At 40.9% G+C, this 144,179-nt stretch overlaps 1 protein-coding gene and 1 long non-coding RNA gene across 4 annotated transcripts; both read right to left on the minus strand.

The window, feature by feature from the left end:
* Nucleotides 1-3,615: 3,615 nt before the first annotated feature.
* On the minus strand, nucleotides 3,616-4,349 carry LOC114150021 (uncharacterized). Its single transcript, XR_003596650.1, has 2 exons — nucleotides 4,242-4,349; nucleotides 3,616-3,935 (listed from the first exon to the last, which is right to left on the minus strand). It is a non-coding gene; the product is annotated as an uncharacterized LOC114150021 (long non-coding RNA).
* Nucleotides 4,350-21,877: 17,528 nt separating this feature from the next.
* Nucleotides 21,878-119,076, minus strand: col5a1 (procollagen, type V, alpha 1). Of its 3 annotated transcripts, XM_028026209.1 has the most exons (67): nucleotides 118,586-119,074; nucleotides 97,200-97,367; nucleotides 90,735-90,948; nucleotides 89,592-89,754; nucleotides 74,662-74,793; nucleotides 70,447-70,554; nucleotides 69,962-70,348; nucleotides 67,620-67,735; nucleotides 67,169-67,580; nucleotides 67,019-67,075; nucleotides 64,515-64,556; nucleotides 64,025-64,087; nucleotides 63,858-63,932; nucleotides 62,268-62,360; nucleotides 62,015-62,071; nucleotides 61,823-61,876; nucleotides 61,651-61,704; nucleotides 61,439-61,492; nucleotides 61,265-61,318; nucleotides 61,123-61,176; nucleotides 60,759-60,803; nucleotides 58,802-58,855; nucleotides 58,299-58,343; nucleotides 57,595-57,648; nucleotides 57,475-57,519; nucleotides 55,698-55,751; nucleotides 54,551-54,595; nucleotides 53,447-53,500; nucleotides 52,881-52,925; nucleotides 52,466-52,519; nucleotides 48,883-48,990; nucleotides 46,882-46,935; nucleotides 46,036-46,089; nucleotides 45,243-45,287; nucleotides 44,982-45,035; nucleotides 44,844-44,888; nucleotides 44,663-44,716; nucleotides 44,525-44,578; nucleotides 44,381-44,434; nucleotides 43,535-43,642; nucleotides 43,356-43,445; nucleotides 42,777-42,830; nucleotides 42,444-42,551; nucleotides 42,235-42,342; nucleotides 40,633-40,686; nucleotides 40,455-40,508; nucleotides 40,263-40,370; nucleotides 40,127-40,180; nucleotides 39,927-40,034; nucleotides 37,300-37,353; nucleotides 37,059-37,166; nucleotides 36,863-36,916; nucleotides 36,710-36,763; nucleotides 36,569-36,622; nucleotides 36,403-36,456; nucleotides 36,198-36,305; nucleotides 35,991-36,044; nucleotides 35,849-35,902; nucleotides 35,541-35,648; nucleotides 35,275-35,328; nucleotides 35,150-35,185; nucleotides 35,011-35,064; nucleotides 34,646-34,913; nucleotides 32,002-32,114; nucleotides 29,260-29,328; nucleotides 24,472-24,705; nucleotides 21,878-24,363 (listed from the first exon to the last, which is right to left on the minus strand). In XM_028026209.1, exons 1-67 carry the CDS (start codon nucleotides 118,683-118,685, stop codon nucleotides 24,217-24,219), a joined length of 5,997 nt encoding a protein of 1,998 aa, XP_027882010.1. In that variant the 5' UTR covers nucleotides 118,686-119,074; the 3' UTR covers nucleotides 21,878-24,216. The 3 variants fall into 3 exon arrangements, with proteins under 3 accessions (XP_027882010.1, XP_027882009.1, XP_027882008.1); XM_028026208.1 differs by lacking the exon at nucleotides 29,260-29,328 and adding an exon at nucleotides 29,135-29,203 and having other exon boundaries at nucleotides 67,169-67,735; nucleotides 118,586-119,076; XM_028026207.1 differs by having other exon boundaries at nucleotides 67,169-67,735.
* Nucleotides 119,077-144,179: the final 25,103 nt, after the last annotated feature.

Below are 144,179 nucleotides of genomic sequence, written 5' to 3' on the forward strand. Positions count from 1 at the left end.
TGCCATCATGCTGCAATCCTGCCATCTGTCCTCGCTGAGAATCAGGTGCCCTATGCTTTGTGACTTGGCTTCCAGCTATCTCCTCTTCCCACAAGCCTCCACGTCTCTCCGAGGCCAGTTTACGCCTAAACGAACCCAACTAAACCGATAAGGACACCGCCGCCGAGCTGCAGATGTCCCAATTTCCATGCTGACCCAGAGCCACACTGACACAAATACTCTGCTTTCTTCTACTAGTCATGATCTTCAAATGAAGAACCATTTAGATAACGCAAACCCCCCCCCAAAAAACAACATAATACCGATGTGAAGTTGCGACACACACATGTTCAGAACCATTCTCAGTCCGTCACTTGCAGAGTGTGTTCTCAGCCTCATTATTAATGCATGGCACCTCTCCGAAGCTATTTTGGCGATGGAGTAAACAGGGACATTCGTCTTATTTATAGTGAGATCTTAAGACAACGCAGCCTTCAAAAAGAATTTCCAGCACTGTATGGGGAAATGCTTAAGGTTTTCTTACACCTATATGAAGACGATCCCAGCTTCTACAAGTTTATTTTAACCAGAGATTTATAGTCTCTGGCTGTGCCTCACTCCCACACTGTGTGCTCTTCAATAAGCTGCCTCCTCCTACATATAAGTTGAGCTTTTATAGCCCGTCTTCATATTGCTCAGCAGTGCCGCCCGTCTCTCTGGAATGAGTGATCCCGCCTCTCCCCACCGACCTACTGTAATAAACGACGACACGTGACTGACCGCCGTTCCCTCAAGATCCAATTTCCTTTGCTCAGCAAACCCGACCACCCCCCCACACACAGGTAACACTGCCATGCGGCCAATTCCCCGAAAACCCGGTGCAAATCTCTTCGCCCGCTTCTTCATCTCAACGAGGCTGGAGTTTGTTTGTTTTTTTTTTCTGTGGGGAATGCCAGTGGCGTTGCATCAGGCGTCGAGGCTGTCATTGACGAGGAATACGTTAATTAGGAAGAGAGAAGTGCGGAAAAGTGGTTGCATAGGAGAAATGAAGTGAGTAAACAAAGGCAGATGGCAGAAAGACATGCGCGCCACCTTTGCGTGATTCAGATTTGGTCTGCTATTATCACCGTGTAAATATGGGAGTCAATGAATCACCTGTGACCCATCCCTCCCATACCTTCAAGTTTGTTTTCAAGCGACAGATTGCACTCAAGCTGTTTAACTGCACACCCTCGGGGTTTGAAGTTCCCATGCACATAATGTGTTAGTCTCTCATACTGAAGCAAAGTGGACAATGGTGACAACACAGCCTCTCTAGAACTCATTTTCTACAACTGCTTTTTTTTTTTTGCCCTCATTCCTGTATTTTACTTTGGATTTCTGTATTGGTTTTTGCTAATCGGTTAATCAACAGATTTTTGTTGTGACCTTTGTTAATGTGTTTTGCAGTTTCCTTGTCCGTTTTTGTGGCATTGTGGCTTTTGCCTTTCAAGGATCCATCTGGGCTACCGTATAAGAGAACCTGAAACTAATCAATTCCAGAACTAAGAGACTTAAACACTTGTTTCTTGTGCTTTAATATCATCATTTATTGGGTTCTTCCTTACCTTAATATCCCACAGCATTATACATATGAGTAATTTTTTTACATTAAAGGCACAAACTTCTATGTGCATGTATTTTATATCCATATAAAATATATGCATATATTTTATTGGGATTTTCGAGCTACTTACCAATTTGATTCCAGTTCAGCAGGTTATTTTAAAATTAGCAAGTAAGCATGAAGGATTGCTAATTATAATCTAATAGTTCAACAAAATGAAAGTATAACTCAAAAAATAAATAAAACATCTCACTGGATTTGAAAAATGTCAGTAGATTCAAACCTGATGGATTATGTTGTTCACAAGAAAAACCCCAGTGAGCAAAGAGAAACACCTTTTGTTGTTCATCCCTGCAGTTTGTATGTGCGTCAGATTTACAGTCTTACCAGAAACACAATACACAGGTTCCAGTTTGGGACTTTTGTATGTAGGAGGGGGGAAAAAAGTAAAGCAATTGTGCAAAAACAAATTTACACAATCAAATTTACGTCATTGAATAATTGAAACTAACCCCGCCATATATTAGTTATGTTTTAGAGAACTGGGGGTAAAAGAAAAAAAAAATTGTCATGGTCACGGCCTTCGCTCTCCAACCAAGCTAGATGCGAGCTGCACACCAATGAACGGTGGTAGCTGCTGCAGACATGGCTTCCATAATGATCCTCCTGAAAGCTGCAGGGTTTTTCGCTCTCATCAAAGTTACGAATCTCCCTGCTGAATCAGATGCAAGGTGCAGAGAAAAGCCCCGGCAGCCTTGGTGCAGCTGTAGACTTCTGCAAATTGGATCTAGTCAGATTGTGAGTTGTCACTCTTTTTGTTTTGTTTTTTTGCTTTCATGTACGTACAAAAAAGGTAGGCTCATTTTTTTTTCCTAGCTGGGTCAAGTCATAGTTAGGATGCAGCTCCATGTTTGTTGTTTTTTTTACATTTGTTGTATTTGAATTGTGTGGGAAACTTGACCTAGTGTTTTTCTAAAAAGGGGGAAAAAAGCATTTATCATATATTTGCAAAAGAAGGAAATCTACATTTTTGTTTACGTGAGTGTTTCTAGGATCAAAGCCAAGTAGTTTTGAGCTTTTCTGAACCGCAACACTCGTGGTTACAAAATCAAAACACTTATATCTCATTTATCAATGCTTTTTCCATTTTGTTTATACTACCTTTTAAATGTGTCATATAAATAACTTTAAATTGCCCTATTTAAAAATGTGCCATGCAACTAAAACTTCCCTTCTGTTCCTCTTTAGAGGAAAATAGTGCAGAAACAGGTGTGTGCTTTGACACTTTTCAGTGAGACATCACACTGAATTTCTGAGCTGTCAGAGCTCCTTCTTGCACGGGGCTCCGGTTTGCCAGCTGCACACCTGCGCCGGCACTCGGCAGCATCCGAACGTCAGACAGGCCCGATTGCGCCGCTCTCTGAAAAGCGCTTGATTTGAACCGTTAGTGACAACAACAAATGGCACCAGGGTGTGCAGAGCCATGGAGAAGCATCTGGAATTTGTTGACAAAAAGATAGTTTTCGGAGACACAAAGCGTCTTTTCTTCCAGTTTGACGATATGGGTAGTTAAAGTAAGGTAGATGCACTAAAACGTGTTCATGGTGCGATATGGGAGCTGCAGTTACATGGCAAGAATCAAGTGCATACAGGTAATACTGAAAAGACAAATCTTTGTACTCAAACTTGGGTTATCGTTTAAAGGATTAAATAAAATTTCTCATTTTTGGAAGCAAGAGAACAAGAAGTTAAATAATATTTTAAAAAAGATATTAATTCAGAATGTAACCACTACTTAATTTAATTAGCAATAAATTCAGTAGGAAAGTTACTTTTGTTCTAGGGTCACACAGGAGGATGATATGCATAAAAGTTTTAACAACTCAAGTTTATTTTTCTTTCCCCACAAAAAAAAATAATAATCCAGGTAACACTAATTACCTTAATAAAATTAAGGTATAAAACTTAAATTGTCCACCCTTATATAAAAATATCAAATTAATATATAGAAAATTGAGGGTAGTTTTTTTAACAGTAGCTTTAAAGCTTATTTCAACAAAAGAAATTGCATATTCCAGTTAGTCCTTCAATATAACAGTTCAGTCAATGTGCACTTAAGTTGCACATGAAAATGTTCATGAACAAATAGTTTGTGGAATAAAAAAAATAGTTTTGGGGCCCCCTTTTTGTTCAATAAGCTTATCTGTTGTCCACGCAAAACATCCAGCACCAGAACCTCCGTCTGTCCAGGCTTCAGTCCGAGTCACAAAGATGGCGGCGGAACCCTCCTGGTTCTGGAACCACTGGCTCGTTCAGGTATCGGTCGTCCAAAAAAAAAAAAAAAAACAACCTGCATGCACAGCGTTAACCGATCATGCAGGTATAAGGAAATCATAGAAATCTTTCAATTACTTCTCAGTGAAAACCAAATTAGCGTTTAAAATAAACCAAAAACGCTCAGTAATAAAGAAATTACTTAATAAACATCACGTCATCATAAACGGTCTCATTTCACAGAGCTACGCTACTTACAGAGCGACACTTTATACTCCGGTTGATTTTTTCTCCAGTTAAAAAAAAAAACTGAGCAACGTTAGCTGCAGCTAGGTAGCCATTGTGCGTAAGTAAAGAGCTGAAAATAAAACAACAGACTCACCGGAGAAATCTCAGAACAGCATGTACATTATCCAGTTCAAGATAAACAGATTTATTTCGTATCACAGCAGCACTTATGCGCAGTAACTTCTGCTGAAATGTGCTTAGTCTGCCATTTCTTTTTTCGTCTTTCCTCTTCTTCTCGTACCGACACAGGAGAAATGTGGGTCTAGTGCCCCCTACAGGACATTCTAAGAACTAACAAAACAACACATTAAACATACAGACAGATCAGCATAGTTTATGGGGGCTTACAAGAATATAGCAGATTTGTTAGGTCCAGCGGAAACATGAGACTTGCTGAAAAGAGAGAGAAGCAACAAACCGCATTACAGGAGTAGAAATGCAGCTCTATCAACATTTTGTTACATTATATCTATGAAATCCAGCATTTCCTTTGGCTTTTTTTCGTGATGGACACAAAATAGTGCATTGCTGCAAAGATAAATGATGGTTTGGATTTCAATTGACTTTGCAAATAAAAATAAAATTAAAAAACTGCTAGATTTTAAAAGGCATCTCTACTAAATAAATCTAAATAGGTGGATTCTTTGATTTAAAGTAGCTCGGCGTTTTGGCTGTTTTGCAGTTTCCCCGAAGTCTGTTCCAGATTATTGGGGCATAAAAGCCGAATGCTGCTTCTCCATGTTTGGCTCCGATTCCTGGGATACAGAACAGACTTGAACCGGACGACCTGAGTGGTCTGGAAGGTTGATGCGACAGGTTTTCAATGTTTGTTGGTTCTAAGCCAGCAACTTTAACCCTAAGTAACTGATTTAACCAACTAACAAAAGTATTTTAAAGTATTTTCTAAGTTCTTGCTGGGACATTTGCCCTTCAGTCTTAGGAATATTCTTCAGGTGACAGAAGGCCAACTTTGTAAATGTCTTTGTGTTTTTGAAGGTTCAGGTCTGAGTCCATCACTACAATCAGACTTTAGGCGTGTTCAGTGGTTTATGGCTGTAATAACTAACGCTGTGTACTGACTCTTGAACCTCTTTAGGTACAAAAATGATTACGTTCGTGGCAGAGTGCAACATAAGCCAAGCAGCACTCTTCCATTAGCCAGCTAGATGTAATGAAAATGAACAAAATCGTGTCACTCCATGACAGAACCGCTGAAACGTATGCTTGGATTTGAATCCTTTAATCCTTAATCTGGGTGAAGTCTGTGGTGGTGGTTTGATAAAACATTTAGTGTATATGAATAATTTGACAAGCAAATAGCACAGTCAGATTCTCGTATGATGTTCTAGCACGGTGAGAACTTGCTACATTCTTCATGACTCGTGTTGACGTTGAGATTTTCCAGTCTACAAAATTAATTCTGCTTTAATCCCCAAGATTTTCTGTTAGATAATTTCTTTTTTTCTTCTTCCTCTTCAGCCTCTTTCCCGCCAACCAAATTATGTTTATTCCTCTAATTGAATAATCTGGAATGTATATCTCTTTTTTATCGTATTTCCTCCAAATAAGTGAGATAAAATGGCTGGAGACGGCGCCGTGTTTCTCTACTGCTGCCAAACCCGGGACCAAACGCCGAGCATTCACCCTGGAAACATCACTCATCTAATTTCGGCACCTATTATCTTTCTTGTTAGAGATGGGAGTTCATTAACGTGAGTGCAGCAAACTTTGGCATCTCGCTACACTCGAGCGTTGTTTCCAACTTAACAAGGTCTGAGACCTTCTCCTCAATTACGCTCTGCATTTCTCATCCTCTGCGGAAATTTCCTCCGGCTCCACGTGCAGCTCAAGGTTCCTGTTTCGGGATCAATACCGTGTATTTCATAAATCCAACCGCAATGTCAACAAACGCGAGCAACGCATTACGCAAACAGAACACTCCATGAAACCGAGGTTTTGTATCACTCACTCGCACATTTGTGCAGCCATTTGCTGACGATGGGCTCTTCGTCACCAGTTCATTTATGAAAACCCACTCAAAAATATATAGACTCACTTAAGCAGCCATCATCATCAAGCACTGTTTTTTTTTCTTTTACTGTTGTTATCTTTTGCTTTTAGACAGCTGAAATTAAAACTTGTAGCCTCCTCCATCTGCATTACATCAAAGATCTCAATATGTCAGCGAAGCTGTGGAGCAGGGGTGTCAAAGTCAAATGGACGGAGGGCCAAATAAAAAATTTAGCTACAAGCCGAGGGCCGGACTGATCGAATGTTCATTGAAATTTTTTTAAATGACGCATATAGTCTAGTGAACCTAATTGAACCTACTGAAAACCTAACAAATATATTCCAATATGATCAGATAAATAAAGCAACATTTTCTTATGGCTCTGTCAGTAATCTTTAATTTTCAACAGACACAACTGAAATATTTTTAAAATATAATTGGATTGAAATACAATAAAATAAAGAGCAAAAATCTATTAATCAAAAACAGCACTTTCATCAAGGAGAAGTAACATGCAGTGAAAACAAATATTAAACTTTAACTTTTAAACTTGAACTGAGTAAAAACTCTAAATATGTGATTGCACAGTAATGTTCACTGGTTTGAGGTTGAGGGTGATACTTGGTGGTGTCCCATCTTTTCCACAAGTTCATCAATGTTCGGGGTAAGGCTCTGAGCTGAGGAAATCCTCAGAATTGAGTGAAGGTGTTCAGCAGTAAGTTGACTTCTGTGTGATGTTTTGTTCAGGTTCATCAAAGAAAACAGTTGTTCACACAGGTATGTGCTGCCAAACATAGACAACGTTTGAGCAGCCTGGATGCGCAGCTACACGTGTCGCCGGCGACACATCTAAATTTGCAGTACCGTAATTCCGCCACACGTAGCGCTAAGTGGAAAAGTTCCAACGGTTTCTGAAAGGGGAGACGTTGCACTTTCCAGCAAGTATCGGGTTAATACTGTAACTTCGCAGCTGCAGCTGCAGAGTGTGTAATTAATGCAGTGCAGGCCGCTGCTGGTACCAGGGGAGGCGAGTGATGACAGCAGTAAGCCGTGTCACCTTAATGCCATTAGATGAATTATTCGGCCCATCCGTCAGTCTGGCTCTGGACATTAAGAAAAACTGGCCTGACAGGCTGCGGTCCGGACGGTTGAGCCTCGCCAATCTCCTCAGTGCACCTCGCCGATGTCATTCCAGTGCACGAAGCAAGAGAGCAATAACTGCATAACCATTTCACTTTAGAGCAATATATATATATATATATATATACCATATATATATATATATATATATATATATATATATATATATATATATATATATATATATATATATATATATAGACAAAAATATATATATATATATATATATATATCAGTTGTTTTATATATATATAATTTTATTTTTTTATTTTTCCCCAGTGCCAGACGTCCTTATGAACATGTGTAATACATTTCCGTAATGCTATTGCAGCACTATGGGAAAGGCCGGGATATTAAAGTGCCACAACATCAGCATTTCATTTCAGACCAAAGAACCATTAATTTAAAAAAAAAAAACATCTTGCCGTTGCCCACAAGAATACATTTTAAATAACAACGGGACTCTCGTGTTAGAGTATAAACTTCATATACAGTACAGACCAAAAGTTTGGACACACCTTTCTAATTCAATTGGTTTTCTTTATTTTCATGACTATTTATAAGGCAAGAAATCCCACTTATTAACCTGACAGGGCAGGTTGACCTATGAAGTGAAAACCATTTCAGGTGACGACCTCTTGAAGCTCATCAAGAAAATGCAGAGTGTGTGCAAAGCAGTAATCACAGCAAAAGGTTGCTACTTTGAAGAAACTAGAATATAAGGGGTATTTTCAGTTGTTTTACACTTTTTTGTTTAGTGCATATTTCCACATGTGTTATTCATAGTTTTGATGCCTTCAGTGTGAATCTACAATGTCAATAGTCATGAAAATAAAGGAAACTCCTTGAATTAAAAGGTGTGTCCAAACTTTTGGTCTGTACTGTAATAAAAGATAACTGGGGTTTGCTTAAGGATTGCAATTTGTTGTGCAATAACCACAAACTTTCTGTAGTTTTTTTTTTTTTTTAGCAGGTATTGCATATTTATGAAGTGGAAGGAAAATAATGCATGTTTGTTTTGTTTAATTTAAAAAAAAAAGTGTGCTGCACTTCAGCCCAGTGTATTTCATAGGACCAGCTTTGACCTGCAGTTACGGCACTAAAATGTGTGGAGTATGTCAGTACCCACTTTATACATATCGACATTGAAGGTTTTGCCTTTAGGCTGTTTAACACGTGAATGTGCTTTCATCTGAGTGGTTCCATTGTAGCTTTGGCTGTACAGTTTTTTACAGATTAAGATAGATTCTGTGTCTACTCAGGGTTTTTTGCTGCATATAAGCCACAAAGTTTGATTTTAGTCTTAACTGGCCAAAGCCGCTTTTTTTACACATGGCCTTTTGCAAACTTAAATGGCTACAGTATATATCGCTGGCAATCGTCCTACCATGCATCCCATGGAGCTCAGACTTGTGTAGTCTAGAACTGATAGTTGTCTCATCCACAAATTCTCCAGTATCCATCCTCTAGCTTGTTAGATTAGCCATTTCCTGGTAGGTTTACATTCTGGATGAACTTTATAAGTTGTGCGTGAAGTTCAAAGTTTGTAACCCTAACTAACTGTGCAACTTTATCCTTGAGTCTTGGCCTAGTCTTGACATCACTTACAGAAGAGCTATATTTATGCTGCCAATGCTTGATTTAGCATTGAACGAGTAAAACAGGCTGAGTAGAACTAAAATGCCACACCTTCAGGCTTTTATAAAACAAATGAAATCCATGTCTGGTTTTCCTCTTACCTCTGTTACACTTTACTGTCTTTTGGCCTGCCACTCAAATGCCTGGTAAAAATCAACCAAAGCTAACGTTTCTGTGTCAAAATGTGAAAAAAGTCTGAGGGGTGTGAATACTTTCCAAGCCACCATCTTTGGGTTTTTATTATTATTATTTTATTTTATTTCTCACCCATCAGCATTTCCCCTCTTATGGTTCTGCAAAGGCACTCAGAGTCAAATACATTTGCTTGATTTCAGACAGTTCTCAATTCAAACCACATTTCATCCTGGAAGCCGAGCTCATCCGATTGAAAGTAATAGCATAAGCATAAATGGACAACTTATCTTCCTGTCAAAGGCCTTCTGACTGTATTATCGTAATCCTCTAAATGGTGTCTGAATTAATCTCCTTTTGGCTGTTTCAGATTGATTAGATCTAGCCTGAGCTAAGGTGAGTGATAAAAAGTATGAGCACAAAACCAGTCCTGACATGTATTTGCACATTTCTGGATTGATTTTGAAAGCTGTTTGCTTTTCAGGCTGTAAAACGTCTCGTTTTGTGTGATCTTACGGCTGTGGGTGCACCAGAGAGCTCCAGTCATCCTGCATGTGTCTCTTAAAGATTCCGCAATAAAACATAAAGGTGACCAAGCTGGTGCAGCCGCCTGCACTCTGAGAAGTGTATTTGGGCTGTAGTTCATGTTGTGGACTTATTTACATTAATCTCACTTAATTCTTTTGGTTTGGTGATGTCAACTTACTTTTTTGGGTTGAATTAAATGAAAAGGTTACACATTTCTAACTTAGAGGAACTTTTTACTCTGATTTTACTTGAAAACCATTTGCGTTTGTATCCTACGTGAGCCAAAGAAACCCCATCCTTTATTAGTTATCTTCTTTATTTGAAGTAGGCCAAATGATTTGACTTACATTTGTCAAGTTAAACCAACTTAATAAATGAAGTTGGATAAACTTAATTGAGTTACTTGTTACCAATTGAAGCAACTCAATTAAGTTGGTCCAACTCGTTTTCTTTCTTCAGTGTGTCTGATGTTAAGGAAGAGTCCGTCCAGACACTGGATATGTTGAAATTACTGCAAAAACACTCATCTCTGCAGTTTGGACTTAGATTTAATTATGGTAATTTAATTTTAGATTGTTGTTACAATATTCTGACTGGTTATACTTTACATCAAATCTTAAAGTATTAAAATGGACATTATTATTGTTTCATATCATGTCTGTCTGTGGGTTTATTTCAGGCAGTCTCGATTTCCTCTCTCTCTTCACGCTGAGCTCTTATTTATTAATGCGTTACTCGTTATACGCTGGTACTGTGAAAAGATGTTTTCCCCTTTGCAGATGTCTTCTGTGTCCCACCGCTCTCAAAAGTTTTAAATCTACAAACTTTATATTAATATCAAACAAAAGCCAGAGTGAATAGATAAGTGTGATCGATCTACGCATTTTTTTTTTATCATGTTCCCAATATAAATCTCTTGCGAAATAATATAATTTTGGCTCTTTAAATAATGGTTGATTCTTTAACTGCGTATTGCAGATAGAATGCTAATTCAAACCCCTTCAACACATTTAAATAAATTGGGGGGAAAAAGAGATTTGCATCATTGCCGACATTTGCTGATGTTTTCATGCAGTGCTTTCTGTCACACACACATCAGAGATAACAGTGTGTTGTCGTTTGTTTGATTTTAAAAAAAGAATATTTTAAAGCAAGGACGCGTCGGCCTGCAAAACTGCAAGCTAAAGACGCCTCGCCGGTTTGATTTGTTGTGGCACCACTGTCTCCTTTTGATGATTTATCGGAAGAAGCTTTCCGAGCTGCAGAGGTGTTGATGCCGAAATGACAGGGAAGGATTACGTCAGTGTGCTGTGACCTCAGGTGGCGGATTTGTCATAATTCAATCTTTTTTTAATGTATAGTCTTATTTTGGCAGGATGCAGTTTAGCTGGACGATTTGTAATAGGTGTAAAAATCAACTTTGAGCAAAACATGATTTTATGTTTATTTACTCATTTTCTACTTCTCATAATTCAGGTGTTGTCTATTGTAAATATCTATATATCTATTTAAATAGTGGTGATTTTTTTTTTCCTTTTCCTGTGTTTCAAAGTTCAGTGTTCCAGATCATCGAAAACATGATAATATCAAGCGAAGATAAACAGAGTAAATACAAAATTTCAATTGTTACATTTATAAGGGAAAAAGCTGTGCAAAAGAAAGTAATTGCCTTGAAAACCCAGATAACTGGATGTGCCTTCCTTGTGGATGTAACATCACTCCAGAGGAACGTCAGCTCGCTCTCTTTTGAAGAATGGTTTTAATTCAGCCACATTTGAGGGTTGTTGTTGATAGACTTTCTATTTAAAATCATGTGAAATCAAGATTTAAGATTTTCCAAACAATGGGAGGCATTCCAAAACGTTCATATAGTTTTTTGTTTGTTTGTTTGTTTTTTTCTGAAGCCATTAAGTGGTGGTTTTACCAATGTACTTAATGGTTTTCGTCCTGCTACGTAATCCAAGTTCACTTGAGCTAAAAGGTGTAAATTACTGTCTGGACTTACCCGTCAAGATTCTATGGTAGAGAGTAGAATTGATGTTTCCATCAATTGCAGCAAGTCACGGAGGTCCATAAGCAGCAAACAGCCACAGAATAACATATTACCCCAGAGAGCCATGTTTGGCTGTCGGTGTGGTTGGTTGAACACCAGGTATAACAAAGATATACGCCTCCCAAGAGGGTCCACTTTCACCTGGACGGACCACAGAACAGATCTGGGGATCATCAATGTGTTTTTTAAATAGAGTTTTGCGTTTTTTTTGGTTAACAGTGATTGTTTTTTGTTGTTGTTTTTTCCCCAAAACTTATTTACTTGTCTCACTGGCCACTTGACCAGCAAGTGACAAACTATGACCTCATTCCACCAACAATGCTGAGTTGGGCTGAAACCACGACATCAGAAGATTGCTGGTCATTGATTGGCGAGGCCAGGCCAGTGGCTAGTGAAGTCCCACTCGTCTTCCCCAAAAATCTGGTCAATCAAAGATGACTCGCGATGAACAAGGAGCCAGGTTGGTTTGGATAACTTCATGTCCCTAATAAAATAAATTATAATTTTCTGTTTTATATCTGAAACAGAAAAAAAAAAAAAAACAGAACACTGTAATGATACAAGTGTATTCGCAGTGGTGTCACAGCACTGTACATACAATAATAGTCTCACAGTGTTCCAAAAATGTTTTATGAAAATTTGAGTCTGAAACAGCTAACTGTGATAAGAGTACATATGGTTCTCATTTTTTAGGGATTCTGAAAGCCTCAGACTCTCACTGCAGTAGGGTTGAGTTATTTTTGTTAATTATTTTCCTATTAAAAACAAAGCAAGCCTGTGCAAAAACCAATATGTTACTGGAAGCAAATGACTCCCCGAACACACATGAACCTGTCAATCAACAAACGGGTCTTCCATTTGTCATTCTCCACATGATTTAACAGGAAACTAAAGCACTGGAGAGGAATGGGAATGAATATCATTTGCCTTTGACAGTATCATGAAATATTCAGATGAGTGGACAGGCACTGAAATGACTAGAAATGATACTTCTGGGTCGGCTGGGCACATGCTAATGAATAGGTGTGCTGTTTCACGCTAGTAGTAACAGAATGGTGTCTTATGGGACAGTTAATTTCTAAATTATGTAAATTACCAAATTGCTTATTAATAATAAGTCTATCAATTCAAATAATGCGGTTATCCATCTAACCCCACCCCCTTTTCTTGCAGGAGTATTAATTAGGTAATCGGTCAGTCATGCGGAGTACACCCTGGAAAGATAGGCAGTCCTTCCCAGGGCAACTCTACTAAACCCCATGTCTTAAAATAGCTTTCAATGTGAAATCTTCTGATGCTGTACAAGACTATTGCATCGTAGAATTAACGGAAATCTACAAAAACACTACCACGTGAAGTATTTCGAAAATGTTATCAGCATACATGTTACTGAATCTCACTTATCAACAAGTCATATCAAAAGAGAGCGAGAGAGAGAGATGATGTTAACATTTGCCTAGCATGTCAGCTGCTCCACATGACATCTTAAAACAGCAACAGCACAAGAGCTTGTTGAGGTTTATTCTAAAGTAACGTTAGTGGAATAATGAGTCGTGTGTCTTTTTATTCAGTGCATGTAAACATTTTTTTTTTGCACGTGGCAATAATTTTCATAGGCTGTCATGAACATGAAAGAGTCTTTATGACCGGCCATGAAGTGTCATTTGGTAAATAATTACACTTTTAATGCAAAGTTGACCATTTTAATAGACTTTTAATACATGTCCTAATGCACTTTTAATGCATCTTTTAGTGCACCTTTGCATTAAAAGTGTCATTATGTCATGAAGAGTCATTCATGTTCATAACAGGTGTTATGTCATGTTTATGACAGTCTCATGTCAGACTTATGCACACCCTTAAAAATAAAGTGTTACCATTTGGATCAATGCACTTTCTTTTACAACCCGCCTGCAATATTAAAACTAATTTTAAAAAAGGCTGGTCCTATAGACCAGATCAAGTCGATTGCCTGATAATCTGTAGTTCCACAAACACAAGATTGCTAATCGCTGCCTTACGATCCTGGACTGTTTATAAAAGATCTTTGCAGAAGGAGAAATTCCGCCTATCAGAGTGCATGCAAAATGCAAAATGTCTTATTTAGTTACAGGAAATACCGCACACATAGTGGCACAAGCATTGATTCCTTCCTTCCTCAAATAGGTGTACAGCTTAGAAACAAATCTCAAACAGTTGTGTGTCAGAAATTTCCACATTGGAGGATCACATTTTACTGGCTTTCATAAAGATTCGGCTATAGCCACCTGTGGAGTGGATGGCAGTGTTACCGTTTGGCTCTGGAAGTGAAAGCACGACGAGTTGTGTTAATGAAACAACACATTCTCCATTACTACAACACCCAACCGTATTCTGCTTTTCTCACCACAACAAGTCTTGTCTTGTGCGTCATAATACAATATTTATAGATAGTTTTGCTGCATCCTCTTGTGGAGAGAGAGATCTTTAAATCTGACTTAGATGAGAGTTGGAGGACGGTGTGCTGTTGTCGCCGTCCTGAGTTTCCACATCCACAGCTTTAGAAGCCAAAAGTGCAGACAACCCCTAAACTGTGCAGCAGAAGTGCATCACGTTGGTGAATAATTTACCCCGGCCCTGTTTATCTCCATTGAATGCCGTCAAGAGGGGGACAAAAACAAAAAAACATGCTTGCTGAGTCATGGAGAAATAACTAACGCTGGGACTCGGGGCCTGTCCTTGGATGTTGTTTGTTTGGGTCCTGTGCCACGCGGGCCTCCGTGACCCCGTCTCTCTGCAGGGAGCTTGGGGGGCAACAAAGTGTTTCGGAGGAGCCCGGCCGCTTCAAAGCCGATACTTAACGCAATCCTGAAAATAGAACAGAGCGACCGCATGCGAGTGAAAGGGAGGGAGAAAAGTGCAGGACCATATGCTCTTCCTTCTGGACGCGAAACAAGACGATCTAATTAAACCGAGTGCTGGGTTTGATATCGGCGGGACGAGGCCTCTCCTGCAGAAACACGCTTTCGAAGCGAGGCCGCTGGCTGTTCGTCGTCGTCTCGCTTCGGTGTCAAAAGGTCTTTCTCACAACCACTACACAGTTTAGGTGCTGATCCACCTGAACACAAGGACAGAGTCCGGGTTCCTCATGCTAATGTGGAACATTTGACTATTTCTGATTTGAAACTTTGCCCGCTTTCATGTGCTGAGACATTTGAGGTCTTTCACCCCCTGAGACTCCCATCATCTGAGGAACCGAATTCAGCTGCGCCCCATATGTTGCCGTCCCCGATGACAAAGGCGGAGAGGAACAAAGCTTGATGAGTTTGAGCATGTTAATGATCTCTGCTGACACTTTGCATAAATATATATTTTTCTAAATCTGAACCCCGTCTCATTTGGTATTTACCTGAGCGTCTGCGGGGAAAACATCGCCGACTGCGGCGTATTTACACATCAAACATCCCATCCCGATCGCTTCTACGTCGCTGCTTTACTTTCTTTTCTTTCCCTGCAGTCCTCTCCCATCTGCTATTTTATCAGCACAATATTTCACCGCGTTTTTGCGCTTCTTTATTTTTTGTTCCTCTTAAAACCTCCACTTGGAAGGTTCGGGACAGATGAAATCGTGCTAATCTCCTAATAATCATGTTAAAATTAGATCGTAATATTCAACTGTGTTTTAATGTCCTCGAAAGTTTTAATTAAACTAGAGCCAGCGGCAGAAAGGAAACTCCTGGGGGAAATTAAGGATGTTTGCAAGTGAAATTCTGCCTTGTCGTGATCCAGTCATGGAAAATCCCACCATCATTATCAGCATATAAATTCTGACAGTCTAAAGGTACAAGAAGAATCATAGAAACTGTTCCTGTTGATGAGGAGGGATTCACTTTGTTTTTCAGAGAATCCTTGAATCTCCCATGGCAACCGTTCAGAGGTTGCCATGGAAACCTCTGAACGTTTCCCATGACTAAACGCTTGCTCTCACAAAGCGCCGCCCGTTTCTACAAAGCTCCTCCTTGGAGCTGCGGCCTACAGCCAAGCTTCGACCTTACAGAGCTCCTCTAGACTAGTGGCAGCAGCAATCAGCAAACACCTGGTGGAACTGCGCGTCTGCTTAGCTCATTATACGAACTACCTCTCAGCTCAGCGCTCTTAAGAACAGTTATAAATGGCGTAATGAGAAGCGTTGTGATGATGTGTGAAGTGTTGGAAAGAGCAGGAGCTTCTTAAAGGGACAAAGGCCCAATTTCAAGGCGTCAAATTACGCAGTCAAGTTTCTTTTATGCCACATTTGATTTATACACAGCATTTTTATAGCAATTGAAGGTAACACTTGATTGTGTTAAAAACAATGCCACTCTGTGCTTGGAAATGCATAATATCATCCCTTTAACCTTACTAAATATTTTTGCCATATTAGCTAGAGTTCTAACCGGTTCTAAAGTAGCAATATTGTTGTTTGTTTTTTGTAACTTTCATTTCATCAGTGTTTAAAACTAAGAGTTGCAATACTCTGTCACATATCCCAAGCTAAAGATTAGGGCAATGTTTTTTTTTCTTTCTTTTAGCTATGATGAATACTTACAACTTGTTTTATTTACTTTCTTTCCCATGTTGCTTTCAAAAGTTGTATATATATAATATATATATGTTATTAGAAGAAGAAATTAGCATTTCATCCTGCTCTGCATGACGACTTAAATCACTGGGTCACTGTGACTGGCTTTAGGATGGTGGCTAGAGGGCATCCAAAACAATAAAAAAGAGTTTCCCAGGCAACAGGGATGTCTTCACAGCCTCTTTAAAATTTCGTATTCGTATACATGGATAAGGAAATAGACAGACTTTTTGTGTCTACTGCAGCATCACAATGATCGACTTGGTGTCAAAGGTATATTTTTTTCCAAACAGATTTCATAAACTGTGGCAGAGTACAGTTTTTTTGTGTGTTTTTTTTAGACGTTCAAATAGGTATGTCTTCATTTCAGTCTCTATTGTTTCCAGTCAAGAATGGAAGCAAAAGGTCGCCTCTCTCTGCAAAATGCCATCCCAGTAAATGCAAACCGGCAATTACTGGGCCTGAACGGCGGTGGCGGCGTGGAGTGATATTTGAAAGATGCGGCCGCGTGCCACGCTCCGGCGGCTCGCTCTAATCGCATTAGAAAAGGCAGCAATTTGAACCGCAGCCAGTCTTCAATCTTAAAGGCTATTAGAGCAGAGAAGGCCCCGGTATTAATTTTCCCAATATGTCACCAGGCTGTGTTGCAACACTATCTTCTGCTGTCTGATTCATATGTAAGTAGGTCAGCGGTGCTGGGGCCTGGCGATGAATGGGCTCTGTTAGCCAAAGTTCCACAGGCTCAAAGCAATTACGCATTAACACAGGGGCTGCGTCCAAAATCTCTATTTAAACATCTGACACTCGACCTTTATAAGCTCCTCCCTAACAAGCGCAGACCACACATTAACAGCTGGCAATAAAAGGTGCTTATTTAGGTAATCGCTTTGCTTAAGCAAGCTTTAAAGGTCTTATAAGAAGAGTAATAAAACAAGATAAATGCCAACGCATGATATATTAGCATCTTGTACAACGAGGGAGTCCATAAAGACATCCCTTAAGCGTAGCAGTGAAGTGTTATGATAAAACACAGCAGGCAGCAGCTTCTCGGCAACAGTAATGACATCCAGAAGAAAAAAAAAAAGTGTCTGGGTTCTGACTGCTGCCTTTGTATTCCTGGGTTTCCTGTGAAAAGGTCTGCAGTTTTTCCCCAAACAGAGCCGTACTTTGTCACGGAATGACGAGACAGGCAGAATAAACCACAGCGCACAGAAACTTTTCTTTTTTCTGTGTGTGTGTGTGTGTGTGTGTGTGTGTGTGTGTGTGTGTGTGTGTGTGTGACCCAACTGTTTCAATCTTACTTTTTTGTTTTTAGGTGAACCTCTAGTTCATGCCAAGTGAGGTATCTTTAATTATATTTTTTAAAAAAAGACAAAAAGAAAAGAAAAGTTTGCAGTAGAATATCTTATCTCAAAAATACAGGGGAATAAAAAGTTTCCAAGATTCTTTGTGATAACTTTGCTTTGCAATATTTACAGTAAGTCTGCGTTTCGGGGTGGGAGATTGCTGTAAAGCTTTTTTTTTTTTTTACCATTTGCAGCCTGGTGAATGTATATTTGAATTATTCTGAAAGACTTTATAGATGGAGAGTAAAAGTATAGTCACAGACTCTGTGACTACAGTCGGTAGACAGGCTTCACAGGAAACGGTGATGGAGTAGACGGCGCCCAGCAGCGCCATCGTTACCTGCTTTTTTCTGCCAAAAGGTAAAAAAAAAACAGTCAAAAGCTAGAGAGAGAACAAAAAAGATAACCCCCGGCTGGCTGGTTATTTTTGTATCTCTGAATCAACACTGCGAGCCCTGAGGTCGTCGTCCTCGTAGGACCAGCAGTGTTCCTCTGACCAGTGCGGTGTGACCACTGAGTGGAACTCCTGTTCGGAGACTTGAGCGTCTCAGATGTTGTGTCGGGTCGTTCTGCCAGGAGGATCCAGAGACTCACTGCTGGGGACCAGCCGCTGTTGCTGCAGGGGGTCACATGGGTCGACTCAGGACTGTTTGCAGCTACTACTGACCCACATGTTGGGTCATTCTGCGACTCTAGCTCTTTTCGTTTTGCTGTCACTTGGAAGCCAGTACTTAGTGGGTTCATAATCTTTGAACTAATCATTTATGTCCATTTTTAGTCAAACTTTTTCAACATGACTTGCCATGTGTTTAAGCCTGCCACCATAAGCAATAAATCAATTAAAAGTATGATGAATTAAAGTGAGCTCGGTCATTTCTATATGCATGATCCTTTGTTCTTATGTCTCTCTCTCTCTCTTTTTGTACCAAAATCTGGATGACAAAACCTTCAGTCTGGTGCATTAGTCTCAAGACTACAATATCCATTTTATTTGTTGTTCATTCATTTTGCATATTTAAAATGTCTTCCAGTTCCAGTGTTAAATGTTCAAATAGAAATGAAAGTTTATTGATCTTTGGAAGGGCGGGCTTGCATTGTTATGCCATTAGCATCGTATTACCTGAAAATGCTTTGAGAACAACAATATAACCGTTTATCGCAATATCATCTGGGACGATTTATCGGCCAGAAAAATTTGTTATAGTGATCCATCACTAAAACCAGTACGATGTGGCTGGTTGATTATTGTTCCCACTGGTGATTTCTTGTTGGCGCCACTGTTGGTGACTGAGTAACTCAAAAATACGAATGTAAACTTAGGACTAATAGCAAGGAAGTTTGTGCTTGATTGTGATACATGAATCCTTTTTGTGATAATGCGTCTTGGTGATAAATCAAAGGCTGCTCTCTTGAAATGGTTTCATGTTTGTAAAGATTATGCGTTTCGGGTTGAGCAGCAGAGTGCAGGTTGGTTGGAAACCTGGAAAATTCTCAGATGTCGAACACGCTTCGGTGCTGGCAGTGTGACGGTGTGGAGAAACAAAGAGGTTTCCATCATGACAGATGTCAAGATGACATTATACAGCCGGTGGCATTGCTGTGTCTCCACAGTCTGGATAAAAATAAATACTTCATCAAACCACAGGACTCAAAAATTAAAGTCTTTTGTTTTTTGTGGAGGAATGGCTTCCTCCTCGCTCAGTGGCCTTTCAGGACATATCATTACAGGACACATTTCACTGTGGATAATATCACTCTCTTATCAGGACTTGGAAACTGTTCCCCAGGATAAACCAGACTGGTGCATCTGCAGAATCCTCTTCCTGATATCTTGTCTGCTTTCTTTTGACTTTCCTGTCACATCAACCAGAAAGTACCTTCTTCCAGGCGTGGTGTTAAAGGGGCAGTGTTGTGTATTTTTCCAGACATGTAGTGCCATTTTAAATCTCTGACCTATTCCTCCTCTTGTTATTGTTGCATTTTTAGCAAATAGGAATCATTTTTGGCGATTCCAAACTGACCTAAAACAAGAGAGGTTTGGTCTGACTTAATTTCAGACACTATTCCGTTAATGTAATCTTACTGTTTCAACCATAAGTTGCCAAATTACACACTAGTTTTTTCTAGTTGGTCTTTTTTTAACATAACATCTTTATGTTCTAAATTGTTATCATCATACTCTGTGTCTACTGTCCTCTCTCCGGCTCACACACCCCACCGTTCTACTTTCCGTGTGATTTACCATGTGACTGTGAAACTAAAGAGACCAGTTCTTCCTATTTTATCCCCATTTCCCAACCTATTTACTGTACATGTCCCACTTATCATAACGGCCTTTTCGATGTCGCCGTGTGCTTACTTTGGTTTCACTCACTCAGGATGCTACCTCCGGCACTTTGATCATTGTAAATTCATCCTGTAAACACCGCATTAAATATTGATGACGGTACCAACCTTTTATATATAGAACTATATATTTATATCAGGTTTGCTGCGCTGGGCTTTATGCTCTCTGTGCGAGGTTTTCTCTTAATGAGATGCTTGAAGTGCTGCACACAGCTGATCAAAGCAGATTATTGAAATTAGAGGCGCACGACAAGGTTAACATAACTTATATTAGCAAGTTCACTGGGAGGAAAAAAAGAAGAAAAAGAAAAAAAAAAAAAAAAACCTGCGGCAAATGCCCACATCCAATCGCTCCGTAAATAATTTACGACTCAAGATGGCAAAATGCGTGCACTTGGACGGGATGGAAGGGCGTTAATTGTGCATTAACTGTGCATCAGTCGCTGCTGCAGTTGTTTTCATATGGATATGGTTCACTGCCCAGGGCAGCAAAAACATGGGGGTAGCATGTACTTTTGACTAAATGAAATTTATAAATATCCCCCTTAGGTACATGTGGCTTATTAATTTGAATCCATTTAATTTGCAACTTCATATTCACACACGATTAAAGCAGTGCTTAAGTGTTTTTTTTTTTGTTTTTTTGAAGACTCTGGTACGTCGCTACTTTAAAATCGAATGCATTTATACTCATCACCTCTGAACCAAATATTTTTACACCCAGTCAAGATTCTGTTTAAAAGACAGTTTGGGGGTTTTCCAGTATGTTATTGGAAACATACTGGAAAACATGTAAACATGAAACATCTTTATGTTTCTTCATGAAAACATAAAGAAACATTCTTTTAGTTTTGGTAGTAAGACCACCTTGGATTAAAACAAGCCCACAAAGCAGGACGCTTAAGCTAAATTATTCTTTTACTGATGCCGTTTGAGATGTGTGAAACATTTATTTATTATTTTTTTAGCTTCATAAAACCGACAGATTGGAATTATTTACAAAATCCTGCAGCAATCTCTATTTAGTACTTCATGTAGTCTGTGTTTGCGCCTGGCTGTTTCAGTCTCTCGAGTTCATCTCTATGAAAGAATATTTTTAAAAAGCACAATGCGTTAAACCAAACCAATTTTGTGTGTGTGTGTGTGTGTGTGTTTCCTTTTCTATGGTTCTTATAATGTAAATAATTAAAACACAGTTTGCAAAATAGGCCTTGTTGAGATAGTGAGTGTGGGGTTGAGGGGCCTCGGAGGAAGAGGCTTGCCCAGCACTATAATAAAGTGAGGACCGCCACTGATGGTTTCAATACATAGAAAAAGAAGGAATCTGATGACGACGTGGCCAGAGTTCTTCCTTCTTGTGATATATCTGTGGAGCTAGAACTGCGTTATAACACATCAAGACACATGTGATAAACTTTAAAAACGACAAAAGGCGCCCAGTTGTTCATTTTTGCAATCCCACCTAAAAAGTTACACACACAACCATCAGATTAAAGCAAAGCAAAAAAAAAAGGTTTTGGCCGACTACATGTGTGACTTATCGTGAAAATCGCCGCTAAAGAGGTTTGTTGCGTCAGATAAGCGTCTACACAATTTAATTTGTGCTTTCCAGTGTGCATGTAAAGAGCGGGAGTTTTACACTTTCACTATTGGTATCATTTATCATTTATTTTTTATTTTTAAATATCACAATAAATATACTACATATGGACATTGGCTTTGGTAAGAGTTACAAGTTCATCACTGTTTGTTTCTCCACTTCACACACTCGGACGTGACCTTTGTCGCTCGTCCCGTCGGTGGCACCGGCAAAACGGATGTATCCTGACGACACAGGGGTGAGGGGTCATTGGGGGTCAGGAGGAGGGGGACGCTGTGTGGAGATCATGTGGCTCAAACAAACTTATAACACGAGGAAAAAAACTTTACTGTTTCATGCATGCAGATAGGTTTTAATGCTTCAAAAGAGATACAGGAGTGGGATGGCCACAGTAAACTTGAATTTATTGACACAAAAAAAACCAATATGATCCTCTATTCTCTTCACCCTTAAAAACACAGGTTTTTTTTTTAATATCTTTTCTTTTTTGACAAGACTGTGAAAACAACAACCAAAAAAAAAAAGAAAAAAAAAAAAAAAAAAGACCATAAAAGACATTACAAATGGAAATCTACAAAATAAAACATAGCAACCACAGCATCGATGCTGGTTCTGGAAATTTACAAAATAAAATGTGTATTATTGTTTATTTATTTTCCCCCCCTATCTTTTCGTCCGGTTCTTTTGAGAGCAAAAGTCATAAATGTCGGATGTGCTGCAACACCGTGAAGAATAGAGCCGAAGATCTACAAGCGTATGGAGTTATATCCTAAACAGCAAGGATTCAAGTCACGTAAAGATTTTTTTTCTTTTTTTTTTTTTTGGAAAAAAAAAAAAGGAAACAAAACAAACCTATGTATAAAGAGCTGTAAAGATTCTGTGGTAGATACTAGTGGTCATAAGCATAAAGAGTGCATAGTTTGAACAAAAAAAAAAGCATTGAGACATGAAGAAAACCAACAATGCATGAGCAATATTTTCTAAAAAAAACAAAACAAAAACAAACTAAAAAGGCTGATTTGGTGACTTTTCAAGTTGTTTCTCGTTCGACCATGACTCCGAGTCACGTAAAGCTAAATATTTAAGTGAAAATCCTTTGGATAGGATGCAATAAATCCCTTTTGACCCGTTACAACATATCCATTTTGCCAACTCTACCTGCCCGATTCGGAGCAGGTGATCCGTACGTAAAACCAAAATGAGAAGGGGTGTGTGTGTGTGTGTGTTTCGGAAGCGAGGGGGAGAGTTCTTTTCCTCTCGTCTTTCCAAACATTTGGCACAGGCCATTTCTGATCTGTGCGGTCCATTGAGGAGGCGGCGGAGAGAAATGACACGCGGGAACCTTAAGAGATGAGATTAAGAGAGGGAAGCGGCTGCAGCAGAGATCCGTGTCGTGAATTGATTCAGAGAACAGGGAGGGGGCGCTGTCGAGCAATGTGGGCTGTTAACGCCACAAGTTTTTTTCTCTTAAGATATATTTTTTTTCAAAACAAAAACTTGAAAAACATACATAGCACCACAGAGGAGAGAAATAGCACCTATGTTTTGATTTCTTTTTTTTTTTTTTTTCCATTCGTTACCTTCCACTGCACAGTAAGATGAATATTTCAGCAAAAAAGTACAGAAGCAGTTTATTAACTTAATTACATTTCCACCAGAGTGGGGCTTTTGTTCAGAGGGTACAAAATGAGGGAATGTATTGTACTTTATATAACAGAGAATATTTTTTTAGTCTTTTATTTCCAATCTGTTCTTAAATTAAAAAAACAAAACAAAAATAAAATAAAATAAAAGTGTGCTCTACAAAGACAGAACTTCCAATTGCGTTTTTTTTCCCTCTTTTTTCTCTTCTATCCTCGTTTTGGATGCGTGTGTACGATTTTAGATGTTTTCTCGTTCGTCTACCTCACAATTAGTACGGTCACATGCATGTTTTGAAGCCAGATGCAATAAACATTACCAGGAGAGAAAAAAATATACAGAATGTACTTACAAACATAAAAAAAAAAGAGAAAAAAAATCACTTACATATATTTATAAGTATATAAATATATAAGGTCCATTCCATAGAGAATGGGGAGACACTTATGCACAAACAAGAAAACAAAATCAAGAACAGAGAAGGTGGCAAAAGGCAGGGAGGAAAACGGGAGGAGGAGGGTGGAGGGGTGGAGGGGTGGAGGGGCGGGTAGTTTGGGGCATGAGATCAAAACAGAGCCAAATGGGACGGTGTCCGTGGGCAACGCTGCGACCGTCTGGAACGGCAGCAGCTCTCAGGGTCGCCTTCGTTGTTTCAGACCAAAAGAATTGAAATCAAATGCGATGACATGGGGCGGGGGACTAAGGCAGGGGAGGCTGTGTGTGTGTGTGTGTGTGTGTGTGTGTGTGTGGGAGGGAGGACGCAAACTCCAGTTTCAAAACTTGCATGTGATAAAAGAAGGCACACTGAGGTTTCAAGGTTATTTTTCTCTATTCCTTTAGATTTTCACTGTATTCCTGACGTAATTATGTTTGACTCGTGTCGCTTTGTGGAAACAGTTTTTCTTTTTATTATACAAATAGCATCGTCCTATTATTTTTCAACTGTTTGTCTTTCTTTTTTTCTTTCTGAGAAAACAAAAGTAGGATTTTCTTTTTTTTTTTTTCTTCTTCCTCCATTTGCTCGGTAAAAGGTCTCAGCCGATGAAGCAGACGGGCCCCACTTCGAATCCGAACTTCTGCGTGGAGCCGCCAAAATCGTTGAACATGATGTCCACAACAGGCACCTGCTCCACCTTTGGAGTGTTGATCTCGAGTACTGTCTTTTCGTAGTTCTTTTTCAGCTGTCGAGAGAGAGAGCGACACAGCGGGAGACGGAATTAATTTCAGAAATCCAACAGACCGAGCCGCTTCAACAGACGACAAGGACCGGGTGGTTTTCGTCAACCTACCGCGCAGCCATCGACCACGGCGCGGATGTAGGGGTTGTTGTCGTACGACATCTCCTCATCGTTGGATCCCAGGAAGCGGATGGCCTTGTCGTAGTTGTCCTGCTCCTGGTCGTGCCACGCCACCGAGTGGTAGCAGTTGTACGTCATGTTCTGCCGGGCCGCCGCGCTCAGGAGCCGCAGGAAGGTCATCTGGACGACGCCGATGGGGTTGCCCTCGGCGTCCACGTAGGAAAGCTACGGAGAGAAAAACGCCTTTTAAAAATGGAGTCTGGCCTTCCAGCTCTTACACCGGGATAGGAACAGAAGAAGGATTAGAAGGGAAATGAGGGATGCGGGAACTGATTTCCAGCAGACATCTACGAATGCTCTCGCACCCTGCAACGCCGTGATAAGTAATAATGTGCTGAAATCGGGCTTCAAAATGTCATAAAGTCACTACGACCGCATTACGTAATAAAATCCTACAACGCATTTTGCAATACTTTTTCTCGCATTAAGCAACAACGTTGCATATCGTGCCCATTATTACGTAATGCGGAGGTAGCTCTTCTTTTTAGAAATAATCTAATAATGTGGCACATAATGTAAAACGATCACAAACTGTTCATTATGTGGACGCTTAAATTGACGCTTTGGATAACAAATAATTAATTTTTGGTCGTTTAGTCGCCTTTCCGGACTCATGCCCTCGATATTAACCTACATGTTGTTCATTCAGAATGAGTTCAAGGATTTTACTCAACTATTACATAATGCTGTTTTAATAATGGTTTATTACATCTTAAAGCCTGATTTTACTACATTATTTTGAATTGCAGTGTGATTACATAACGTGGTGTTACAAACAAACCCAAGCTACATTTAATTTTGTGCACAAATTTCAGTGAAATTATCTCAAGATTTAAGTTGTTTTTTTGTTTTTTTTTAGGTGTGTGGGAGGATTTCTGGGAAATGGCCAATTTATAGACCCGGATTTAAGATGCAGTACTACCACCATGCTGTACAGCTCCTCTGAATTACCAGAATATACAGGATTCTGTAAATAATCTAAAGTAGGTATATATAAATTACATAAATCTGTATAACACATCAAACCCAGACCAACGTGAGCGTATTTATTTCTTTTACTGTCAATATTCAAAGGAGTTACTATTATTACCAGCATAACATTATTGTCAGTAGATGAATTGTGAATTGATGTCATTACGTAACCAAATGAAGTGCTAGAAATATAACATTTATGTCATCTATCTTTAGTGTCAGTTTGGATCTTTGGAAATGGGCTTCTGTGGCGTCTCTTTCAGTAGTTACTATCTTACCTGTATGACCTCAATTTGGAGAAACAGAAATTTTAGCTCCGGCTGCCTTCAGCGGGAATTTTGGTATCATTTGTCCACAGGGTAAGATCAAATAAACTGCTATATTGAGCTAATGAGCAGCGACGACAAATAATTGGGCTTTTCAATCACTTTGGTTTTTGCTTCCAATAGAATCATCTCCAAATTAAAGTGTAACTGACAAAAATGGAGATTTTGAGACTTTTAACCAGAGGCGCTAGTTTCAGCTCTACCTCTGAAGTTTAGAGTGTGACTCTGGGAATGGCTTCACAAAGGGCTTGCCTGACACAGAAAGATGAAGAACAAATTAGATTTATCACTAAGCTTCTCCTGACATAGCTGCACACTGTAAATCTGACACACCCTTCATCCTAACATTAATGCTCTATGCATGAACACTGTAAGAGACACAATCTTCTGAGATTTCTAAAACTAGTGTGTAAATTCAAAGCCAGTTTTTTTTTATGTTTATGAATCATTTATGAAAGTGGGGAATATTGTAAAATAACTGCCTGATTCCTTAATGGCATAAATGTATTTTATGTATGTTATGTAATAAATGTGTTTACAAGGGGATGACTGATGCCTCCAGGCTACAAAAAAGATAAAAAATGAACATGGAAAATCCTTTGAATGAAAGGCAGACCCCCCAAATAGCTTATTTAGATGCTAGATGCATGTATGTGAAGAATCTCAAACCCACACAAGTGTAATTCTCAAAATAGGAAATATAAGGTAGTAATGACATGCTAATTGCCTCATAATTACACCAGAATCCCCCCCACCCCCTCCGATTCTCTCACTTTCATGCTCACATTGCACAAAACTGAGCTACATCCCATTAAGATGATTACAGGGCTTCATAATCCAAACTGATTAGATACATCTGGAACCAATCCTGGTTGATCCAGTTTATTTTAATGCTCTTAAACGACAATCTGCATACCAACCATCAGGAATCCATTAGATCCACTTCGCCTTGCAGACAAACAGGACTTACTGAGCGTAGAGCGCATGCTGAACATGTGCCATGCAGCCGGAGCAGCAAACCATCTGGTGCCTCGGTGTTTTCCCTCCTTGACTGGCTTTGGCACCTGGTGAGCCGATGCTTGCATGCGCATGCACACGAGATACCCCACAGGGCTGACATTCAAAATGAACGGTGGCAAAGAGTGAGGGGCGCCTGATCCCTTTCCTGTACTTTTCCAGACTTATGTCAAAAGTTTGCAGTGTTTTTTTTTTTTTAGGGTTTTTCTTAAAGGGGCAGTATTATACGTAAAATCGACTTTATTGAGCCTTACACCACGCTATGATATTATTCCATACTTCAAAAACATAGCTGGAGTGTTGCCTTGCTTCCTTCATTCATGTTTGAGAAATCTTTTAATCTCTCATGGCAACTGTTCAGCTGTGCAAAACGCCTGGCTGGGGCTAGCGCCACCTTCGAGGACAAAGCTCCTCCTTGGATTTTCCAAGCTTCCCAGATTCTGAGCTTCCATGTCACAGAGCACCCACTCTCCCCTGTTCCCCCACTCAGCTCCTTCAGACTAGCCAGCAGCAATTGGCAAACACCAGGTGGAACTGCACATCCTCTGAGCTCGTCATACGAGCTGCGTCTCATAGCAACGCTGGTAAAAACGTTGTTAAAGGGTTAATAGAGGAGCCATATTGTGATGACTTCCTGACTTTCTCAGAGAAATGGGCCAAATTTCAAATTGTTAAATTACAATGTCAAATTTCTTTCAGGTCATCTATGATATATGCAACAACTAAAAGCAACATAGTTACTTGAGTGAGCTATAAAATGATAATATGAGGCTGAAAAATGCATAATACTGTTCCATTAAGTATAAATGAATTAGCTCACGTTGTGTTTACTGCAGATTATAAAAAAAGAAGAAGCTATCTGGGTTATTAAAGATTACGTTCAAGGAAAAGGGTCTGGACATCCATATTTTCCATATCTTTTTCAGAGTAGGAACCAGGGGAAGATGTTTGTCGTTTTGATGTATTTCTGCTGCGACTCGGCGCAGAGTCATAGATAAACGAGTCTAATCATTCAGGAGACGACGTTCCATAACAACACAGGCGCTGTGGCTCACGTTCAGGAGTGGCTTACCAGTTAGCTCTTCTTTTTGTTTTGTTTTTTTTCCATTCACATCCCTCCTCACTCTCTGCCCCGAACACTGTGAATGCAGTCACACATCTCAGGAGAAACGTTACCTCTCGATCATCACAAGTCAACAGACTGAGGAGCCAGAAGCTCCTGAGTGGTGACTGAGTGCCCTGACCGCATTGACCTGGATCCACGCTGACACACTGGGAGTGTGTGATCAGCTGCACAGCAGCAGCAGCACAAACGCAATTGCAGGATTGGACTATTTATGCTCTGCTTTTTTTTTTCTTTTAAGAAAGAAGCATAAAGTGATGAACTTGCGTTTCATGGTCATAGCGTCAAGGTACTGAGTCACTTAAGAGATGCTACTTATATGGAGTAGAGATATCATGGACTGGATAGAGCAGGAAGTTTTTTTTTTTTTAATAAAATCCAATTTTGCATCTAAAGCAGAGGTGTCCAAAGTGTGGTCCAAGGGTGATTTGTGGAACTTGGAATGATTTGGTTCGGCCCCTGACCACAAGTGAAAAATGGTGAAAAATCTGGCCAACAGAACAGAAAACAACTGATGACTCCGTCTGTTTCTTTCTTTTAATAAGTTAACAGTCTGAAGCCCTGTTTATGTCTTTGATCTGTAAAGATTTTCTAAAAAAAATATTTTTTGTTGTGCAGGTAAATCCAAAAAAAAGAAAGAAAGAAAGAAAATCACAGTAATCTAATTTTTGCATTTTTAACTTAATGGAAACTGTGGTCCAGTAGTTTTAACACTGCAAAAACGCAGTCTTAAGTCTTGTTGCTTACTTTCTAGTGCAAATACCTTAGCATACTTGAAATAAGAAAAAATAAATTACAAGTTACTTTTCAGCAAGATATAGGACCTTGTTTAAGTCAATAATTAATTAATATTGATGAAAAAGTGGAATAATACTTCGTCATCGGTCGTTTTGGACCCCACAGCACCACTGAGCTAAAGTAATCCTCAACATCCTTCCACAAACCTCTCCTCCATTTCTTTCTGACAGCATCTTTTCTACATTGTTGCTGGACTGAAGAAAAATGCAGCTCATGCTGTGTCATGCATCATAAATTAACAACCTACAAGCATAGTGCCAGGCTTAATACATACTTCATAGTGCAGAACCAGAACCAGAACCATGCAAAGCCCGGGCCTCGGCCGGGGACTCTGGGAACCGCAGGCCGAGCCACTTACCAGCGAACCTCTCTTGTAGTGACTATACCAAGTGCCTGGCGAGTCTTTGGGCCATTTTGCCATTTTGCTCTGTAAAATATAAGAAGTGTTCAGGGGAGGGAAAGGGACTTAAGAGTCAGGCTTACCAGTTTACCACGTTTGAATTCACTGAACCAGGAACCGGCAGTCTCCTTTACCCAGGATGTGAGCCTAGCCTGGGGGCACGGATCAACAAAAGAAGGCAGAGGAAGGGTGGGGAAGAAAGGTGTTAAAGAGAGGAAACAGAATTTGACAGCAATCTCAGCCCCTCCCCTTTTCAGCTTTTCTTCTTTCTCCTTTTGCTCTCCGGAGATGGATCCTACAGATCAGAAACGCGGCTCAGTGAGATCAAGTAGCCTTGCCGGACTACGGCATGAGAGTTTCCACCCACCGCTACAGTACAAACTGCAGCTGGTGGCTAATTGCTGCTGAAATATTCATAAGTACACAGTTATATTAAATGATTGCCTGCCTGCATGGAGATTTTCTTTTTCTTTTTACATTGATGTTTATGTTTCTGCTAGGCAGTCTGTGCGGTTCTCTGATACTATTGCAGTGATTTGTTAAAGTGTTCAAACCACTTGAATGTTTTCTAAAAAGATCAAGTAATTTGAGTCCGCTGCTGCTTTCACAAGAGCTGTGGATTACAGCCTTACAGCAAACTATTCCTTTTTTGGAAAAAGCTCAAGCTCAAATACAAAATGAACAGGAAGCCACAGGTTTTCTACTGATTTAGGTCAGGACTTTGACTGGGCCATTCTAACACAAGAATATATTTTGGTCTAAACCATTCTATTGTTACTCTGGCTGTAATTTTAGGGCCCCCTCTGGAAGGCAAACCTCCTAGCTGGTCCACAGACTTCCTCTCAGTATTGCGTTTTCTTTAGCTTCATTCATTTTCTCATCATCTCTGACCAGTTTTCTCTATCCCTGCTGAAAAGAAAATCCCCACAGCATGTGCTGCCACTACCATGTTTCACTGTGCATGTATTCAGTGTGCTAATTTAGTTTTTTTTTGCCACTTGTCCATAAATTGTAGTTTCAGGATTGTCCTTCTTAGCAACAGTGAACTCCAGCAAAAAAAAATGTACCGTTTCCTTTTCCATTTCAACTTTACCATGAGTTTTGGAATTTATCAGGTCGTTTATCGTTTATCACTTATCGCGATACGCCTCTTATTCTGATAATAATTTTCATTTATCAATGCCACGATAAATTTCAATTAACGCTGTTTAAAACTCTCCAACATTGTCAGTGTGGTTAGTTGCAATGGTTTCTCCACTGTTTGTTCAATGAGTGTCAATAAATTTGAAAACATAATTATGCAGTTGCTGCGTGCATTTTAGTGACACAAATCACACGCCGTCATGTGACTGGTGTACTAAAGAAGTGTATTACAAATGGTGTGTTGTTCCAGAGCAATATTTGCGGTCACAGCCATACACTTGCCTAAAAAAATTTATTAAGTAGTTCTTATTGACACTTAGTTATCACCATAATACAACAAAATAGCGTGATAAAGCTTAACGTCCATATTGCCCACCTTTACTTTACAGGTAAGGGTGATCTCCTTTAGCAACCACAACTTTGTGCTCCTTGGTTTATCCACTAATATTCTCAAACAAACCTTGGCAGAACAGCTGGATTCATTCTGAGAGAGGAAACACTTAGACTTTTCAGGTCAAAATTTCTCAACTATGTGCAACTTGGTTGTTCTGTCACACAAAATCCCGATGAAATACGCTTGTGGTCGTAAAAAACAAAACGAACAAAACGTGGAAAAGTTTGACGGATGCATGAATACTTTTAGCCAGACGCTGATCTCTCCAGCTCAGGTTTACAGATGGGCACTAACATCGTTCTGCCATCAAAATCCACGCCGAGACTCGTAACGGCCTCAGCCGTGACATTGATGAATTCCTCAATAATTAGCGAGCAAGGTCTGATATGAAACTGTCAGCGGTCGCCTAACGCGTCGATGAAGAATCACCTGTCGACGTGCATCAAAACCCCCCACTGCCTTGAAGGGCAACCTTCGCTCGTTTTCAGAGCGAAGTTCCAACTTCCTCCCTCTCAGCATCTCTAGTGTTGTGATTTTTCTTGTGCTCCATCTGGACGGTGTGGGTTAGCGCTCTGATGATAATATGTGGGAGAGTTTTTTTGGCATCAATGCCAAGACTGACAGCGGGGGCTATTCTCTCTTCCTCAGACACAAACGAGGCTATAAAAAGTCCACTTCATTATTCCGGGTTTAAGCAAACCCTCTTACCTCTCCCACCGCCCCTCTGAGGCTTGATGAGTGGGATCATTAAAATGGCTGTAGCACTTGTGCTATTACACAACCCCCGAGTTGTCAGAGACAGTGTTCCTCCACTCCGCCACACTCCTCTATCGCTCATGCATAATGAACCAGAAAGTGTTCTCGCTGTGTTTGTCACCTGCCAGTGCTTTCATATGCCACTGAGTTCTCTCTACTCCCTGAGAAAGCAGCACTAGGATAGATAAAAAAGAATTTAAAAAAAAAGCTTTTGGGTGAGTTGGAGAGAATGTTGTCTGCTGTTTGTAAAATATAACTGATGAGTCATCTCCCACATCTCCTTGTCCCGCCGCAGCAGGGGATCCAACGAAGGCTAATTACGTGACTACGCGAGTCGCAATTCTCGAGGTGTTCACGTTATGAATACAGCAGTTGGTCCCACGTGTGAGAGAGGAGGGAATAAAAAATACACAATATTTTCCTTATCTGCTGAGTTCTGCAAATATTTCCTCCTCTGTTGATTCTAACGTGGAAGTTTTCTTCCCAACCTCTGCGCATGTTTTCTTTTGTGGAGATGTATGGCCAGACGTACCCCTTCAGACTTCTTATCCGGGTAGATACAACTCTCTCCACCTGCTGTGAAGTTGCAGTGGACCTTGAAGGAGTCCCGCGAGCAGCCCTGGTTTGGATCAATCCAGTATTCACCTGCAGACAGGAGGCAAAGCGGAAGACGTTTAGAGGAGAAAATAGGACGTTTGGTGAATGGTGTAAAGCAGTCGATGCCTGTCCTTTTCTCATTCAGAGTAACCTGACATCTTAGAATTACATATACAGCTCTGGAAAAAATTAAGAGACCACTTTAAATGATCAATTTTGACTTTTTATAGGTATATGACTGAGTAAAACAATACTAATGTTTTAACTGAGGAAGAGTTCAGAAATCAATATTTGGTGGAATAACCAGGAGGTTTTCAATGGGGTTCAGTGCAGTGGGCTCTTCATTTTTTCCAGAGCTGTAAATGTCAAATGCGACACAATTAATCCTTACTTAGAGGGGAAAGTGTAAAAACTGCAATGGGAGAGCTTTGTGTGTATAATCTGTTTGGAACAAAAGGGTAAAGAAACAGTATTTTTGTATTCTTGTAATAAAGTCAGTGTTTAAATCAGATCCAGACTGAAAGGTCTTCCAGAGAACCTCCTTTGTTGTTGACATTCATGGTAAAGATCTGTACATAAGGCCTTAATAAATGTCAGGAATTTAGCAGAATTATTAATGTTCACCGTCATGAGCAAAATTAGGCGATATTTTGAAGAGTGAAAAACTAGTCTCTGTAATATGTTCTATTTACAAACCAGGGCAGCGGGAAGTAATGGACTGTAAGTTAAAAGTTTGACACTTGGATAATATGAACTTAAAATTTTATCGCAAAATTTTATGGCATTTATTCAGCAAACAATAAAAGCGACACTAAAAAAAGTATTTAAAAAAACAAACAAATCCAACCCTCGTTTGGCAGCAGATCTGTCACCGCATAAAGTCGGTAACGAACACATAAGCTGCTCCAAATATAAAATCTTCCATCATCAAAAAAGGCTACCTGGCACTCCGGCAACAGAGTAGTGCTATTCTGCTGCTAAAGAGTTTACAGTAATTGTACTTAAGGCTACAAAATACCAGGAAAACAGAGCTGTTGAGCTACTACTGAATAATGCGCTTTTCCTTCATCACAATGTCACAACCACTACAAATACACATCTGTTATGGGCAATGAGGTCCATCCAACAGGCTAAAACATATTATGGCCAAATATAATCCAAATATTGCATTCAAGGAGTCCTCAGTTGCATTTATTTCTCACTTCAGATATTGAAATTTAGTGACGCTCCAAAAACTGTGGAAAAATTATATGAACAAAACTACGCATGTTTTTTCCCTATGATTATGATGAACACAAGGATTTCTCACTATGAGACACTTGAATAATAAAAAGCCAGCATTAATTAGAAAGCGATTCTATATGTATTTTATAAACTACAAGAAGTGAAGCTGATATCACCATTTATTTTTATCTTTCATTTTTAGGCGTATTTTCCTCACTGACTAAATCAACAAAAATTAATGGTTAGATTTTTCCACAAAAAATCAGCATGACACCATATATGCTTGAGCAAAAGAAAACCTATTTTCAGTTGGTTTTGAACATATATACCAGGGGATCCGATAATTACAGAGGACACTGTGTTTGTGTTTTACCTTCCTGTCAACAGAGGAGATTAAGGGACTTAAATATTGTGCATGCATATTTTTTCTTAACATCCTAGGCTGCAACTGTCTTGTCTGGAGATTAATTAAGCAAATAAATAAAGGAGCACCTTAGCTAGCGGTGTCCACCGGGTCTTCGGGAAAAGATGTCCTGCATGTTTTAGACGTCTCCCTGCTACACCTGATTTAAGTGGCAGAATGTTCCTGCTCAGTTTATCATCAGGTTGTGCACTCGCCTGGCGGTGACTCATTCATTAAAAATCTGTTGTGCTGAACCAGGCTTGCTCCCTCAAGGACGGATTTTGGACACGATTCACTTGTGCTAACCAGAAGCGGCTCTAAACAAGTTGGATCAGTGGATAAATCTCCTTAATATACTATCCAGAACTTAGGCTCCCCAAGGCCAAAATTGTAAAGGAAATGTTAAGCTATTTTTCTTTTTCTAAAACATCCAGTGGTGTGAATTTTACCGATCTGGACAAAAAATAGCAAGAACTAAATTCAGTTTGGTTGCATAATGGTTTTTATCCAAATCAGTCTTAAGCGAAATTTATGTAAAAATAGCAAGGTAATACATGTACATTAAGAATTTAATCAGATGTAAATACTGAGCCGGGTAATCATGAAAAGTGATATGTCATTCAGTGGACGGTCTCTGGCTGTTACGTTTTCTCCAAAATCAACTCAAGAGTAAAAACTCTGATATTGTGTGTTTCAATGTTTGTGGGGTTTATTTCTTCTCCAATTTCTTTGATATTTTTCTTTTCTCAAAAGAAAACCATTGCGGCCTTTAGAGCGTACAGAAACATGAGACATCGGTATCCGTGACGGAACTCGACATCCCGTTCATCTGCGCTCTGTTGTCTTAAACACTTCTCTTTCGCGGCTGCTGCTGCATTATTAATGATTCGAGGGCGAGATATGAAGAGCGGAGCAGAAGGGCCCCGCGTATGAAACGGAACATCACACGAACCATCGGGGAAATCAGGGTGGCACAGCTGCAGGTCCTTGCAGGTGCGAGCCGGGTTGCTCTGCGTGCCCAGCGGATGCTTCATCTGCTCGATCTCCAGCTTCAGCGAGTTGAGCGACCCGAAGATCTCCTCCATGCCGTCGTCGTAGTCCTTGTAGTTGGCGTCCATGGCGGCGTCGTCCACCATCTGGCTGGCGTCGATGTTCCTACGTGTTCTGCCCTTAACGGGAGAGACGATAGGGAGCGGGTGGATGACGTCACCGGGAGGGCCCTGTTGGGGATAGATGGGGGGAAAAAAAGTTGTTGAGACGCAAAGAAGTGTATCGGTAAACACTGGGACAGAATAACGATCCTGTTGGATTACTCACAGGGGGGCCAGGAAGACCAGGGGTTCCAGTCTCTCCTTTTGGACCTGTTTGACCCTGAAAGAAAGAAAACCAAACCGATTACTCTTTACACATGCTTGTTGTCGCCTCTACAACATTCAGGTTTTTGTAAATGACTTACAGACGACCCTTTGGCTCCTTTGGGACCTGGGGGACCCTACAGACACCCAATGACATCAAGCAATCAATACGGGCCAAGAAAGGACAGTGGCTGCTATCAGGCTAATGTGAAGAATATAGACTTACAGGTAAGCCGGGAGGTCCAACTGGACCTAGGGGACCTGTAGGACCAGCAATACCCTAACGGAGAGAAGACAACATGTAAATCGCCAGGCATGTTTATTCTCTGAATTATACAGAACTGACAAGTTCAAGATATAACCAAAGGTTTCTGCCTGCTAATTTAGCTGAACTAAAATCTTTCCCGAAGTATGGGTAAGACTGTCAGGGTCGTTCAGAGAGGTTGGCGATTGCTAAAGTAGGGTTGCTCCCCTCTGGGCCGTGTTGCTTACGTTGTCTCCTTTGGGACCGGACGTTCCTGGAGGGCCGGGAAGACCTCTGTCACCCTTTTCGCCCTGTTCACCTGGGGGTCCAATCAGACCAATGAGACCCGGATGGCCCTGCGGACGAAAAACAGTCAGTAATACACCAGTTTGAGCATAAATACATCTATCTGACTGAGCCTCTAAACATAAGGTTGCCAAATTGACAACCAGAGGCAAAGAAATCTCATAAGTTATTGAGTTTGGTCATTAGTTTTAATGTTACGCCGGTGCTCTGAATTATTTAGCTTGCTTTAATGGGTAGTGGAGGTATTTACTTTCTCTCCTTTAACACCAGTGTCTCCTTTCAAACCAGGCAAACCAGGAGGGCCCTGTGAAGAGAACAAGAGTCATTCGGATCAAACCAACACTGCATGTTTGTAAGTAAATAGTAAAGCTGGGGCCGTTGCATTTACTCACCATAGGTCCAGGAGGTCCATCTGGGCCTGGAGAGCCAGGCAGTCCTTGCTCGCCCTTCAAACAAACAACAGTTATTCAGGATTTTCAAAGCCTACCTCCAAACAGTGTGAATCTTTTATATTTTGCTGTTAGCCAGAACTTTTCATAAATGTTGCATTTTTTTCTTTCTTCTTTTTTGCAAAACAAAAGAAGTCAGGTTGTACTTACAACTGCGCCAGGGATGCCCCTAAGTCCTTCTGAACCAGGCTTTCCGGGTGATCCTTGAGGGCCCACAGGGCCTGTTTTTCCTTGGGGACCTTCAATTCCTGGCTCTCCCTTTTAAGGTTATAGTTTGCATTTTTATTCGTATGGAAAATATTCACAAAGTGGAAGACATGAAATATAGAGAACTTTTACGTATTCCATGAGTTACCTTGGCCCCTTTCTCTCCTTGTCTTCCCTCAGGCCCCGATGCTCCAGGAGGCCCCTGTTTATTATTGAAGCGTAATGCAAACACAGAACATAAGAGTCTAGAATCTGGTAAAAAAAATATTTTTTTTAATCAAAACAGGATGGAAAGACCTCCAGGTTGTACTTACTCTCTTTCCGGGTGGTCCAGAGGGACCAGACTCCCCAGTGGGTCCAGGTGAACCCTGGTTTGAAATGAAAATGCAGCCATTAACACTTTTCAACAACGACAAAGCAGTAACAACCCCCTTACAAGTAACCAAAGCACTCACAGGTTGCCCGGCCTCTCCGTCGTCTCCCTTATCACCAGCTGGGCCATCCAAACCCTGAATTACACACAAACAGAACCTCAGTCAAAAAAAAAGGTTTTATTTAAGCGATGTAAACACCGGAGCTGAGAGGCAATCAATCATGTGTATATTTACAGCTGGACCGGGCTCTCCAGGGGGTCCAGGGTCTCCAGGGAAGCCACTCGGACCCTAAGAATTAGATAGAAAATAAAACCCACTCGTCTTTTTGGGCGTGTAATTTTTAATTTAGCACAGAAAAGATCACCTGGGCAACCATTGTTGCAGTGTCAAAAGTGTTTTTCTGTTCTGCTCAAGGCAGGTTAGAACTCACAGGGCTGCCTTTAGGGCCGTCATCTCCAGGTGGACCTTTAGGGCCAGGAGGTCCTGCAGCACCAGCTGGACCAGCCTCTCCCTTCTCTCCACGCTCTCCTCTTGGACCCTAGGGTAAAATGATATATACATATATATATATGAAGCAGATGCACAAAAACAAATGGTTACAATTTCAAAGAGTACACCTTAGATCATTTGGCTCAAATAAAGTCGAAGAAAGAAGAGACGGATTTACTCACCGGCGGACCAACTTCCCCCTGAAGTCCCGGCTCTCCCGTCTCACCGGCATCTCCCTGAGAGAGGAGGACGGACAAACACATACATTATCAGCCGAGGGATCCACTGCGGATCAACAAATGCCATCATTTGCAGCCCTGACTGTCCCTGTGCCCTTGTCACCTGAATGAGAACAGAAAGACATGACACGGGAGATTTCAATCCCTCAAGTGTGAGGAGATGGTTGGAGGACAGAGCCTGCTGACCTCACTGTTCTCCCCAAAGCCTGTCCATATATCTTGTCCTTCCCCCATGTCACCCTCCCAGCTTCACCCTACTGAATAGTTGCCCCGTTGACTCACCTATGCGCGTGACAGTGTCGTTATTCACTGTCGCGTAGAGCTACTGCCCTCCCAGCTGGGGCTTAACGGATAAAGTCTGCTGCACTTGTTTTGTGGAGAAAATATTATCCCATGTCATGTTCAGAAGGCAAGGAGCAAACCGTTCCGCAGCGGCAGAGACGGGGCTGCTGCGCGGCGATGTGTTGTCATCAGCACATCCAGATTCCCTCAGGCGTGGACGGCTCAGTGTTTTTTTTTTGGTTTTTTGGGGGGCGTCGGAAGGGATTTTGTAAAATAAGCGTTGAGCTGTCTTTCAAAACCTCTCATGCTGTTGTCAAGAAATCCAAACTAAGCACGATTTGAACCTTAAAGTTTTAGCAACACATGCTGTTTTTTATTTTGTTTTTTTAATAAATGCAACCCTGCTTGCGTCCACCAGTGGTGTTTTTGGCTAAATCTGCTGACAAGAGGGGGAAAAAAAAAGAAAATCAAGACAGCTGCTCATCACAGATACACCAGGGATTGTGTTTACAGGAGAAAAAAAAAATAGGCTTGACTTTTTGTTGCCTGCCAACTTTGTGTGCCGGCCAATAAAATGCCATTTCAGCTGAAGGGCGATTAGCCAAGAAGAGCAGTGTGTGGGTTCGTGCAGAAGGAGGAGAAGCTATTCAGACGGGGATTATGAAGCAGCAAAAGGTGATTCTATTGACTGAAGGAGATAAAACAAATCACATCATCACTACGGACGCAGAACGATGAGCTCAGCAGCCGCGCAGCTGCCAAAATGGGCCTCCTTGTAATGAAATAGCAGCAACGAATGAGAAGACTATCCGAGAGTGGCTTTTAATGAAGTACTCGCCTGCATACACAGAATTCTCCTTCACTGGATTTGGTAGCGAAAATTGGCAGGTGCGGTTTTAAAGTAAATGCAAATGTTTCAACGTTAATGCTTTCAGATTGCTCCCAATCTGGCTTTTTGTTTCTACTGGCAAATAAAAACACTAGAAATAATTCCACCAATTATATTCCCCCTTCCCCCCCCCGATCCATTCGATCCATCTCAACCTCTGCACTGCAGCCTGATTTGGAAATATACTGTCTTAAAGTTATTTCTTCGGGCGTGCTGTGGTGGCGTACGGGATAGCGCGACCCACGTTTGGAGGCCTTGAGTTCGATTCCCAGACCCGGTGACATTTGCCGCATGTCTTCCCCTCTCTCCTTCCCCCTTTCCTGTCAGCCTACTTTCATATAAGGGACGCTAGAGCCCACAAAAGACCCCCAGAAGGGAAAAAAACAAAAGTTATCTCTTCATCCATAGGGTTCAAAGAACTAAATGTGAATTAAGTCTTATAACAGTGCTACATCAATCACTGTAAAGTGGATAAAACAAAGAGTAGAAAAAACTACAGTGTTGTACCCTTCAAGTGGGTGCAAAGGTCAGCAGCAGAAACATGCAGACACACAAAGCCGTCATACAATTTGCATTTGCAATAAAGCTCCCCTCCGTTTGTTGAGACGGCATCCCAGAAACTACTTTAAAATTTAAACCTCGCTGTGAACTCTTTAAATTACTGAGTCAGCATTTAGCAGAGGAAGCAAAAAAACTGGGGGGGGGGAGCTCCCAACTCGACCGAACTCAGAATCCGGTCCATGAAACAGGAACATCCTCCCATAAGTTACCCAGGCGCAGTGTCTGCAAAAGGTGAGCTGTTAGCGTAGTTTAAAGGGTAGCATAGTTTTATGTTGTTTGTTACATGTTTTATGGTTTAAGTTATGTTGGACTGTTACAGCGAAACAAAGCTGCTACAGCTATGTAGTCAATATGTAAAGAAAATGCCTGGGAGGCTAGCTGTTAGCGTAAGCTAGGCTAGCTGTGCTAATTCCTAATAAATGCTGGTAAAAACAGCTTAAAAATATTACCTTCATATATTTTTGACACTGAAACCATAAACACCTCCTTTATTGAGTGGTTTTATGCAACTTCTCTCAATCTCTTACATAAAATGGTGCCTCTACTAATAAATAGTGAATTACTATTAGCTGCTACCATGTAATCTGTTTGCTAGATCTGCAATTTACACACCAATAGTTCCAGAAGCAGCCATTACTTTCTTCTTTTATAGATTTTAACAATCTTGCTAACCACGTAGCGAGGCAGGGTAACACCTTGCTTAGCTAGCTCACTTTAGCATTAAAGATAACAATTACAGTGAATATGTGGATTTCTTCTTATTTTCAGTTGAGTGTCATTAATTTATCCGGAAAATGTTTCGAGATATTAGTAAATAAAACCAGGTGAGAAGTTTTACCTTTTCTCCAACAGCACCAGGGTTTCCGACACCACCAGGGGGTCCCTGAGGACCGTCGGCTCCAGGGGCACCTGAAGGACCCCTGGGACCGGGAGGACCGGGTGGACCCTGTAGTAGACGATAAAAGTCATTTAAATTTGTGAATGAGTTTGGGCTGGATGTCTCTTTCCATGCAATCACAGTCTCAGTGCCCATCTCACCATTTGACCGACATCTCCCGTTTCACCTTTCTCACCAGGTGGACCAGGCAAGCCCTGGAGAATTAGAAGACGGTTGAATTTTCTCTGTTCTTGATTTGATTGTTCAAAATACTTGAGATCATATTGCGGTGCACACCTGCAGCCCAACTGGGCCTGGAGGTCCTGGGAAACCTCTCGACCCTTCATCTCCCTTCTGGCCGAACATACCCTGCTGACCTCTGGGACCTGGCTCTCCATCTGCACCCTGCAAAAAATAAGAGGTTATAAAGTGAGCCATGTTGTAGAGTTGCTAAACCAAGCAGTAAAGATACACAAAGCGGACACTTACAGCAGGACCTGGTGCTCCGACGGGGCCTTGAGGGCCGGTAGGACCTGGAGGACCCTGGAGAGGAGCACATCAAGTCTTGTGTTATTTTTCTTAATATGAGGCGCCTGTATTCACTAGAAAACTAAGTACGCATCAAAATGTGAAGATGTAAAATGGTTGATTACAAAAAAAAACTTACATGTTCTCCTTTGTCACCTTTACTTCCTTTCTGTCCTGGTTCTCCAAGCTCTCCCTGTGAAACAGAACCCTCAAAGTGAAACACAATCCTCAGCCACGGATACATCATGCACATTATGCTTATGCATCACCTGATCGGACATCTCCCATAACAGAAAACCAGATATGGGAAACTGACAAAACCAACAGGCATTTTATCCAGCCCTCTTTTCTGACAATTTACACCAAAAGGAGGGGGAAGAGGGGGCTTATCATGAGTCCCTCGCAAACTATCGAGCAAAGTTTGTGCGCCGCAGCAACAAGGCTGGCTAGACGATTAAAAGATCTGCAAATCAATGCAAACTCTGTAAAGCAAATTTCTCTCGGAGCGTTTGGGTCAGAGGGAAAGGGATGAAAAGAAATAGGATTTATATCCCAGCTTTGGTGTCTGGCGTAAGGGGCACGGGTAGGGTTACATATATTTCTGTTTATAGCACGGTACATGTTTACATTGTTGGCAAAGTAAATTATGTGAATCTTCATCTTTTGAATGAGTGTGTTTGCGTAATCTTTTCAACCATCTGGCTCAAACTGTTTTTTGTTCATGAACCACTCAGACACAAGCAAGACTCAAACTAGTGTCAACGTACTGGACTGAGAAAGTGCCGACCAGAAATGACTATAAAAGGACACTTTCAAGCTCGGATGAAATTTCTAACTGTTTACCAGGACAAAACCAAAGTCTTCAGGAGAGCTTTTTGGCCAACAAGAAAACCCCTTATGCTGATAAGAAAGAACAACTTTTGTAGGAGTTGATGTTCTCAAGGTCTAATTCACTGATCCAGTTTATGGAGTTGGTACAGTAATGTACATGGAGGTCTACCACTAATCTCTTAATCTGCACTGGAAAAAGCCACTGCACTGAACCCCATTGAAAACCTCACGGTTATTCCACCAAATATTGATTTCTGAACTCTTCCTGAGTCAAAACATTACTATTGTTGTTTCTAAATGAATATGAACTTGTTTTCTTTGCATTATTTCTCACTTCCTGATAATAAATAAAAAATCTTTGCTTGGAATTTCGGAGACATGTTGTCAGTAGTTCATAGAATGAAAGGACAATGTTTGCTCAAACATAGACTTATAAATAGTGAAATCAGAGAACTGATAATTTTGCAGTGGTCTCTTACTTGACTGAAGCTTGGACATAGCTGTGTGTATTAAGAGGTTATCCATCAACAAACACACATCAAACAAAAAGGACTGAAATGCATAAAGGTGGCAAACATTAAGCTTCTACAATGGTCCTGACTTCTAAGTTATTAAAACATAACATCAGATTTAGTGGTTTAAGCTGTATGTATCATTTTGGCTCTGTGTGGATTGGAATAAAATCCACAACTACTTGAAACCTGTTCATTCAATTCTAAACCCCCCCCCCAAAAAAACACACACACACAAAAAGAACTGTTAAAATACTCAAGCAAGAGTCTAAAATATAACGTCTGTGTCAATGATAGGACTACGTAAACATCTGACTAGATGATTGACAATAATTGCTTTCCGTTGCAATTTTTTCCGTTTTGACAGAATGGAAATCGAGCTATATAAAGCAACTGACCTTGTCTCCGTCCTCTCCGGGTGGCCCTGGTGGCCCTCCAGGCCCTGGTAGACCCACAGGTCCCTGAATACCGTCTCTTCCGGCTGGGCCCTGAGGACCTTTTTCTCCCTAGAGTTGTTTCATAGCAGCGCGACGCCACACAGTCAGTCAGAAAGGCACAGCAATAGATCTAGCACGCCACGGCTATTTCTGCAACACGAGCCCCTTACCGGTCCACCTTTCTCTCCAGCAGGGCCTGGTGGTCCCTGTGGGCCAGAACGTCCAGGTGGGCCTGTAGGTCCGGCTGGGCCGGCAGGACCCCGCTCGCCAGGAGAACCCTTCGGCAAACAAAACACATCGATGTTAGTCACCAAAACAACAAAGCGGGATCAAAACTAACATACACACAAAATCCGTCCCACGTGTCATCCCTCTTATGTACGTAACATATTTTACATATATCATTATATGCATTATATAGCAACTTTAGCATGAAGGCTGTCCTCAGAGATACATCTGAACTAATGAAAGGTTAGCATGTAGATGCAGTGAATTATACTCACAGCAGGTCCAGGTGGGCCTTGAGGACCCTCATTCCCTTTCAGACCATGAGCCCCCTGCAGAGCAAAATTAAACAAAAGCATGAGAAAAAAAAACACGCACATGCATCTGTCGAGGAAGCATCCTGCCTCATAAACTCTGTATCTTTAAACGGGCACAGCATGAGGTAGAAAACCTCCTGCAGCCTCCAAAGCAGCCGTTCAGCAGATGGAGAAAACAGTTCTTTACCAATACAGCAGCAAATCTGCTTCATCGCCGCAGAGAGAGGTGGCGTGAGTTACCGCACAATTCAGCATGTCACGACGAAAGTGACTGAATTGATACTACGAATGATTTCTTGGTATCTACTTTGCAGTGAGAAAGTGTAATAAACTTTCTCGTAGAATGGGAGAGGGGAAAAAAGAACAACCTAAAGTTAAATAAACAGCCTGTCCCGTTTTGGAGCCCACTTTGACTTTAACACATCGCTACAGCAGTTTAATAGCTTATAGCCTCGGACTATTATGAAATAGACACGGAGCGAGAGATATTGATTTTTTTGGAAGGTATATTTGAATGCTGAGCAGAGAGAGACGACTTACCACAGGGCCTGGCAGACCTCTCTCTCCGGGGAAGCCTCTTTGTCCAGGAGGGCCGTCTTTACCAGTTGGGCCAGCAGGACCGGGGTCACCCTATGGTTAGTTTGAATAAATAACTTCCTAAATCAAATAGTGAACAGATGCGGGAAGTCCGATTAGTGGTCCAGAGACCAAAGTTTCACCTTAGCTCCTTCTTTCCCTGCAGCTCCGGGCAGACCGTGCTCACCAGGCGGACCTGGGGGTCCCGGGTGACCTCGATCTCCCATTGGCCCAGTCTCACCTGTTGGCCCCTGCAGGTAAAATAGTAATAATAATTTTAAAAAAGATCTTAAAAAGTGTAACATGTCAACTGAAATACTGGGCCTGCAGCTATCAGGCATAACATTATGACCACTGACAGTTATATCCTCACTGTTGATGTGACATTAATGGCTTGTCTAATCCGATTGTAACAGAGAAGCAACTGAAGCTCAGATTGTTAAATAAGTTAGGCAATGGTTCCAATAAAACGATCACAGGATACAGGACATTGCTGTTTGTAGTAATGGGGCTTCATAGCTGCAGACCAGTGTAGGTGCAAAGTCATAATGCTAGGCTTAATGTGTGTACTTGGTGAGGAATGTTGACGGAAAAGACGCTTTCAGTTCTTAAATCCTTAAGAAGTTGAGCATTTGCTGAGTAGGAGGGCAACTCCTCCTTAAAGCCTCGGTGTTCCTCCATTATCGTCAATGTTCTCAGCTGGCATTAGCAGACCTGCTTGGAGGGTAAGTCTGCTAAGCAGTCATGCATAATGGATGAAGAGCCCAAAGCTAATATAGAAAGAAAAACAGCACCCGAGGTATGGCTCTCGCAACAATAAATCAGCCGGACCGGCTGAAAGCGTTCCTCGCTGTTCCCCGTCGCTTTGATGCGAGCGCATTTCAGAAAGTACACTAACAAGAGTCTAACTTCTAAACAAGTGACTGGTATGTTTTGGCACTGGATTCTGCTTTCTGGGTAAATGGAAAAGAAAAAAGCAGGGAGCGTACCTGAGGTCCAACCACACCTGGAGGACCAGGAGGGCCCGTCTTGCCTTGGAATCCCTGGATGTGACAGAAGAAACCAAAACTTAGTCCATCACCAAACAGTCTGGCGACTACAAACGAGGTCAGCGATCAAACGGCTTTACTTACAGTCTCTCCTCTCTGTCCAGGATGTCCAGGCAGTCCATCTTTCCCTGGGGGTCCCTGACAAATTCACACAAATCCACAAATTCAAAGTAAAAGTACTCCATAAAAAATAGGTGGCTTTCTAAAGATCATCTGACTCACAGGAGGGCCCTTTGGTCCTGGAAAACCTGTTGGTCCCTGAGGCCCTGGCAAACCCTGAAAAAATATTTTTTAAAAAGAAGAAAAAAGTACATAACTGCAAGTCAGAAATCATTGATCTCTCAAAGAACAACAGATTCCTTTCAAACAACCCGACTTTTGATAAGAGTATAATGCTACATACCCTCTCTCCGGGAGGTCCTGGTGGGCCGTCGTTTCCTGAGTTACCCTGAGGAAACAAAGCATGGGGGTCAGCTGTGAAAAAAAGCGACACACACACGGCAAAAGAACCCATAAGATGAGAGCGAAATATTTCACAGACTTTGGGTCCAGCTTTCCCCGTCGGTCCCCTCGGCCCTCTCTCTCCTCTCGGCCCCTGATGGATACAAAGACGTGATGAGAATCACAGAGAGGGCTCCGCCAGAGACACAGATGACCTGGTAGCGCTGAGATTAATTAATGTTTCGACTTGGCTTCCCCTCAAGAATGGCCACGCCGAGAGCCCCCCACCCCCCTTCTGCTTTTACCCAGGTGCCAAGTTTGCCATCTGTAGATAAGCTGAAGTGTGCTGAGTAAGACTAACCGTTGGTCCTCTCTGTCCGCGTGGGCCTGGCTTTCCTCCTGTGCCCTGTGGATGTTAAGAACACGCAGTGATCAAAGGAGTGGCAACTCACATCATTAAAGGGAGAGGGGCTGCATGCTCAACATGAATTAATCTAAAGGCCAGAAGAGGATCGTATCTGCAGACTGAGCTCAACAGAATCAGGCCGTCGCTGTGCTCCGAGATCAGCTTTTATGTCTCGTCTAGGCCTGTGTGCTTTTATGTCATCATTAATTCTTATAATCACCAACATTTGAGCAGTTAGCGCTACAGAAAATAACTTTAAAAAAAAAAACAATTTAACAGTCATATCGCGGGGCCCAAATTAAAACGGGCTCGTTTAACTTTAATGAGAAAACAAGCGCATCTTTTGTGTGGTGTTAAGCCTTTAAGGGAAAGAAGCGAATCTTATTATTTTTCACTTTTTCTTCCTTTTCAGCTCAGTCCCATGAACTTTCCGACTGTCCTGTAAAGATGAGAAACTTTATGTGCCCCGCTCCAGTCGCGGTGACAAACTGTTACTCTTCCAGGCGAGCTAATGGCCCGTCGCTAACACACGCAGAGCGCGTGAAATATTGCTAAAAGCGCCGTCGGGTGATAAACAATGTTTTTGCTGGTTTCAAATGAGTTGTGTAAGAGGTGCTTTCTTCCTCTGCTTGGTCAAATCTGTTTCGGAGCCACGCAGCCTCCGCTTGGGTTGATCAATCTGGATCCGGGTTCGTGTTCCAACACTCTGTCGGGCTAACGTAAATAGGAAATGCTATGTGCGACGTACCCGGGAGCCCTTCTCTCCGTTGGCGCCAGGGAAGCCTTGGAAGCCCTGAGACCCCTGTGTGGTAGAAAAGAGAGCAATTAGTCACCGGAGAGAAAAGATAAACACTTATTCCTTATTTATTTCACTTGCTGGAATACTCCCAGCCTGTTATAGCTAGTGGGAGAGGACGCTGCGGTGTTTCATTATCGCATAAGCAGCAGAGGGCTGACAGGGATTGCTTTTTCACATCTCCATCTCTTTGATCAGGAAGCTTCAAGCACGTCCACTTTTCCGACTGAGGCTTTGCTACGACGAGCTTAAAGCTTGAAGTAGCTGATGGTTTAAAAAAAAAAAAAAAACAGCTTCGAAAGCATTCGTAGACATGGAAATGGAAACACAGCATTATGACACTACAGACAGGCAAAGTGTATAATGTCTTAGAGCTCCCATTAAGTCCAATTTTATACCTATGGTATATTTACATTTTGAACAACTTTTGTTCAACCAAGAAAAGGAAATTCGACAAAGATCTCTCAAAAGATAGCAACATAAGTAAAAGGTTTTGAAAAAAAAATTGTAAAACATACATTTACATTAAAAAACAATACTGTGTAAAACATTAAGTATGCCATCCTTACTAACCAATGAAAACATTTGAATTGGCATTATCCTTTTTTTTATTTGCTAACCAGCTTTCTGGAGAGGTGATCGCCAGGTCCTTGAGGATTCTAGACCTCCTAGTTAAATCTTCACCATTACCTCTTTCAGCTTGAGGAAACATGTTGGTAAAATTATTACCTTAAACCTTAATTTGCCAGAAAGTATCACTGAGTAATGCTTTTGGTTAGCAATATGTTGAGCACTTGCCTTTGGTCCTTGTCTTCCTGGGTAGCCTGGCAATCCGGGAACTCCGAGTTTACCCTGTTGACAAAAACACATTTTGATAAAATGCTTGTGATTTGTCTAAAAGAGAGCTTTCGTTAAACTCAAAGTTGCAATTTGACGACGAAATTTAACATTTAACATAAACAAAGGTAATCAGTTTGTCAGATTTCAACAGCAAAGAGGTTGGACTAAACACCCAATACATATTGGTGGTATACTGTTTATGATGCTCTACATATATTTCTACCTCTTTAATGTGCAAGGTATGCACATCTGCGTTATGGCAGACACATGTTATTTTGTGGATCAAACAAACTGGCATGTTTTCTGAAAACTGTTTTTATTATTCTTCTCAAAGACATTCACAGTGAAAAAGGGAATCAATTCCCTGTTTGCTAATGTGCTAGCTTTAGCCCAGCAGTTTAGCAAACAGCTTCTTGTGAAAAATATCTTTAGTAAGAGTGAGATATAAGTCTATTGCAGACTCCTGCAGTATGTATTGAGTCAGACTTTGAGCTGTAGTAGTATATTACAGCTGTCCACTGTAAGGACAATATCATTTACTATACTTTTATAAAGCCCATCAAAGGTTTAATGTTTTTTTTTCTTTTGCCGTAGGTCTTGATGTTGAAAAATGCTTAATTTTGTATAACTCAGATCAATTAAAGCTAAACTGACACGCTACATTCTTTTTTTTTAGTATCTAAAAAAAAGCAATACAAATGAAAACTTTTGCAATTTCTTTCTATATTAGTTTTCTCATGTTAGATGCAAAATGTAAAAATAAAACTCAAGTAGTTGCACGCTGACATGCACCAGGCGAATTGCACATGAATCTGCTAAATGTTTTATTTTTGCAGTAACACCACAGCTACATTACGGTTTGACCATTTCTAGTGTCAAGACACAGCAGAATAAAAACAGTCTGATTGATGGAATCATAACAGTTGGCAACATTTATTTCCATCCCGAGTATATAAACGGCAGCAAACAGATAAAAAAAAAAAAAAGAAAACTTGATTTGCTGCTGAATCCATTTTTCCTTTGTTGAGCTATATTGTTGTTGAGCTTCTCTGCGACTGCCACGGAGCGAAGGGCAGTAAAAACTGGTAATGCAGTGAAACTGAAAACACAACCTTCACCAAATGACCGCATCATTATATTATTCTATTACATCCCAATAAATATCTAGGCTTCTTTTTTTCTCTCCACCGAATTCAGTGCAAAAACATCTTATCTCATAACAAAAACCAGACTGAGCAAACCTCCCATTATTTTTAATGTTAATGAACACAAAAATTAAACATGCACAACGCCACAGCTCAGTAAATACCCGCGTTGTTTACAGCTGAAGCGTCGATTCTAATTATACACGGGAACGGCATCAGCATTATTTAACGCAGACTAATGAGGAAATTGAAAAATTGACCACAACTCAATAATTTGGTCAAATCAGATTCTGAAAAAAAAAACAAACATAAAAGAAGCAGCTTTAATACTATGTGAATCGGTGTCTAAGGCATAAAAATCAAATACATGTGTTTAAGGGATTGTTAAACATTGAGATAATTAAGAATCTTCTTCCAGCGAGCGTCAGTAGACAATAAATCAACTCCTCAGTTCAGTTTAAAAAAATGATTAAGTCATCTGGGAGAGTTGCCATTGGCTGTATGAAATACACACAGCAGCCTACTCAGTGTTTAACTGATGCAGAGTCTGATGCCTTTAATGGTTTCTGCTGGTTGAAGAGCAGGAGCAGTGGGAAAACTGATCTCTGTTCAGATCAGATAATTGGGGGAAAAAATGGTTTCCTTTTAAAGCCTGGCTGCGCCTTAATCTTAGAGCAAACATGACTGAGGATGAGAAAATAAAGATTAATCTTTTTTTTTTACTTTCTTTTAGGCAGGCAGTGAGGAATAAGTAGAAATAAGTGTGACTCATAGTGACGAAATATAAATTGGTAGAAAAAAAAAAGCGTCTCACCTTCTCACCAGTGGGGCCAAGTGGACCAGCATCTCCAGGGAGCCCTGAGCGACCCTTTGGCCCTTCTGGGCCATCCTCTCCTCTGGGTCCCGCTGGTCCAAGTTCTCCCTGGACAGCACAGGAACCACAAAGCGTGAACGTTTCTTTCCCTACACGGTGTAGCGCCAGCACAAACTCTCACCTAGACAGATTGTAAATAACTGAAATTGCTCTATCCATAACCAAACTACCTACTGCACACATCAGTTCTGATTTCGATTGCAGTTATTTACTAAGTTGTGTTGGTATTTCACAGACAAATCTTGATTCACTCACTAAAGTTTGTGCTGCTTGTAATGTGACAAGATATGGAAAAAGTTCACAGGGTGTGAATACTTTTGCCAGGCACAGCATCACTGCGACCTTCTGTCTATTAATGGAATAACATTAATCGTGTTATATTGCTATGTGTTGCTAATTTTAATCATTTAACTCACTAGTATATTTGTGTTTTCATAAGAAAGAATGAGGATGTAAGCCAAATAGAGAACATTTTGTCACACACACACACGCAAAAGAAAATCCTGACTATGATGAGATGAACACCGATTGCACCTTTGAGCCAGTTGTTGTCCTCTGAGTAGTTCAGGTTGACTCCTTTTAACAGGAGTGAACACTTGCTTAAAGGATCCAGTTAGATACTGTTCCTGTTGAAAAGTGGTTAGCAATCCTATTACTGCTTCTCGCTGTAAGTGTGCTCCCATTTTAAAAGGACACACACACACTAAATGACAGAGTACAAACTGGCACTGACAGCCCGGCGCTGCTTGCGGAGGCCCATTGGTGTGTGAAAGGTATCTAGTTAAAGGTCCGCGCAGAGTTGCAAAGTAAGCAAGCGAGCGCACAAGCACACACACCCCTCAAGTACGCATGAAACGGCATCAGGCAAACTGTACTTGACTTGCGCTCGCAGGCTCATCAAAGAAAACACTTTAAATTGAGCGCTCTCGCGCGCATGCTAACGCACACACGGGCACGCGGCCCCCTTTCACACGCCTGCTTCAAACCGAGTCATTTGCAGCCTAGCCCATGCGGGCATCTCCAGAGCAGAGGGGGCCTCCTCAAATCTTTGCTTTCATCTGGATCGGCGGCGTCTCCAGAGGAAAACATGGCGGAAGGGCCGTGTCTCTCGTGGGCTTGGAGTGGTGTTTAAAGTGCCATTGATTTCTCCCTCCTTTTTCAGCTGGAGACAGCCCCGTTCAGGGATAGGGGGATTTAATGTTTCAAGTACGGGGCTGCTGTGAGTTATGTTTCTCACTGTGGAAGTCATATTTTCCTGCAGCTTGACAGCGTAAATCCCTAATGCACTTCAGAGGAGCTGCTCCAGAGTAAGCGTGTCAAACTTCTTCTTCTCCTACATCGGGGCGGGCGGGTTTAGGACTGACTTGGAAGAGGAGGAGAAGGAATTGAAAACTGCTACACGATTATAGCTGTCAACATCAACAACGCCTCATGTTTTCTCATTACGCTCTCTTCCGCAGCAGTCAGAAAGGCTTTAGGCCTCAGAAGGGGTCAGTATAGGTTAACTTTGACGATGCTAAACTTCAAACGATTTGAAAAGTTACATTTGCTTTGAGTGACAAATTTACATTGCCCTGCAAAAATATCCATACCCCTGTGCTACTGTGATATGTCTTTACCAGATGTGTTGCTCTTGATACTGGCATTTGTGTCCAGTTAAAACTGCTCAAGCTCAATCAGGTTGGACAGATAATGTTTTACAATTAAGGTTTTCCAACAGATTCTCAGTTGTCTGTATTTTAATTTGTCCACTCTAATATGTGAATTTTTCCACATGTAACATGTTCATTTTCATCCAAGATATTTTAGTACTTTCCCATAAAACCTTTCCTTTAAAGTCTGACAAGCTTTCCAGCCCTTAGCAAGACATAGGGTGCATTCCCATCAACCCAGTTTTGTCCATTTTACTTAGAATGTAGTTTGTTTGCCTAGAAAGTCTGATTCCTTTGGAGAGGTGTGAATGTTTAAACGAACCCTTATGCGGACCATAGAAGGCAAACTCTGGTCTGTCTAAAACTCCTGGTCTCGGTTCGATTGAAGTGAACTTTGGCGGGGTTTGAATGCCAAAGTGAGTGCCGAGCGGATTGGCTTGTAGATGCCAAGCGGATCGGAGACTGCTCCTAAAAGCAGGAAGTGGACTATAGTGCAGGGCCTTTTGGGTAAATACAACTTAAACAAACGTGAGAGTCTACCACTCGTGGGAGAAATGGCTGATGTTTTTTTTTTTCTTTTTACCAAAGACAAAGGAGAAATCTTACTACCGCTAAAACCTACCACTCTGTTTTTGTGTACATTTTGCAAAGAAGGAAGCTGTGCTCAGTGTCTTCTTCTGAGGTTTTTATGTCGTTTCCTTCTGTAGGTCTTGGTGCAGCGCCCCCACAGGCAAAGGAGTAAACAGGTTTATCAAACAGACTGGATCTTTTGACAGTGCAGTGAGAAAGAGACCCGAAAATGTTGCAATTTTTGTCTCCAATTGAACCATGTCTACCAGACTGTCAGGTACAGAAGCACTCTGAGTTTCTGTCACACAAAGCATTCAACATGTAGGTTTCTGAAAGGTTTAGTTTTGGCCTAGTCAGAACAGAGGGCCTTTTTCTGCATGTTTCATGTGTTCTATATGACGGCAAACTGAAAACAGAACTTTTTATGGGTTTCTTTCCACCATAGCATTCCTTTTGCAGAAAGCCCCTGCTTCTGTAGAGCAAGACGAAGGGCCAAATAGTCCAATCTGCTGTTCACCTGGCTACAAAGCCTGTGTAGTCAGGTGCAGATGTTTGTCATCTGTACATGTCCACTAGGGTCACCTAATACTCACCGGTTGGATTTTTACTTTGACAGTCCCACTAACACACCTATTCAAGAGAAAGCACCAAACACAGCTTTTAAAGAAAACGATAGGGTTGAATCACGAGCTGAAGAAGTAAGAAAAAACAACATCGGTGCTTGTTGTTCTAGAAATACAGAGCCAGGAGACCTGCTGCTTTCCTATTTGGATAATTCCTCTCTCAGGAACTGCAAGGGCAAAAACAAAAAATCAGCATCTCCGTCCTGGTGAGAATACACTTAACACTTTCTTGTCAGTTCTTTCTACTTTTCCTTATCTGGGTAGACAGAATCGGGTGTCTATTGCACTCTAAGAAGTCGTATTGAAAACTGACCATCAACTAAAGACCAGTTGATGGTCTTTAGCCCATCAACTGGGCTAAAGACTAGCATGAATACAGCTGTGATCTCGTCGACAGGAAGCGGACACATTTGTACAAACAATAAAAGCCGTCCTTTCAACACATTCTCCCACCCGAGCTCTAGATACATTCAGCTCCTCCAGAGCTGCCATTTAGCCTCTTGGCTACTTCTCAGGTTATTTTATATTATGCATCCTTTTTCTTCCACTTCAGTATTATTCAATGATTTATTTCATTCAGACACAAAAATACAAATAAAACACACTAAAGTTTGTGTTTGTAATGTGAGCCAGCAGAGACGGTTGTGACGACATTTCCAAGTCAAACCTGAACCTTACCCTGTCGCCCTTTATGCCCATGTCTCCCTTGAAGCCAGGGAAGCCGTCCTCCCCCTAACATGAGAAAAATGAAACACACTGTTAGAGGTGCAACAGACAAGACTTTAATGAGAAAAACATTTTTTATTAGTCAAATATCCTCTACTCCCTCCAGATTAGGCCCGCACACAAACACAGACGTCAAGTCTGACAGAGCAGCAATGAGACGAGAGCCATTGTTGCCATAGAAACACTTGATAGCCCCCTTTTTTTTTGTAGCACCAAAATTATGTGTTCTGCGATTATCATTAGCAAGCAAAGGCCATCTACCCCAATCATCAGTTTAATCACAATCACCATCATCTCTCTGTTAATGTCAAATTTGATTTGAATAACTGATTTATTTTCGGTCGGCCGCCCGCCTGCCTCCGCTTACCTTTTCACCCTTGGTTCCCTTGAGGCCGCGGACGCCATCAGCTCCCTGCGACACAAAATCAGACGGACGTTACACGACAATCGGGAAGCAAGCGGGACAAAAAGAGGGAGAAAAACGGCGGCGCATTCTCTCTGGCAGGTGAAAATATTCACCCACAATGTGATGACAGTTTTTCTAAAATAAGGCTGGGAAGAGCTTCTGAAGTAGCTGACTCACTGTTCTTCTAAAAAATCTTCCCCGCAGAGAACAGAAACTTTCCAGAGCAAAAAAAAAAAAAAAAAAAAATGAAATCCTTGACCGTCCTTCTAGATTTCAGCCAACTAAGACAGGAACTCTTGAGCACAAGCCAAGCTTGTTGACTGATCCCCTTTTCTCAGTGGAAGCTGTACTATTACTGTGCTTTCATGACAAACAGTTCATGATCTGTACCATCATTAGTTGAGCAAAATAATAATAAATTGCTAACACTAAACAAGGTCCTAACACATATTATTTGTCCTTTAACGGCCGTCAGCTCTATTATACTACTCCAAAAATGTACTCGACATTAATGGCGATGAACTTACCTTTACACCTCGAGGTCCAGGATAACCAATGGGGCCTTGAGGTCCGGCAGGGCCCTAAAAAGACCGACATTTGATAAGAACTAGAATCATGCTTACAAAAAATGCTCAAGCATGGACTAGCAGGAGGAGATGCACTGATACATCAACCGGTGTCAGGAAGTGGCCAATTTTTAGCTTAACTAGCGGGACTGATGACCTGCCAGTCTATTTGGCGTACAAACAAAAGTCATCTGTCAATGAACCCTTCATACCATTATTGGTAAATTTGAACAGTTTTTTTTTTTTTATCATTCCCACAAAATTTATTGCAAGGATGTGTGATTATTTCCAGGTAACATGATCTAGCTATTTGGGTTTGATTGTGGTTCATAATCAAAGTTCTTGACTTATCTAGCTAGCAGTCACGCTAACAAGTTACGATGTTGGCGTCACTCTGCTCTGAAGTTGTTACTGAGGGAAACAGGCAGACAGCTAGCCATTTTCAGCATCAGTGGCGTGTTCAGGTGACCCACAAAAAGTTCACGAAGCTGTTTGAAAAGAAAAAGTGTTTTTTTAAGTGAGCCAGCTGCTCATTGATGTTTTATTAAAGGAGCCAGAGAAAGGCCAAATGAAACAGCAAAACTGCCCTTGTTATGCACTTTAAGATCTATTTAAGTGTCGGCATCGTTCTTGAAAGTTAAGTTGCATGTTTTTAGTAATAAATATAAACAGAAACGACTGTATTTACTTAACAATAGCAAAACAATGTTTACAAACACTGCTTTCTCTCTTTTTCAGGCACACAGTGTGGCGTCTCTCATATTAATATAATTAGTTAATGACTTCTCATTGCAGAGAAACTCTAAAAATATTTCGAAGGTTGTTTAATAGGCACTGTAACCACCTAAAACTACATAAGCTATATTACTATAAACTATATAAACTTATATTATTATAAGCTTTAGAAAACTCTAGAGTGATAATCAGTCGCAAAACCTGCTAATTTTATCTTCTTGGATGTGGGGAAAAAACCTCCAAAATGTTGTAGAAAGAAAATCCAATTAGAAATCTCTCAATAAATCAAGACAGAAGAGGAGAAGAAGAAGAAGAAGAAAAAAACCTCACCATGTGTCCTTTCTCCCCAGTCGGGCCCTCTTTGCCAGGGTGACCCTGTGAATTATTGAGAGGAATATTATTGCATAGCATTTCAGCATAATTACCACCATAAACAGTGCAACATGCCTATAACTGAAAGATTGGGCTGTAAAACTGCTGAAGGGCAAATCCGACTGGGAAACTGGGAAAGTGGACCTTTCAAGGGTCCGATCTCATTTGGGAATTCATTTCCCATCCTTAATGCACAGTGTTGCAGATGCACTCACAGCTATTACTGGGCTCTAAAAGCCGAGACCAAAGCCGCTTTGAGACTTCACAATGTGAACGCGCATACACTCCCCCCACCCCGTGTGAACTAATACACAACGGCGAGTTTGCAGCCGACACCACGCAGAACACGCACATGGATGTCCAGTAAAAAGACATCTGGAGGAAAATTGATTGGATTCTCGTGAGACAAAGGAGCTCCGCAAAGCCACTGATGGGGTTTTAGCACAGAGACCGAAATGGATACAAAAGAGGAAAGAAATTAGGGGCAGAGAGGAAGCTCTTCCGCTGCAGATGTTGTAATTGAAGTTATAGACAACAAATGAATTAAAAGAAAAAAGTCTTGAGTGCATGGATGTGAGCTATTTCGAGTCCGAAACATAAACCTTTGAAGGATTGTGAAGCGACGTATCGCATTATGTGCGCTCTCCTCCATGTTGTCTCGTCTTTCAGCAGACACTCACTTTCTAATTCAAATTTTATTTATTTCTTTCCTGCCCCTGAAGTTACTTAAACCTCTCAAAGGCTTTCTGGGCCCTCCTCTCTCCTACGGTAGGAGCCACCTGGTGATTTCCGAGAAACATCTGTCATTAGTGCAGGTGTCACTGCTGCCTGGGAAGTGAAGGAGGGTGTTTGCATATAAAGTACTCTGTGTGGGTGTGATGATCTTCTGTTACAGAGCCAAATGAAAATGTTCTATCATCCATATGCTTCACACTAATAACCATCAAGGTGGTTCACACTGTATATGTTAAGAGCGTTAATGTGGCAAAGCGATATGAAATTACAGAAGTTTATTTCACAGTGTTTCACATCCGTCCATCCATCATTCGTCAGCTTTAGTACAGTTCAAATTTGATATAATTTGGAGATCTGGATATAAACTTACTGGAGGGCCATCGGCTCCCGGCATTCCTGGCAATCCAGGCTTTCCAGTTGGACCCTTGACAAACATCACACAGTGAGTCAATATGTGGTAAAAGTTTATAAAAGTCTGCAGCGATGCAATATGAAGTCCTGACAATGGCAGACTTCAGAAGTTGAAGTCAATCAAATTTGGTGCCGGTTACATAAAATGAGACGTTCAGGCGTTTTTCAAATGATGATGAAGTAACTGTGCATAATTGGGCGTTATCTCTAAAGTAAAAACAATTACATGGTGGGACATAAAGGTCAATAATTGGTGTAAGGATACACATTCGAACGGATAATTTCCAAAATGTGCCTTTTTGGTTCAGTTCACTTGTGACCTGCACTTATGTCGCTTTTTCAAACCGTTGCACATGGAGAACATCTACTTTCCCTCGAGCAACTTTTGAAAAAGGCAGCACATAAAAAAGAAAAAACGTAAAAAGCACAAAGGTTTGAGGACCTCGAACGATCATTAAAGTCTGCTGTTTTGTAACTTCACGCTTCACACTCTGGTGACAACGCAGAAAGTAAAATGCACTTAATGAATATTTTGGTCATCTTCATTAACAGAAATAATGTAAGTAACTCGTTCTACGTAGAGCTTAACTACTCATTTGAAATGGCATCACTCCAAGTCAAATGATGAAAAAGCTAAAGTGCTAAGCCAGGTTACAGTACCATTAAAACAGACGATCGCTGACATTTAGACCACAACAAACCCCAAAAGAGTCTTTGTAGCAGCTACATAGTGGAAAACACTGTATTTAAACAGAAGCCGAATGTAGAGAAAATTTCTACTTGTTAGTATTATAGTTATAGTATTATATTAGCAAGAGGATATGCTAATCTGGTGTAAATCATGCTCTAAGCATCAATTTTAACAACTGTACTCAGTTGGGGGGAAAAATAGACTTTGCTTCACTTTTCTTAATGTGTTTGTACCAAATAATACCAAATCATGACTTCAAAACTTGAGTACCAAACGGTGATTTATGCGTACGATGCCGTAAAACCCAGCAGTTTCCCACTTGCTGTGGGAAACTGGAACTTTAAAACAAAATGTACATAATCAGTCTATTTAACCTGACCATAAGGCTGACATCGCCAGTTCTAGGTCTATATATGCTAATGATGATAGGAAAACAAGATAGCTAAGACTAAAAAGGATACGTCACATGTTTTTTTTTTAGCAGATTCTAACAGCTATGTTAAAATATCCCAAGTTATCATTTTTTGTCGGTTTATGTATTATTGTAAAACTCAACATTATATAGGATTAACATCCTGAGCTGATGACTGCTTTGATTACACACTGAAAGAAAAGGTTGAGTTTTGAGTCTTTATCTCGCTTTGTTCAAAGCTTTCTTTTAGGAAAAAAAAAGAGGGAAACATACCACCCATGTAATTAATTTTTAAACTCTTGCTGTTCGATAATCTACAATGTCAGCCGGCGAATGTGATATGGCTGTAATTGGCTTAAAACGTATCAGGATTTGAATGGGTCTCTGCTGTATGTGGGGCAGTATTCCGTGCAGAGGATGGGGATGTGTTTGCATAATTGTGTGATAAGCATCTGGGCCTGAATAAGAAAGCAGCTTGGCTTTCTTGCTCATGCAAATGAATGAGACAAATTCCAATAATTTTACAGATTCTGGGTCTGCATGTATTAACATTTTATCTTTCCTGCAGTTCTTTTTTTTAATTTTTTTTCTTCTCCAGCAGGAGTTCCATACTCAGCAGGTCTGATACGCTACCTTCTCTCCTGGAGGTCCAATTGCTCCTTGCGGCCCCGGGAGTCCCTGCGGAGAGGATAAGAAACTGTTTGGAACCTTTTCTCTGAAAGCTGAGACAGAAATCTAATGTAAATTACCTACCTGAGCACCGGGGTTGCCTTGCTGTCCAGGGGGGCCTGGCTCTCCCTGAGGTCCCTGGAATAAACATTTAGAGAGCTCCTTACACACCGATGAGGCTATTTTTTCAAGAGGAAAACAGGGTAAAAATGTTGCACAAAATAGATCAAAATTAAATCAGCTTCAACTGAATGATAATGTATTACCCAATTCTAACTCAAATACACTATACGTGTTCATATTGTTGCTGGATTTCAGAAATTGTGTTGCATTTAATGCAAAAGGACAAGTGCGCAGGTGTATGCGGGGCACATTCACAGGCCTACTTTCCTAATGACGCAAACTGCTGAACCACAAACACAAAACATCATCCCCTGTAGGATAACCAGCAATCAATTACGCTGCCTCCGTCCGAGAGTCTGGGCCAGTTTTTGATCTTCCATCTCTACCTTGTTGGAAGACTCCCAAAAGACCATGCAGGCCGCTCCGGTAAAATATTCTCTCATTACGGGTGCCGGGCGCTGGCAGGAATTGAGCTGGAAATGTACAACTAGCCAAGAGTGTATTCTCTGATGCTGCTAGTGTGTGTACGTACTCATGGATGTGTGCGAAAGGGCTCCTTTTTGAGGCCTAAATACACGCGGAGTTAAACTGGTGCCACTTAACACTCCGATAGTGGTATCCTTTTAATCGGATTTAGGAATTTAATCAGTTCAATCTTTACTTACTATATTTCCTTTGGGTCCAGGGTGGCCATCCATTCCAGCAACTCCCTGTCACGGAAATGAGAAAATCAGGCGTGAAAGAAGAAAATCTCATAACCCGCTGAAATGAAAACCCATTTAACGGCATTTCAATTTTTTAAACTGCTGAAGGCAAGTTTGGAGAAAAAAAACGTCTCTATTTTGCGCAGTGTTTTTAAAAATAAAAAAAAAAGAGAGGAAAAAAAAATCCAATGCCCATTGCTCATACAAAATTAAATCTATAAGTATTATAGTTAGTCTTGTCTCCGCTGTAGAAATATTTCAGAAAATATTAAAGTTAAACTCAATTGTGTGCTGCTTATTGTGCAGTGTGTGAGATATATTGAACTTGGTGGGTCCCTGTGGGTGTTGTCTACTCTTTTTGTAGCTGCCCAGGAGATGGTAAAAATGTATTCTGTTCTGTAAATACCAAATCTGCTCTGACACAGAGTATATGAAAAGATAATAGATGGAGAGGTTATACGTACAGGTGGTCCAGGAGGTCCCTGAGGTCCCTTTGGTCCCAGCAAACCCCGAGGTCCCTAGGTGGTGGGGGGGAGAAAGAAATGAGACCGAGGGTGATATTACACCTGCGAGAGGTCTGATGAATAATTAAAAACAGTTTCAAAATGATACGTCTAAAAATAACCCGCCGTTCGCAAAACGCCCTTGTGAATGTTGTGCCTGTTTTCGACTCAGGCGGTTAAATCCTACTTATTTAACTAGCATAACTCTTTCTTCTCCGTTTTCTTTTCCTCTCAAAAATGCTGTAATATTCCCATTCCAAGATGGTTGACGTCTGCTAAAGCTAAATAATTACGGATTGTTCGATTCAGTCTGTTTATTAGCCATAGGACAATAGCTACAAATGACAGCTCACTCCGGCCCATTCAGATGGTTTCACTGGCCGTTGAGAAGCCTGTTTCAGACACTTAGTGCTTAGTTGCCCAGTTGTGTGTAGTTTTCACCAGGGCTGTGTCTGCAGCCCACTTCTGAATAATATTTAAATTCTTGGTAAAATTTTTAGGAAAGGCGAAAAAATATTTCTTTTAAATGCCAATGATACTCCTCTTTCTATAAATACTAATTTTGCGTCTCCAGCCTTATCTGACGGACGGCTTATGCAAGTCTAGATTTGAGTTTCCCGCTAAATTAAAAAAAACAATTAAAAAAAAACAAATTTTCTGGGTTTCTTCTGGTGTTTCTTTCGTTTTGGATAAGTCTGGTCAAATCTATGTGCTGGCAGTTCTTGAAAACCTCTCTTCAACCACGCTAGAAGTTTTAGGTGTAATTTTGTTTTTTACACTACTTTAGAGAATACAACAGTCAATGCACATCCTTCAATTTTCCTAATAATGGGCATGTTATTCTTACATATCAAATTGACTACTGTCATTTTGTCCTCTCTAGTTTGCCGCACCGACTTTAACAGGTTTAAAAAAAAAAAAAAACTCCTTCCTCTGAGCATATTACTTCAGTCCTCTAACAACTTAATTGGCATCCTGTAAATTGCAGCGCTGCTTTCAGGGTTCTTTTTTCTGTCAAGCGTCTCCAGAACTATGAGCCTCCGTATCTCTCTGATCTACTGCGCAGCATCACTCCATCACTTAACTCTGGGCTCCACCTGCTCTATTTATTACACGGTGCCTACCACCTGCCTGCCTGACTCCCACAGCTTTCTGTCAACTTAACCCTCGTCTGTAAAAATGCGCCGGATTTGTCAAACCGGTTCTCTTTTTAACGTTGCTTTGATTTTCTCTTCACTTTGAAATATGTGGTGTTGTTATTTTCTGAATACTGTAATTAGATGGTTTGTTAAGGTGCTCTTGACGTACTTAAAAAGCCCCCTGTAAATAGAATTATTATTGCCATTATTATTATTATTATTATACAGACTGAATATTATTATTATTATTATTTCTCTCTCTGCTGTGCCTCATAGGCCTCACAGTTATCTAACCAGACTGATTGTCCTGGCAGAAAAGGTCTGCACACCCTGGTGGCCAGAATGAATCATAACACAATATGTCAAGAGCTTTCTGCTGATTTGTTTTTGTTTCATCTTTCTTGTGCCCTCCCTGCCTCCCTCCCTCCTCCCACCTACTCTCTGTAGTGAACATCCTTCCTGAGTGGGAGTGGGAGGCTTTAACAACCCTGATGTGCACTGCCAGCTTTTCTCACCTCCAGACAGCAGTGAGGAACGAGCGAAGCCTGATAAACGCGGCGGTGCGAGGCAGAAAAAAGATCTCAGCGTCTAACGACGTGAGCGAGGCGACCCGGCCCACAGTTGATGTATGACATCATCACACACACCGCTAACGCAATTACACGATGACAGCAGGCCTGGAGCGCACACCCAACCCCACCTCCGCCTACACATCGCACAACACCTAGGAGCACAAATGAAAGGTGGAAAGAAACCCAAAAAAAAACGCAATTACTCACTGGTTCACCGGGAAGTCCCCTGGGTCCGATCTCTCCGTCATCCCCCTGCAAAAGAGATAAAGTCGGTGTCAGGCTGCGGCGCAGACATGGGAACGATAATGGAGAACAAGGTGAGGGTATGAGAGTCGTTGAGACTGGGAGATATTGGAAATCGGGTGAGATCAGGTGATGTAAACCGCCAGTAATGAGGTAGAAGAGGTGCAGAAAGTGAGAGCAGGGAGAGATGTCGAAATCAGAGGTGTTTGCAGAAAGTACTTATGTATTGATCACAGCATGCAGAAAGAGGATGCAATCGCAACAGCTCTACGACTCCTTGGCACAGTAAAATGAGATAGAAGCTGTGAAATCATATCCTCCAAGATACCCTCTCTCCATCTTCGCCAGGAGCACCGGGAGGTCCTGAGGGGCCTGGTTCTCCCTATAAAAACAGACATTATTACATTTTGCCCTCCCCTCACGTCTGAACAAAGCTGAAATTACTTTCATGAACCCATAAAATCTCTTACTCTGTGTCCCTTTTCGCCAGGAAGTCCAGCTAAGCCGTCAAAGCCTCTGTCTCCCTGTAAAACACGCAGAAAATGGGAAATCTTGTACGAACGCCAAAGTTCTTGTTTTTAATCTGCTTTTTGTGAAGTGCGATTTGCTTAAATCAATGTTTGCTGATTGTGGATTAAAACTACCTTCGGCCCAGTCTGTCCTGGCATTCCTCTGGCGCCATCTGCTCCAGAACGACCCTGCAATAAACAACTGGCATTTAGCTGCGTTGATGATGGAGCAGAGGATGGTTGAACAGCTGCAGCGTGGAATATAAGCCACTTTTAATTCAGAGATGTGAACACAGGCATATAAATGAACTTGTTGGAGTTTGTGGAAAGTTTGCTCAAACATGTACCCGTCTGCCAGGCTTTCCAGTGGGTCCGGCTGATCCCAAGGGTCCACGCGGCCCCTGAAACAAAACATTTGTCAATCACAGATACAGGTTTGCTTTTGTTCTTTTTTTCTTTTCCTTACAAAAAGAAGGGAACATAATCTGATGATTAAGGATAAAGTGTGACATTTAGTACCTGAGGTCCCGCCTCTCCAGACTCTCCCTTCAGTCCTGGTACACCGGGTGGACCCTAAAAAAGGATAAAATAAGGGGGAAAAACATCAGATATTTTGTAAGGTCTCAGTCAAGATTGATCGAGTCAAAGGCACAGGCAACATTTCAATAGATTTTCTTGGTGTTTCCTGGTTGGTGGATGTAAAGTACACACCAGAGGGCCAGGTCGGCCAGTCAAACCCATTGGACCTGTCGGGCCGCGCATCGCCAGCTGGACAAAGACGGAAAATAAAATGAAACAGATCAACATAAGAGTGTAGGCTTTAGGCTGCACATTTGACCACATGTAGACGTGCATATACATACAAGTACGCACTCGCTTATAGAGCAAATGCATGCAGTGTGTCATAAATACAAACGGACAAGTGTCTCTATCACTCGTGATTATGTTTAGCTGTTGCTGTTACCCTGGCCTGCTGCATGATGGCTTGCATCTGGGCCTCCTGTGCTGAAACAGCTGGTCCCTTCTGCCCAGAGTCCCCTCCAGCGCTTAATCTGAACTGTGGAAAAAATGTTTCGTACATATTTTACTGTAGAATAGAGCAAACCACAAAATTCTTTTAAAAAAAATATATATAAAAAAAACAGCTCACAAAAGAATGAAAAAAATCCACTACTTTGAGAAAAAAAAAAGAAGGAGTTCAGCATTCGTTTATTCCACTGTTCTTCACATTAAAGAGCAAACATAAACAAATGCTGAACAGAGCGTCTCAGCCGTCGCCACGTTTGGCCAAGAAGGGTCAAATTCTACTGCCATCTGGTGGTCATACGCCAGCATTACAGCAGGAGTGAAAATTAAAAGCTGGATGTGCATCTCAACTCGTGATGTTGTTTTCTTTTCTCTTGGATGAGACGCTTTGGATCGGACCCACATACAGTCCTGAGGAGGCTGATTGTCGGCTTACGGATGTACAAAAATAAAGCAGTAAAAGGTTGTTCCAGAATCCTGGTAACCAGGAAGGAATAATACAAACAATAGACTCAGAGCTGAAGGTTTGAGTAAAACCTGCTGCAGCTCACAGCACAGAACCTCAGCGTAACTCCCCACATCTGGAAATCTGTCAAATTTCCTGCACAGCTGCTTGTATTGACGTCTTTACTTACAGTGAAACTCTCTCCTGGTTTGATTATTTCTAAGATTTGTCCTGTATTGATTTCTTTGGTGACTAATGCAGACCATCAACAATTCATGAAAACTCAGCTCAATCCAAGAATTGATTAGCATGACCGAGAATGTAGCTTGAAAATTCCGGTTTTTAACCATTTTCCCTTGTGCCTCAGCGTCAAATAAAGGAACCGAAAAGAGTCCTCGCGGCTCGAAAGAACGGCAAAACAAAGATGCATGTTTCTCATTAGGCCTGTGGGACTGGATTTCAAAACGTCAGTGTTTGCCAGCCAGGATACGCCAGAACTGCTTGAGTCACTGTCCAGACTGAGTTTGCCACACGGCTCCGCCAGAAGAGATCCGCGAATCAACGAAGCCGCAAGACTTCACATCTGTACAAGTAATCAGGCTGGATAGCATCTTCCAAGTACAAGAAAACGAGAGGCTTGAAGGTAGACAACAGAGAGGCCATTTGGAAAGGTTGCGTAACTCTTGCAGTCGGATCAACGGCTGCAAAAGCGTCAGTCAGCGATATTGCTTTCTGTCCCATCAAAAACCATATGACGTCCTGGAGAGAATCCTGGTAGATTAGGTTTTGAGTCAAAAATTTGGGGTTAATATGTAGATCTGTGCTGTCAGGAGTCCAAGGAGGTCCTTCCACTCTAACACCACAAGAGGCTGCTAAAGCCTCACATCCCTATTAACATATTTGCGATTAGATTCATTGGAAATCCCCTTCCTCCAAGAACACATTGTGAAACATGTGTCAGAGTTATTAGTAAAACTGCTGTAAATGTGACCAGAGAGTGATAGAAAAACCATAGGAAATGTTTCAACCCTTGAAATAATAATAAAAAATAGTAAAAAAAACACACAACCAGAGTTTACTTACGGGCAGCATCAGGACAGTTCCAGGGGGTCCTGGCAGACCATCAGCACCAGGAAGGCCAGGGCGACCCAGAGGACCCTTAAAGAGAATAGTGTTTATGATGAGCTCTCAAAACAGGCTGAGTTTCTGTTGTTCTAGAAAGTATCTCAAGTGATTTTTTTTTGTCTCACCCTCTCTCCAGGATCTCCAGGACTGCCTGGTGGGCCAGAAGATCCTGGGGGTCCAGGGAGACCCTATCGTGAACAGAAAAAGAAGTGTCAATTGATGTCCATATTCGCATCCTACGCCACGAGATCCCAAAGTGGCCACACACAGGAGGTGGGACACTCTGTTGATCCTTTTGTCTGGTCGACTTTATTTGCTTAAACTGCAGCTCATCATGTCAGTGAGGCTCGCTGGTCTGTGGAGGACACCAATCTGCTGGCTGTCAGCAGCACCTGGCTTTTCCAAATGTTCTTAAAACATTTGCCAGAGTGCAAGTCCTTTGAGAAAAAAAACACTTTTCCATTCGAATGCTAGTCTTACTGACCAATCTTAGCTTTCATTTTCATTTTTCCTACAATCAACAAGTGACATAAACCTTTAGTCTCTGTGAAACCAGAACATAATGAGGAAGAAAATGCAGAATTTGACACAAAAAAAACAAAAAAACTGACTTACTGTTGGCCCCTCAGGCCCAGGCGGACCCTCCATTAGCATACCCTGAAACATGCAAGCAGAGATATTATTAGATACTGCACAGGTCAATAGAACAATCTAATGACCTCATTTATGAAGCATATGTCTGTGCACAACAACATCCCACTGTGCAGCCACGAGCATGGACTGTTTTAGTAGTAGCAGTTCGGCATTAACAAAAACATCCTCCGGCAAACCTGCCTATCAACGTTTGGTTCCTGTCCATCCACCAAATGTGCTTCCAATTAAGTAGGTGCGAAATAAACGGGTGAATTAATGCAATCAAAAGCAAAGATGTCCAGATGTTTTCCTCTATAAACGCAAGCTAACGTAAGGTGTTGAGTGTCTGGGAGGAATTCATTTGTTTCAGTGGGAAATGACCACAGATTTGAATCGGTCCTCAGATTCCTGTGTCTCAGCTTGAAAACAAATGGAACGGTATCATCGACATATGGAGAGATATTCCTCCAGATGTAGAGTGAACCTTCTCACCGTAAACTGAAAGCAATTTAGTAATTAACGTTTTGTGACGCGCTGTCCACGTTTCGATGTGAAAAAGTGGTGGACTACAGAAGCACCGTTGTGAAAATTAAAATTTTCTGACATTTTTCCTCATTTCATCTCTTAGCACATCACCAGAAGGCGCTATTAAACATCATCTGATGTCAAGCTTTAGAATTAACTTTAGGATTAGTGGGCCAATGACAATAACAGGGCACTGCTAAGGGTGTGGGTGTTTCCACCTCTTCACCTTTTATCTACATTGTTTTGGTTGTTTAACTAACTGTTTTGGTCTTTGGAAATGATTGAAAGTGCATCAAGGAAATGTGGTTATATAAAACAAAAACTCAGTGAGAGGTTATTTAGATTTTTTGGGTCTGATTAAGGGATCATAATGGCCCTTTGCCAAAACTACAAAGGTACAAAATGAAAATACTCAACTACCTAAGGAAACAAAACAGCAGCAAATTTCCTACATGGGTACAAAATGTTTTTTTCGAATGGTACGAAGCGAAAGCACGGAGGCACCAAAATGCAACATGGTTGAAAAATGAGCTTCCTGTTTAGTGAAGGGCTGAATTGACCCGGAGCCCACCGCTACATCCCTATTCTCCATGTGTCCGTCAACACATCAAATAAACGTGTGCTAAGAAACTCACTAAGGCCTACCCATAGCTGTGGGACAGCGTTCACTTAGTGTAAGTTCAACAAATATTGGAGCCAGTCCTTAAACATACTGAAAAATGAGAGGAATATATAATTTTGGCCAGCAGTGAGGAAGACTCATTTGCATCAGACACAAAGAAATGAAGAATATTATGACAGCAGAGTAAAGCCATTTCAACCGCTTGTTTAAAATTAGTCAGCATAGGTGATCCTTTAATATGTGAATCTGATGGGGAAAAACACAAGCTAAATTCTCCTTCAGTATGTAATATTTTATAATATATATGTGTAAATAGTCATGTAGTTTGAATGAATTGATATCCTTTTATGTTACACTTGTAAGTAATCATTACCTTGTGCTAAGGACTGCATAAGTAAAACAGAAAAAGCACACTGACTGTGTTCTTGTAGCATTTCTATGAACAATACTCAAACCTTGAAATTTGTGTGTTTAGGGAATATTGGCAATTCCTGCATGGCTCTTCTTCAAATGTTTGTGTCAAACATTTGAGCGAGGCTTGTTCCTCCTGAGAGGAAGGCTTAGGAATCTCTTGGCTTGTCCTGTTTTTAGCTCCATTCACTTCCCCATCAATTTTAAGCATTTCCACAGCACCATGCAGCCAAGCCGCCGTCATTCGCTCTGTAGACGGCGTCTTCAGGGTGGTTGCACATTTGTTTGCAAAAATCTTTGGAAACCATACATCGCTTTCCGTTTTTCGTTGCGCTTCACAGGTCCTGAAGCGGTACTACAAATAAAAGAGCTCCCACACTTTTTTTACTTCCACTTATAAACACTTGCGCTTGGTCATATGTTTACTAAGCGCAGCTCTGTGGCATTTGTTTAAAGCAAAACAGCTGTAGGTCCATTAGACATATTAATTCTGTCTGTGTATACATTTTCAAACTTACAAAATGAGTCATCGTTACAGATACTTGTGTGTCAGAGTCCGATTTAGCGTCAGAGTGACCCCAGAGGATCACGTTTAGTAGTTCTCTCTTACGTTCCTTTTTTCCCCACATCCCTTCATTCCTCTTGATTTCCACTCCACTCACCCTGTGTTTAGAGATTATTGACTATCCCTGTCTAGCCCTTCTCCAAATGTTTATGCTGAGATCCTACGAGTGAGGCCTTGCTACGAGGATTCGGCAAGGAGGATTTAGTTGTCCACGGTAAATACGTTTGGCTTGAACATTTGCTTTCCGAAGCGAGCGGATCTTGTTTACATGTGGATCACACATATGTGAGTGCGTCTTCCAACTGTGTGCACATGCACGTTACATCTGCTGCTCTAGTTTGTTGCTAAAACACAGATACTCACGGGCTCAATAACAGCAGGTTCTCCCTTCTGTCCTTTCTCACCACGAGCTCCGTCAACCTGCACACACACATATACGGAAGTTTTATCGAGACATCCTCCTTATCATCTGAAATCATAGTTGCGGAGTCATATCTTTGGATTGTTCTTCACCTGGCCGAAGTACTCGTCAGTCTCAGCAGGCAGCACTTTGTCAGTGTAGTCTCCATAGACGTCGTAGTTGTCTAAATCTCCGTAGTCGACGACGTCCTCCTCCTTGAACTTGTCAAGATCCGTGTAGTCATCGACTGCGTCAATGGTCAGGTCGGTCCCAGCGGCCCCGCCGGCTCCGGCTCCGGCTCCGGCTCCGGCTCCGGCGCCAGCAGACGCCGAGCCTCCACTGGAGGTCGAAGATCCTCCCACGGATACGGAACCGCCGCCGACAGACACGGAACCTCCTCCAGCTGACCCGCTCCCAATGGTGATTGTAGAGCTGCTGCTGCTGCCTCCACCACCGACTACAACTGTACTGCTGCTGCCTCCACCTCCACCACCACTGACTACAACTGTACTGCTGCTGCTGCCATCGCCGCCTCCACCCAGAATTGTGCTACTGCTGCTGCTTCCTCCTCCACCACTGATGACAACTGAGCTGCTGCTGCCTCCAACATCTCCCTCTGTGTAGTAGCTGTCGACGCCGTAGTCGTAGCCATTGCCGTAGTCGTTGTAGGATGTTCCGGCCTGTTAAAACACAGTTGGAGTCATCGGGATTGGTAAGAAAAGACAGCGCCATGCCAAGGTATTTGCATACCTCTTAATTTTATCACTATGTAACCTCAAACGGAGAATTCATGGAAAAAATTAGTGTAAAATCCAATTAGAATGCAATTACTGCAATGAAAGGTCATTAATCGTTTTGCAAGCCTTTAGAGCTTTGGAACGTGACATCACTGCTCTAGACGTAGGGATATGAGCGCTTCAGGGGCCATGAACATAGCCGACAAAAATGACTCTCTCACAGATATTTTGAATCCAAGTTACTTAAAATTATTTAGCAATGGTACAAACTTACTGCGTTATTGGATGTAATGTCCAATCACACGACCGAAACGGTAAAAAGATGGAAAAGGACTTTCGTTTCACTGTTTTCCTGCCTGTAAACAACGCGAGGGGGCTAAGCTATCGGAGCTAACGAAAAAGAGACGAATGGCCTGGGTATCAGCGGATGAGACGTCCTGATATTACGTTCTGCAACATCCCAAGATATCTACAAGTTTTCTCCAGTCATGTCCATTCTGGTGAGTGTCTAAATTCGCTTTGTTGGTGTTGTGTCATAAATTTTTGCTATGATTTTGTCCGGGTGACTCATGTTTAGTTTATGTTGAGTTCATTTAAGTGGGTCAACCTTGTCTAGGTCGGGCTTATATTTTTTATGTAGCATGGTCAGAGTTTTGTCAGTGGACATCGAGGTTATTCCATTATTGTGAAGTAAACTATTTTACTAGTGTTGTCCAATTTACAGTATTCATACTGATGTGTGTTCTGATTTGTCCTCTTCAAGGCGAACCGACTTATGAAATGGATTAGCTCAATCCAGACTGAATCTGGGTCACTGCGACGTAAACGCCACAACATCGGACCGACATGTGCGTCAATTGAAGAGGCGATACAGCAAGACCATGGTGGATCAACAAGTGGGGGAGGAAGTTACAGAGACTGTGTTTTCATTATTTACCCCTTAAGAGGTAAATAAAGCACAGCAGCGGAGGCTATAGAAGAGGAACAAGTTGGAGAGGCTGAGGAGGAAACCCCAGGAGAGGAGCTCAGCAAGGCTGCAGACTCTGACGAGGAACATGAACCATTTGTGTTGAAATATGTGTTCAGTTGGAAGTGGCTGTTTTCTCTCATTTCATAATTTAATGTGGTAAAACATTCATGAAACGTTTGATTAAAGCACTTCAAGTTGCATGTAAACAGGTGATGAAATGAATCACATTTTAAGTCACAATTTGATATTTAAAATATTTCAGGTAATAAACATACATGTAATGAAAGATTATATTTTTAAATAAACATTTTATGTGAGCAATAGGGTTAGGGTTAGCTGGCCGGAATTCGCGTTCATAAATCGGATCAACCGTGAGCTAAACGACCCTTGCTCCGCGGAGCACGAATATCCAGTATCCAACTTGAAAACAACTTCACTGTGGTCAGTAACACAATGAAAACGCCGGAATAAAGTTTGTTTCGGTTTGTGGCCTTTAAAGATGGCGCCGAGCGATTGCGCGAGACGTAAACGTCATACGCAGTGACGTTGGTTCCAAAGCTCTATAGAATGAATTTGTTGCCTGTTGTTATCAGCTGATTCCTTGATTAATGCTGTTTTGGCCTCCATATTCTTTTTCATTTCAGATGGTGAATTCAACAGTAAGGACACTGATTTGTATTCTTATTCTGCCTCAAAGTTCTTTTCAGCTTTATCCCTCAACCTATTTACTGTGGTCCTTGGTTTTCATGGTGATGCTTGTTCACTAATATTCTTTAATAAACATGGGAGGCCTTCACATTAAAGCCAGGTTTAGACAAAGGTACACCCTATTAGCCATTAGCTGACTTTTAACTGACTTTCCAGTCATTATTTAAGGTAAAAACTACAATCTGACGATATCCAAGAGAGCTCTCAGTTATCAGAGCAAATATTACTGCATAATTTCTGTATCACAATTAAAACACATTAGTTTTACTCTATTAATATGCTATAGCTTAACCACTTCTGATTAACAAGTATTTTGTGTTGGTCTGTCACCTAAAATTCTAGGAAAATGCATTGAGTTCTTTGATTTTAACTGGAAAAAATGCAAAAACAACATCAAGCAGTATGAATATGTCACCAAGGCACAATGTATACACATGACAAAGATCATTTTTAAAAACATCCAATTTGATTTTGTTTTGTGGTCAACTTACTGACACGTTGCGGGTGACTGTTATTGTAGTTCCACCTCCACTGGTGATCACCTTCCTATCCACTCCGGCCCCACCTTCCAGATCGATCCGTCCCACTGCTCCGAGGTCCAACTCGCCCCCGGTGCCGACGCTGGTGACGGTGACGCGCCGAGAGGTGTCGCCGTCGGGCATGGCGGTGGACTCGCCGTAGTAGTAGTTGGTGTCGCCGTAGCCGTCGTAGTCGTATCCGTTGTTCACGTCCCCGTAGGTGTCTTCCCCTCCGGTGCTGGCGGACGAGCTGCTGGATGATGAGCTGGAGGAAGTCGAGCTGGTGGAAACGGACGTGGAGCCCGAACCGCCCCTGACAACTTTCTCCACTGTGGACACCACACTGCCTCCTTCCGTCCCCTGAGATTCAGTGTAGATTCATGGTAGTTAAGGGTTACCGTTTGAGGCATGAATACAAGTTTCTAGATGCAGTCCAATGAAATTCCTAAGTGGATTACCTTGACTTCTTTATTGGTCGTCTCTGTTTCGGAAGTTGAAGCAAATGGCTTGCCTTCAAGGTCATCATAATAGGGATATTCGTAGTAGTAGTTGTCCTCCTCTGCGACCTGAATGAGAAATACATTCCACCGGTGTTGAGTGAAAGAATGATTGGGAGGGAGAGGATAACAATCAATGATTAACAATTTGATTTTCAAACATGATCTACAACTCCGTTGCCTCTGGCTGGCTGGCCATCGATCAGAACCCAGCAGAAATGCTTTCCACTCGCAGACACGTCCTGCTGCATCACTCTGTCGAAACTTGCAACTTGCTCAGTGACTAATTACGTCTTCGGTTCGCCTAATCAGTCTGTCATTTTTTTTGCGGAGAGGTGGAAAATGATTACATTTTGCACACCCTGAGGGTATGTAACAGGTCAAGAGCAGAACTTCCGATTTGTGTTTTGACACTTCTTTGACTCCTTTGTTTAGCATGCACTCAGTGCGATGCCTCTCAGCCTGTAGTGCAGGGAGAGCAGGCTGAGGAAGGCGCCGCATCATTTCTGAACTTTATCAACGAACCGCACAGCCTGATAACCCTGTTCTCACTCAGCATTTTCCCCTGGCAGACCACAGTGCTCTAACATGGGCCAAGGGCCCACAGTACAGGAACCAATCATGATTTGAACTGAGCACAGGAGACAATTATAGCTTTAGGAGAATAAATGGAAGAAGAAGAAGAACATTAATTGGCTGTTGGGGTTCTGAGATGTCCAACATTATTTACAGTCAGATGTAAAAATCAATGGGAACTACCTCCAAGAAGTGTATGAAGCAGCTGTATGTTCACAGAGCTGCACTTAGAATGCATACTGGTGGGATCAAATGTTGGCTTAACAAACAAAATCTTCAAAATGTTCCTTCGGAGTTGCCCGATTTCCAATTTTATATTGAAATCAGCAGGCAAGTCATTTTCACAGCAGGATGAATGAGATAATAGATACATATAAGTGGCAGGATTATTATAAGGCCTGAGCCTGTTGTCAATAATACATTTAAAGGTACATGAAGGTTGTAAAAACTATCCACACTGTTTAAAACTGAAGTGTTTTAGACATTTTAAATATTTGTTAAAATTATCATTATGCCATGATAGTATAAGACTAGAGCTCTTCTGCCTTCTCCCAGGGTTCCCAGCACCAAATGAAATACACCACTCAGTCAGAAACAACCAATCAGAGCCAAGAGGAGGGTTTTAGCGCTGTCAATCACTCTTTGAACAATGTTTACCTCCCACTCTTGCTGCTTTGCCCTCCCAGTCAGCTGACTGAAAGAAGGCTCCAACTCAATTTCACACTTAAGTTTTAAAAACATTTAAAAGTCACAAAAACCTAGAGACAATAATGCTACGGAAAGTTGGATTCAAGTCTAACTGTGTGGCTGGATTGAATAAATTTGACTCAGAACTAAATTTAGATCAACTTGGATTTTTTTCAACTTGACATGAATTGGACCCGTTGCTTCTATAAAGTGCAGGGATTGTGACATTTGTTGGGACTTAGCACTTTATGGAATAAACTAAATTAAATTGAACATATGCTGAGTCAACACAAGAATCTCATGGCCTCTTTTATAAAGCATAAAAGTGTCACACTGCACAGTGATAAAAATCCACAGCATCAGCTAAAAAAAAAAAAAAAGAGAAAGCATGCCCCGACAGACCTGCCTTTCAAGGTCCCTTTTCTTTACTAACTCAGCATACATTCCTGTTTTTCTGTCACATGTGCTTCCAGTTATTCTGAGGAAATGAAAGAAGTTAATGTATGTCCAATAGGCAGAGAAATCCTGGGTTTTCCACCCATTTGGACGAGCTGAAGGAACGGTAAATCATATGAAAGAAGGACTGTCATTAATTTGCCTAACATCAGTGTGGCTGTCGAGAAATAAGATGGATTTTTTTTCTATTCAAATATATATAACGGCATCATCAATGGAAAAAGTATTTCTCCACATGCAGACTAAACATTCCTGCTATAAACTGAAAATGATTTATCTCGCAGCTTCACTACGCAGGATGGTTTTTTTTTTAAATAAACACTTTTTCCTTTGTTGATGAGAAAAAAAACATCCCTACTTTTTGGTATTCCTGTGAAAAGTATTGTCATTTTTAGTATGAAAGTGACAATCTGACAAGAACAACATCCAAACTCGAAAATAGATCCTGAGCGTGGCTAAAGCAGTGCTAGGCTAAAAATGCCACAAATGAAGCCAAAACAGTTGTAGCTGCTGTTTCTTTGAATTAGTTTACATTTTTGCTCTCAGATATAAAACTACTTTAGCTTAGATTTGAAGTTTGATGGAAACAGCTTTGTTATTGTGTGTTTTCTAGCACGGAAAGCACATCATATTCAATAGTTTTGAGAAAGTCTAGCTCTCATTATGAAACGCTTTTCGCATGCTGAAAAGTAAGCGACTTGGTGCAGTTGATCAGGCTATTTATCATATGGCTCTATAAACCAAATGAGACCGCACCACATTATAACCATGATCTAATTGGAATAATATGCAACTGAACTTGAATCTGTCTTAATAATTTGGCTGAATTTAGTTGAATTGACTCAACAGACATGGAAAAAAGTAAAGTGGCCACTATTTTTTTTATTTCTAAAATGAACAGCCATTCCAATCAAGACGTTACACATCCTTCTATTTAATGATGGGCTGGTCAGGTAATCACTTGAAGCCAACACACATGACTGGTGAAGAGCATTCCATGGCAAACTGTGGTTAAGCCACAGTGCACACATAATGATTTCTATCCTGTCCTTATGTTAAAACATGTTTAATTATTTATGGTCTGAAAAACACAATTTTTTAAAAACTATTTTTTACTTCCTGCACAAAAATACATGAAATGGCAACATTTTTATTAGGAATTTGGGAGTAATATGCTCAGTGGTTTATGTTTATCTTAACACACATATATTCATTTAGAAAAAAATTTTTTTTTGCAGTGCTCTCATTTTTTTTTCCAAAGAATGGAATCAGTAGAGCAGCTGTATATAGGTAGCCATTATCTAACCAGAACTGTAAGTCACGTCCACAAGGGAGAGGTTTGTTTTTTTTCTAAAACCAGAAAGTACTTATCTATTTGTGCCCTGAGTTCACACAGAAACAGTGTTTCAGGGGACCCTAAGCATTTTGTTTTGGAAAATGATTGCAGACTTAAAGCAATCTTTTGGGAAAACACCTACGTATTAGTACCTCTAACCTGACCTATAACCCCAAATGCTTCGTACGTAGCAACAACGCACACAGCTTAGATGTTCTTGATTTTACTTCAGCTGCAAAAAGTTATACAAAAGACTCTCCTAGCATCATTCACATGTTTTTGTTTTGTTTCTGACTAACTGTGTGTGGAAGCTTTATGCACAAGTCCTATACTCCATGCTACTCCTAGGTTTGGGGGAGTAAAAAAATAACGTTTTGGGCTGTTTTCTGTGTTTCCATGTGAACGGAAAATATTTCTGAAAACATGTTTTGGAAACCAACAACTCATTTTAGAAAAATACATTCCCGTATGTCCAGGGAATAAATTTGACAGTACTATCTTAATACAATGATTGCTATGACTGCACTGTCATACTTCTGTGAATCTGCTTGGTTTGATTAAATATAATATATATATATACTGTATATATTTATAGGTTGATATAAATTGCATCTGTTTGTCTTGTAAATTGCTTTGTTGTAAACTGTTGCTGTACAAACAAGTAGAACTGAATATTCTCCCATTAGTGTGGACAGGGTCTTTCTCACTTTATGAAGTTTTGCCAAGTTTCCTGCTGCTGCCTGTGCTCTGATTAAATTTGGTGCAGCTTCGAGGATCAGGAGCCAAAGTCTCGAGTTCTCGCTGGAACATTTCTTTGGCTATTCTGCAATTAGCATGCACATGGTGTAATGCCACTCAGCCTGCAGTACAGGAAAGCAAGCAGCACATCATCATTTCTGAGCTTTATTGACTAACTGTGCTGTCTTATAACGCTGTTCCTCTCCCTCAGCATTTTCCTCTGGCAGTGTTAAAGTTCTCGAGCACGGGCCAAGGGGCTCTTTTGCAAGAACCAATCATAATTTTAAGCAGAGGATTAGAGACAATTACAGGTTTAGGGAAAAAAAAACACACACACAATAAACAGTGAATAGATGAAGAGGGCGGCCGGTGACCGAACTCACATCATCCTCCGTGTTGGGGTCCTGGTTCTGCGGCCGGTCGGGCACTGGCACTTCACAATCGGGGCTGTAGTGCTCACAGTAGTCATAGGCAGCCCGGTGGTCTGCTACAATCATTAGCTGCTGGATGTCTCCCTGGAAACCACAAGAAACAGAAAGTCAGGAGGTCCACTGGAAACGGCTCAGGGTCACACATGTGCTTTAACTAACAAACGTGATACAGAAACATCAGTTATTTTTGTTTTTTCTCTCTTTTCTTTTTAGGGAGAGCAGAGTGGGATGAAATCATCTGTATATGAACATGTGACACAGTGCTGCTCCAGAACATACAGAACTGAAACTAGGTCAAGCAGAGTGTGACTAAACCCTGAGGAACGTGGCGCCGGCTCCAAGTTGTGCATCAGGTCGTGGCAGGGAAAGCTTTAAAACAAGCAGTGCGGAGCTACAAGACAATGTAGAGCGACGCGACGGCTGCTACACACGGAGGGCGTCTTTACAGAGTCTAACTATGTGAGCTCTGCCCTGGTCTGCATGAGACGTGAGAGATTCTGCCTCCGAGCCCGTCGTGAAGACGGCCGGTACGGCTTTCGCATGTGCACAACAGGAAATCTGGAGACTCAAACAGCTGATCCAGGGCAGCAGAAGGCAGGGGAATTTTGAAAAAAAAAGAAAAAAGTCAGACAGTGACAGAGCAGGCAAGATTGATAGAAAAAAAACAGAGCAAGGGAGAGGGAACAAGAGAGAAAAACAGAGGCTCGGAAGGATCCCTAGGCTACATGGGGAGCTGGGTGTGTTAGCCACATGTTTCTCACAAGAATGAGCATGGCACTAAAACGCTGTTCTGCAACCATCCAAACATGTCCTGTTCCAAACCCAGTGATGTCATTCCACATCAATCAAATGTAGAGTCAACATGGCCGAAACAAGGATTTTTCTTCTTCTTTTCTTACAGGACAGAAGAGTCATGAACCAAAACAGATGCTGACTGCTTTTGATTAAGACACAGGCAAGAGTTTGGAATCCCTCGCCATGTCCTCGAAGCTAGAAATTTACTGTGCACAGATTTCTTCTCTGGCGAACAAAAATCGCATGTATTTGCGATGTAACCAGTGATAATTCACTCGGGAGCACCACTGCCAGCGTTTCACTAAAACATGTCACACTTAAGAGAGTGCCTCGGATCCTTTGACAAAACCGCACCAGGCCCCCACAAGAAGCGATTTCCTGCTTTCCCCTGAGTTTATGCAGGCAGAGGAGTCCAGGCTGGGCAGAAGAAGCCGCAACGTCAATGGCGTAAACGTCAAAAGGTTTTTAATGAACTCGACGGTAAAGAATCTAGCGCAGAAATTTGGACTTATTTAGGATTTTTTTTTTTTTTCATCCATCCAAACTGGGTCAAATTTACACAAACAACCAGAAATACATGTACCTGTCCCTCCAGGATTTTGCGATTGTTTTATTTACACTAATGTGCGACAGTCAAAGTGACTTTTTGTTACCCGCCATGTCGATCAAGGACTATAACTTGACATCAAGTAAGGCTGAGGCAGCGGAAAAGTAAGAAGTGAGAAATACTGCCATCTGCAGGTGGGAGTTAGCAGTGAGAATTTGCAGGAAGCTTGTTGATGGTGACAAAAAGCATTTTGTTTGTCGCTACCTGCGATTAATACATCACAGAACCTCCCTTCGTAAAGCGAAATGTGTCGGCATTGTTACGGCTGCAGTGGGTCTCTGCCCTTTTTCCTTGTAGGGTTCTGGAGACAGGCCTTCTGCAGGGGTTGTGTTCTGATTAGTGCTCTGCTGCTTTAAAGCTGCAGTGCATGCAGCAGAGAGGAAGGCTTTTCCCTCTCCCTCCTCAGAACTTCATTTGGTTTGGTTTGTATCTTCTGGTTGGTTTTTTTTGCTAGGTTTGTTTTGCATTTGCTTATTTCTGGTCAGTTATGGGTTTTGCCTTAATCTATTTTGGTTTCTCATTTCAGGTATTCCTTTTTGAGTTTTATTTCTTTAGTATAACTTAATAAATTCAATTTTCATTTAATCAGAAAATCCTTGTGTGGTCTCCTTTAATGTTACCCCACCAAACGAGCCTGGTGGACGTAACGGCATTCACTGGAGACATGTGGCGGTCAGTTAGCACCTGAGCAGTTTGAACATTGATCTTTCTTAATTAATGGCGTCGTTCTTCGCTAACATCCATCAAAAGTAAAGCAAATACTTTACTTTTGATGTAAAATATTTTACATCAAAAATACTGGACTATGCATTACTGTAGGTCTGCAGAACGAAGAGGATATTTTTTGACTTGGGTATTTGGAATCCCAGGTTTACCTACATTTTTGCTCCCCGTTTTACTTATTGTTTTTGTTTGCACTCGTTCTGTCATATCAGAGCAATATAACATTAACTGAAAGACAAATAGATGTGCTCATATTTTCGTTGTTTCATTTTGCGAGCTACGTGTTGTTTACTGCTAACTCGCAGGCTGTGGTGACAGTGGGCTGCTGAAAACGTCTGCAAAGATGTCGTTTCTCACTGTTTGTTCTGTAATCCCTGCCGTATTCTTCAACCTAACTTTCTAAGCAACAAATGTTGCAGTTTTCGCCAAACTAAAGTCAATGAACAGCCTCTTTTAGGCCCGGTGCCAAGGAGCTCTTGTTAAATAATTTATACTTCAACGGCATGATTTGTTCCTGCAGAAAACCATCTGTGTCTTGCTAAGCTGCAGCCTTGTGAATATTAACAGCCTTGCTTTGCTTGCAGATCTCCAAATTTGCTAAAAAATTAGCTGGATTTTGCCGTGTTCTTAAATCCGCCCTGCTGTAAGACATCGCCCACAGAGCTGGACTCTCCCATCCGGTTTGCAGCTAAAACCCAGTTTGCCCAGTTTTAGCAAATCTCCCATTCAGGCTCGGCTCTGCATCGCTTCCACAATCTGTCTCTATTATCCTGCTAAAGCTGCAACGCCGCAGATGTGCTGAAGAAGCTGATGGGTGTTCACTGTTTGCAAAAAAAAAGAAGAAAACGAGGTCACGTTCAATAAGGAATAAGCCCTGCAGTCTGATGCGCTGCTTCTTCCTTCAAATTCCATTCTTGTGGTTTTCTTCTTCTTCTTTTCTCTTTGTTCTGATTTCTTTCTTTTTCTTTTTTTCTTTCGCGTCTCTCAGAACTGCCAGAGGGATGTCAGGGTAAGATTCTCCCGAATGGTGGGAATCTAAATTCGGCTAGATGAGATGATTCATCATATCGCAAAGATTTAATACGAACGTTCTGAAAGCACCATGGGAGAGAGCGGCTAATGACGTGTGGCATGTACATAGACACAAGGAGAGGGAGTTTACAGTAGAAAGAAAGTGCTGTTAAAGGAGCATTACTAAGGTCTGGTAAACGTATGACTACTCCCAAAATGCATATTAACAGGAGAAAAGAGTACAGATATAAGAGTATTTTGGCATTGCAACAGGGAATTAGGGACTCTGCTGACAGACCAGGGGGTTAGCTCAGAATTAGCCTGTGAGAAAAAGATAACTGTTTTAGTCAAATTGAATTTGGCAATCCAAATCACTATTCGCATTATAAATATGTGCAATGTTTACTTTACAATTCATGATTTGGCAAATGCAGCCATGTTTTTGCATCTCAGCAATGTGTACGACCAGCTTGATAACCTCACTGGCCTCCATGTCTACAGCTTTCATACAGCATCCTCCACACATATTTTATTGTTATCTCTGCTTCGGATAGGAGATCCACCAAGAAATTGGCTGCCGATCATTTTTATCTTGGCTGGTGTGAATCAGCGAGTGGTGGGTTGGAAACACAAAAACAAAAAAAATCTGAATTTTTAGCTAGGCGCTACAAGGTTGCACTGAAAACAACAATCTTCAGGGTGGAAGTTGTGGCTAATGGAGGAAGGGTTCTACTCTAATCTGTTGATAGACATGAAGGATTAGGAAAATTTCAAAGAACATGATCTAGATTTGCCAAAAAATAAATAAATACAAGGAAGCAGTTGTTTTGGAATGTCAGCCATTTTAGCTAAGCTAAATGCTAATGTAAGATACTGAGGGCAATTGAAAACATCAACTACACTGACATGTCATTCGTTTAGAAATAGAAAATTCCTGTTTTAGAGTGACTGCTTTCTCTTCTACAGCTTCGTGATGTGATTTCTGTTCCTAATATTAATAATTAATGAGCTGATTCGAAGGCAAGAAAAAAATATATATCTTCAGTGCTTTTGTTTTAGTTTCTCAGTGTATCCAAGCCTGATGGAAAAACAGGAGCACCATAAAATTCTAAAAAAAAACAAAACATAAAAGTCATCATAATGCAGTACATTAAACTTTTTATTTATTTAATAAAAATAAAAATTTTTAATTGGACCACATTTATTCATTGGGAAATAAATAGCATAATAAGTCTCTTCTTTTTTGGCTTTTCTTTGTTTTTTGGAATTACCAGTCCTCTGACAGCCATAGCAATTCCTATAAAACAAATGTAGCTAAAGTCATTTTTCCAAGAGAAAGCAGTGCTTAGACAGTTTTATGACATTCTGTTTCCCTGGGCATGAATATGCTATGGTATGGTAGAGGGATAAAAAAATAAAAAGGTTTAATGAACACAGCTGGGACTGTGACAAACAATGCTGGATGAAGAAATTTATTTTTGCCACAACACAGGGTGAGCAGAATGACAGCGGAGTAAAAAAGAAAAAAAGTTTGAAAATGAAAATGTAGCTGTTAAAAAAACAGCACCATGTTTCCACAGCAACCATTTAGTAGACATCTTTGCCAGAGGGGGCGTTAATTATGAAGAGTGCTGGAGATGATTTGGAGATCCCAAAGCACACAGAGTGTGATGGGAAGGTAATTTAAAGAAAGGAAGAAGAAGATGAAATATGGATTATTGAAACTGAGCATTATTTAGTTTTGTAGTAAAAACTAAAGCAGTTTGCAGAACTGATCTGTTTTTGATCACACTGAAATTAAAATACAATTAATAGCATCATTAAAGCCTTGGATTAAGCTTTTCATGAAATGAACAATTTTGTTTTTTAATTCTCCACATGCAGAAAATTCATTCTTTCTTTTTTCTCGTTCCGTTTCCGATCACAGAACAACAATCTTTCGAAACCACCAAATCTCAGACGCTGCACTTTTGCAACTTGACAGTGAAAACTATTGTTAAAGTCTTGATGCACCATGTCAACCACCGAATTCCTGTCTTCGTGTCAAAATTCCACCTTTCATCACACATCAGTCAAACAGCTCCGGTGCCAAGGCCTTATATAAGCTGTCGTTTTGCAGATGCAGCAAAAAGAGAGATATTGTCATACTGTATTCCGACTCAGAGCTACAAACCAATCTTTCTATGTGTTTTTTGTTGATATTTGGCTGATTAATCAACTTAGTTCATCAGCCAGTTGGAGGGTAAGTGAAATTTCCTGCTTTTAGATAACACTAGTAGACTTTACGACGCCTGATGCAACTTCTGTACATGCACAGTAAGGGATTTAGGATGTGTCGATGCTGATTATCAAACTAAAATACGCCTCAAAAGACTTATTATGCAGAAAAACAGTTCACAGAAAAGAAAAAATCTAACGTTTCGATTAAATGTCTAAAAGAGTGCTCAAATCACAAAGGAGCAGGAAGCAGAAATCCAGTTGGGAAAACACAGAGGGATATTATTTACTCTGTGGCACATCAGAGTGGTGCTTAAGACAGAATTTTTAGACAATAACAGGTCTTAAGCTTCTTCCTGAGCACCAGCGACACATGATTCCGCTTCTGCACGTCGCTCTCCTATTGTTGGACTGTGGTGCAAAAGATTATTGCCTCTGGAAAAAGATGACCTTACCTGACATACTTTTGTGTTAAAAAAAAAAAACAAGAAGAAGAAGAAGAAGGGGAAAAAAAGAAAGAAAGCCATGCATTTTAAAGCAGGGAATAAACATAAATGAAAATGAATTGCATTGTCCTTCTCTGCTGTTTCACTCTCTCTCTCTCTCTTTTTTTTTTTCCACGTGTGATGCTTACATTTGGCAACAGGCACTTTTTAACTCCTGCTGGACTTTCAGGTTGTGTCCAGATGGGGGCAGGAGAGAACACAAAGCCAAATGTGTGTCTTTCATCTGGACCTGAGGCACAATGTGCAGAGTGGACTGAGTTCACGGTGTTCCCAATTCTGAAAACTAAGATATGTATTCATGCGCCATGAGGAGTACTAGTTTTAAAAACTTCTTCATCATAAATACGAGGGGAACGTGCGTATTACAAGTGAGAAACATGCATAGGATGTATTTTCTTGTTCTCCCTTAAGTGACATGAAAAAAGCTTATTTTTATTTGAGGAATGTCTGCTGACTGGATTCACACCTTGAAGATATTTGCACGTTCTTAATCTTAGACCAGCAAACTTTAGAAAAAACAACTCACATAACATCAGTGCTCATTATTTCTCTCTGCTCCCAGAATCTCTGATAATGTCTCTTTTAACTTTTACATCTAATATAAGACCGGGGGAGAAAAAAAGAAGCTAAAAGTGGAAAAACTCACATATATTTTTCAGTATTCTTGCCTGTGCGTTCTCCAGGGGGATTGGTGAGTGGGAGAAGGATCAGAGTCTTGGAGAGAGGAGCTTTGAGCTACTTTAGCAGAGTATTTCCACACACACACATGCACACACACCTGTCACGTCTGAGCCTGGAATCGTACGTCACCTGGACGTGTCCCCCACCAGCACCCAAGAAACAAACCAACCCAAAGAGCATTCGAACGTATCGACACCACAAGCGTGTGTTCAAAGGATTTCCAGGTTGAAATCTTCACCAGATTTTCTATTCCCCAGTCCAGACTACGGCAAAATGTCAGCGCCTGGAGACGGGGCCAAGAGCAACAGGGCTGTCTGCCTGCCACTCTGCGCTCGTATGAGCTCGTATGTCTGCCTGCCACTCTCCACCACCCAGCTCTTTAACTGTTCCCTCACCTCGCCGCCACCGTCTTCTCCACTCAGACTGCTCCGCTCTACGTCTGGAGTCCCCGCCCCCATAAAAGTCTGAGCTGCGTCAGATTTTGAGCTGCGGGCAACCGCGCTTCGAATCTTCTGATACTTTTTTTATTTTTGTGGAAATCGGAGCGGCCCTCTTCCGCCCGTTGGACGTGGGTTCTAATTGTTTGGTTTGGACATTCATGGAAATCCACACGAGAAGTGCTGAAGGGACACTTTAGCGTTTGCTGACACAGTTTAAAGGAGTAACCAAGAAGGAGAGGATAGGAGGGGGGTTGAAAAGACAAACATCTGACATGGGTAAAGAAAATTCAGCTAATTATCCGTGCTGGAAATTCCATTTTTCATGGAACGACTGAAGCACAATCGTATAAAAGCAGTGTGCTCCGTTAGCAAGGCACAGCGAATCCAGACACAGAGCAGAGGTGTGATTAAAACACTTAGAGTAAAAACCTTGATTCTGCATTATATAAAGTTTAATGAAAGCATCATTACAGCATGATGCTGCCACCACCGTGTTGCTCTTTAGTGATGTGACATGTTAGTTTTTTGGGGGGATTTCTTTTTACCAAACTTAAATGTTTTTCATATATCAAACTATTTAGTTGCCTGTTTCGTTCTTTGGACGTTAAGATGCTGTTTGTTCACCGATGCTGTCTAACAAACTGTTACATTCAGGGGACATTCAATAACAGAGGTGTACACTATTAACTAATTAGGTGACTTTTAGATTTTATTTAAGCGCATGAGAAAAATTATACAGCTGTATCAACAATCACTCTGACTTTATTTATTTAGTAATTTAGAAACTCCTGAAGGCACTGGGATTTTAAGAAACGGGTATGAGAGTAAAGGGGATGTATGTACGTACACGCCACACTTTCCAGATTTTAAAAAAAGTGAAAATAATTTATGATTTTGCTTCCACTTATACCCAAATCTGCGCCGGCCCATCACATACAATCCCACTGAAATTACATCAAGGTTTGCGGTTGTAATGTAACTGAATGTGAAAAACCTTCAAAGGATATGGACATCTTTTGCACTCTAGCTTCACATGTGCTCCATAGTGTGTCTCACATAGTACATCATACGAGTGTAGCATTAACTCAGCTTGAGTCTTTAATTAGTGTTATCATGTTCTGTCATTAGCCAGACTGGTGTCTGACTGTAAGCAGAAATATTACAGTAAACCTGCATCCAGCTGGGAGGAGCTGCAGTTCTCACATGGAGGCAGAGCGCTTCTCCAATTTATCCCCAAAACTTCACAACACCACTGATTGAACTTCACCAGTGAGAAAACTACACACTGGGAGCATCCTATGGCTCGCAAAAGATTGTTGTGATGTGATATTAGCACTGTACTGTCTGAGTACAGTGATGAAATGCTGTCATAACTGAACCCAAATCTTCAAACGGATCATCAGAATCAAAACCTCTGAAAAAAATATCAAAAGGCTCATCAAGCCAAGATCTTATGACCAAAATGAACCAGCATAGATGGAAAAGACAAGCTGACAATAGACATGTGTTCTTATTTTATTTTTCTGTTTACATTTCAGTACTGTGATTCACCACACGTGAACTGAGCAGATGTGCCTGAAGTGATGTTTTATTCATCAGATGTTCACTGTTTTAATATTTTTAAATGTTCAACCAATTAGCCACATTTTAAGCCTGAATCCTGGTAATTATCTGAATGGCTTTCGGTCTTTCTCATCATAAAAATTCTGTTGCTAGGGTGTAACAACTTAAAGACTTATAGAGGCTGTATTTAGATTTTGCAGAAATCACCCGACACCAGCATCACTTAACCCCATGCCATGCTATGCAGACGCTCTGTTTGCACTAATGAAGAAGGACTTACTTAGGCTTGGTGAATACTTTTGTTTTTATTTTCAGATCGATTCAGATATTTTTTTTTGTCTGCTTGGAGGCTTCAGGAAACCAGTACAGCGCACTGAACATGAATCCCAGGATGGTCCGGTGAGAACCAAGTATTTAAAAAAAGGAAAAAATAAAAACGAGACAGTGACAAAGATAATATCACAACAAACAAATGTTCTCTGTTCTAACACGGTAAATTTTATAACCTACAAGTAAATACACTAACCCTACAGAAAGCTGGGGTGGATCATACGCGACACACACATGTTGAATGATAGGACTTGATGTTTCATTTATCTGTGTGTAGACCAACATAAAACACATTTTCAGACATACCGACAAACAATAACAGCAACTTTACCCTTGTCCTCCAAATAACAACAATATTTCAGAACAACAACCCAACAGCAAAGGAAAAACAACATTGACTGATGTGAAAAATGCTTAGAAATAACTAACGGTATGCAAAAAAAAGAAGAAAAAACGGTTTCCACTAAGCCATCAAACTGTGAAGATATCCATCTGATGAGATCTGGCATGCTCTGTGGGAGGCAAGCTCCAATATTCAGGGCCTGGCAGAAAGAGCTGTCTTGGTTTAAAATGGAAACTTACTGAAAGTAACCCAGATGGTCATAATGTTATGCCTTGTATACATGCAGTGCAAACATTAAAGTAGATCTGCAATGCCAATAAACAGCTCCCCCACCCCTCCCATTTCTTTTAATGAAAGCAGGGACTTAAACAACACCCACATTTTTGCACCAAACCTGGAAATGAACTCTCAGTCAGGGGATGAAATTCCCAGGTCTCTACAGGAGAAAAGCCATTATTATAAGCATTACTCAGTGAGCTAACAGTTACTGAGGCTAAATGACCCCCAGCAGGCTTAGTTCCATATAAATCTGGAGCCTTACTTCAGGTCAAATGAAGCTGCAAATAAATAAATAAAAAAGAGAACTATAAGCCAGGAGAACACAAAGAAAGCTTAAATTATTCTCTCATCTTAGAAAGCCTGACACAAAGAGGTGTTAAATAGGAATACCTGAAGCATATGAAGTGCAAAAACAATGGCTGGGGTTATTAGCAGAAGAAGGAAGAAAAGTCCCGAGGTAAAGATGAGGAAACAGGATGCGTGGCTCCTCTGGCTGAAGTGATATAAAAACTTATTACGAGCATCAAGCTCATGTGTTGCACATTTTTTACTACTTTTTCCTGGCTCTCGCCACACCGCAAAACCCCACAAGTTGCCTCAACCCAAAGCTTACACACTGGACTGCTCCCCCGCTCTTTTGGTATTGCTTTATCCGACTCACACACACAAAGTCTTTAAGTGGACATCATCTTAACCTCATCTTCTCGTCCCTATCACACTTTTCCAGCACATTTCTAAAACACATCACTTATAGATCATGAAACAGTCAATCGGAAGAGACAAAGGAAACCTCTGGATGATGTCATGTGGAACGCCGTTCCAAGACTGAAATCAGTGGGGAGAGACCTCCTCATTCTTTCCAGAGTATGACCCAAAGGTTTTGGCTCCTCTAACTGAATCTACTGTTCCAGCTTTGCTTTCATTCCTGAGCACTCTCTTCAGTTTTGTTGACATCCAAAACCTCACATTTCTTAAACGAGTGTGAAGGTTGCTTACTGATGAAGCATCAGTCTTACAGCCCATGGGTTCGCAAAGATCGAGGATGGAGGCCAGATGTGAACTGCAGTGTCTGCACAGCTCCACATCAGCCAGTTTCAGGTTACCCTGACAATTACCTCCACGTGAGGTCAAGCGGTCCACTTGCGTTCCCCTCAGACCAAACGCAGTTACTCCTCAGAATTCTACTGAGGACCCGGTAATGGGTGTTAAAATTATCCCAGCTTTTCTTAGGCACACGTGCTCAGAAACAAGTGAGCAGAGCAATCAGGAGACAAATTTTCTAAATGGACTCTGTCTAACAGACCACTTTCAAACAAGAACAGCACACTTTTAGGCCTCAATCTTCGCCCCGCAGCCACAAAATACTTCTAAACACTCCATGCTGCACCTTCATAAAGGCAAAAACACCAATTGGCAGTTTTTATAGAGCCTAAATACTTAATTTGCAATGCCCTCCAGCAGCATTAAACCTTTTCACAATTTGCCAGGCTACTACCAATTCATTTTAGTGCCATTTTAAGTGATTAGTAAATTACAAAACCTATAGCTGTTCCTCAGAGGTTTACTAGAAAACACTTAGGAGAAACAACATCATGAAGACCAGATAACACACCAGACAGGTCAGGGATAAAATTGTGAAGAAGTCTAAAGCAGAGTTATGACATGGCGGTGATGGGAGGCATGGTCTTCGTTCAGCTACCTGAGTCAATACTTTGCTTCAGAGTATTTTGGGCTATGATTGTGCCAATTCTGTTCTAGATATGACTGTGTGTTTAGGGTTACAGTCTTGTTGGAAGGTCAACTTCTATCCTAGTTTTAAGTCCATCAATCCTGACCAGCATATCCATGCTGAGGAAATGCATCACCACACCATGATTGTGTCACTACCTTGTATCACTTTACGGATTGTGTGTTCATTCATAAGGTTTACCATCATATGCAACCTTTTATACAGAAAACCAAAAGTTATCCTTATTTGTTGTGTCCACCCAACATGACTTGCAAAAAACAGCAAATCTCACTTTCTTATAAAGGTTCAAATTTGCATTGATAAGATTCTCCCACCTGAGCCATAGAGCTCTGCTGCTCCTCCCGAGCTGCCATCATGTCGACCTATCTGTCCCATAAAATCCCGGCAAAACACATTCAAGTTTTCGGTTGCAGTGCGAAATAACAGCCTGCTTCCGTAAACACTTTAACACCAATTTAATCATCTTCCACAGGCACTGTCACAAGCGCAATATTCTTATGTAAGATGCTGGGGAAAAAAAAGAGAACATACAGTGCTTGCAGCGGGTAGACGGTCTCTCTGTTGCCACAATAACCTTGTTAGAGACCAAACCACAAACCACCTCAGTGTAAAAGTGCTACTTATCCCCTGACTGCTGTATATCAGAAAAAAGCACAGGCTGCAGTAAAAACCTTGACAAGCAGTTAAATCATGCCGTTCACTGTTACTCAACGGTGTGACAGAGAAGATTTTATCTCCTCTCCCCTCTTTTATTTTTATGGTTGATACAGCATTTAAAAGAGAACAAACAATACTCTTTTTTTATCTGAGGAAACTAACGTTTAATTTGATTTGTACTATAAAATCAAAACCATTTGTATGTCAGAGGTTTTGTACTCTGCCAATAGTCAACATGGTATCAGACTAAACTACAAAAAGGGAATTGAAGTAATGGGGGAAAAAAGGCAGAGCAGCCTGAGGACAATTTGGAAACTATGTGGCATATTTTCCAGTTTCTGAACGCACTGAAGCTTGTCCTGTCTATCGACTGGCAGACGCACAGCAGGAGTCCTTTAAACATCTCTCCCAAACTATCTGCCGGCTCCCACAGTCGCTGCTGAGCTGTTACTGCAGCGCTGGCTGATGGCTGGCTGAGATTACGCTCTGTTTCCGTGCAACTTCGATTTCGAGTCAAAAATGCCGTCATTGGCAAAGACTAAAACAAAGCAAATTTTAATAAAACAAACAAACAAACAAACAAAAAAAGAAATCTGGAGGAAAATTGCTACTGAATGACCGTAGCCAACTCACGTACACAGCAATTATATCTGAACTGATGCCTCATTAGTACTAAAAGCACCTAAAGTACAAAAAGTATTTGTGTAATGTAAAGATTGTGCTTCGTGTTTCACTCAGAGTCCCTATTGTTCCATGAAAACAATTAGCAAAACTATTTTTATCAAACATCATGAAGACGAACCAAGGTTGGAGAGAAAGTTGTGGAGAACTTTAAAGCATGATTAGATAGTAAGATTATTTCCCAAATATTAAGCGTTTCACTAATTATTTAAAAACTTTACAAAGTATGGCACGGCTGCAAACCTACCAAGACACGGCTGTCTACATAACTGACCCAACGGACAAGGAAACCATAGCCAAAATGCCCATGGTAACTCTGTGGAGGACTACGTTCCACAATTCTGTCCCATGTGGAAGAGAAGCAACAACTAACCGTTATTGAAAAAAAGAAGTAAAAAAGTTTTCCAGTCACAGACCAAAATGTCACTTTTCGACTGAAATGAGAAACACTGCTGGTATCAGGAAATGACACCATCCCCACAGTGAGACATGTTTGTGACAGCCTCATGCAGGCAGAATGCTTTTCTCTAGCAGAGGCAGGGAAGCTAGTGACAAGGTAGGGAAATGATCATTTTGGTAGGGTGTGAGTGCTTGTAAAGATGGTGTTAGTGGAGTTAATAGAAATATGGATGGAGCTAAATAAAACACAATCCTGCAAGAAAACATGCTATGCCTCACTTCCACTCAGCAGTACGGTACGTTCGGTACTCTATTTTAAGGTCTGGTGTATTCAGGAAACCGTTTCCACTGGTGGTTGGATCCCCAAACCCAAATGCCTAATGTAATGTCATGCTAATGTGACGATAAACGTGTTATGTGCTTGTTGTGAGCGGTGATGTTTTTTCCTGCCCTTCAAATCAATGGACAGTGTTGCGTGTTCCACTGGACCTACAACAGCAGAAGGCCCAGAAATGGTGCGGTGCAAGTCAGTTGTGTGGGCTGCTTTTACAATGGAAAAAAACAATGAGGGAAAAGCTTGACACTGAGGCGAGGTTTCACCTTCTGGCAGGATAACGGCCCAAAACATACAACCAGAAAAACAATGGAATGGCTACGGTCAAAGCACAGAGTGTCTGAATGATCTGAAATTCCGTCTGAGAAAACCTAAAGTCGGACGCTAACAAACACTCTCTATCGGCTCTGCGTTGGACTGAAATTCCATGGTAGAGCTTTGAATAACAGAAAAGACATATTGACTTTGGTTTTACATCCCACTATGTATCAGTGTTAGACTGGCGGATGAACTCTAGGACCTGTAGAGAGAGGTGATGTCATATTTTTTCCGTTCTATCTGCAGTCGCGGAGCAGCAGTGATGTTAAAGGTCAGCTGGCTCAGCATCAGTCACATCAATCTGTTTCTGTTGGTAATTATTATCAAGGGCCTGAACTTCATGGACTAATCCCCCTTTAAACAAACGCAACTCTGAAAGGACAAAGACAACACTTGTACTCGCCGGATTGTCGCTGCGCGAGTCCGTCCCTCGCAGAGGTCACGCTTACGTACCCAGCACAAAAGCTGGTTATAGAAAGTATCCGTAGTGTTCAAGTCACATAGTGTATCATCAGTGTAACATAATCCCCAAAAGACTTCCTGTCCACCAGTCAGAATGCAATAAATCCGACAATATTTTGTTCATTGATTCTATGTGAACAAAAGGAGCTTTAAATAATCAGAAGCGCATTTGCGCATGTTAAAAAAACTCTGACAGAAATGCTGCAGCTTGTCAAGACGGGAAAACTCCAGCAGATAGCTAACAGAGTGTGAGCAGCAACAGGGACATCCAACCAGCAAACATACACAGCACGTTTGGAAACGGAGCAGAATTACGGGAATCAGAGCTCATTTGTGGACAGTGTGGAACATCAGGCAACCTAAAATTAAGTGTGATTTGTGATTTTGGTTGCCTGAGTATGAGTGGGTGGCAGAGGTCGGTGGGGTTCTGCGGGCCAAATCTGCACATCTTCAAGAGGATGTGGCCACCACCACAATCCCTTATTTTATGCTGCATGTAAAGAGGGATGGGCACTGGGGTTGACCACTGTTCAGACCACAACCGCAAATGTCTATATGGACGTTAAAATGGAGATTATGTTTTGCTTTTATCTGATTTACTAAAAGACGTCAAATCAAAGCACAACTAAAGTTTTAGTGACCTACATAAAGAACACTCCACTTATAGCCATGCTTCACCAAACAATACAGCCATTCTTCCCCTTACACATTTTTTTTTTTCTGGTCTCAAGTTTATAAATACATTCACCATAAAGAGTGGGAAATAAGAGACAACGTATGGCCTACCTCGAAGACTTCTTCATCAAGTATTCTAGTTCCAAACACTATAATTCCTTTGGTATCAATGATGGGGTTGGGGCTTCGAAGCAGCTTCTGGTTGATCTTCTTTTTACAGTCCAGAATGAGGGTGATGGTCTGTTGGTGCACGCTGATTGCCACTCGATGCCACCTGGCAACAAGAGGTGGTGTTAGTTCACACACTTACAGGATAACGTGCAACCCCATGGCGAGGCCCTGAGAGGCCTGTACTACGTTGAAATTCAAAGGTATGCTGTTATGTTGGTTCAGATGGATGCAGGTAATTATGATATCTTAAAAAAATCTAACAAATGCAGAAAATAAAAATAAAAGGCCACCATATCTACAGATTACATACAAATTAAGTCAAGAAATGGGAGCGGATCCAGTCCAATACTAGTATCACAACAGAAAATGACTAAATTCTATCTATCAGATTACCTGGTGTAACCATCATATATTTTCACTGCTGTACACAAAATCTTAAACTTCAACCTTATTGAGCTGCTGTACTTTGCTTCCATACATGAATAATTTGTGACTGTTCACAGTAGAAAGGCTCAATCAGCTGCAGTTGGTGAGGCTAACTGGGCTAAAGATGCTAACCACTAACAAAACTTATTGTTGAAAAAGGTTTTTAAAAAGTTTTTCAACAAACACAAAAGTTATTTCCCTTCAGCTCATGAATAATTAATGTCCAAAAGTCTTGTTAAGATGAATAATTTGTGACCGGTAATAGCAGATAGGCTTAGGCTAATGAGGCTAATAATGCTAAAAAGTCTAAAAAAGCTTTTCAACAAACAGAAGTTATTTCACCTCAACTTGTGAATAACTGATGTCTGATATTTTCTAAGTTACAGAAAACATGATCGTTATGTTGATTAATGTAGGAACTCTCCATATCACTTTACCAACATTTCACATTCCACAAAGCTCAGCCTGTTGCTCAGTTTGAGCAAAAAACAAAATTGATATACACATGAAAGTATCATTCTGATGTTTGGTATGTTATTATGAATCTTGTGAATATAAATGCAAATGATTTAAGTAAAAGAAGCAAGAAATAATCTCTAATAAAAGATAACCCCACATTTGTCGGGGGTTAAAAGAGCGACAGACTGATGCACCTACTTTCCGTCAGCCAGGTTGACTCCTCTGAAGAGCGGGTAGTCCTCTGGGCTGGGTTTGCCTGTTTGGTCCTCGTAGAGGAATACGGGGGATCGGCCCACTTCCAGTCCGAGCTGCTGGATGCCCTGCTCATTGTACATGGACAGCAGGAAGGACTGGCTGCCCTTCTTGGGTTTTACTGTGGCCAAGATGGAGAAATCCTCAGGGAAGGCATCACCTAACAGAACGGGCGGCGAGTTGGACACAAACAGAGATGAGTCAGAGAGTTACAAGCAGCAGGAACGATTCATCATCGTGAGAAGAATGCGATACACCTTCTGGCTTGAAAAGTCATTGTAGTATTATGTCAGTAGACAGATTTATTGTCATGAGGACAAATAATATTGTTATTGTCACTTGAACAGACAGGGATTGAGAAACTGAGAAACTATTAATGTGGGCTTTGCGCAGAAAAAGGAAGCAAGTGCGATGTGAAGAGTGCCAAGAGTGCAAACGGATAGGATTAATCTGAGAGTGGTGGCTGGCAGGACAGAGTCTGTTCAGAGAGGGTTGGGGGAAAAGTGCAAGGTTAGAAAGAGAAATACAAAGTGGATCACTTCCAGTACAACGCAGGGTGAAGAGCGTTAATGACAAAAACATCTGGTCCTAAGAGACTTTGTGAAGCCATCCTTCAAACTCCTCCTCCCCACTTTTTCCCTCCCGTCCCCAAGCTGATGCATCCAACAGACACGGAGACCCCAAATTATTACAGGAGAGATTCTTAATGACACATTTATTTGGAAATGGAAATACCAACAGCCTATTGGTATGCGATCACATGAAAGATATGAAAGCGATCCGTTAGGCTCCATCTGCTTAGTTCCACTGTGGAGGCTCAACTATTTCCGCAATTCTGCCAAAGTATGGGGCCCACATCTGCCAGACAAATTCTCTCCTAGTAGGGTGCACTCAGGACCTCATGAAAAAACCCTTCAGAAGAGAGAACTGCTTCAACTATGTGGCTTTGTGCTAAAAGACTTCTGATCTTTTAGCTTGAAAAAGATTAAAGTGAAGCGTTGACATGGCCGATGCCCAGATGCCATCTAGTCATATGACTTCATCTAGTCATAAAAGTTTAAGTCTTATGTTTTATACCTTGCCGCTGTTTGAGACTCTTATTTTGAATTAGGAAAGGAAGCAGCTCATGAGATGTGTGTGCTGACATAGTAGAAAGAAAGAATAATTAACTACAAAAGAATTGGATGGACGATGCACAGTTTTTAAGAAGCTGGTTGGGTTCTGAAGAAAACACAACTAACCATCTAAGAGTAAGTAACTAATTAAGTTAAAGCACTATTTACCTGCTTTTTAACAAGTATAAACATTTGGATCCTCTGCACTTAAGACTGATTAAGCCTGAACTGAATCTGTAAGACACATTTTAAGGCTTATAAAACCTTTATTATAATTGTAAAAACACAAGTGAGGATTTTTTTTGACATTCGAATAGCCTTAGAATTACTCAAGCATAAAAACAACACCAGTTAAATTGACCAATTAAACCACGACTGGATTGTTCACTGATGACAGATACGTTTGAGTTCTGAGAGCTGTATTTCTGAAAACCAAAAAAATCATGGATTTTTAGCATCAATGTATTATTGTGCATTGGCTGTGCTACATTGCTACAAATTCCAGATGCTTATTCTTTAAAAAAAAAAAAAAAAAGATTAAAGTGATAACTGTTATGTTTAACATAAGCACAGAGGGCACTCAGTCTCCACTAGCAATCTCTCTTCAGGTTTCCAAGCGAGCAGAACAGAGAGGCTGGGCTTAGGGAAAAGATCTTATTGTAGCACCATCAAAGACTCTTTTAGTTACAGGCCAGGGAAAGGCTTGAAAAATGTTAAAGTGATAGTTATGTACTGTGGAAGAAAAGGTGCCACAGGAAGAGTAGGGTGTGGAAACCCCAGCTTAGGCTGAGAAAGAGAAGAAAAACTCAGAGAGCCGAATTTGTAACAGTCACCCTTCTTCCTTCGTTCCTTATCTCTATCATCTCCCTCTTTTTGTCAGCAGCTGGATGTCTGTCTGCCTTCCTGCCTCTTTCCCATCGCCTCTGTATTAACGCTAAGCACCAGATCGCATCATGAGGACACCACATGCCTTGGCAGCGTCCTCGCTCAGGAATTCTGCTCAGAATCATAAGAGAAGCGCTGCTATAATTGACAGACGTTGTACCGCGATGAGAAAGACCGGGCTTTAAAAGAGGAAGACGAGGATGAGACAGAAAGATCTCAAACAGGGGGAAGGGGACACATGTCACAGCTAAGCCCTAGGATGGGAAAAGAAAGGCTTAGCTCAGCAGGTAGTGTTTAGTTAAAAGCCGCAGTGCTTCTCCCACAATTGCTGCTATGCACTGCCGGTCAGCTGGCTTGAAGATGGTCTATCTCAAAGTTACAGAGAACACCTGTTTGGTTATTTAGATTTAAGGCTTTGGTATGGGAAGCTCTTTTTTTAAGATGGGCTTTAAGATTGCTTTTCTTCTTTAAAAAAAAAGAAGAAAAGCAAATTGAAGCAGAAACCAAATGGTCTCATTTGGACCCATGTGAAAATTGAGACTGTTTTTTATTAATGCCTCATCCTGTCATTTTATTAAGTACCCGATGCCCTGAAACAACCTCCAACGGGATCAAGACAGTCGAGGAGCACAGAAAACTGAAACTGCAGGATAACAGAACCACTGTCCCTACACGAAACTTGTTACCAAACACAGATGGAAAAATATTTTTAAAAGCTGTTTTTTTTGTGTGTTTGTTTTTATCTTTCTGGAAATTGACTACTGAAGCTACTGCATTGGAGATTGCTCCCTTCTCATTTCATGTGTGTGTGCTCAGTGTATGCTGACATGCAGTAGTATGGTGCCAGACGTTCACAGAGTTTACACTGGCACCACCACTACCCGTTCCAGGCCAGAAAAAGATTAAGAAAAGGCAGAAACCCAGGAAGAGGCGCTCACACAGGAGCAATTTGATATTTTCTCGGCGATGGAATAACCAAATTAATTTTCTTGCTAAAACCAAGCACAATATCTTGGACTTAATGCAGCTCGAATTTCCCCTGGTGGGTCTCGTTAAGAGGTGTACCATCAACCCATGTGTATAAAGGCAGGTAAATGAGGTATACCTGCGTCCTGTAATTTATATATTCAGTCTCACTTGTGAACAAATCTGTTTTTATGTAAGACACATGAGCATCCCTGCCCTGTGACAGACTGGCGACCTGTCCAGGGTGTACCCCGCCTCCCGCCTGGAACGTAGCTGGAGATGGGCACCAGCAACCCTCCCGACCCCATTAGGGACAAGGGTGAACAGAAAATGGATGGATGGATGGACATGAGCATCCCAGCAACCCCCGACTTTGGAGCAGAGACCTCAAATTGTAAGCACTCTGAAAGGAAATACCTACTCATCTAATTTTTGCCCAAAGTGATAATTTAATAAGTCAAAGTAACCTGAGAAAAGTTGATCTTGACAGCATGCATAGTGAGGAGGAGGAGGATGAGTAAGGTAAGCAAAACTTAAATCACACTGTTAGAGAACTGCAGCAATGAGAGGCCCTTGGGGGTCCTTAGAGTTTTAAGCACATCCTTTTCAAGGTGTGCCAATACTTGCTGAGTGTAAAAACAACCCCAAATTATCAAATCGTCCAAATACCCTCTTTGAGCTAGAAGCCAACTGACTGACGTTTTGGATTATAATTAGGATTGGACTCTATGAAAATTAACCTGAAACTCACAAAAGGACTGAACTGTGTTTAAAGGACGCTTCCGATGATGACAATGTGGCCTGCACTAAACGCAAAATAGAGAGCACCTTACCTCATAGGCAAAAATGAAAGTCATCATTTCCATCTCAACATCATAGTTTTATTAAAAATGCAGCATCTGGCTACATCTTCTCTTTTGGCAATGAAAGAACCCACTTGCAGTTTCTTAATAATCCCTTTAGCACAACATCTTAGTGTCCTCCTAAGACGTTTTCCTGCATTATACATAAAGGATAATCAATTATGTGTCTGCCACAGTGAGCCTGAATAGTAATTGTATAATTAGCTAACATTTAGTGCAGCTGCAACAGATCTTTGCAGTATTGCTGTTGCCGCAATTGATATTTGTGATAATAGGTTTTAGGAATATCAATGCAATTACTCCTATTATGATCAGCAACTTATATTTCCTGACAGTATATATATCTTCCAAACTTTTCGATAACAAACGTTATGCTACACCCAAAATCCGGTGTAGCACCATCACTGTCCAAAACCTTCCTCTACCCCTCCATAAAATACATTGTGCTTCCCTAATGATTTAAATCAAATACTGTGCAGTCTAACTCAAGCTATGAACTATAAATAAGCAGTTTTGAATTGATCTGGTTATGAGCTTTAGTCTTATAATTTACTATTTGGTCCCAAGATATCAATTTAATGGATACCAGCAACACCACGTTATGATTCCTATCCATTAGATGACTCAGACCTACTGTTTTCGGTCCTAATTCAGGATTAGGACCAAACTATTATCTTTCAAAAATAGGTCAGACCAAATCTGAACATGCAAAATTACCCTTCATTTGAAGGCAAAAGCAGCTGTTCGTTGGCTGACATCCATTCTCTCCAGGCTGTTCCTCTTTTTCTTTTTGTGCCACTTATGATTGAAGTAATAAAGGTAGGAAAGGTCTACAGTGTTTTAAGAACCTCTGCGGTTTTAGATGATTCATTTCTTCCACATGTTTGCCTAATGATTGCATGTCTGCACTTGCTCTTTTCCAACACATCATCGCAGTCTGTCTGTGGTTACTGGGTCACAGCTTGGTGTGTTCCCAACCAAAGCTGGTTTTTATTTTATCATCCGAACAAAAGCAGGATGTTTGCATGTCTTCATTTTTTTTTTTTTTTTTGCCATAATTTTATTTGTAACCTTTCAGAGTGAGAGGATATTATGCAGATTATTAAAGCAAACAGTTCTCTGAGCCAGAGTAATAACTAGCAAAGAAGAGGGGGGCGCAGAATAATGGATAAAATGATGTCAGAAGTTTAGCTGCCTTCTGGAATATATTAGCAAACATTCTTGTAAGAAAGAGGCGAGACAGGGGCCACATCCCAAACACAGACACTAGATTTAAATCCTGCAAGCCAGAGACAGCTAGTTAGTCTGTTTGCACCTAAAGACTATGAGGTGCCTGGTTAAAACCCCTCTCCACATGGTTTGTTTTATGTGGACTGTTATTTCAGATCTTCCAAAGCAGCACATGTGTAATTATAGCAATGTGTGTCTAAACAAAGACCCATAAGGGGCTCCACTGTCATAGAGCATCAAAGTGAAAAGGCATTTGTTTGATTGGAGAGCATGTAAAGGCACGCATGCCGCAGAAGCCTCGTGGCTCAACGTTAAGCCCGAAGAAAGAGTCGCTCGTGAATCAAAGGGCCAGCTTAGCCTCTGACAGAGCCGTGACTGGGGATGTCTTCCAGCGGGCCGAGCTTTTATCGGAGCTAGGCTCAGCCTAACCGCAGTGGCTTCTCAGAGTTCAGCAAAGTCTTGCTAGATGGAAATGAGATAAAAACAGAAGAGGTGGGGGCGTGGGGGTGAACGCGAGGCAGAGGGAGTCCTGGAGAAATGATAGGGAGGAGAAATTATGATGCTTGAGGGGGTAAAAGACGGGCGAAGGGAAAAGGGAGGAGAGAAAGGAAAGTAAGTCTGCAGAGCGCCCCACAGCAGCCAGCGCTAAGCCACGTCAGCACGGCGGAACAAGGCAAAAGTGGGACCCCCCACTACCCTCAACCTCCCACCCATTTCCCTCTCTCCTCTCTGCCTCCCCTGCTTTCACTGCTGTCCCACTGTCCGGACTCCTCCTACAACATGGAATATTAAAGGAGCGGATCCAATTCATCTGCTGTCTGTTGCATTTCTAGGGAAAAAAGTCATTACCTTCCAATAAAAAGGCAGCAGGATTTACAATCAAATGAAGGATTAAAGTTAATTGTACAAATTTAAGCGAATTAAACTAATAACAGATTGTTACATAAATGGTGGAGAGTGATAACTGTTTTTAGAAAGCTTTTGGCCTAAAGTAGACTTATTTTATAATAACAGTGAAATCCAGTTTATCTGCAGTGCTGTGAAACACCGGCTGCTCTCTTTTTAAATGAAATTTTTCTCAATATAAATAATTATTCGTCTCAACATAGAGGTGCCTTACGACTCTTAAATAGTCACAATAAATGAAAGAATTGCTTAAAAATTGACAGAACCAGAAACAACAAAAGAAACAAAGTTAAGTGAGCTATAATCTGTTTTTGTAAAGGAATACAGGTGCTGTTATTATTATTATTATTATTATTATTATTATTATTATTATTATTATTATTACTGCCTACAAACATTTGACCAAAATGGCTACTTGAGCTCTGTGCTTTGACTGAGACACTCACCTGGGTAAAGCTGTTTGGTGGGGGCACTGAGCTGGGCATCTTTGGATACTTTGTACGCCACATCGGGTCCTTGTGTCGACCTCCGATGTGAGCAGAAACCCGTTGTTTTTATAACACCCTCAGGTAAATTGTGAAAATCTAAAATCTTCAAGAGGTCTGCTGGTTCGGCTGCGAAGAAGAAAACAGACACACAAAAAAGATGTTAAGGCTTTATAAGGCTTTATCATACAGCATTTTCCACATTACTTACTCAGAGACTTACAGTAGTTTTATGGGGCCTTAAATAGAATTTGAGCAACCTAGTACCTCCTTTTGATTAAATATGTTCAAACTTTCTGCATTTTCCATCTTGTATTACAAGCATAGCTTAGGACACCAAAACAAATTTAATCAGAAAACAATTTCATTCAATAATTGACTGCATAACTGTTTCTTATTATATAATTTTTCTACCAAAAGTATTTTAAATGAATTGGAAGCAAATACAGGGGGTAAGGAAGCTGCTCGGTTTGCGTTACTTTGGGCTGACACCAGAGTCAATGTGTTCCAAAAATACCTGCATCTAAACTAAATTTAAATTATATGCATTTCTTTCACCATACTTTATTTTCAGCGTCCCGCTGACTCAGACAAGAGTTGGTTGCTCAGCAGAACAATTCACATTTGGGAAAATTTATGTTTTCCCATTTAGGCAGAAAACAGAGATGTGCGCATTTATAGATTCCAATGATCATGGGTTGAAGCCACACAGAAAAACCCACGCTTCCAACCATTTCGCTTGCAAAGTCCACCGCTTGCCTCTCTCCGACCACAACCGTGCAATTAGCACACTCTCGAGCCGGTCGCCTTGGCTGTGATCGGGTCACCGCAGGAGTTCGCTGGGTCAGAACAATGTGACATGGAGATTGACCCTGCACCGCAACCGTCATGTGCCAAAACCGCCCAGGACAAACAGCTGTTCGTGCAGCCAGAAGCAACACGATGACATACACCAGTAGCAAGTTTTTCTTTCCTAAGCAGAGATACGTGCAGGGATGGACACTTGGTCATCTGGAGGAACTTGGACAAACCTCACAGTTAGGAAACATCTTTAAAGGAAGACAAGTGGAGATTTCTGATAACTTGTGCCACAAATTAAAACTTAAACAGAAACAAAAGCAAAAGAATATAGCGTTCATATTAACTTTCGAAAGTGCACGCAACCTGATGTTTTGAGACTAAGATGGAAGTTTTTCCACCTGTAACGTTACACTCATCCTGCAAATTTCCAGTGAAAATGTTGTCCAAGCGTGCCCATCAACATTCCACATCATGAACTGATAATATTTGCCGATGCTAACCTGCAAAAGGTCTCCAAATGTATCAAGTTAAGGTCTTCACACCTTAACGTATCGGTTCGATTGGAAACAAAAGTGGCAACATTTGTTACATTTTCAGTTGGTGCAATTCACTTTCACACTGCACTGCACCAAACCCTTAAAAAAAAGTTCCCATCTCGCCTGTGGCGGCGCTGCACCAAGAACTACTGAAGGAAACAGCACGAAAACCTCTGAAGAAGACATGAGCGCAACTTCCTTCTTCAAGAAATGTTAACAAAAATGGAGTGGCATCAGATTAGAGTAGCTGTAGGATTTTCATTTCATTTCTCCTACCAGCGCCAGACTCTTCTCTCTTGTTTTGGCTGTATTTACCCAGAATTCCCTGCACTGTAGTCTGCTTCCTGCTTTTGGAGTTTGGCAGTTTGGAGCTGGACTCCACATTCACACCTCCCTAAACGAATTAAACTTTCTTGGCAAACAAACTAGAGTTGGGTTATAGCGGACTAAAAAGGGCTGGTGTGAACACACCCTAAGAACATCTTCTGTCCTCTCCCCTCTTCAAATCAAATATATCTTCTGTCGGATTTAGAGATGGACTTCGGTTCAACTGTTTGCAAAAGTTGACAAAAACCCCAGTTCCATCAGAAGAAAAATAAATCTATTGCATGATGTTGCCACTACCATGTTTCACAGTGGACATGGGGTTCTTCTGGATGCTCCCTTTGGAATTAAATATTTCTGTTCTGTGACGCTATTTCTTACTTCAGGTAGAACAGGAACACAACCAGGACTTTTTGGAAACTGTTGTAGCTCCTTCAGTGTTACTCCACTCCTCTTAAAAACCTCCATGACTAATTCCCATCCTGTGTTTATGTCCATTTTCGGTTAAAAAAAAAATCTATGATGTTAGATATGAAATCAGGAACGCTGTAATTATGCCGTAAAGTTCCCACAAAAGTATTAGTTTGGAAATGGGTTTGCAAACGTATGCAGCCATGTTATCGGCGCGTTTTATTTTGTGCATGTACTCTTTCTCAAATGCGACATCTTAGCCGACCGTAGCTACAAGGTGAAACTGCAAAAAGCACAAATTGTTCAAAAAGTCAACTTGTAACAGAAACAACCACTTAAAACTAAATAGGCCATTAAAAACGTCAAATGATGAACGAGCACATTTCAGCTGAGCTTCAAAGCCGCCCGCGGAGACCTGTAACAACCTCCAGCTGGATGTGGTTATGAGTGACTAACATGCAGCAGAAATCAATTAAAAAAACATCCTCAAACAGAGGTTTCCATTGAGAAACAGTTAAGCTGCACATGTTATCCTACAGCTGTGCAGTGGTGTAAATAAACTTCTTTACACACCTCCCGAAGCCTTTTCACGTTTTCTACTCTGTCAAAGCAAAAGCTCAATGAAGAGTTTTATGCACATCTTTACAAAAAAAATACAAAATAAACAGAAAAACTGAAAAATCAAGGAAGTCGTTTTTGCTGAGAACAGAAATGTAGAATGAAAAAACTTGATCTGAACTTAATAAGCATTTTTCTAAATCAGATCCAAGCAACGCTTTGGAGGTAATGATAGGCACAAGAACAGGCATTTGTGATGGCAACTCACCTAATCAAATGAAACACCCTCCAATTTAAATGCTCACCTACGTCTCTGCCTCTATGCTGCACAAGGTACCAATAATCGCACTCCTGTCTGGGAATCCGACACATTTACACCACTTTTGAGTAGAAGAAGGGTCTAAACAGAAAGACCAATTTATCTGTCATCAGCTCTCAATGAACAGAGGGATAGAAAACCACCCAGCAGCCACAAAATGTCCATCATCCACCATGAAAGGGGCGTTTGATTAAGCGAAGCTAACTCTCAGACCTCCGCAGCGCAGTAATAAAGGCGCATGTTTCACTGTTATCTGATGGGAAACATTGCCTCATCTATCCTGCATTATTCGGTTTGTCCACAGGGCCACTATTTCTGTTTAGAAGCTAATTCACGTGACTCGGTTCCAGACGCATCATGTAGCATTTCTGTGAAGTTCTGAGCATTTGAGGTTCCACAATCCAGCAGGGACAAATGCAGAAAAAACATCACCATCACCCGCATAAAGATGCTACATTTCAATAAAGGCTCCGCAAGAATGACGCGGACACACACAGCTGTAAGGTTAATATAGATAATAATAGGTAGTCATCACACAAAAGCCTTCCAAAATAAACAGGGCAATGTGGAATTAAAATTTTATCACAATATTTTGTGGCACTATTGTGATAATGATAAAAGTGATCATGAAAAAAATAAGATTTAATAAAATTTATCTAACTGTATGTTGTGACTGAACGTCAGGGCAATCAAATACTGTTCCTGAAAAACATACCCATTTGAGATAGTCTTCATCAGGACACCGCTCATGTAAAGACTTGTGATTTCTATCCCCAACCTGAACACAGTAGTTGCATTAGTCATATTCTCACTTTATTGATATTTATAAATGTTCTCATGGAACAAGCGGTGGTAAAAAGAAAAAAAATAGCAATGATGAGAACTAAAGTTCTAGGATTTATAAACATAATAAATTGGAATTTATTGTGCCAACGATAAATCAAATTTCTTATAGTAAAAAATATTCATGATAAAGGATTTGATGCACACCCACCCCAATGCAACTTTGTCTGGTAATGTAAGTATAAGCTAATGTATAGTCAAATTAGACCTTGCTCTATCCACGTTGGAGACTCTTATTTTGAAGTGAGAAAGGAAGTGGTTCTGGAGTTGCTCTGTAGTGCTAATGGAGTCACCAAGAAGGACGGTAGGTCAGCTGAAAACACTCGGCTAATCGCCCTCCATTTTGAACTGGTATTTGGGAGAATTATAAAAAGCAAAAGAGGAACACACAAGAGCCAAACAATCTGTAAACACTGAGAATACCGTGACTGGTTAAATGTTAGCCGTTAATGACGCTAAAGTTAGCGCCTGCATTAGAGCTTCCTGTCAGCGCTACACTGAATAACTATTTCAAAAACAGTCTGCACTTATGGACCATTTAGTCCATTTATGAAACAAAAACATTTTAACACATTTTTTTGGCCAAGATAAACATGAAATATAGGTGAAAATCAAAACATAGGGATTGTTTACTTGCTAAAACGGATGGATAAAGATTTATAGCTCTCTCGGGAACCCAATCTTCTAGGGCATGATAATATTCGTTAAGCATGAAACTGTGATATTGTCGAATATTGCAAAGGAGATACATCACTCTTTTTTTTTTACCCATTATTATGACAACCCTAGAACTTTCCTCAAACTTCATTATCTAAGGCCACTAAGATCTCTATCATGTGTGGGCTTAAAGAGAGACTGAAACTCAGTCTAACTGGCCAAATATTTTATTGGCATCTGACGCAGAATCACAATTTCTTGCATTCATTTTGTGAGCTAAATGTATTACATTCCAGTTGGTTCATAGCCAACAGAATAACTTTATATAATATTATTACGACATTATTGTTGTCAACGCTGTACTATGATTTAAGTTTGATTTTTATTTCAGCGTAGCTGCGCACACTTTATAGGAACCAAATGCCTGCAGCTCTAAAATAGGAACACTATAAGAAGCAACTAAAACCTTTTCAATAAGATACAGTGTCTCCAAACTCTCCATAAACGTCAGAGCAGTCTGCTTCGACCCAGCAGTATCTCTATGTAACTGGCCAACATCCAGCAGAATCGTATCCCGCTTCAAACAGATCAACCAATGACTTGTAATTGTACCGAGGCCCCTACAAGGCCTGGACAGAGCTGGCTTACACGTAACACAGTGACCACGGTCGCTCTAAATTATGGAGCTTAAGGGTGGTCAGATTAAAGACAAAATACAGAATTCCACTCTGATAGTAAAGTCCGTAGTCATAACCATTCGGTCAAAGGCTCCATTTTCATTTTATACTCACATGTCGTCTCTGTTACCAACACTGTCCCCATCTCCTTATTTGGATGCAGACTTGCTTTTGGCTGCTTTTTCAGGCCTCTCCACTGAGAGGTTGAATGCCTCCTCTTCATCTCTAATTTACAACAGTTTCATGACCTTCCATGTAAATAAATTACACTGTCATATATCTGGAAAATGCTCTTCTAATGTTACAGTTGTCTGAATTTGAACAAAACCGATCAAACATGTACCAGCGGCAGCCAAGATCGTCCACAGCCACTTTTGTTGGTTTGTAGGTTACAACAGAACACCAATACTGATAACTCACTTGGTAACTGAATACAGTTTATTTGGACTATACTCACAGTTCAACCTAAACAGCAGCAGAAGGAGCTTTATAACAAGCGATGCATTGCTAAATTAGCTGTTAGCTGAAATCTTTTTGATGGATTAGGTCTGACTGTTTTTAGTTGAAAACTCAAAAATCCAATCTTTTTCCAATCAGTGAATACTCCATACATACTCGAAACCAGGTTGTGCTGACAAATACTCTTCAGTGTTGACATATGTCTGTGGTGCATTCAGGCTGCAAGGCAGTGCATGAGAGCAAGACTTAAAATCTGAGTATGTCGCAGTAAAGTAGCTTTATTTACTTGTTGAAAATCGGCAGTTTTGGAAAGTAAAGGTAAAGATTATCACGGCCACAGACCGTCAACAGTGATTAATGTTAATTTATAACATGCTGCAGACATTTTGAAATGATTGAGATTCCCTATGCTCCAGAGGACAGGAAGGCTACGAAGATATTTTTGAATGCAGTTGTTATGTCTTAAATGGTACATTTTGAATACAGGGAGAAAGCTGACCACATAAATCAGAGTTTTCAAAAAAAAAAAAAAAAAAAAAGCAGAACGGAAATCATTAACGAAATTCTAATCCATCCATCTCTATTTATGACCTCCAGTTAATTATTCCAGTTGAGAAGAAAAAACGCAAGATGTTTGTGGTGAGAATCGAGCACAGCCCATGTCTCGGCTGCGTTAGACATTGGTGGGTTGCCGTATGATGCCATTCCTACAATGTAAATTTATGTTAATGAAATACAAGAGAAAGAGCCTGAACAGCAGGAGTTTTCAGTGGCCATTTGGAGGGTAGAGTTCTGCATCACTGCCCCTCCCCAACCTGTTGCTGCTCACTCCAAGTCATGTTTCTCCTATGCTTTTCCATTTGGAAAATATTTCTGCTTGAGAAAAACATACGACTTTATGGCATTTGAAACTAAATAAAAGCACCAGTCATCACTTTTCTCAATGCAGTGCCATTTTAAAAGTACATTTGAGAGATACTGTATGTATGTTGATTAGTCAAATGCAGATAGCTAACCGAACCAAATGTCTAAGTTCCTTCTATTCTTTCAAACCCCCTAACTTGGTCAGTTGTATTTTATATTTTCATGGATCTGAATGTGACAGTATTTGAAGGTGACACACAGGAAACTTAATAGTTAGGAGTGTACTGGTCAGATGCTGAAGTATCAGCTATAGTGGAGTGCCTGGCCACTTTAACAGACTTTTTAGGGATTGGTAAATGGGTTTTACTCGTCAGCAAAACCCTTAATTGTGCAATTTTAGTTAGTCTACGATGAAAGGATAAGAAAAGACAGCACTGCTCTTGTCCGCAGGCCAAGTGGAAATAAAACTTCCCAAAAACTGCGGCAAGAGACAGAAGATGTCTACTTTTGTTTCCACCAAGAAATGGTTCAAAGAGGGGAAAAAAATCAATCCAAAACCAGTATGGGACTTCAGAAATGTGAAAAAGCAAACATTACCACTTCAACTCCCTTCCCCGATTTACACTTTCTCAGAGACTCCTTCATTCATAGATTTCGGTCACCAGGCAGCCGACCTGGCAGCGGAAGCATTCCTGACCGCGTTCCAAGCCGCAGGTATGGCGCTCAATCTCACCTTGTTAAACTGAGATGTTTACCAACTTAATGCACCAGGTCCCTTGAGGAACCAACACCTCTGGAAGTGGATGCTAAAAATACTTTTTCACCTCAACCACAGCCCCTCATGTCCAAGAGGCAGGTTCACCTCAAGTACACAGAGAGTGTTTATACGACGTTGCCTTGTGTACATTCGCTCTTTGCCAGTCTGCCACATATTTGACACTACTTTCACACAAAAACACAAAGAAACAAAACGGTGAACTGTGTATTACCAAATTGTCATTGATTGGCTCTGGTCAGTGCATGGCAGGTCAAATGTTGAAAATTCTGGGAGGCATTGCAATCAATCAATCAATCAATCAAATTTTATTTGTATAGCACATTTCAGCAGCAAGACATTTCAAAGTGCTTTACATCATTACAAACACAGAAACACAATGCAATATAGAATCAATGATCAAAACAAAGCATTACCATAAATTTGTAATTAATTACATTTCAAATACAATTCTAAACAGGTGGGTTTTTAGTTGAGATTTAAAAGAAGTCAGTGTTTCAGCTGTTTTACAGTTTTCTGGAAGTTTGTTCCAAATTTGTGGTGCATAGATGCTGAAAGCTGCTTCTCCTCGTTTGGTTCTGGTTCTGGGGATGCAGAGCAGACCAGAACCGGAAGACCTGAGAGGTCTGGAAGGTTCATACAACAACAGCAGATCTTTAATGTATTGTGATGCTGAGCCATTCAGTGATTTATAAACTAACAACAGTATTTTTAAGTCTATTCTTTGAGCTACAGGGAGCCAGTGGAGGGAGTTTAAAACTGGTGTTATGTGCTCTATCTTCCTGGTTTTAGTGAGAACGCGAGCAGCAGCATTGCAGAGGGTAATCCTATTCATTGAATGCACTAAAGCTAAAAACTCCCTCTGGTTTAGGTTTGAAAATGCATCAATCAACACAATGCAGGTTGAGGCAATTTTTGTGGATTTAATAAAGATCAAGCATAGTTCAAAGCATTAATAACATTGCAAATTCCGTGCCGTGGTGGCGGAGGGGTTAGCGCGACCCACATTCAGAGGCAACGTGGCCTCGACGTGGCCGTCGCGGGTTCGACTCCCGGACCCGACGACGTTTACCGCATGTCTTCCCCCCTCTCATTTCCCCTTTCCTGTCAGCCTACTTTGAAAAAGGGACACTAGAGCCCACAAAAAGATCCGTTGCGGGGCAATAAAAAAATATTGCAAATTCTTCATCTTCTGTTGGATTGAAAACGATGACTTCATTAAAAGAGATGCAACATATTTTTGTTTGTTTTGTTTTTTTTTAAAACCTAATCTAATAATTGGTTAAAATCTGAATGGGTGGATCATGTATAGAGACAAACCAGAAACCTGTTCCTAATGATTGTTTGTTATCAACAGATCAGAGCCTTTGTCAAGAAGTAATCGATCCTTTGGATCTTTGCAAAACAGAAAATGCCTGTGCACAGCTGTTTCAAGAGAATGACACCACCAAATGTCAATGTTAAATCAATTCATGAATCAAAAAAGACAAAAAATACTGTAAATCTCACATTAAAACTACCTGCTGACAAAAGAGTAGCTTATTATTTGCAATAATAAATATCTTCCTCTCCCAATCTGACCTTGGTGTACCTCTTGCATTCAGTCTGTAAGTGAACAGCAGCTAAAAGGCCAGGTTCCTAATCCTGCTTATGGCTCAGTGCCAAGACTGTGGTGGATCCCATTCTCCCTAAGTACTCACCTCCCCTCAATTTTCACAAACCCACACACACACACGCACATGCCCACAAACCCACACACACACGCCGTCTCTGTAACAACTCTCAGTGACTCCAGACGGCACCATTTTATTTGACAGCAGGAGCTGTGCAGAACCAGTGCGTGATGACCTTTTTCTTCGAGGGGGTGGGAGGGGATTAACATTTTTTATTTTCTGACCCCGCCATCCTCCTCCTTCGTCCGCCCTTCTCGAGGTGAGGCCTGACTCTCAGGCACATGCTTGACCTAGGGCTGAGGACATGGAGTAATTAGTAGCCATAAAGAGGACCCTGCCTCTCCTGGAAGCCAGCACAGCCGAAAGCAAGAATGCCCGATGAGAGACTTCCCCCTCCTAGAGTGCATCACCAACAGGGAGGGTGAAAGACTTGGGGGTTTTTTGTTTTGTTTTTTTCATTATTTCACCTGATTTTGTAATAAAACCCGAAGCCAACTGTCGTAAAGTTGGAACCTTGCTGCGAGTACAGCAGGTTACAATTACGGTCTTTACTTTAATTGTTTAAAGTAAAGATTTAAAAAGACTATGTGACCTTAAAAAGAAAAAGCATACAAAATTCCAGAGCCCTAAGGTGTTGGGTCGAAAATCTAAAAACAAAATCATAGTTCCCACTATGTGACCAGACAGGGGAGTCATACAGCAGGAATTATGATTATGCTAGGTAGCGCACATGAGTAAATTAAATCCAGCACAGAGCAGAATCTCAAACAAGTGAAATCTTAACATCAAATCACTAAAAATTATATTCAGACCATTTCAGCATATGTTCAATAGACCAGATCAAAACTACAAGGAAGCGCTAATGTGCTAATTTGAGGGCTCTTATGGAATCCCAAAGCCCCAACCAATGTCCTACACTGGCTATGTAATTTAAAATAATAATAATAAATTAGAATTATTTTTAGACAGCATGTCTAAGCAGAACAATCAAACAACTTTATTTCCGTTCATTCTCTCTCAACTAGCTGACACTAAATTAGCCACAGTAAAACAAATTTAATCCTATCTGCTTGTCTCGCCTTGCATAACTTTTCAAGCCAATCACATCATGCCCAATAAAACAAGCTATAAACAAACAAAAAAAACAAAACAAAAAAACTAATTCTCCACTTGCACTCCTTTTACACTAGAAAAACAGCGTCAAAAAGATGCCCGAGCAAAGCTTCTGGGACATTTACCGTCTAATAAGAGTGCCCATTATGTGTGGTAGCTTGTGAAAATTTCCCAACTCTTTTGTGCAGGCATGAAACCACCACAGGAAGGTTTATTATCCTGGTGGCACCATGGTGTTCTGGTTGGGGCATCGGGGAGGACGGACACAGTGACACTGTGTCCTTTCTGTAGAATCTGAAGCCTAACTAAAAACACAGGCTTGATTTTAAGGGTGCAGCCTCATTATGACCACACACCAGGCTGGCAGCTCGATAATTAAGTTATACTACCACTCCTGAACTGCGCCATCGCTTGCGTTTAGCCACCGGTCTGGCTTCAACCACAGTCAGCTTGAATCGAGGGGTATCACTGTGTTGCTGCTGCATGCAGCAAACAAACCACTCTCTCCATGCTAAAGAACAGCATATTGTGCTCTGGCATTGCTTTCACAATGCGCACACACCTCCAAATTGTTCCAAGACTTGGCTATGTGTGCTAGTAGGAGGCTTTTGAAAGTTATATGTTTTTTTATGCTGCAGTTTGAATGGAAAACACAGCCCGCTATCAGGCTGTCTGAGAAAAGCCCCAGAAAAATTACCAGAGTGAAAAAGAGGAGGAGGAAAAACAAAAACTATGGGTTTTGTAGCACAATTAGTCAAAACAGAAGAATCAGAACATGGCATATAAAACTAAACAAATTTTGACAAGGCTGGTTCGCAAAGATCTGCGAAGAAAATACCGATATTGTGCAAATGATTCCTTCTGACCGCACATACTGAGACATTCACACTAAGTTCTGTACTGTAATGAGGAATCACTCAGTAGATCCCATCCTTTGCATCTCTCTCATGCTGGCGATAAATTATGAAAACACTAATGATGTTTTCTCTTCTCTAAGGCTGAAAATGATGGTGGAGGCACAGACACCTCTTCTAGTGAAATCCTGCATCTTTTGTTACAATTGCTTCAGTTTCCAAATCTGCTACAGACTGAAAATTCAAACTCTCATGGAGAATACAAAGCAATCGTGTTCCATCATGAAGGAGGGTTTATCAAAACCTAGCATTTCATTAATAAGGCTAGGTGAAGTTAGACGCAATTATATTTTTATTAAAATGCAGCCTTACAATTCTGTTGATAAAGTTTTTGTTAGATAAATCCAAACAAATGGCCAACAAATGTTGAGTTTTGCGCATACACTCAGCTAAATGCAACAAAATTCTGGTTTTGATTAAACTTATTTTTAGCCTATAGCTAATGTAGACTTGCAAACATCAATATGGAACACTTAAAGAGTAATTTAGGTCAATTTAACAAATATTTAGTCATCTTTCAGTGTGTGCGCCAAAATTCAACAACCTTTCTAGTTATGCACCACACATTCCGATGATATGACACTAAAACAATCACCATCCATTCACGAAACAAACACCAAAAAAAAAGCACAAGTCCTCCATACAGTATTTGATGCATTTTCATGCACACAGATGTGACGAAACAATTTTCTACCCAGAGTGTCTGCTGTGTACTCTGAGGCTGAACACTGAACGGCCTTTTTATTTCTTTAACAGTGGGAATACCAGATGGTTTACTTCACTGTCTCCGTGCTGCAGCGCACAGCAGCGCAGATAAATCACTGTCTGCCTCCCTCCACAGACGGAGATGGAAAAACTGACTCAAGATTCCACGGTGTACCTCAGAATGCTAATTTTACAGCAAAAAAAAAAAGAAAAGAAAGGAAGAAAAAGAAGTAGAGGCATAGTAATTTTCAGGCACATGTGTGATTACTGTTATCTCTGCCATTGTATCTGCGTTTCTCCCATCCTATTTCCGTCGTTTCTTCTCTCAGTTTCATTAACTTTCGTTTTTTCCAATAACCACCCTCCAATGCGTTTTAATGCCTGCCAGTTTTATCTGCGTCTTGCGAAGCTTTCCGTCTCCAGCTGCAGTCACGGCTTCACTGGCTGACACTTTCGAAATTTATGGCGAAAGAAAGCCTGCAGTACGATTATTATTCCAGAAGAAATGCGCTGAAAAGAAACAATAAGAAGAAATCTACTTATAACAAATCCTGCACTCTATTTTTTGATTATCACTTGCATGAGAAAAGTCAGTGATTTGTTTTTCCTGATGACGTTAGAATGATGGGAATCAATCTAAATAGAGAATGTGTTCCCACATATTAAGAGTTTCATCATCATTAGTGCTCTCAAGGACAGCTACACTCATTCTCATCATTTCTCATCAAAAAAATAGAACTATGCTTTATAAATGAAATACAAAAATGCCCAAAAAAATAAACTTAGATCTAGCCCACTGCACTATTTTGTGGGGTTCTCGAAACCCCAGCCTTGAACTGGAACCTTTTTTTTTTTCATATTTCATATCATACAAATCAATTTGCTTCTGTGGGAAGTTGATGGAAAACGGCTCACAATGCTTGAAGTTATTGACTGCAAGACAATGAAATACTGCAAATCTAATTCCATTTCAACATTAGCATGTGAAAGACAAATCCAAAAACTGATTTACCACGATTTTGACATTTATTTTCGACTTGCATTCTTAAATTTATACATTCATACAGATACATTCTTAAATTTATGTGACAACATTGTGGTAAAGAAAAACAATTATTTACTCAGTTTTTGGGGAAATTTTGCTTTGTTTCTGTCTATTAAGAGACAAACATTTTTATGTGAAGCTCATATTAAGGAGAGACAGGAGAGATGAATCCAAGAAGCAAAGTCAGTGTTTATTATATTTTATGTTTATTAGAATAGGAGTAATTTCATTTCAACTATTAGTGACACTATTAAATTGTATTAAAATACATCATAGTTTATTTGATAAACATTACATTGCTGACTACATGGACGTCAAAGTTATTTAGAATACTTTTCAAGATCAAACTACATCATTATCAATAATTTCTGAAATCCAAGAAACGTAAACAAAAAGGAATATTTACTGCCTGTTAATAATTCTTCTCCGAGTCGATTCACACACTTGAATTCAAAACGGAGCGAAATAACTTGCGATGTCATGATTTGCCAAATAACACGCCATAGTTGGAGTGACAGCCAAGTCAAGCATAAATTTATCTGCTACTGACATTTTAACGGGTGACTCACTTGAGCAATATCAACCCTGTGGGGGAACAGAAGTCAATGTGCAAATAAGATCTTGTTGCTATGCCTGAATCGTACAATAAATCAGCCAAAACCAGATACCTACTTACTGTTACAACACCACTCAAAACCTTTCAGGGAAAGTCCACAAATAAAGAAAAAGTGGAAGTTATTTCAATACTACTTTCCCATTTCTATTACTGATTGAAAGCATTCCTCTCCAGACCTTAGCAGTTCAAGTGCTTCACATCTTGGCAGTACAGGTTAGCTGTAGTTCACACAAAACAACAACAACTGTAAAGAAAGCCTCTAGCAAAAGTTGAAATAAATGACACAGGCTGCACGTTGAAACCCTTAGCCTTGAGTTCAAGTGATATCAACCAAGCAAATCAAGGTGTAAACACAGCTGACTATGCACTTTGAATACTTATGCAAAGTCATATCCAATAAATTTGAGCATTGATTCTCATAAGGCTCATTTGTCAGATTAAAAGTTTCTTTTCAAAAGCAGACATTATAGCTGACTCTTCACATTTTTCTTAAAAAAAATTATTTTGGTGTGATATAATAATCTAATATTAATTGTTGTTTTCATTAGCTGCAAGAGGAAAATCCTCCCATGTAACAGAATTAAAGGCTTGAAAACATCAGTCTGTGTGTAAATAATCTATGTAATGTGTATTATTTAGTAAATGGAGTTACTGCAATACATTGACCTCTCAATAATATTCTTCGTAACTGAACAAAACTGTAAATAACATAAGAATTGCTTTAGTGCAAGTGTGTGGGTGGCCATTTGTGTTGTTTTACTAAGCTCATAAAAAAGAGAATTCAATCAGATGTTGAAAAACAATTGCCCCCACAGTTTAATCAGTAACAATGCTGAGCAAATCTTAGGTTTTCACAAATTCTTACGTTATAGAAGAATATAAAAGGATCCATGACATCCTAACAAGTTGACACGGTGTTTGTGTTGTAATAATCGAAATCGGCATATCAGCGTAACAGTGTATGGTGCACTGTGTGACAATCATATCTTACTGTGATACTTTAGAATCACATTATTACTGTTGACTAGACTGCTATTGAGAAGAAATTGCAAGAATTCAGTTGCCCAAATACATACCGTTAACTCATTATCCATTTAGGTTGTTTGTTTAATACGGTTGACAATTCCAGTGCCTTTATGCAACCTGCATGTGCAGTCCAACGGCAAACCTCTAGGACAGCCCTCTTGAATTAAAGTCAACAATAAATAAAGCTACTTTGTAAGGGTTATCCCACCATAAGGGTCCACCCCAACAGAAAATTCCCTGGTCACAAGTACAAAAGGTGTCCCACCAACCCTGTTGAAGACCTCCATCAACTGTGAACAAGGGATATCCATCAACTGATGATGGGAAACAAGGCAGCATGGGAGCCCACTCCACCACAGAAACCACTAGTGAGAGGGATACCAGCTGGGTAGCAAGGGGACCACACTGAAAACTCCTCTTTATTGCACGGAAAACACCCACAGTGTTTTCACACCCAACCCACAGACACTGCCTGGCATCAAGCACCCACTAAGCCATCAAAGCAGCCCTCCTGGACAGCATACTTGGGTTTAAATGGTTAAGGGACATGCCCAGGTGTGTCAGACCTGACAAGAGAGATTTTCTATCTGTTGATGAGAACCTGGGCAGAATAAAGTCCAACCCTATCATAGTAGCTAGGGTTGGCCCCAGGTAAGGAGTACAAAACCTGAGTGGCTAGTCGACATCACTGACAACCTTCCTCAGCTGCAGTGGAAAGACCCACAGAGTGAACAAGAGTTGGGAACCTAGGCAAATCTCCCAAGAAAGGCCAGGCCAGGTCTGATTAGCTCAACTCTTAAAAGGTTTGTTCTCGTTCTTCAACTTCCCCAAACACGAAATTTCTAGGGACTTACTATCTCTAAACAGTTTAATCGTCGCCGCATGGCTTAAACTCTAGCTGTGACCAGGGCTTGATTATTGAGGACCTCACTAAGCATACCGTCAATAGCAACAAGAAGAGGTGTGTATCACGCACAACCCTAATTGGTCAAAACAAGAACATCCTTATAAAAACACAAAGCCATTATATCTAAGGAAAACTGCTCTGCGTCATCATATGTGTTTTTATATAATTGGGTAAAGAAAAGTTGTATATTATACATTACTGCAGCCCATATTCACATGATATGTAGTACAAAACTTCTATGCCTTAATGGTCTTCCATTCCTCACTGTTTCCTAAAAGTTTGCATGTGTTTTATCCTTCGATTTCCTGCTTTGACCATGCTTTTGTACTTTACATCTCGTAGGATGTGCTCAAAGATTTTTTGTTTTCATTCTAAACTAAACAAAATATTGACTTCTGTCCATATTCAATAGTTTGTTCCGTCGGAAAAATCTCTTAAATCCTGCTTAAACACATAGCCGGTGTGCGGTAAAGCTCTAGTTGAGTCCCTTGTTGCAACAAGACCAAATGAATTAAGCTTCCCGGAGAAAAATAAAATCCCGCTGACTAGGCAAACCATGTCCTACTATATATGTCCTCTCATTACAACTTCAACTGATTTCATCACCTAATAAATTTAAAATAGAGTACATATGACTACAGTAAAGTTTCATGACTGACCAGAAACCATTGTTTCTTCCCACTTGGAAAAATGTGCTTACACTCAGTTTTCTGCAACCAAAGTTGCGGCTAGGCTCTGGCTGGAGAAGGGGGAATGGGGTTGGAAAGGATGAGTCATACATTGCTTTCCATGCTCAATGATTATAATACCCATTACAGAGAAAAGCACTGTTTTACAGCTCAAGTGAATGCAGAGCTTGTAAGTCTGGACCAGATGCAGAGTTTCACTCAAAGCATACAGATAAATCCCAAACGCAAGTGTTTGGGGTTGCATCACAAAGTAGCACGGCCAACACTTAATTTGGAGAAGAGATGCGCATAGGGAGAAAAACTAATGAGAAAAATTGCTGAAAACAAAGCGCTCTGCACCATGACAACTTTAAAACAACAGATAAATGTTTATTCTAAATGAGACTTGAAGATAACCTGCGACAGGACATGGCAAATAATACGCTGATTGTGTCGAACAAAGGATCTCCTTAACTCTGTCACTGGGTCAAAAATCTGTCGTGCATATTTTGCTCTATCTGCCATGTTATTATCATGCATTAAAGCTGATTTACAGCGTCTCTTATCCACAAAGCCTGCATTTACAGACTTGAAGTGGCACATGCACTTACAGGGTCACTGCCTCTCCATGCAGCCCCAGATTCCTTCCTCGGCACCAAGGCAATAGGCACACACAAGAAGCCACTTTCTCTCATGGCCGCTTATCTGATATTGTCGGACATGACCTCAGGAGAGCTAAAAGACACTGTGTAAGAACCAGCAGACCCAAATTCCACCAAATGAGTCTGAGTTGGATAAGAGAAGGTGGTTAAACTGGATGAAAGATGACCCTCTAAACCTAGTCCTTCCTCCAGCATTCAATAAGTTGTACTCTCATAAGGTAAGAGACATTAATCAGTATCATTTCATAAATCAAGATGAGCCTTGTTTAGTAGCACGCTCCAGGAAAACCACCTGCTATCATTGCACATAAAACACCAAGAAACCCTATGAGCTCATCTTGCCGGCACTGGGTCACTTCTCTGAACTTCACTATTTACTAGCTTCGTCAAAAAGCCAAAGCCAAACGGCAGAAATGACCAATACGTAAAATATCCTTTTGAAGAAGAGTTGTCCAGACACAGGGCAACTCTAGATGAAAACCAGCTGCAGTAGACCTTTCACCCTGCCATAAAGTCAGCCCACATAAACAAAAAGAACCTTTTAATGACCCTGGTTGTAACGAGTACAAAACTGGGTAAATAAAAGGCATATGCTGCTATTATACTCCTAAACCCCTCTATAACTGTGTCACTGTTATTTGATTAGAAATTTTCTCTAAAACCAACACACAATGGCGTATTTTCTCTTGAAAGAAAATGCAACTGAGATTTTTTTTTTTTTTTTTTTTCATGGTTTCTCTGTTCCACCAAGAATGGGAGGAAAACATCTGGAAGAAATTTCTTTGGCTTTTTGGAGGGCTTAGCAGACAGCACAATGGAACTTATTGAATCCAGATGGGGAGGCGTTCAGAGAAACGGCAAGCTTTTCTGTTCATCCCTTTTAAACTTGCATTAGGATTAAACACATATAAGTTCATCGCATAATTCCTATTTCCTGAAAATATATGGTTGATGTTGCCCAAACACAACTGCCCCTCGACTGGTGCCATACATCACCTATGGGTTTGGCTAACATATGGCTTTGTTTTCATTTGCGCAAGGTATTCAAAGAATGTTTTTTCAGTATTTCTAATGACTGGTTTCTGTTCCTGTGTGAATTTCCAGCTGTGGAAAAAGAACGTTAAAAGTGAAATTTGGTTAATCAATTGAATCCAATTCAAAGAAAATAAGAAATAAACCATTTCCAGGAGGTTTTCTTATAAATAAAACGTGGTAGATGGAAATAAATTAATTAAAATCCAAAGAAAACATTGCTGCTTGCATGCAGTCTTAAACATCATCTTGCTACAACCTGGATGTGGTTGTAGCAAGACACGCTCATCATTGAATTCTGAATCTAAGGCAAATGATAAGGTTGGAAAAGAGACTTCAAAGTTCCTCAACATCCCACTGTGCAGCTTCTTTTCATTAAATGCAACCTGACTTTTCATCTTAGTCTCACTTCCTCCAGCACAGCCTTTTGGCGATAAAATGCTAAACTTGACAAACATGAAAGATCTAGCAATCACCTTTGAACTCTGACCTTTCTTCTCCTTCTTTGTCTCAGTGACTTACAGGCCTGGTGTTATTTATACGTTTCCCTTAAGTCTTAAAGATTCCTTTCTAACAGTAAAACAAAATGGCGTTCCAAATGAGCCATGAACTTTCACTAGCATAGCCTGATTAACTTTCAGTGGGATGATTATCTGGGTATTTTGTTTCCATCAACAGGAGTATGAAAAACTCGGCATACATTATGTTAACACACTATATGTAAACAGGCTACACATTGCTAGCAAATCTCTCTATAGCTGGTTTAATAGCTTCTTTTGTTGTCAGAACACCAGGAGGAACTAGCTAACGATAAAGACCAGTAGGACCACATCAAATACCATTTTGTTTTTGCTTACTTTACTTTTACAAATTACAAAGTTTTACGTAAAAAAAAAAAAAATGCTTAAGTTTGTTAGCACAGTGGGCTAACCTCAGAAGAACATATTTTTCTCAACGAAGTCTACTCCCAATAAATAGTTTCTTGAAAACAAAAACTTTCTGTCTACACAACATGTAATTGTAGCATGAAAATATGTTTATTGAAATCTCAATGTGGTTGAAAAGTAGTTTAGGCTGCTGGGCTGGAATGAGTAAATGTTTGGCCAGTATCAAAAACGCAAGACTGTGAAAACTGAACTTTCCTTATTAAAGTCAGTTTAGTTGGATAAAGGTGATCTGTTTACATTGTAATTCAGTAAGATGCTTTAAGTAATGATAAATTACAACTTAGTGAGCTTTACCTATGTAAAAAGGTGGTTTTGATAACAAAACACCTATTTCTTATTTTAAATGATATAGCTAAATGACAGCCCATATGAAAATGTATGATAAGCTATATTATACAATATTATAAAAAGATAAAGTTCTATACAGTGATGTTAGATCAAGAACAAGAGGCTATAGTTAGCTTAGCAATTCCTGTTTTGAATTCTGTGTAAAAATCACATTGAAAATCGAACCTCGGTGCCCTATTGACAGTGTGTTCTTGTTAAGAAAACATTTCTCTTATTTAGAGAATCGATTCGCCTTCTATGTATTTCGTTCTGTTCCAGGTCAAAGGAGACTAAAGCAAGAGGTCACCAGTCCAGAAGAGGCCCCACACTCGGAGACAAAGAACTTTTCATACTGTCAATCCTTCCATAAAACCAAACATTTAGCTTTAAAATCTAGGTTAATTACATGTACAGAAAGGGCACGCTAGCTCCCAATATAAAGGCCTTCATAGCTGTGGCGAAACACTGTTAACCGACAGCCATTGCCACTTTGTTGTTTTTAATTAAAGTGCTGTGATAATGCAATTATCTCATTCAGGCATGGAATTGTGATCAATATGGAATGTATATAATAAAAACATCTTGTGTTTCAACATGTTTATTGCAAATGTCAACATTCTCAAGCAGTCATAGCAACAGCTATACCTCGTGCGATGTCCTTATTGTATATCTGTGCAAGCCTTTCAAAGGAACTGCACTAAAACTTAGCCTTGGGTAGTAAGAGGCTGATAATTATGAGTGAAAAAAGACTACTACAGCTGAGGAATAGGAAAGTTAAACTTTGTTTGACTTGAGGGTGAAATGTTACATGTCACAGTGTTTTAAGATTACCAACGCTGTACTTTGCAATGACAAAGAGCACAATAGTAAAAGTGAAAAACGTTGACGGAGGAGATAATTAGTTTACACAGGCTTTTCGTGTACTTGCTATGTTACTACCACTCAATCATCGAGTCTTTACTGGCATATGTCAGCTTCAAGTTTCAAGAAGCATATCAGTGCCCTCAGGATCCTTTACATGAGTCATATAAGTTTTGATAGATGTTTTTTTTTTTTTTATCCAGCCCTCAGCATCAAGATCCAGCTCCTCTTTGATCCACTAAAAGCAATCGCAATTCAAATATTCTGCAATAGCCAATGGTAGATCCAAATATTACACATTTATACAGTTTGGACAAGCAACAAGAAACTGAAGAGAAAACCGTAACTACTTCACATGCATATGAGCTAAAAAGGACAAACAAACAATCTTTTTCTCTGCTGTAAACGGACACTAAAGTGGTCATATGGCTCTACTAATTCACAAGTTCAGCACAATCTCAGACACTTCCTGTGTACAACATACAGAAGAAGCCACCTGTTCAGCTCAAAGACTGGTGTCGGAACATTGCAGCAGACCACCAGCAATGTCAGGCCGTCTTAAGGTGCTAATAATACTTAAAGGCCAGACCCAAGCCTGACTTCTTGACCTCCAAGAGACAAGAAAACCTCTTAAATGTCACCTTCTACATAACGATGCATCAAGGATTTGAGCTCTAAGTCATATTTGAATGAAATTCTAACGTTTTGCATAGATATTTGTGGACTCGGTTACACAACCATCACCGACAGAAAAGAGGGGACCCCAGCACTTTAAGAGCCGTGTCCCTTGGCGTCGGAGCCCTTCAAACCGCTCCACCCTGCCACTTCAGAGGAGCTACAGCCCCTCCCATCTTCTGAAAACTGTTCCCATCCTTCCCATCTGTTGAGGGAGAAGAAACTGGAGCAGCAAGCGCCTCACTGAAGTTTCTTGAAGTGCACCACAGAACTCATTTTTGCAAAAAGGCTTGCGAAAATATGAAGCATTCAAAAAGTGCCTCCCCACGAGAAATGATTAGGATTGTGAATAACTGAAAACAGGGAGACTTGCAGAAAGTTTTAAAAGGGACGGCAAGATGGCGACCACTGATAATGATGATGGAATGGCACACAAAAATTAAGTCATGGCAGGACATAAGGAGTTTTAATATGGTTCTGTATTTGTAGTGAATGGTGGCTAGTCGAAAGTGGTACACTGTAAAACCAAAAGTTACATATGCATGAATGAATTCATGTACATTTTACAACTAGTAAAAGCTTGTTCTCTTGGGTATTTAATTAGTGTTCATCAAAAAATAAAAATAAAATAAATAAAAACATTATGGTTATACAAGTGACTGGCAAATATGTGCTGGCAACCATTGCCCCCTTTGGTCCACCCTTGGTGGCGCCACTGCAATAAGCAGCAAAATCATCATTAGCTCCTTCCCAACAGAAAAAAAAAAACTTTTCCAAAAATCGCAAAAAACGTTCCACACTTTTCAAAGTCCCCCTAAAGTTCCTGACCCTGCAAGCTGAATAAGTTAAGGCAGTAATAGAGGAGGAGGGGCGCTCATCAGTGACCCACTGAGGGGAAAACTTTTTTTTCCAAAGTGGACCCCAAACACATCACACGGCTGCTGCATCTTACCTGAACTTGCACGCGACGTGACAAAAAGCAGAATCGCCGCTAAAGTGATCTGGGCGTCCCTTATTCTCCGTTTATCTTTCCATCTTATATGGGTATCCATGACCGCCTTGCGCCGTCCACGGCAAGTGGATTCACTTCTCAACTAAGAGCAACTTAATTAGACTTGCTATAACTTCTGGTCAGGACGAGGAAAAAAAAAAAAAAGTAGAAGTCCAAAGAAGTCCCAGAGAAAGAGAGAAAAAAGGGGGAGGGGGGGTGTATCGGTACGTCTCAAGCAGCCATAAGGGGGTTTGTAAGTGTGGGTTCCTCCAGCTGGTTGACGGGTGAGCTCCGTCTCTCTCTCTCCCCGCACTGCTCCTCTCCTCTCTGCTCTTCTGAACTGTCCCGCACCGCTGCGCCTGGGAGCTCAAGTGTTGCCCCCTTGTTTCAGCCGCGTCACGCAGAGTCCCGTCAAAGTCAGAGGGGGGCAATGCTGATGGGGCTGTGGGGAGGGGAGACTACCAGCCCTCCGCTCGGCCTGTCACTCACGTCCCGGACAGCTGACCCGGACAAATCAGAGGAGTCCGCTCATTACAGCTCCCCCTGTTATTGGCCGGGGGAGGGAGGAAAAGTTGAAGGGAAAACTTTCACGCCTCCAACTCCCGACACACTGGGTTCTGTTTTTTCTTCTTCTTCTTCTTCTTTTTCCCTTTTCTCATTCCCTGAGGGAAGGATTAAAGCGCGAAATCCAAACTGCATTTGAGACTGATGAAAGCCTAAATGGGATGGAATTTGATCTTCATTTTGCTGTCAGTCTCAATGTTTGGTGTGAATATCGGAGACTCAGTAACAGGTGAGCTTGAAGTTGAGCGATAAGGCTCACAGCCCAGGGCGCCATTCTGTGAGCCCAGTAGAGGGTGGACATACATTTACCTTTTTCTCTTTTTCTGTTGTAAAGTGTGACGTCCAACCACTGGGGATTAATTGCATGCCCACAGGTCTGCACAATACAACGGGCTAATGATGTTGAATATGATTTCTGATTTGAGAATCAGGTGTAGCACTAAACCCCAGGACTTTAGTTTACTGTTTTCCTAACCAGCGTTAAGTGTATTTGATCACCTCTTGTTCAAAATACAAAATACTACAAATTCTACACTTTTAAATTTGCTTCTGCTGCAGTGAACAAAGACTCTCTGAACCACAGTTTAAGATTTGTGAAAACTGTACCGCTTTTTGGAACATATTCATAACTATTTTATATTTGGTGTTTGGCTGTTGCAATACATAAGCCCTGTTCAGTTCAATAAATGTTATTTTTTTATAGCGCCAACTATACAATTTCACTTCAAGGCATTTTACAAGACAAACAGCTGAAGCTACAAACATGTAGTTAATTCTATCTAATCATGTAGACGGATTAAAATTAAATTAAACACATTCCAAATCAATTTTACAATCCAATCGAGTTCAGGTTATATTGCTAAAACATAAACAGTATATCTGAAAAATAAAGTTTACATAACTTAATTATACACAAAAAGTTTTGTCCCCTCTTAATTCAATTGAACTTATTGTCATCTTATTCTCTCTTGATTATATCAGCCTTATTTCTGTTTCACTTTAGCTCAGTCCTCCTTAGTGATTCTAGTTTATTATGTTTATTTCTTGTGTCTAGTTATTCTGTTACTCTAGTTTTATTACGTTCCTTATGTCTAGACATTCTTAGGAATTAGATTAATTTCCAAGTTCCTTTTGTACTTTCCCACAACCTGCCAATTTTCTCTCTCCTTTTCATGTTCTCTCTCTCTTTCTCTCTTTCTCCTCACACCTGCAACCTGTTTCTAATCAGCCATCTGTTCCTTGTTCAGTAATCAACCTCCCCAGTAGATACACAACTCATTCTCAGTTCCTCCTTGCTGGCTCCTCCCATCATATCTTGTTATTTCCTTTTTAATTCCTCTACTTCCCTGGTTTGCCCTTCTGGCTTTTTTTAAGTTTTGTTCTGGATTCCTGTTTTTGTTCGGCTCTGGCTCATTGTGTTCCCTGTGGTTTTTGTAAGTTTTTTTTTGTCTTTTTTTCATTAAAACATTCAACATGATCCGTGCTCCCAGTTCCTATCTGCATTTTAGTTCCTCCACAAACTCACAACTCATGACTGATTGATTTAAAGACGATTAAAAGATTGAGACCATGTTTGCTTGCACTCACGGAAAATAACTAGTCATTTTAAAATATTAATTCGGAGTCATTTGTCTCAGGAGATGTTTGATTTTAAGATCCCTGATCAAATTTTACAATCTCAGAAAATGGTAAAAGTCCTAAAAAAATATAGAACATAACAAAAAATTATGGTCTAGTCAATAGCACAATGCTCATTTTACATTTTACCTTTTTGTTGGTCTTGCTGTCATGTCTTATACTTCAGTCTTAATTGTTAATGACTGTTGCCAACATTATTATTGTCTTTTTTTATGTATACTGACAACAAATTCAGAGCCCAGTTTTTCTGGCTAACTGCTGACTGTGGGTTTGGAGATACTGTATTTCCTCCTCTTTTTTTTTTTTTGCACTTACATTGACTGCCCACTAGGTGGCACTGTGTGGGGCACATCAAAGTCCAAAGAAATAACTTAAATGAGACTACACCCACATACAGAAGAAAATAGCTGTTGAATAGCTGCCAACTGTAGCGGCCACCTTGCGTGAAAGAGCTAGTAGTTGTGTTTTCAGTGTCCTTACATTGAAAGGAAATGCCATGTAATTTCAGCTGTCAGGATAAATGGTCGAGATAGTTAAAGAGATTGTTGTCGGTGGTGACATAGTTACCTAATTAGGGGAACTAATGTCATGAAATGAACTGAGATGGTACGTTTACACTTTCTTTTAGCTCAAGTTAAAACTAGTGATCATGTGAATAAAAGGAAATCAGTAAAACCCAAATGAGGGTGTCTCAGTAAACAACTATTGTTTCTATCCTTGTTTGAATTATTAAACTTAAATGACTCGAGGCAAAGAATCTCCTCAAGTGGTTTGAGCTCAACTTTTTGCACAGCAGGTTTAGCATTTCTGAAGGCGTGCTTGGAGTTACAGAAAGGTTTTCGTCACTTTCTTAAACTCTGCAGATGGAGATGTGTGGGATCCAGACAAACACACCTTTATTGACTGGATAAAAGTTGCCACTTTAAAGGCGACCTTTGCATAGTGGCTGGAAAAAAGGATCTTGTGGGTGTTTTTCGTTTGAAGGCGTGAACAATAAAGTGTGAAATATGAAGAGAACAAATTGATCTTGCAGGCCTAATTTCTTATGTGTCTTCTTCAATTGTGACCTAAAAAAAGAAATAAAATGCGGCAGATTTTCTGCAAACAAAACAGACTTAATATCATTCCGGCTCCAGCGAGGTAGGTGTGTCTGTCATGGCTCCTCCAGTAATGAGACAGACATACATTAACATCCTAGCAAAAGGTCATGTAAAAACAATTATCATGACCTCACAACAAGATCTCACAACATGTTCAATTAATCAATGTGTAGCTATTATAAATGTTAGCCAAAAGGATATTTTGCTGTTTTTTCTAATATTGATGGACAAGATTGGATTTTTGGATTCCATTTTTTTTTTATAAAACATACGTTCAATTAAGATCATTTGAAATCATTTTTTTACATTTTTTTTTTACATTTGGCATTTACGGATCTAGACCTAAATACTTTGCCTTAAAACATAAACGCCACAATAAAATATTCAGTTGTTTCAAGTGAAATGTTCACATATCGTTGTCTAATTTTTTTTTTAATTACTATTATTTATCTCTGGGGTAGTGATGCAGTAACAAGTTAACAACAAATAAATAGCCACATTTTACTCATTAAGCAGAAATATACACAAACTGAGAACAACGTTAAAGTTTCCCCTTAACTTATCATAGTTCCTTTGACCTAAATAACTTCAGTGAGATGCATCTATCAGTCTCTCTTATCGGTCTGAGAACGTTTTCCCCCACTCCTCACTTTCAGCTATGAAACGTTTGAGAGATTTTCTTTTGCCCGTTTCAGCACCTCAATGAAATCACGATCTGGGCTTTGACTGATTTTATAGGTCTTCAATCTCCGCCACTCTTTTGGGGATTTCCTCTTGTGCTCCAGATCTTTGTCATGTTTCACAGTCCAGTTCCGCTTTCGGTCTAACTTATTCACAGAGGTCCTCACATCTTCCTTAGGAACTTTGTGATAATTGGTAGAATTCATGACAGACTCCATGATTGTGAGCTGGCCTGGTCCTGCTGCAACAAAGCATCCTCGCACCATGATTCTTCTAAGCTTCGCAGTTGGTTTGAGGCTCCTCTATCTTTTGGAAATACACAAACACGTTTTCTGAAATACACAAACACGTTTTCTGTTTTATGTACAGGCATGCATTTTCATAACATCACAAATAGCCTTCTGTAGGTAAAATGACATTTTATGTTTGGTTTTTTTTGTAGACTTTATTTAGCTTTTTGTCTGCTTTCGGGATGGATTGCCAGATCTGGACATGTCTGCAGTTATTTTCTGAAACACAGAACAGACCCCACTTTTTAGAGTTAGTCATGTTTATTTCTGACTTCTAATTTTCATCTCATTGACTTTTTGTTTTTTATTTTATGCGTTAGCTGAGAGAAACGTTGACTGTGACATGATATAAATCCACGCAATAATTCTTAAAAAGTCTAACTTGCCATTCTTCTTGATAGCAATGACATTAGACATTTCTTTTCTGTTTTCAAAGTTTGCAAAAAAATAAAAAAATAAACAAAACTTGTAAGCCCTTCCCTTCTGTTTGAATTTAATCAAAAACATCCTGACTAATCTGATGTTGGAATAACAATGACTATAATTCATGTCTCTTTGACTTTAATCATGCATCAAAAAAACCAAAAAAAGCCCCTACGAGAAAAAAAAAGAAAGGATCCAGTGTCTGAAACAGGAAATTGTTGATCAGCGATCCTGATGTAGTAACTCCACATCTACGCTGACAAGGTGTCAGTGCTGGATTTAAAGCCATATGAAGATCTACTACAGAACATGACCCATACTGTCATCCAATGTTCAAGTAACTCATTGTGATTCTCAGGATGTCAAATAAAATATCTCTGAAGCCCTTGGTGTTTGCCAGCAGCTTGTAAGGTATTTGTAGTGGAAATCAGAGCTGCCAAAGTGCAACGCTACATAGTCATTATGGAGGTTTTATGAGCAAACAATGGAGGAACTGAATGGGAGGGAATGGACAAGATTCCCTAATAGCTTGGACAGATTTATTTTTATTTTTTTTGTGCAGCAGTTTAACATATCTCAGTGTCTGAGCTCAATTTAGTAAGTCCAGACAAACTGCACAAAGGAAGGTTCTAGACTGCTGAGCTCACTCGCTGCAACAGAATCACTTCGGAAACAAACACATCACGAATAAATGATGTGGTGTAGATTATCGTACAGCGTGAGCCCAGCTTTAAGTAAGGCTGGCAAGAGTAAAGCCTCTCTTGGAAAGACAGCAAACATTCAGAAGATATTTTTTTCTTTTCTTTTTTTCTAGTTTTACACGAGACTAAAACTGAACTTTTTGGTCTCATGTAAACTGCTTCACCCGGCCATCACGGTACCTTCCAACACTATGCCATTCCATTCAAATCTCGCTTCACTGGGGTTTCTCCCATTGACTTTGATTCCTCTGGTAGAATTTCTTCCGGTGAAGAGAAGGAGAAGTTGTGAACGATGATGTTGCGATTTTTTTTTTTTTTTGCACTGTTTTAGAATTGTAGTCTGTCTGCAAATAGTTTTAGCAATGGCAACGGCGAAGGTGAACGTAGCTGTTCAGTAAGAGTGGACCACACTTCCAAATACTGAAGAAACGTGATCAGCTGCCCCCGTTCGGATCGACACTTCTCTCTTTGCAGTGGAAGTTAGTTGTTTTTAAGATAGAATTTGGGCAAACATTAGAGACTGAGTAAAATAATAAACTCGGTTTTGACCAGGCCACACAATGCTATGTGTGGCAGAAAACTAACAATATTCATCAATTCTGGATGAAAGACAATTTTAGAGGCTGCAAAACACTTGACTAAGGGGAAAGTTCACCTTGCAGTCGCCCTAAACATTCTGCCAGAACTGCAATCCAATGGCAGGAATAATAGCATATTCACGTTAGAGTGGCACAGTCAAAGTCAAGCCCTATATCCAATTGAGATCTTTAGAAAAATGCTCACATAATATGACCTCCATTCAATCTGACAATCGAGTCTGATCTGATTTGGAAGGAAAAACCAGCCAAACAAGTTTCAGTCCGGTTCTACAAAGTGTTGGCTGGATACAAATGCCTGGGATGCATTATTTTTGGATTTTCATTTATTTATTTTTTTAAAAGAAAAGGCTTGTCATTGAAGTTCTCTATTATGCACACTTTTATTTCTGTTCATCACATAAAATGCCAATGAAAAGTTTATGGATGTAATTTCTGACAATTACAAAACAATTTAAAGGGATAGCAATTGGCGCTGCTCATATCATTAAGTTCCCTGCATCGCGATGCCAAATATAGAAAGGTTTCCGAAGATATTTCTCTATTTGCTCATTTTGCAGACTATAAAACTATATTTACACACGGTGGTTTCAAGTCACGGTAACGAAAAAGACAACCAGACTGTCTGAACAAGCAGAAACAATGAATGAAGCTCCCACCTGAAAACCTTCTATCTGTGGCTGTATATAAACATGTTGCTCCTTTTGTTAAGAAACTTTTAAAGTTTACACATGCCAAATTACACGTATTCAAAGTTCCACTTTATATGTTTTCATTCCTTTCAGAGCCAACCGATATTTTTCACAGATCTCATGTCAAAACATTGCTCGTCTACGATCTGATGGGGACAAATTATAGAACAGAGTTAAAGCAGGAGGGCTTCACTTTAATCATGTTTTTTTGTTGTTGTTTTTTTTGTGCTCAAGGTGCTAGATCAGAGAAATTTTGAATGCAGGAAGCCAAACAGGGAAAGAACAGTTTGAACTCTGATGTTAGGTTTTTCTCCTTTTTTTGTTTCTGATTACAGCACATAAGCTCCTGAAACCTAAATGAGTGAGTCAAGGTCTAGCTCCAGATATTTCCATTTGCAGCGATTTGGTTTATAAACAAAAACTGTCACATTTGTGCATCGCATGTTTGAAAGAATTTAGTATCATTCTGGTTATTTGAAAACTACGGAAGAGGATTAGGGCCACCGAAAAAAAACCCCAAAAATAATTCTGAGATGAAAGTCAGAATTCTGAGATGAAAGTCAGAATTCTTTTTTTTTTTCGGTGGCCCTATAAAGTATAAAACAACTTGAGATTCTTTTTTTTTTCCTTTTCTCTTTTCTCTCTGTCCATCATCTGCAGACTGCTGTTGTCATGCGTTGTTAAAGCCTGTTTGGCATGACGCACCATGGCAAGACTCGATATATATATATAATTTTTTTTTTTTTTTTGCATTCCACAATGTGTGACTCTTTCCGCTGCCATATTATTATATGGCAAATATCTGGCCAGTGTTTAGGGGGACGGGGAGTGAACTTCTGCAAGTCGAAGTAAAAAAAAAAAACAAGTGACGCCCCTCAAACCTACTTTTAACTGTAAAGGCTTGACAAAAGACATCCTCTGTCAATGAGAGGGCGCTCGGTGAGTCACTCTCACCTATCTGCACATGCTTCCAGCTACTGCTCATCTCCTTGAACATGCTGCGCCGGAAAAAATTGCAGGCGCAGATTTCCTCTTGTAAAAGAGGCCAACTGGACGCCGGTGCCAAGAATGAGCAAATCAGAGGGTATGAGCTAAATCCTCCCCACACCCCAAAAAGACGCTGATGCATGCATGTTCGGCCTTGTACGACGTGGATGTAAGTGCCAGCGAGAGGAGGCGGTGGGGGGAGTTAGGCTCGGGCTTTGGTTGTGATTCCTCAAAAATAAAATAAAAAAAACCCCGGAGGACTTTGTTAGAGAGCAGAAGGAGTTAAGTAAATCTGCCATGTGGCAGACTCTTGTGTTCTACATGATCTTGGAGCTCAGCGGGGCTGCAGCCTTCCTGTCTAAACAATTGGGAGCTCGATCCAACTTGTGCTCTTCCAGAAAAGCAGAACATCTGCTTACACACTTTTCCAAGTGTTATTCGTTTAGTTGTCAGTGTTTGGCTTGTGACTGTTACATTATAAAAAATTTTTTGTTTCTTTGTTTGTCTTATTTATTTACGGTAACTGTTTGTTTTATATAAATGCCGTAGTCGCTGCTGAATAGTTTCAGCGTTGCTTGAGATATCTATCAATCTAAGGTGTTAAATGTTTTCTACAAACTCGAACAACCACTTACTAAAACACACAGGTGTTTGTTAAAATGTTTTTTAAGGTGTTTATTTATGTGAAATTAATAAATGCTTACTAAGAAATGTTCATGCGTCATCAGCTCATCTGTCAGCCCTGGAGAAAATGATTTAATTGCACTTTGGCAACAAAAATAAAGGTTGTTTTACTCAACAGATATATATATGTATACAGTATATATACCAATGTGTTTTCTAGGTGATAAAAAGGTTAGGACATCCTGCCACCTGATAGCTAGTCTGACCCCATTTGCTTGAATGCACTTCAGGTCGCCATCTACTAGTCTCTCACATTCATCTCAAGAAAGTTTGCCCCAATCTTCACTTTTTCAGCTGTGGGACGTTTGAGGAATTACAGCCTGTTTCGAATCAAACCTCAGTCTCTCAATGAGATGAGGATCTGGGCTGCTTGGTTTGGGGATTAACTGTTGTTGTTGTTGTTGTTTGGTTTTTGTTTTAGTCTCTCAAACATCCCTGAAAACCTCCCAAACCACGACACCTCCAGCTCGACGCTTCATAGCTGGTATGACATTCACTCTCTCCAAACTTTCTTCCGTGAACATCTATGGAAAAACTATGTTTTTGCAGTCGTTTTCTGAATATGCTGCCACTATTGCTAATTTCGCATCAATAATAGCAAAGGCCTTCTGTGTGTCTCATAACGGCATTAAAGGGTTTTCATAGACTTTTATCAGCATCTTGGTGTTTCAGTGTTGACTCTTTTATTTTGGTTGTCAAGACCTGTAAATACTTGCAGTTGTTTGAATTTCCTCCACTTGTTAACAAATTTCACTAAATGGCTGATTTCAACAAGTTGTTTTTTCCCCCTTGTAGTTCTTCAGGGGTTTGTTATTAGATTGTGGTTTGCTTGTTGGTAATATGTTTCTCTAGGTTTTGGCAACTTGGTATAAAGTTTCACAAATTATGCCCGTGCGATGTCATGGCAACCCAATACAGGATCTGCTCCGGGCGGGTACCAGTCCCCACTGGATAAAATAGCAATAGAAAGTTAATGATGGCATACATTTTAGAGCCAAATTGTACTATTCAGTTAATAATTATGTCTTTGTATGTATTTTTTATTTATTCTTTTGAATTTAGATACATGCTTATTAACCAAAAGTACAGGACATCCTAATGACATTAGCTTGACCCTCAGGCTTACTGTGAGGTAATTTTTTTTTTTTACCTTAGTTCATGAACTCACAATATCCGCAGCTGAACTTTGCCAAACTGTATGTTGTGACACTGTACTGCAGGAAATAATCTGTATGTGTATATATCAAAATTTCCACACAAAAAAAACAAACAAACCTTGAACTAATCAAAAAACATTTTTTCTTATAAGAGTTAACTAGAGCCTCACTCTCCTCTTAAATCTTGTTGAACTCCCCTGCCCCTTTTTTTTAAATGAGGCTTTTAATGGTCACTTGTGGAAAGAGCTCTCATTGACACTTGACTGACACGGGATTAATCGAAACCACAACAGCTCAAGGAGAAACCATTGAGAAGAAGTGCTTCGGTAATCCCCCAGGCAATTTTTAATTTTTTTTTTTTTTTTTGTAGCGTCTGTGTTGGGGCGTGTGTGTGTGTGTGTGTGTGTGCGGGCGTGTGTGTGTGTGTGTGTGTGTGTGTGCTCAAGAGGCTCGACAAGACATATAACACAACAAACTGTAAGGAAATTAGGCTTTGTGACGATTTCGAACGTGAAGAGAAGTTGAAATGTTTTGACCTCTGAAGACGTCACGTGCGAAAGGTGAAACAATAGCAAAGAAACTGTAAAAAGTGAACTCTTAAACTTTCAAAGAGATTTAAAAAAAAAAAAAAGCATGCCTTTACATGTTTGTACTAAAGAGACACTTGAAAGAACTTAAACGTTTCTCTTGCTTTGATGTCGCTGCAAATTACTCGGAGCTGCCGAGCAATCTGCGTTTACTGGGAAGCGCACTATTTATTGCTCGACAAAAGTTTCTACGGCAGCAGCAGTGTCATTTCAGGTGCTAAATTTACACCTTAACATGTAGCCATAAAATTATAATCCGAGGGAGAAAACTTTAAAAGCAAGAGTTTTCCCTTTGTGTAATTTACTGCATCACAGCCTGTGCCCTCGGATTTGGATTTATAGCCTCGTGAAAAAAAAAAAAAAATTAAAAACAAAAAACCTCCCTGAAATAAAAACACTCAGCTAAAGAAGAAAGAATATGTAGTAGGTGCCAAAGCTGCTGTTTGTCATCTAAGATATTAACTAACCATGTCTCCTTCCCCACCCCAGCGAGCCCAGCTCCGCCCTGTCGGCTGTTTGTAGTGGCGACTTTAATTGCGAAAGGCACTATATCCCCACGCGTTTTCACAAGGAGCCTCATAATAATGTAATGCTCTCCGACAGCTGAAGCTCGCTCGCTGTGAAAGAATAAAGGAGCGAGGAGTGAAGCGATCGAGGACGGGAATAGTTAATGAAGTAGCCACTGTGATCCAGTATGGACGTTGTGAACGACTCACTGGGGTTCGGTGGTGGCGCTGTGGGGTTTAGCGACACCCCACACGAGGAGGCCCCAGTCCTCGACGCGGCCGTCGCAGGTTCGATTTCTGGCCTGGTGACTTTTGTCGCATGTCTTCCCTCTCTCTCTACCTACTTTTCTGTCTTTGCACTTTCAAATAAAAGGACACCAGAGTTAAAGATCCTAAAAAAAAAAAAAAAAAAAGAAGTGAATGACTTGCTGCCACTGAGAAAATTAAGTAGATATCATAATGAAGTCGTACGTGCGTTTTAACATGTTTTGGGAGTCCTGTGTAGTTGGAACACCACACTGCGCCCACGTTTTAATCATATAGCTGCTGATTTCAGGTGAAGTTGAAGGATTCTGAGGTCTCCAGTCTGTAATGCATCTAATTTTTACAACCCAACACTACTGGCATTACTGGCAGTGGAACACCACATGCTAGACGGTTTAAACTGTGTTTCTTGTTGTTGTTGTTTTAAAGGTTTGCCATTACTCCTCCAGACATTCTACTTGCATTTGAAGCCTAACGTGTTTTCATTTTCTTTTTTTCTCTTGTTTTTTGAGGAGGAGAAATTTGTCTTGTCCATGTGACCACATGGAAATTTGAAGTCAAGCATGAAGGAGTTGAATTTGGACAGCGGCTGTCTTTAGTCAACGTCGTCTCCGTCAATGTGTTTTAAAATGTAGCTCCATTGTGGACGGTGACAATGGCGTTCCAGCAGTTTCTAGGACAGCATTATGCTCAAGTCTCGATTTCTGAACATTGTATCCAAATGTCTTTCTTCTCATGGTGACAGTAAGGAGAAGAAATAAATTGCTTTCCTAAAGATCTAGCCTCAAACTTGTTTAAACATTTATGGACTATGACAATAACCCAGGATCTTGAGAGAAAACTGACCAATTTAAAAAGCTTATTATAAAGTTTGGGTACAACAGCTAATGGGTTTTTATTCAAAATACCATAATGGTATGAGGAAGGATTCGAAAATAAGTCGTGATCAAAGTGGAGCCCTGCAGTTCAGTATTACAATATTTTTCTGTGGTGTGTATCGGCTAATAATTCGTGGAAAATAAGCCAACATGTCTTTCTGTAGATCATGTCTAAAATATTAATGTCTAAAAATGCATCTTGGGAGGCTGAAACTCCTAGGGTCAATGCTACTTGACACACTACCGACTGCAAAGCAAGTGAATTAACACAAAGCCAACATACAAGTAACTTCTCGGCAAGATGTAGGAGCTTGTTTTAACTAAATAATTCAACGTTGATGAAAAAGTATTAGTTCTACTGGCAGATTTTTTTCACTCACAACAAAGTAAAAATTACGTATACTAAGTATAATAAGGTATTTGCACTAGAAACGAGAACATAAATAGTTATATGTTGTGTTTTTGCATTGTAGCTTGGTGACAACTCCTTCCTTCCCTCAATAAAATCACTTCATTTTCATTCAGGCCCACAAAATGGGCAGATTTGTCTCATCCGTGGTGCCACCACCCATGCAGAAGCTGGGATGTGCTCCATCCCTCGAACTTCACTTCTCATTCCGAGTCTCTGATTAGCACGTCCTGCTGGCTTCTAATTATTACAACGTGCAAGCGATGTTTAATTCATGACATCAGCTCTCCTACGAGGACAAAAAGAACGAAAAAATAAAAATAACAGAGTGGGTCTGAGAGCCAGCAGGACCGGCGTGGTTCCAAGATCGGGGCCTGGGTGCCACATGTGAGAGCAAAGGAGTGCAGCGGAGCTTAATGCACAGTCAGCGCACGGATCCAAGGTGTTCCCCAGCTGCTAACAGAGTCAATGGGGTCAGTCACATGAAACAAAGTGACAACTCACAGGTGGCCACAAAACAAGGTTCTGATATTTTGTTTTCTTCTAATTCCTATTAATGAACATTATATATTTAATGAACAAATTAGCGGACGAGAGGTTTTGAAACTTTCCCGTTGTGTTTCTATGCCCATGCTTCTTCTTTGTTTTTGTTTTTTGTTTTTTTATGCAAGTGTTAGGGCACCACACACAGGCTCTAACACTTGTTCTCCATTGAAAATGAAGAACATTCTCAATGCTTTGTGAATAACACATTTTTTTAAAAAAACAAAAAAAAACCCCACTGCCACATTAAATAGTTTTAGCCATTTTGGAAATCTCCACTCTTTGCCAGTCACGTGACTAACACACCCTCCCTCTCTCCTCCCAGCGCCATCTTGGATGGCAAACAGATGTAGACAGACTGTAGGAAAAGGTGTCAAATCAATTGTGTCAGTCAGTTATGTATTTTCAACTCTGTGATGATTTGCGCTCATGTAAAAGAAGTTTAGTTCAGAGACAAACTCGGCATCCTGGTCCAACCCAAACAGATCTCCCCTCCCTCCCAACAGTCCTTAGCTTTTTCATCTCCCAATTCTGCAGCAGATATCTGTGCTGCTCTGTCACTGTTTCTGAACAGAGCCTGGCGCACCTTCACTTACCCCCCGCTTGTTGTCTGTCTCTGGATGTCAGGCGTAAAGACAGGCGATGAAAAGCCTGAACTGAAAAGCCACATAGTCCTGAAGCCATGCGCATGTCCTATTTTTTTAAATTTTTTTTTAGAGTTCTCACATTTTGCAAAAACACTGGAGGACACCAGGATCCCCCATGGTGGGACATGCAAACAGACATTAGAAAAAGTGTTTGGAGCCCAAATTAAATACCTTAAAAACAACAGTAGCAGATATCGAGCACAGACTGCAAGGTGGTGCGCTGTGGGTTTATGGTTGGTTGTCCTAGGATGGAATGGGGTACACTCAGGTTGTACCAAGCCACTTGCCCAACGACCAGGCTTTTTCTCAATTATCTTGGTCGTTATGCTGGTTGACCAGTCTTCCTGCATATACCTACACTGACTAAGTAGGTATAGACAGTGGAAGGATGGGTGGACTCTGCCCACCTCCTTGGCTATGTCACCCAGTGGAAGGAGCGATCATTGGCCATAACAAATTATCTTTATGAGGTTCTACAACTATCTTGGTCTAATCTCAATGGTACAAATCCACAAAATGATAAATAAATACCACTTTACTCTAAAAGTCCCATCTTTCTATTGTCTACACTCGCTCCACTTGTCCATGGAGGGCCTGGCTGACGCCTGTCTTCAGCTGTAACTGGGCAAAAAGGAGATCGTCACTCCACCGTAAAGCAATAAAAATCCCAACATAAAATATTTATTAATAGGTAGCAATACAGCTGAGAACACTTCATTAATAACTAATAAGCTATTAAACGGCGGCTATTAGAGTCTTCTTTATTGATGGTGGGTGAATATTTGACAAGAACTTTGTCGCTTTTATCTCCATTTTTGCCTTTTAACTTAAACATTTATCAGTTCATTACTGGTCTACAAAGGCTGTACAACATACTTAATAATTTGTAAGTTATGTGTTAGTCGTTTCTTGATAGGTTAACAGCGTCGTGCGTCATTTAAGATGGCATTTGTTGTGAATTTGGACTTTGTAAACAGAGTTGAATAGAAAACAGAGTGTACCCCCAGAAATAAGGTCTACTGTCAAAATGTAATAAACTGTTGAGATTTTATTATTGATGTGTTTGACAGATTATGTGGTAAAGTCTGACTTTTACTTCAAAACGAAGCTCCTGAATAATGCTTAAACATGAGTCATGAAGAGAAAAGCCGAGGATATGCTTGCAGCATTTATTGGCACCAATGTGTTTTGGAGCCTTTATTCAGAAAAACAAATACTGAAAGCGCAGGGATTTCATTGATGAGGTCGCTTCACATCTCTGGCAACTTAGTGGCTGTTTCTGTAAAAACCTCTTCAGAGGTCGCATTCACGCTGAGCAGAAATGTATTCCTCAGGCCAAGGGACGCTGCCAATTGAGGATTTGGCTGGTGAGTTCATGACAAGGTGTCAAGTGCGAATCTGCGCAAAGGGCAGAAGGGCATGTGCATGTTTGTTGATTTTCAAGACGGTGCGAGAGAGAGTTTGCAGACATGTTCCGTGCTTTTATGTTCGAGTGCAGAGCGCTTCCGTGTGTGCGGGTTTTCGCGCCCTCCCAATATTTGCAGTTGCTCATTTTCAGATAAAAGCAAAGGGGAACTAGAGAGCCGTACCCCCGTATCATCACGGTTCAAGTAAACCGTGAAACAAGAGGCTGATTTTGTCTGCCCACGTGGAAACTCCCGTCAAATGTTTCCAAAGCAAAAATCTGAAATAACAGGAAGAGGTTAATTGCTGACCTGACTCACGTTGGAATCTTGACCTTTTTTGTTGCAAATTAAAAATCATTTTAAAAAGAAACATAAAGACGATCAAAAGGTAATTTAAGTAACAATACATTATGAAAGGAAAAGCTTTCAATTTACAGACATAAACTTGTGGCAAAGTGGCTCAGTTTATTTGTTTTCTAGCTCACGCTAAAGACGGCTGTTTTTCCTAAGATAATCACAGACGACACATGTGAATGTAATGATGCAAAAGAAGTTCAAGATGTGTGAAAGTCTGAAGGAAACCAATTTGAAGAACTCTCTGTTTGTTTTTGCTAAACTCGCCCAGGCAGAATCACGTCTCTTGACATTCTTGAGAGCTCGGTGAAACAAAAGTCCAACATCTCTGGTTGTAGATGGTCTTCCTTCGGAAGCAAGGATATATTCACTGATTTTTATTTTTGTAAAAATTGGATTCTATTAATAAGTGATGACCAGTAGGGGGGGAAAAAACATATCTGAAAGAAATAATCATCTTTGCAACTTTATGAAAAAATGAAATGCGATTGTTTTTACTATTGGTTTTGATTTAGAGAGGAGCATCTATGAAAGTGGACTTCTGTCATGTTCAAACAACTCCAGTGTTTTCATGGGGTGCAAAAATGAACACGCTTAGCCAAAACGTCTGTCTGCTTCAAACTCTATTTTGAGAACTTGGTCCATATTGACATTATAAAATATATCACTTGCTGCAGATTTGCCGTATGGACACAAGTCTATATCTCATGTCAGATGGACATGAGATATAGCGGTCCGATCCTCGGTTGCAGAAACTGGCTCTTGGGACGTGGAATGTCACCTCTCTGGTGGGGAAGGAGCCGGAGCTAGTGCGTGAGGTCGAGAGGTTCCGGCTAGAAATAGTCGGTCTCACCTCGACGCATGGCTCTGGTTCTGGAACCAGTCTCCTTGAGAGGGGCTGGACATACTTCCACTCTGGAGTTGCCCAGGGAGAGAGACGTCGGGCAGGAGTGGGCATACTTGTTGCTCCCCATCTCGGCGCCTGTACGTTGGGGTTTACCCCGGTGAACGAGAGGGTAGGATCCCTCCGCCTACGGGTGGGGGGACGGGTTCTGACTGTCGTTTGTGCTTACGGGCCGAACGACAGTTCAGATTACCCACCCTTTTTGGAGTCCTTAGAGGGGGTACTGGAGAGTGCTCCTCCTGGGGACTCCCTTGTTCTGCTGGGGGACTTCAACGCTCACGTGGGCAACGACAGTGAGACCTGGAGGGGCGTGGTTGGGATGAACGGCCCACCCGACCTGAACTCGAGCGGTGTTCTGTTGCTGGACTTCTGTGCTCGCCATGGATTGTCCATAACGAACACCATGTTCAAGCATAAGGGTGTCCATATGTGCACTTGGCACCAGGACACCCTAGGCCGCAGTTCGATGATCGACTTTGTCATCGTTTCATCGGATCTGCGGCCGTATGTCTTGGACACTCGGGTGAAGAGAGGTGCGGAGCTGTCCACTGACCACTACCTGGTGGTGAGTTGGCTCCGGTGGCGGGGGCGAAAGCCGGTCAGACCTGGCAGGCCCAAACGTGTTGTGAGGGTCTGCTGGGAACGTCTGGCGGAATCCCCTGTGAGACGGAGCTTTAACTCCCATCTCCGGCAAAACTTCGAACACGTCCCGGGGGAGGTGGGGGACATGGAGTCTGAGTGGACCGTGTTCCGTGCCTCCATTGTCGAGGCGGCCGATCGGAGCTGTGGCCGCAAGGTTGTCGGTGCCTGTCGCGGCGGCAACCCTCGAACCCGTTGGTGGACACCTTCGGTGAGGGATGCCGTCAGGCTGAAGAAGGAGTCCTATCAAGCCTTTTTGGCCTGTGGGACTCCGGAAGCAGCTGATGGGTACCGGCGGGCGAAGCGGCATGCGGCTCGGGCGGTTGCTGAGGCAAAAACTCGGGTGTGGGAGGAGTTTGGAGAGGCCATGGAGAAAGACTTCCGCACGGCTTCGAGGCGATTCTGGTCCACCATCCGGCGTCTCAGGGGGGGGAAGCGGTGCAGCACCAACACTGTTTATAGTGGGGATGGTGTGCTGCTGACCTCTACTCGGGACGTTGTGGGCCGGTGGGCAGAGTACTTCGAAGACCTCCTCAATCCCACCAACATGCCTTCCACTGAGGAAGCGGAGCCTGGGGACTCTGGGTTGGGCTCTCCAATCTCTGGGGGCGAGGTCGCCGAGGTGGTTAAAAAGCTCCTCGGTGGCAAGGCCCCGGGGGTGGATGAGATCCGCCCGGAGTTCCTTAAGGCTCTGGATGTTGTAGGGTTGTGTTGGTTGACGCGACTCTGCAATATCGCATGGACATCGGGGGCAGTTCCCCTGGATTGGCAGACTGGGGTGGTGGTTCCCCTGTTCAAAAAGGGGGACCGGAGGGTGTGCTCCAATTATAGAGGGGTCACACTCTTAAGCCTCCCTGGCAAGGTCTATTCAGGGGTCCTGGAGAGGAGGGTCCGTCGGATAGTCGAACCTCGGATTCAGGAAGAGCAGTGTGGTTTTCGTCCTGGTCGTGGAACACTGGACCAGCTCTACACCCTCAGCAGGGTCCTGGAGGGTGCATGGGAGTTCGCCCAACCAGTCTACATGTGTTTTGTGGACTTGGAGAAGGCGTTCGACCGTGTCCCTCGGGGAGCCCTGTGGGGGGTTCTCCGGGAGTATGGGGTACCGGGCCCTTTGATACGGGCTGTCAGGTCCCTGTATGACCGGTGTCAGAGTCTGGTCCGCATTGCCGGCAGTAAGTCGGGCTCGTTTCCGGTGAGAGTTGGACTCCGCCAGGGCTGCCCTTTGTCACCGATTCTGTTCATCACTTTCATGGACAGAATTTCTAGGCGCAGCCAAGGTGTTGAGGGGATCCGATTTGGTGGCCTCAGGATCTCATCTCTGCTTTTCGCAGACGATGTGGTCCTTTTGGCTTCATCAGATCGTGATCTGCAGCTCTCGCTGGATCGGTTCGCAGCCGAGTGTGAAGCGGCCGGGATGGGGATCAGTGCCTCCAAATCCGAGGCCATGGTCTTGAGCCGGAAAAGGGTAGAGTGCCTTCTCCGGGTCAGGGGGGGTGTCCTGCCCCAAGTGGAGGAGTTTAAGTATCTCGGGATCTTGTTCACGAATGGGGGAAGAAGGGAGCGGGAGATCGACAGGCGGATTGGCGCAGCGTCTGCTGTCAAGCGGGCGCTGTACCGGTCCGTCGTGGTGAAGAGAGAGCTGAGCCAAAAAGCGAAGCTCTCGATTTACCGGTCGATCTACGTTCCCACCCTCATCTATGGTCATGAGCTTTGGGTCATGACCGAAAGAACGAGATCGCGGATACAAGCGGCCGAAATGGGTTTTCTCCGTAGGGTGGCTGGGCTCTCCCTTAGAGATAGGGTGAGAAGCTCAGTCATCCGGGAGGGACTCAGAGTAGAGCCGCTGCTCCTTCACATCGAGAGGAGCCAGTTGAGGTGGCTTGGGCATCTGGTCAGGATGCCTCCTGGACGCCTCCCTGGTGAGGTGTTCCGGGCACGTCCCACCGGGAGGAGGCCCCGGGGAAGACCCAGGACACGCTGGAGGGACTATGTCTCTCGGCTGGCCTGGGAACGCCTCGGGATTCCCCCGGAGGAGCTGGAAGAAGTGGCTGGGGAGAGGGAAGTCTGGGCCTCCCTTCTGAAGCTGCTACCCCCGCGACCCGACCTCGGATAAGCGGAAGAAGATGGATGGATGGATGGATGGATGGGTCTTTTGTTTTGTTCTTTGTACCACCTGACTAAAAAACAATTGTCACCTTCCTAAAATATGGATGTAATGCCTAAATCATCTAAAAAAATTTTTAGGAAGGTGACAAAATCCAGCTTAATCTCAATATATTTTTGTTTAGAATAGATCCTAAAGATACTTTAACTTGGTGGAAACTGTTTTTGGGACACCAAAATTGGCCTGAAATTTAAAGCTAGAAAAAAAAGAGGAAAAAAAAGGAAAAAGTCTGGGACTGTATAAAACTGATGTCTTTTGTCCCAATTTCTCAGAAAACTTCCAGGTCTTATTCTAATATTGTTATCCTTATTCAGAAAAGGCACATTTTGCTCGCGTGCACAAAAATATCCCACCAGTTTCAGTTTATTATTTAGTTAGTTATTCACTCTTTCTGCTCAGCTGCGCCCTAGTGATCGATGGACTTTCGTTGTGCCCGTCGTGTTTCTGAGGTCGAAATTCACAATGTGACAAATTAACTGAAAATCAGAAGGAAAAATACATCCGTGGCGTGTCAGACCACTGTGATTAATATGGAGCTAAAAACATGAAAAACGATGTGGGAGAGAGTTTCTGTCGTACATATGCATTTCTGCTTCGTTGCCCTGTGTGCTGGTGTGTCTCTTCTCTGCCCCTGAATGTTCTTAATCAAAGGCACACATGGCAGCTGAGTAATACTCGACGGCATTTCTATTAGTTAGTTTTTCTGTTTTGTGTAGCGGTGGTCATGCTGTGTTAAAAAAAAAAAAAAAAGCCATTACTAAATGTTTGAATATGTCTGATTTAAGCCAGGAAATGTCATCACTTATGAGAATTTCTAACCAACCACAGACTGATTTTGGAGTTTTAGGAGATTCGTCCTTTGTTGAAATGTCAGCTGTTCGATTGCCAGAAAGGTCCGCAGTAAAGGGCTTTTTAATCTGCCCAGTCTTGAAATGGTCAGTCAGACGAGAGCTGCTGGATGTTCAGGAAATGCTGAAACTGTGAGATGATCTGGGTCAAGCAGTATGCAGTCATGATTTTTCCCTTTGCCTGGTCACGCTGCCCTTACCTCAGTTACTTCTCTGACTAAGACACTGAGACCGAAGCTCTGGACTTGGACTGATTCAAACGCTCCACTAAAGGAAACACTAGCTGATCGTGAGACTATGGATTTTATGTCAGTCTCACTTAGTTATAAGAGTAACATTAATTTAAAATCACAAGTGTGTATAATTCATGGATATTTAAGCTTAAAAATGTACCCAATCGGACTATTGGACTAGCTATGTTAAAATACTTTAAAATGAGATAAAAATCATTCTCATACCAGTCTGGAGGATTCATTCTTATCTTATCCACACAGTGAACTTTACCGCGTATAAAAGAAGCAAGAGTATATTTATATTTATCCAGGATTGGCACAAAAAGACTATTTTGAGTTAAAGATCCTAAGAAAGCCAAAGGGAGCGAGCAAACTGATTTAATTGAGTAAATAGACACAAACAAAGACAATATATAAATATTATCTTGCAATTTTACAGTACTCTACAACCTCCAGCTAAAAGGGAAAAGTTTACGAATAGTACAACAAATTTTCTAAATTATTGTACTAACTGGTTAAAAATGTCAAATTTAACAAGAATCTGTAGGCTCTTCAGGAACTGAAGAACTGGGGTTTGAAGCTTAAACTTGTTTTTAATATCTATCCTAATTTGAACAAAGGGAAAGAAAAAGAGATGGTGTACCTCCACATTTTAGTTTCACGTGCCAAAACTGGCACTGAAGACATTGAGTACCTTACTGTGGTCCAAAATCGACCTGTTGTCTCACTCACAAAACTGACCAGGCTTCTGGACATGTGCTTCCCAAACCCACTGCTCCAAACTGAATTAAATTTCTCTTGACTTCTTTGCACAAGCAGCTGTTATTTAGACCAGACGGTCACTCAGCTTGTGGGTTCTGGCTTGGATCATTGGACGGCTTCTTGGTTTCTCACTTTGGATTTAGAACAGGGTTGCTGATACTAAAGTAGGCACTCTAAGAGAAAGTTACTAAGTCATGTCAAGCACGGGTTTCAGACGTTTGGAGCAAAAATCTAAATTTTGCACAGCTTTACAGCATAAAACACAAAGATCCAAACCGATCAGACCTAGGTCTGCCTCCATTAGCCAAGTTGTTCCGATGGTTTTCAGGTTCTTTCTTACTGGATCTCCCTGAGTTCAAGTGTCATCTTAGTTGCATGTACTTTTGGGACAGGAGTCATCACAAGGGGCTGGTCAGCCAACCAGAGTGGAGTTAGGGTGACAACCGCTACATATCTTTGGACAGTTGAAGAATAAAATGAACCCAGTTTATTCTACACTAAATTATGCCAAAAATGTAAGTATGACTATCCAATTTTCTCATTGACATTTTTCTAAAAACATGCAATCACTGCACCGAATAAAAGAACAAGCGTACATTCAACACATTACTCACTATTTTAAAGTTATGGCTAAAGCTCAACTACTAAATTAGCTAAATAAAATCCTTCTGGAGAAGAAACTCTGACATACATCGGCAGGCATTCAGACAACAATTCTTTGGGGTACGACACATGTTGAGGCCATATGCTTGGATTTTGGAGAACTTGGGACTCCACCTATTTGAAATAAGAGGTTGTGAACCATGAACCATGGGCTAGTCCCATGGTTCAGCAAGCACATCTTGAAGTGACCGGGAGAAGCGCTGTCAGACCGGACACATTTTTCTATCAAAGAACTCCGTACAGATTATTTTACGTCCAGGAAATATCTGCCCTATATGTGTGTCTTGTGCATAAATCCTGTGTTTCTAAATTCCAAAGGCATACCATCTCAGACATTCAAACTATTCGCCTGCAGTGTTTAAGCCCCAGGGAGTAATCCTGCTCACCTTAGTTCCCTTTTCAGTTGCATAAGAAAATCTCACACTGATAATATGCATGAATAAGCATTAAGACGAAGCACAAGCAGCCAGGTGGAGGACCACGGACAGGCCCGAACTCCCAGAAGACTCGACTTAAACGCACTAGCCACGCCGTCATTCTCCGCTCTGCAAGTTTCCAGCTAAAAGGCTTCTTGGGAAAATGGTTGTTTGTCCACACATCCGTGCTCAAATACACAACCAAGCACACAAACGCACAAACATATACAATACCAACAGTTAAATCTTTTTAATGGTCCCCTTCAACAGTCCCGTTTGATATAATTTCCATGCGACACATTCATTACGAACATCTCAGTATGGTTTGGCGGCGCTTTTATGGAAAATCCAAACTCTGCGAGCCGAGTCAGAACGCATGTTGGTTTTGATAGACACCATGTCTGGAAATGGGAATCACATCTCCTTGTTTTGCATCATATTTCAGCCTCCATCTTTTTTTTTTTATTTATTTATTTTTTTCATTTTAATAAAAGCTTCCACGAAGGGAACACACGGGCACAACCGTCTCATTCATGGTGTGTCTGTTGTACAACCTTTTGGATGTCTGTCATTTTATGGCTGTTACTTGCCACTTCTCTTGCAAAGCCCATAAAAGCTGGGCCTGTTACCATGTAATGGTCTGCAGTTGAAATCCAGATGTCTGCTGGTGACTTGGAAAAATAACAAGAGGAGGGTCCTTCTCAGTGGAAAGACGAGGGAGGGGACAGAGAAGAGAATGAGCTAAGAAAATGAGCTCTAAGTTTAGGGGGGGTATCTTTTCTCTACGAAAACACAGATGAGCAGAAACAAGGGTGTGAATATGCAGACAGCCGCAGATGGCGATGATCTGAGTGGCACAACAGAGCTTTGTATGTGAAATCTTTGTTTTCTCATGTGGCTTATGACGCACTCCCCTTGACTACGCCACAAAAGGCAACGTTAAGAAGAAGAGTCTATAAGATTTTCCCCTATTACGGCTCCAGACTTAAACAGACTGGCTCAGAAGTAGGTGACTTACTCCATAAACAAGACATAAGTGTGTCGATGTCATTTTTTTTTTTTTTTGATGGGAACAGTCCTGAGTCAGGTTTGTGTTTGTGGTTTTTTAGTGGAAGATTCAGCTACTGTCTGGTGTCTAGCAGTTGAGTTCAGATCCAGCCCTTGTAGAAAACAGCGCAATGTCTGTTTTATTTTATTTCATTTCATTTATGCCTGCTTACTTCATGTTATCTCAGATTAATACATTGAGCTCTATTACTTTAGACAACACTATTCAACCTACTGAACTCAAGTATGTTACTAGATTGACTCGACTGGTCGTCAAATGTATTTTGGCTTCAGGGAAGAAGTATTTAGATATTTCAAATTGGTTAAATTAGAGGACATAGAAAGTTGTCGCTGTTATAAGCTACCAGAGGTGCATGATATCTTTTGTATATATATATATATCTATATATATATATATATATATATATATATATATATCTATATATATATATATATATATATATATATATACTGTATATATCTATGTCATTACAAGGCGGCCATGTCTACTCCAGACAATGAATCAGTTGAGCTAAAATGTAAAAGCAACATATGTGTGCAGAATCTAAATGCAGGACTCTGAAAATCCAATAAGTCAACTGCACGTTTCGAGCTTTGTTGTTTGTGTCTGGATGCTTCTGAAGTTCTATTGTACATCTCTAAAAACCCACGTCTTGCAGATTCAATATAAAAGCATGTTACAAGACGTTTTTGAAGTAGGAGGTTGTGTCTTGTTAAAACGTTTTATGGCTGTTGCGTTAGTTAAAACCGTTTTATGGGGAAAATGCTTTATGGAAAGTAGGATCTCATTTGGCCAGTGCAACAAACTGGAGGGAGCGTGTGCTTGTGGGAAAATTCCAGCGCTAATAACGGTAAATCTGACAATTTTATACAGAACACAATAGCTATTGTGATATGAGCTGGGATATGAAGAGTTATGAAGAGTACTTACTTCATGAGTAAGCGTAAGCTTACTTCATGGTAACAGGCCCTGCTGGCCTCCCTCCCCTGCGACACAAGGGAATATTTTTGTTTTGAAATAACTATAACTCTCAGTGTATAATAAAGATACCAGACGGCTTTAAATGGAGGAGGAGCTACATGACCAATTGTTAAAGAGGCAGCCATCTGACAGAGTTAATCGAGTGAGGATGAGGATGAAGGCGGTGTGCTTGGCAATGAAGACTGGGCAGCAGTTCCAGAGGGAACTCCTACCACTACTTCAGTGTCAAGAGATGTGAGAAGTGTTGCTCCCTTCCCAAACCCCATTTGAAATATGCTACTCCACCAAACATAAACAAATGTTGTTGTATTGTATATTTTTTACATCACTAAAAATATACCAACATTTTTCTCCCTGCAGTTCTTGATGCTGATGTAGTATTTTTAAACTTCTTCCAATTCATGCATACCTCTGTTTAAAGCTATTGGGCAGTATTGTATGTTTTCCAGGCCACTTTGCTGCACAATCAAGTAACTACGCTACCTTCAGTTGTTATAAAAATCCTGTGTGCATCAAATATGTCTTAAAACTAATTTGACTTTGGAATTCAACATCTTGAAATTGGGCCTCTGTCTCTTTAAGAAACTTGCTCTAGTTGACACTCCGCCGTTAGGAAGTCATCTATTAACCCTTCAACAGTGTTTTTGTTGTTTTTGTTTTCTTACCAGCGTTGCATTGAGAAGTAGTTTATATAATGAGATCAGCGGATGCTCAGTTCCACCAGGTGTTTGCTAATTGTTGCTGGCTAGTCTGAAGGAGCTGAATGGGGAAGTCACGGGGCAGCGATGCTCTGTGAGGCAGAAGCTCAGAAGCCTGGGTGGATCTAGCACCGGAGGGCGGTGCTAGATCCACCCAGGGATTTTGCACAGCTAAATGGTTGCCATGGGAAATTAAATGCATGCATAAAAGAATCAAGGCAACACTCCAGGTGTGTCTTTGATAATTGAATACCATTATAACATAAGATACAGCTGAGAAACATCCATTTTAAACTGAAGCTCAATGTCTCATAAGACAACAAAATTCTTCAGTTAAATAGTCCCAATATGAGTGCATATAGATAGATAACGCATCAACATCAAGAGGCCATACAGATGTACTTAAGAAAGACTATTGCTGCCAAAGGGAATGATGCAGTCCGTTTATCTCTTTGTAGTTCAAAGAGATAAACCTGATGGATAAAAAAGAACTTTAAAGACATGTAGAGTGGCCAGGACGAACAAAAGGACCGGATTTTGCGATGGGAAGAGCGTGTCTGGACTGTTCCTGGCCTGCCTGAGCTCTGACCTTTGAAGTGAGCATCAGCGATGCGTGCTACACTCGCAGGGCATGTGTGCCGCGCTCTGACGAGGCTTACTCTGGATCTAATGCTTTCAGACCATCATCTCCAGGCTTCTGCTCTCCATGCCTGTCACATTGCGCTCCTGCTTAGTTTCCCTCCCTCCTTCCATTCATATTCCTCCGTCCCATCCGTCCCCCTCCCTTTCTTCTCTCTCACATGCTGTTTTCCGTCCTCGTTGCAAGGTTGGACCTCATCACGTTCCGAGCAGATGTTGGATGTGTGTATGTATATTCTGTACACTTGCGTCTCTTGTGTGCGCAGTTGATTGTTTGCATTGACACAACTCGAAGGCCGTCGACCGCCTTCCCCTTAGGCACCGAGTCTGAAATTAGTCAATTCCACCTAAAACAAAGCAAGTAAATGAACACACACACAAAGAAAGTGAGCATTTTCAACATTTGCTGCCAGTGCTGCTGTTTAAAAAAAC

This window comes from Xiphophorus couchianus, chromosome 8 (genome assembly GCF_001444195.1).
Source record: "Xiphophorus couchianus chromosome 8, X_couchianus-1.0, whole genome shotgun sequence".
NCBI lineage: Eukaryota > Metazoa > Chordata > Actinopteri > Cyprinodontiformes > Poeciliidae > Xiphophorus > Xiphophorus couchianus.

Bases quoted from the DNA above. Each gene is read 5' to 3' on its own strand.
- col5a1 (XM_028026208.1), bottom strand. From the start codon at position 118,685: ATGGATACCCATATAAGATGGAAAGATAAACGGAGAATAAGGGACGCC. The intron at 57,520-57,594 runs GTAGGTAATTTA...TCCTCTCCGCAG, and splicing joins AAGGCAACCCCGGTGCTCAG to GGACTCCCGGGGCCGCAAGG. The intron at 48,991-52,465 runs GTAAGGTTCAGG...TGTGCTGTCCAG, and splicing joins TGGGCATAAAGGGCGACAGG to GGAGAACTTGGACCAGCGGG.